General features: G+C 39.6%; 3 protein-coding genes across 3 annotated transcripts; all 3 read left to right on the forward strand.

The window, feature by feature from the left end:
- Positions 1-29,522: 29,522 nt before the first annotated feature.
- LOC133806886 (uncharacterized) lies at positions 29,523-33,741 on the forward strand. Its single transcript, XM_062244983.1, has 3 exons — positions 29,523-31,070; positions 31,437-31,976; positions 32,298-33,741. The coding sequence occupies exons 1-3, from the start codon at positions 29,523-29,525 to the stop codon at positions 33,738-33,740; spliced, it is 3,531 nt and encodes a 1,176-aa protein (XP_062100967.1). The 3' UTR covers position 33,741.
- A 32,391-nt stretch (positions 33,742-66,132) lies between these two features.
- Positions 66,133-112,453, forward strand: LOC133803459 (GATA transcription factor 24-like). The gene is made up of 10 exons (XM_062241512.1): positions 66,133-66,734; positions 67,110-67,196; positions 67,282-67,421; positions 88,024-88,134; positions 88,241-88,355; positions 88,549-88,608; positions 98,151-98,216; positions 98,292-98,363; positions 111,555-111,635; positions 112,037-112,453. The coding sequence occupies exons 1-10, from the start codon at positions 66,462-66,464 to the stop codon at positions 112,100-112,102; spliced, it is 1,071 nt and encodes a 356-aa protein (XP_062097496.1). The 5' UTR covers positions 66,133-66,461; the 3' UTR covers positions 112,103-112,453.
- Positions 112,454-142,075: 29,622 nt separating this feature from the next.
- LOC133807072 (uncharacterized) lies at positions 142,076-143,319 on the forward strand. Its single transcript, XM_062245215.1, has 2 exons — positions 142,076-142,299; positions 142,615-143,319. Exons 1-2 carry the CDS (start codon positions 142,179-142,181, stop codon positions 142,875-142,877), a joined length of 384 nt encoding a protein of 127 aa, XP_062101199.1. The 5' UTR covers positions 142,076-142,178; the 3' UTR covers positions 142,878-143,319.
- The last annotated feature ends 860 nt before the right edge of the window (positions 143,320-144,179 follow it).

Raw genomic sequence — 144,179 nt, forward strand, 5'->3', positions numbered from 1 at the left:
GTAATGAAATTATAAGAACCCTTTCGTACACACAATTTTACATGGTTCAGTGGTTCAAATCCACCTAGTCCACAAGACAATATTATTACTTTTCTCTCACAATTTTTGCAAAGTTTCAGTAATACAAAAAGGTCCTCCCCTTCCTTGTCCATTATCCCTAATATTTATAGTGGAATTTCCTGGACAGGTTTGGGTAACTGTGTGTATAAATATGGTATACATATAATATAGATAATTCCCATTTATATTTTGATATGATTGCATATCAGAATATACTCCTGCTATCTTGGATAATAAATTATAAATGGGCAATACAGCCTGAGCATTAATGAGTGTATAAAAAGCTTCCAAGTCTCTTGGGATCCTTTAGTGTGCATTCTAACCAAGTTTCCACGAGCTGACTATCTTCACCGAGCTGGTGATCAAAGATTATCTGAACCTTAGCTTAGATTAACTTCAGTGCACCCAAAGGAGGATCTGGCCACTATATGTCTCGAACTGGACAGTTGTCCTAAGAGGCGGTATGATAATAACCTGAATGTCATACTGCCAAGTCCCAACTCAAGCTACTCACATCATCATTAACCAGAGGTACTACTTGGCTGCTTTTTCATATAGTCATCTGCCAACTGTACCTATAGCTGAGTAATTAAACTCGTGCTAATTTTTAGGGTACAACAATATATATGTAGACCAAAGGCTGAGCAAAGGATTTAAAGTGCTAGAGGTCACCAAAATCCAATCCAAGGTCATCAAGATGTATATGGTAACCTCTGTTGGTTTTTTATCATATGATTGACAGTGCAATAGAAGCATGGGATCATATTCCAATGCAATAATAATAATTATTAAAGTATATGAACGAATCACTCTAGGAACCATAACCAGAATGGGATCTTTCTCATGTGCATGAATCTGAATAAGATAGAAACTTACAAATACATTTTCTAGATGTAGAACACGTGTAGATCAAATAGCGTCTTAGCCTCCTAACCCACCATCTTCCACACTATGGCTCGCACAAAGAGAAGGAGACAGGTGGATGTCTATGCTATTTGGTAGGATACACAAGAACACACTTTTGAATCTCAACACATGAGAGAGTGTTCTTCTCACAATTCAGAGAGAACAAAGTTCTCTATTTTTCTCTCTTGGCAAATCTATCATGAAAATCGCATCTGATGTCTCTCCTTTTTTTTCTTGATGTTATATTCTATTAATGTAACAATAGAAATAAGAACACACTTTTGAATCTCAGCACATGAGAGAGTGTTCTTCTCACAATTCAGAGAGAACAAAGTTCTCTATTTTTCTCTCTTGGCAAATCTATCATGAAAATCGCATCTGATGTCTCTCCTTTTTTTTCTTGATGTTATATTCTATTAATGTAACAATAGAAATAAGACATAGCCCTAATCTCATTGGGCCTCTGCATGGGCCACAGTCCATTTGGACTGTGGTTGGCGCCAACTACAGGGCTTTGGGCCCTGTGGTATTTTATCTCTATAAAATGCTATTTGTTGGGCCTTTATCATATTATTTTATACCACAAAATTAAATATGATTAACAAAAATTAATTTCACTTAATTATCAATATAATTTCACTAAATTATTTCATTAATAATATTTTAAATATTATTTCACAAATAATATTAATTTGTGAGATTAAAAATAATACATTATTATTTCTAAATATTTCCTTTTAATACTAAAATCATTCCTCTGTGTTATCGAGCTAGTATGGGGATAGTATGGACCAGTAGTTCTAAGCTCCAATAATTTAATTAATTTCACTAACTCTTAGTTCCATTGTTTAATTTATTAACTATGAATTATTCCACTAGAAATGCATAGTTGAACTCTCAAAACTACAGTCTTATATTATTAGAAGCTATAACTATAAAGTTGTCCATTGATTTAGTCATTGCATGAGTTATGACCCTCTGCTAGTTGTTCATAATTAAATCTAGGTATTAATGTCTGTTAACCTCTCTAATTATGTCTTTATCAATTAGTTTCATTGATCTTCTAATGAACATTATTTTATACATTTAATTATAGAATAAAATTTATGTTCTCTAACAGAAATTGAGCACTCTATGTTCAAGTCCCGAATCAACACTTAAAGGAACAACTAATCTTCTTTCATTTATGTAAGGAGCAGATTCCATATCTGTGAAGTATGTTCCCAGCCACTTACAGTTCTATGACTCCAAGATATCAGGAATTTGGTCATAGGAATATTGAACATTACCCGATAAGTCGAAAGTCATAAAAGCATAAATAGGAGTTCACTATTCACTTCAGGATTGAGGTCAAGTCTCAAACGACCATCGATTGTTGAATGTTGAACTTCTATATTTTAACAGAGATTATCAGAAGTTCTTTCTTTCATCGCATCTCATTCCAATACAATCTATATTGTATATGGTACCTCTATCTCTTTATGTCGCTACACTTAACAATCTGGATAAACTATTATGTCTTACACAGAAGATAGACTGTACTCATAATCTTTATTAAATAAAGCTCCCACTTTACTTAGCAATTACAGACAATTTTTATATTATTATCTTGAATTAAATCATCTTATATATATATATATCATTATACATATACATAATTCAAGATCACATCAATAAAATTGGATCTTCATGATAAATGGCATGTATAATTAAATACAAATATCAGTGAAAAATATTAACTTTATTTAATGAACAGTAATCGTTCATACAGAAATATGCTTTAAGGGCACAAATCCCAACAACTTCTTATCTATTTTTACTTGAATTTTGTTGAATCTGTCATGTTTAAGTTGTTTGATATGTTTAAATTAATTATCAGAACTATAATAATATTTTTTTTGATGGGTGATCATACATGCATGAGTATTTGGATACTTGTTAGTGATGGAATCCAACATTCCATAGGCCAAAATTGTGATTTTTGTGAGAAAATGTTTAAGGCTTAAATTCCAAAGGTTCTAGCAAAATTTGTATGAATCTCATTCTGGATTTTCTTGATTCCATGTTGTAGTTTAAGATGTGTAAATATCTATAGTGTGTGGAAACGTCCAAAAAGACATTGAAATGACTAAGATATGATTTTTGTAATATTTGTGTGCAATTTGAAAAATGGCTTTTAAAAACTGGGTAAACAGCCAAATTTGGACAACGATTTCTATAGACAATTTTTTAAATTTTTTTCTGATTTTTGGAATGAAAATTATTTCAATATTTTTAAATGAATTGGTAAAGTTTCAAAGAAAAATATTAAAAAGGCTGTGAGTTATGAATTTTCAAAATTTGATAAAAATTCATAGAAGCTCAAAATTACTTATGGATAGCCAAGTTTGGGAACTTGTTTCACAAAGTAAGAATGGTTAAAATGATATAATTATGGATAATATTTACCTATCCTAGTATAGGTCTAAGAAATTTTGGATCAAATAATGAACCAAATAAATTTTATGGATTCCCAAATTTCACTAAAAACATTAGTCTTTTTCTAGACAGTTTTGAAATAGGACTTTTGGAAATAGATTTCACTTAGTAAAAAGGGTTAGTTTTGTATGAAATTTGGCAAGGAACTTCTTGGAATAGCCAAGTTTATTTTTGCAAAGTTTGAGAATTTTTAGAGCTATAGTTTTCAAAACATAATTCTCTAAACTAGGCTACTTATAACTTAAATTTACAAAGTTTACAATTAAGAAAAAAGAATGGTAATTTTTCTAAGTATTTGGCTAAGAAAATGTGTCTTAATCTTAGTAATTATACAATTGAATTTAACACACTAAATAATTATTGAGGTTTGTTATCCCTCAAAAATACGAGGATGACGTGGCGAATGAGAATGTGACACGTGGCATCACAAATCAGGAAAAAACAACGAAGTATTGAGAAAAGACCGACGAGCAAAAAAGATAGGTCCAGGACCTATAGGGAAGTCGATAAGGCCTAAACCCCCTAGGGGTGGTCGGCCTGGCCCTAGCCCCTAGGGGTGGTTGGCCTGACCCCTATCCCTAGGGGTGGTCAGCCTAAGCAGGCCCAAGAGCCCCTAGGGGCGGTCGGCCTGACCCCTACCCCAGGGGTGGTCGGCCCCAGTATGCCCAAGAGCCCTTAGGGGTGGTTGGCCTGATCCTTACCCCAGGGGTGGTCGGCCTGATATGCTCAAGAACCACCTGGGTGGTCGGCCTACCCTATTCTTCATAGGGTGGTCGACCTAAACTCCCAAGTACACTTCACTGAGAAATACTCGCACTCGTTCAAACTAAGATCAAACAGGTCCAGCACCCAGACAGTCATCGGGCCTAGCACCTAGGTCTCATAGACCAACCAAGACTTAACATTTTCCTAGAGGTTTCAACCATGCATTATCTACCACGATCTAGAGAAACAACAAGAAACTCACGATCTCATAATCATGGGGAGGTGGACACGTATCTCCACTACCTGATAATCATGTACCAAACCACGATCCCAGTATTACTGATCATGTAATAGCCCCTAGGTACTATAAATAAAGGAATCAGGGCTTCATTTCAAAAGGAGGACTTTTTCTGGAATTTTTGAGATCTGAAGAACATCTGGGGAGAAATTCTGGGCAAATTAGAAACGAGTGAATACTTTTGTTCCTCGGTGTAATTGTCGAGTGATTCAATACTAAAAGCTAAGTGGATTAGGTTATTACTATTCATCAGAACAGGGTTGAACCATTATAAAATTTCTGGTGTTTGTTTAAGATATTCGTACTCTATCATTTATTATATTTGTTTCATTCAAAAGGTGTCATTTACTGTACATACAACCGTTGGCCAATTTCACAGGTCAACATTTTGGTACTTTCGTTGAGAGTACGAAATCAAGAAACACATTTTCATCAGTTTACGATGCCTCCAAAACCCTGTCAGACAAAGAAGACAAATCCCAGGGATTCCAACACTCAGGATCCCATCGATTCCATTAACGAACCTCAGGTGGAGGTTGGAGACCAACCTGATGCAGAAGATCCATAGAATACTCACCAGAAAGAGATGGCGCAATTTTTGGCGAGGCAGGAGGCCTTTGCTACAGAAATTGCCCTCTAGAGGGTGACTATGGAACGGCAACGATGGGAGATAGATGAGCAGGACCAGAGGATGATCCAGAGGGAACAGGAAGCTAACCAGAGGCACCAGGAGGCTGTTGTGGCCCTGGAGGCGACTATTCAGTTAGCCCGAGCTAATGCTGAAGTTGCTGGCCGTGAAAAAGGCTCAGGCCAAAGCAGCAGGAATGCGAGATAGCAATAACAAAGAGTCCCAGGGGAGGAGTCAAACCCCACAGACGCTCTCAGAGCCACTTTCCCAGAGACAGGATGAAGAGGCACATTCCACCAGTTTATGCCAATCAGCTAGCTGACATCAAGCAAGGGAAAGATGAATCCCTGAAAGACTACATCCAAAGATTCATGAGAGAGGAAAACCGAGCGTCCACAGTAGGAGATGAAGGGAAGTTCGTTTCCATCTCGGCGAGAATAATTTATCGTAGTCCCTAGTGGGATAGCATACACAGGAACCCCATCAACACCTTGAAGGAGTTCTTGGACCGAGCTAACAAATACATGAAGCTAGATGATGCTATCATGAAGGAAGAAAAAGGGAAAAACCATCTGTTATCCAGATTTCCGGATGGCGTTTAGATTGATGTCCTCGGGGAAGCAGAATTATCGATGTCTTTCACGGTAGGTGACCAAAGCTCGCGGATGGACAGAAAGGCTTCGCCTCTCCCGTTTAGTGTCCGGATTACTCTTCCAAGCAAACACGACACGGAAAACTCGTCAACTCTCCCGGACTCCCGAAGGGGTATCCTTCGGGGAAGCCCCTTCCAGGAGAAGCTCTTCAAGTGGTCTCCGCGGAAACAGTTCCGTGCCTCGCACGGAACAAAACCAAGCGGTCGAGTCCTGGAGGAAGCGTATTTGGAATGATATCCACCTGACACAGGATCCCGCCTGACACGCCCGTCAGGTCAAAGCCGCACACATCCCAGCACGCCTAAGGGTACCTTTTCGCCTACTGTTCCGCTGACAACTTGGAAAAGACGGCTGACTTTGTGTGTTCCCCATACTTTCACGTAAATATACCCACATAGAGTCTTGTAGCCATGCTACTACAGTAATTGTATCCCCTATTTATGGCTGGTGTAATTAAGACTCATGTACGTAGAGAAAAACCCTAATCCAAAACCCTAACTATAAAGACCCCTTCATTTTACAAGAAGAGGGACGGCCAACAGATCACATAGCAAAAACTCTACCAAAATCTCTCTAGCTTCATCTTCTTCAAGAGAACCCGAGAGAAACACTGTAAGTGTGTGAAGTTCTTGTACACCAGCCATCTTACTGTAACCTTTTCCAAGTATAATAACATCGACTCGTGGACTAGGGCTTGTTAACGCCTGAACCACGTAAAAACACTGTTTGTTTAGTTACATTTCAGCACTTCTACAGTTCTTATCTTTTTATCATTCTGTTTATATTCGTTTCCGAAAAGCTCGGTAAACATTTTGGTGCTTTCATTGAGAGCTGTAGGAAGTTATTAGTCAGCTCTTTTTCTGTGTGCATTTTTTGTATTCGCTCCGTGCTAAAAAGATGGTGACTACGAGAAAATCCGCTGTTGACAAAAATGCTACGGTCAACCCCGATACCGTGATGGAAGATGCGGTACAAAACAAACCCTTGGACTACCAAGGTGAAGACCCGACATCCCGCCAGGATCGGGTCAGTACTGAAGATACGACATACTTAGAAGACGAAGAGGAGTATGTCCAAGACGGTTACTACAAAGACGGCTGCTACTATGAGAAGGACCCAGAACTGGTCCAAGTAGCCGAAGAACTGGTGGCCACTAAGGCCAAGCTTGCTGAGCAGGAGCGCGTCTCCGAAAAAATGCAACGCATGATGGAGCGCCTCCAAACTAAGTTCGGAGATCTAGGTGACTCGGACGAGGATGCCTCTGTTCTAGGTGGTGCTGATGCCCCCATGCCGGATCCAGCCGCTGCTGGACCATCCAAAGCCGCCCCTAACAAGGGCAAAGAAAAAGTTGGAGAGCCTGTGCGCGCTGACGCCCCTGCACCTCCTAAAGGCGTGAATCACCAGGCCGACTGCCCCCCCCCCCCCCGCGCGCAGAAGGTCTCTGGCGCTCCTAAGCCCAGACGTCCTTCAGCCCCAAGGGGGCACTCTGTGCCTAAAGGGCCCGGTGCTAAGGCACCCAGGCCTAGGGGAAGGAACAACCGCCCCAGTGATTCCGTCAACCAGGACGGTCAGGCTGCGAACTCGCACTCCGAAGATAGCTGGTCCACGGTGGATCTAAGAAGAAAGTTGGAGGCCAAGTATGAAAAGGCCAAAGGAGAAAAGGCCCCGCCTCACGGAGCTGACCTCCGAAATCATATTAATGACAAGCTCCGGGGACGTGACCTCCCGGAGAGTGATACAAAGAGGCTCGAGGAACAGATTGCTGCCTTGACCAAGCTGGTCCGGAAGCAAAGTGGGGCCCTATCAGACTCTGAGGAGGAAGACCCGGAACCATGTATTCGGAGGATCGCGGAAACGTCCCTCCCAGATAACTTCAAGATGCCTCACATAGAATTATATGAGGGGAGGACAGACCCGCGCACCCATCTAGCTAAATACAACAAAATGATGCAAGTGGCGCGCGTCAGTGAGGACGCCAAATGCATGTGCTTCTCACTCACCCTTACCAAGTCCGCGGAGGACTGGTGGAAACGATTAGCTCCCGGATCCATCCACAGTTGGAAGGAGCTACAGTCTGCATTCAGGAGGCAGTTCATTGCTGCCCGAGACCACGACATGGAGGTTGGTTCCTTAACCAACATCAAGCAACTACCCCATGAGAACCTCAAAGCTTTCATTCAGAGAATGATGGAAGCTGCTGCAAAGACCAAGGTCAGCGACGACATGAAGCTGATCGCCCTTCAATCGGGCCTTACTGTCGGCTCCCTGCTATGGGGAGAAATGCAAAGGAGACGGGCAGAAACGCTATCCGAATTCATGTCAAAAGCTCAGGGAATCATCAACCTTGAGGATGCCTACCAGCAGGCCTTTGGAGTTCCCCCAGCTCCGACGCCTTCCGTGACTGCGCCGAGCTTTGCTTCGCAAGCTCCCGCACCAGCCCTTACGCTTCCAGGAGCCCAGTTCACTCCAAGCGTGTATGGGCCTTCCGCGTCTGCTCAGACGCCAAGTCAAACCCATTTCTCTGGGTACGGAGCTGTACAAACCGGATGTAGTATCGCTCCCGGACCGTCGCAACCGCAAGCGGAAGGCCCAGAATGTAACTTGAGCCAATCGCGGAGTAAACGAAGCGGAAGAAACTCCAACCGGGGAGACCATTCAAAGAAACCCCGGAAGGACTATGAGCCCAAGTTCACGGAATATACCAGTTTGATAGACTCGCGAGAGAATGTCTATCGGGCGACCTGTAATATGGTCAACTACAGGAAGCCCCCGAAAGTGTCTCACGGAGGAAGGCGTCCGCGAGACTCCGGTAAGAGGTGTGAGTTCCACGGAGACGTGGGGCACACCACGAACGAGTGCCTTCAGCTGAAGGATGAGATCGAGTCCCTGGCAAGAGCGGGACACCTCGGTCAATGGGTGAGGATACCCATTATCTATCCCGGACAGGGGGTAGTTCACGGAGCTGCATATTCCCCGGGACAGAGGGGGACCGCTAGCGCTCCTGGAGCCGGTCACCCCCAAGCTCCCGGGTCTCAGTTCCCAGCGCTTCCTGCTCCAGCCGCTCCGGCACCCATTGCCTTGTTGGCTCCAGGGCCTGGCAACCCATATCCGCCCGGCCTTGCTCCACCACCCGTCGACGGACACGTAGCCACCATTTCCAGAGGACCGCACCTTGCCGGAAGCACCCGCAACTCCCAGAAGAGGTACTTGAGGGAGTTAGAACACACCGGGGAGATGTGCGCCTTGGTTCAATCACCTGCTCAACGTCCCCGAATGATGGATCTTCTCATCACCTTCATGGAGGACGATGTTCGACATGTGCACTTCCCCCACAACGATCCCCTCATGGTGGAAGCCCAGATTGCCAATAAGAAGGTCTCACGGATCTTGGTCAATAACGGAAGCTCCGTAAACATCCTCTTCAAAGCGGCCTTCCACGCGATCGGATTAACCGAGACAGACCTGACCCCATGCCCCATCCAGCTTCAAGGGTTCAATGGGGATGCACTCATGCCATTAGGCAAAATTCAACTTCCAGTCACCCTCAGAGGAGAGAGCCACGCTTGTGCCTTCAAGCACAGCACATTCGTGGTGGTCGACTGCCCCACGGCGTATAATTCCATCCTAGGCCGACCGGTCCTAATAGATTGTGGGGCCATAACCTCGATACGCCATTTATGCTTGAAGTTCCCATGCGACGATGGGCGTATCGGCACCATCCGAGGAGACCAACGGAGTGCACGAAGCTGTTACAACGTCTCCGTCCGATCCGTCTACACGGTCCAGGAGACGGTTGCTGCCGTTCCTTTAGCGGAAGAATTACCAGAAACTGGGGGTGCTCAAGGGGCATACTTTGACGAACTCGACCCAAGAGTGGGAATCGAGAAAGAAATAGAGCCGATGGAGGAGGTCGAAGAGGTGATCCTCAACCTGGGAGAACCCACCAAAGTCATTCAGGTGGGGAAAAACCTGCCGTCGGCCATTCGAGATAAGATCGTGGCCACTGTGAAGAATAATCAGGATATCCTGGCATGGTGCCACGCTGATATGACGGGGATTAATCCTAATGTTGCGTGCCACGCACTCAACATAGACCCATCTGCAACTCCAATTCGCCAAAAGAGGAGGCCGTTAGACCCAGTGAGGGCCGAAGCCGTCAAAGCTGAAGTGGACAAGTTGATGTCCATAGGCTTTCTCCAGGAGTCGCACTATCCCGTGTGGTTGGCCAACCCAGTTTTGGTCCCGAAGCCCGATGGGTCCTGGAGAATGTGCATTGACTTCACGGACCTAAACAAGGCCTGCCCGAAAGATTGTTTCCCTCTTCCGCGAATCGATCAGATGGTAGACGCTACTTCCGGGTACGAACTCTTATCCTTCATGGATGCGTACTCCGGATACAACCAGATCAAGATGAATGTCGTGGACCAGGAACACACCAGCTTCCTCACGGACAAAGGTGTCTACTGTTACGTGGTCATGCCTTTCGGTTTGAAGAATGCTGGGGCGACGTACCAGCGTCTAGTAAACAGAATGTTCAAGGACCAACTGGGGAGGAACATGGAGGTGTACGTGGATGACATGTTGGTAAAGTCCAAGACCTCCGGGGACCACAGTGACGACCTCGAGGAAGCTTTCGCCGTGATCCGAAAGTACGGGATGAAACTGAATCCAAAGAAATGTACTTTCGGGGTCTCGTCTGGGAAGTTCCTCGGTTTCATTGTCAGCTCCCGCGGAGTGGAAGCCAACCCTGAGAAAATAAAGGCATTCATAGATATGCCTTCCCCCCGGAAACATAAGGATGTCCAGAGCATTACCGGAAGGATAGCTACTCTCAGCCGCTTCGTATCCAAGGCCACTGACAAGTGTATCCCCTTCTTCAATGTGTTGCGAGGAAACAAGAAGTTCGAGTGGACCCCCGAATGCGAAGCAGCCTTCCAACACCTCAAAGAACATTTAACCCGGGCTCCCATTCTGTCCAAACCTGTCGAAGGAGAGGCGTTGTTCTTATACTTAGCTGTGACAGAGCACGCAGTGAGTGCCGCTCTTGTCCGGGAAGATGGACGTATCCAGCTCCCTGTGTATTACGTAAGCAAGAGGTTATTGGACGCCGAGTCCAGATATTCAATGATCGAAAAACTCTCCCTCTGCTTGCTAATTGCTTCGCGAAAGCTGAGGCCATATTTCCAGGCGCACACCATCAAAGTACTCACCAACCACCCTCTCCGATAAGTCTTGCAGAAGCCCGAGTCTTCTGGCAGATTGCTTAAGTGGGCTATGGAACTGAGCCAGTTCGACGTCCACTACCAACCACGTGTTTCCATAAAAGGTCAAGCTCTCGCGGACTTTATTGTGGAATGCTCGGGAATGAATGACCTCCCGGAAGATCCTGTCCCGGAACTTCCCACATGGAAGGTCTATGTAGACGGAGCCTCAAATGAAAAAGGAGCTGGAGCAGGGGTCATCCTAATATCTCCCCAAGGGCATCAGCTCCAGAGCGCCATCCGTTTCGCGTTCCCAGCATCCAACAACGAGGCAGAACACGAAGCCATGTTAGCTGGATTACGACTGGCCAGAGAAGTCGGAGCCCAAAGAATCGAAGTATACAGCGACTCCCTACTTGTGGTAAACCAAATATCCGGGGAATACCAGATGAAAGGCGAAAGAATGGCTGCCTACGTGTCTCTCTCCCGCGACCTACTGCAGCATTTCAAAGGCTACCAAATCCGCCAGGTCCCCCGGGACCAGAACTCACTCGCGGACACGCTGGCCAAGCTTGCAACGGACCCGGAGATTGAACAGTATGGCTTAGTCCCCATCGGGCACTTAGAAGCCCCCAGTACTGAGACACGAAGGATAAACGCCATCATCGACCATTCCCACTCCTGGATAGGACCCATCCTCAGATTTCTCACCACCGGAGAGCTCCCCACTGATAAAGCTGACGCAAGGAAGCTCCAATATCAAGCTCCCCGATACGTGGTTATGGATGGAAAGCTTTACCGCAGGGGGTTGTCCATACCCTTCCTTAGGTGTGTTGCCGGAACTGAAGTCAGCACCATCATCCATGAGGTTCATGGAGGCTTCTGTGGCGATCATACCTCCGGGTTGAGCCTCTCCAAAAAGATCCTTCGACAAGGATACTTCTGGCCCACCATGAAGAAGGATTGTGTGGATTATGTCAGGAAATGTGAGCAGTGCCAGAGGTACGCCAAGGTTCCGCGAGCGCCGCCTACAGAAATTACCCTAATGACCAGCCCCTGGCCGTTCGCCGTTTGGGGCATTGACCTAGTAGGTTCCCTCCCAACTAGAAAGGGTGGAGTGAAGTATGCCATAGTCGCGGTAGACTACTTCACCAAATGGGCTGAAGCTGAACCTATGAACACGGTCACATCTAAAAAAGCACTGGACTTTGTCATCAGGAATATAGTGTGTCGTTTTGGGCTTCCACGAAAAATTGTGTCCGACAACGGAAAGCAATTTGACAGTGAACACTTCACGAACTTCTGTGCTTCGCATGGAATTATCAAAAGCTTTTCCGCAGTCGCCAGACCCCAGGCTAATGGGCAAGTGGAGGCTGTAAACAAAATATTAAAGACCACGTTGAAGAAAAAACTCCAAGCCTGCAAGGCTCACTGGCCGGAAGAACTTCCGCGAGTACTTTGGGCCTATCGCACAACAGAGAGAACTTCGACGGGGCACACGCCTTATTTCATGACCTTCGGTTGCGAGGCCGTCATCCCAGTAGAAACTATGATCCCCTCTCACAGGCAGGACACCTACGACCCTACCCGGAACCATGCCCTTCTCCAGGAGTCCTTGGACATGATCGAAGAGCTCCGGGAGCAGTCGCAGGTCCAACTAAAAATGTACCAAGGCAAGATAGCCCGACACTTTAACACGAGAGTCAAGAGCCGTACATTCGAAGTTGGGGATCTTGTCCTACGGAGAGTGTTTCCTGCTACGCAGGATCCGGGAGTGGGAGTCCTCGGACCCAACTGGGAAGGCCCCTACGAAGTCCAAGAAAAAGTGGGCCACGGGACGTGTTTCTTAAAGAGACTCGACGGATCTAAAGTCCCGCGCGCCTGGAACGCGGAGCACCTCCGCCGTTACTACCAGTAGGCCCCGGACCATCTAGTCGGAAGTCCTTGGTGAAATTAGCAAAAGTGAAAAATGTGGAAATAATCCTCCCTGTTGTAAAACTCACGCCTAGCAGGCTAATCTAATGAAACACGGAGAGATTCACTCCGCCTTTACTGCACTTTTCATCCCTATGTTCAAAGCTGCGTTTTAACAAGTGACCACGCGGTCCGGAGACGTCCGGACCCCACGCTCACTTGGGGGGGTATACATGGCTAAGGCATAGCCATACGCCCCTTGAACAAAACGTACACAGAACACCACTATTGTGCTAGCATTGTGTTTGAAATTTTTAAATTGTTTGAAATGTTTAAATTGTTAAGCTTAGGTTTATTTGTTGCCATGAACATGCTTGCATTACGTGTCATATGTGCATTATGTGCTTATGTGAAAATTTCCATGGAAATGCCTGCCATTATGTATCATGAAAATTATCTCCTGTGTAGCCCAGCGATGGACAGGACTGGGGGTTGAGGCACGTTCATAGAGCTACGCCGAAACACCCCCAACTCCCTGACAAGTCCTTTGCAGAATACTCCGCGATCGTTGTAGAGCTTTGCTTCGCAAGCTCCAGCTCCGGGTCCCGCAAGGCGAAAGATGGCAAGATCCGTGATCGCTGTAGAGCTTTGCTTCGCAAGCTCCAGCTCCGGGTCCCGCAAGGCGAAAGATGGCAAGATCCGTGATCGCTGTAGAGCTCTGCTTCGCAAGCTCCAGCTCCGGGTCCCGCAAGGCGAAAGATGGCAAGATCCGTGATCGCTGTAGAGCTCTGCTTCGCAAACTCCAGCTCCGGGTCCCGCAAAGCGAAAGATGGCAAGATCCGCGACCGTTGTAAGCCTTGCTTCGCAGGCTCCAGCTCCGGATCTCACAAAATAATGCATGGCAAGCTCCTCGACCATTGCAAGTTTCAGCTCCAGGAGCAGACATGGTCGGTCCCCCACTCACAGCAGGCCTTGCTTCGCAAAGCCCCTGCTCCGGGATCACACCTAGTGGGCGTGGCGATTTCCCCGACAGCAACGAGCCTTGCCTCGCAGGGATCCATGCCAGGTCCCTGAAGTCAGCCACCATGAGGTTCGCAAAGATCTAACCTTAAGTCCAGCGACGCTCACCAAAAGAACTCCCGTTCCAAACCATGGAACGGCTCACCTTAGCAATCCCAGCGAACAGTATAACTACAAGTCCCAGGATTGGCTATTTGCCTTAGGAAAGCTAAAATACGGTGAAAGGAGCCTGGCCGTTGGAACCAGGAAACCTTCGTAACCTAGAAACTACGTGGGAAAAGACATCATCCGTTAGAGCTTCAAGTGGGAAGTGCATAGGTTTTGGCCGTTGGAACCAAAACCTCATACGCCCCTACAACAGTTTCTACCGTATAAAAGTCTACCCTAAGCGCAAAGATAAATAAAGAACTCGGCAGAAAAGAAAGGAGAATGCTATAATTATGGCAAATATGTCCGCAATGAAAAACTCAAAATGAAAAATAATTAAAGATAAAACCCCTTCAAGCATTGGGGGTAACTGCAGCTTCCACAACCGCGGCTTCGGGGGCATCGGCTTCAACTGAGGCTGACGGAGTCGGCTCATTGGAAGGCGGAACTTTGTCACGGGAAGGTTCAGAGGTCCCCGCCTCTCCGGGATCTCCCACCTCAGGGGCTCCAGCACGTTCGTCAATGTTGTAAGTTTGGACGTACGCCTCTGGGCCTTGATCCCACACGAGTAGCTTCTCCCTCATGGCTTCGGCATCATCTCCCAGATAGCCTAATACCTCCGGGTTCACTTTCCAGAGTTGATGCATGAGGACCACATGCGATATATTAATCGTCCTGTTCAGTATCACCTCAGCATCCTCCTTCCCCTTCAAGCGCTCCGCCTCGGAGGTTGCCAGCTGTGCCTCCGCGACAGTTAGTTGAGCCCTCAATTTTTCCATTTCGGCCTTGGAGGCATCCCGCTCTCCCTTAAGAGAATCAATCTCCTTGCGCTGCTCCTTGTTTTGGTTCAGCACGGATTGCTTCTCAGTCACATGCCCCCTGGCAGTAAATTGCAAGGCTCCGATCTCTTTATCCTTCTCGGCGATCCCCAACTCCAGCATAGACACGAGATCCCTGCTCCTCTTGTGAAGTTGCTCCTCCTCGTGCAGCTTATTCTGAAGAGTGGAATATTCCCCTTGCTGCTTAAGGACGAGATCATTTTTCGCTTGCAAGCGGGCTTCCAAGGTATCCTTCTCCACCCTGGCTTGGGACAACTCTTCCCGGAGCTTGGAGTTTTCGGCCTTCATCCCATCCGACCGCTGTCTAAACTCATTCTCTGCCTTGGCCCGGTACTCTTGATATTTGGCAAGATATTTCTTGTCCGCCTCTTCCTCAGCCGTGCGCCGGGCCTGATCAATCTTCTTCGAAGCCTCCAAGGCCTGTTGGGTCAGTTTCTGCTTCTCCGCCTCCAAGGCCTGGCGAGCCAGCTGGCTCTCCTCCAGCTGAACCAGAACTGCACCAACCTCCCGGAACGAGCGTTCCGCGATCATAGAGGCCTGCAAGGAAAGACAACAGAATGAGCTAAGCCGGACCAAAAGACAGATGATCCCAAAAAACAACAACTGACGGCTTACCCCGGACAGTTGCTGCTTCACAACGTGTGTCAGCAACAGCGGATCCTTACTGCTACTGATGGCCCATTTCTCATAATTGAGCTCGCACAAGCTCAGGGCCATGTCCTCCATCATCTCAGCTCCGAACGGCACCAATGCACGTCCGAGCCTAGGCACCAGCCTCTTCTCTAAGGCTGGACCATCCAAAACCGCTCCGGCCGGGTGAAGGGATCTCACCCCCTCGGCCAGCTCAGCTCTCTTCACGGAAGACAAGTTATCTGCCCTTCCCTGAGTAACAGCCTTCTCCGCCTCTAACCGCCTCTTCAAAAAACTATCGGCCCGTCTTACACCCTCCAGGAGGGCAGCGGGGAAACTGGTTGGCTTCCGCGGGAAGTGGAACTTCAGGCCAGGCAGAGGAAGGTTGGTTGTCTGAGAAGAAGGAGACCCCGGAAGGGTGGACCCCTTTTGGGCTGGAGGAGGAGGCAGACGGGGTATTAAGGCCCCGGTCTGTTGCTTTTGCTGCTACGGCAGCGGAAGTAATTGCCCTTGTTGCTGCTGCTGGTTTGGATGTTGTTGTTGCTGCTGCTATGACGTTGGTGATTGTCTCTGTTGTTCTTGTTGCTGCTGTTGTTGTAGTTGTGGTTGCTGTCGTTGTTGTTGTTGTTGCCTTCGACCAGGAGAAGAGTGTCTAAGGCGTTTCTTCTTAGCGCCCTCAGCATCTTCTCCGGGACGCTTGCTCACCCCAGTTGTCTTCACGGGGAACACAAGCCCTTCCCCGTCGCTGCTGCTACTCGAGACCATCATAGTCTCGGAAGGCCCGTCAGCAGGAGACTTCTCTACCCCCGGAGACGCTTGCGCCTCGCCACTTGTCTTCTTGGGGGAGGCAGCTTTACCTCCCCTACCAGCCTTGGTCTTCCGTCCTTTCCCCGTGGACGGGTCTTGGCTGGTGGCAGCCTTCTTAATGAGCAAAGTAACCCTCCCCAACATCTTGGCTTCTGGATACTCTGCAAGAAACGTACAAAGCAAGGTTAACAAACCAACAAGCAATGAGAAAGAAGATAAGCAGAAGACAAGACAATCAACAACATAAAAGCACAAGCAAGCCCGCCAGCAGGGAACAAGAAACAAGAAAAAGAAAAGTTTGAAAGGGACGACCATGCACGAGAAACGTGGATGGCCTTCCCCGAGCAAAACAAAACACCGCTTCCTGCTCCAGGAAGCTCCCGTACTCCTTGAAGTCTGGGAATGACATGCTGAGGGAAGAAGGGTCAACCATGATGACACCTTCTGGCAGACTACCGTCACTCAGACACCCGAGGAGCTCATCTACCCTATCGCAATATCTGTCGAAGGGTATCCTACGCGGATCTAGCCTAAGGAAACGGGGATCAAACCCCATCTGAGAGGTCCGGGAAACCTCAGACAGGCTGGGGGTGTGGATCAATCGAAAACTGGTCTTACCTCTCCCGGAGGTACTAGCCCCCGGAGCCCCTTCATTAGGGTAAGCCGCGGCGTGGCGAGCCTCGATCTCCTCTTCCTCCGGCTGGGGGTCGGGGAACCTCTCTGCCCAACTAGGAGATAAAGTATTTTCGTCCCGGGCTGCTTGGGTGATCACCTTGGACAGCTCCAGGGCAATCTGCTCCCAGATGTCAGCTGACACCTGACTTTGCCCCCTGCCACTCACTGGCTCGATGTTTTGGAAAGAGGCGAGTAGCCCATACTCCCTCAACGATTCGGAGGTCACAAGTCCCTCCACTTTCAACTCTTCCTCAGAAAGCCCTTCGTAGAACTTGGACCTCCTTATCATCTCTGCGCAGCGAGGTGTCCGCGGAACGACTTCTGCAAAATTCAAATACGAGCGTTAGAGATCCTACCAAAAGGCAAATCAAACGCAAAGAAACAAAGTTGAAAAGGAGAGGAAGGAGCACTTACCAGGGATTTTGAAGTCCAAAGATAGGGCTGGCACCCTCTTCAGCAGAAAGCCAGTCGTCAGGAACCAGTACTCCCGGAGGTCTGGAACCCTCGCGGTATGACAGGTGGGGCACATCACGTCCGGGTGCCTTTCCATCCTGTAAAACGCCACCTTGTCTGAATGACCCCTCATAGGCTGAGACTTCAACCCGTAGAAGTACAGCACTTCCTCCGGGGTAGGAGCTTCCAGTTTCCGGGACTTGCAAAAGATGAACCACCCCGCTAGGAGCTTGTAGCTGGGAGGAATCAACTGGAAGGGGGCAATCCCCGCCTTCACACAGAAATTGGCAAAGTAACTCCTTAGGGGCAAGTGCGCCCCACACACTATGTGTGCCCAGCTCCAGGCACCAAAGCCCTCGTGACTCTGGCTAGCCGACTCGCCCAGCACCGACAGACGGTACCACATCAGACCTGGGATGTTCTTCAGGCCTGCCTCGGAGGAATACAGCTCCAGCATGCCATAATTCCTGAAAAGGTTCAGCTTTTGGTCCATCTCCCAAATGGAACTATTGGAAGTCGGTGGGCTAGCCGCGACCACTTTCGCCTTTCCTTTCCCCTTTGCACCAGCGACAGGGGAACCCTTCTCCTGGGCAGAATCAGCCTCCCCCACAGCAAGGAGTTGTTCCTTTGAGATGTTCGTCACTGGACAAAAGAAAGAAAGAAGAAAACACTCTAAGCAGTCAGCACCCTTGTCATACCCTAGTGGTATCAAAGGCGTCGGGGAGACCCTCCCCGAAAACTGCTTGGAGGGGCTCCCACCGAGCTTACCGAGGGATTGGCACCATGCCACCCGAAGGGCAGAAAGGAACCAGACTCAGACTCCGAGCCTAAGCCCACCAAAAGAAGTGTTTTTCCAGAGAAAGACACCCTAAAGGCGTTCAGGCTTATGCCCTAAAACAGCAAAACAAGGAACGACTTTCCAAACGCAAATCGCCAAAGCATGCAAAAAAGGCTACTTATCGACTCACATCAATCACATGCCTACCAAAGACCTATTCACGCATGCACATAAGCGATAATGGCAGAAACCTCTACTCTAACAACTACCAACAACCTAAGGTTTGGGAGGAAAGAGCAAAGTAGAAATACTTACTGATATTCGGGTAGTTGGAGGTTGAAGGAGTAACTGGATCACTGCACAGCACGATCGCGAAAAGTAAAAGCTGCAAAGACGAACGGCGATTCAAACCAGGAACTTCGGCGAATAAACCCACTGCCAAATCAAAAGAAAAGTTTCCAGAGCCTTACCAAAAGAAGTGGCAAGTTCGGAGGAACGGAAGCTGGGAAGCCTGAGAGTTCGAAGGTTTGGAAATCTGAAAATCTGAAAGATAGAGAATTTGAAAGCGTAAAGAGGAAGAAAGGTCCTTTCCCTCGTTTTTATAGCAGGGAAGAAGTCGTTTCGAATTCCTCAAATGGACGGTCCCGATCTTCCCATTCCGTGTGCATCAGATCCAACGGCTGGAGATGAAGCGACGATCCTATTTATGATTCCTCGGATGGGAATAAAGTATTTATTTCCCATCATTACACCACCTCGGGCCCGGAGTACCATTAAAAACTGTCAAATCATTACTCAGATGACTGACACACGCATACTCAACCAGTCGCCTCACGCACACGTCTTGGTCGCAGAACCATTCCCAGCATGACACGTGGTCCTTGCCGCACTTGAGTACTTGAGTTCAAACAGAAGAAATTCCCTTTCTTTGTCATACTAACACTCAGGCGGGAAAAAGGAACCCTTCCGGGAACACAGAAGGTGGCCCCTCGCCTAATCTAAGAGACCGAAATACCCGGAGGACTGTACAAGCTCCCGGATCCCTCAAAGCTCCGTGACCTTGGGGGGTAAATGTTATCCAGATTTCCGGATGGCATTTAGATTGATGTCCTCGGGGAAGCAGAATTATCGATGTCTTTCACGGTAGGTGACCAGAGCTCGCGGATGGACAGAAAGACTTCGCCTCTCCCGTTTAGTGTCCGGATTACTCTTCCAAACAAACACGACACGGAAAACTCGTCAACTCTCCCGGACTCCCGAAGGGGTATCCTTCGGGGAAGCCCCTTCCAGGAGAAGCTCTTCAAGTGGTCTCCGCGGAAACAGTTCCGTGCCTCGCACGGAACAAAACCAAGCGGTCGAGTCCTGGAGGAGGCGTATTTGGAATGATATCCACCTGACACAGGATCCCGCCTGACACACCCGTCAGGTCAAAGCCGCACACATCCCAGCACGCCTAATGGTACCTTTTCGCCTACTGTTCCGCTGACAACTTGGAAAAGACGGCTGACTTTGTGTGTTCCCCATACTTTCACGTAAATATACCCACATAGAGTCTTGTAGCCATGCTACTACAGTAATTGTATCCCCTATTTATGGCTGGTGTAATTAAGACTCATGTACGTAGAGAAAAACCCTAATCCAAAACCCTAGCTATAAAGACCCCTTCATTTTACAAGAAGAGGGACGGCCAACAGATCACATAGCAAAAACTCTACCAAAATCTCTCTAGCTTCATCTTCTTCAAGAGAACCAGAGAGAAACACTGTGAGTGTGTGAAGTTCTTGTACACCAGCCATCTTACTGTAACCTTTTCCAAGTATAATAACATCGACTCGTGGACTAGGGCTTGTTAACGCCTGAACCATGTAAAAACACTGTTTGTTTAGTTACATTTCAGCACTTCTATAGTTCTTATCTTTTTATTATTCTGTTTATATTCGTTTCTGAAAAGCTCGGTAAACACCATCCGACCACTGTCAAGGCAGATAAGAATGGCGCAAACCCTCGGGGATACAGTGGGGGCAACGGTAAAAAGAGGAATACCTCAGGTGCCGAGCAGGGTGGAGAAAAGAAAGCTAAGTCAGCACCCGCCGACAAACAACCTAAGCATCAGCCCTACCAAACCAAGTTCACCAATTTTACCATCCTGACTACATCAAGGGTTGAGATTTACTTAGCAATATACTAGGAGGTACCATACTGAAAGCCACCACCCTTGCGTTCAAAAGGAAAGAGAGACAAGAATAAGTTTTGTCATTTCCATAATGATTATGGGCACGACACAAACAAGTGCAAACAATTGAAGGATGAGATAGAGTTTCTTCTCCGATCAGGAAAACTCTCGAGGTACCGAGTCAAGACTGAAACCCCAAGCAAGAACCCAGAATTTCGAAGGCAGAGGAGTCCACCACTTGAGCAGCGGCCATAGCTTCACACTGGATACCATATGTGGGGGACCCCACATAGCAGGTAACAGTAACAATGCTTGTGAGCAATATGCAAGGAACCTCAAACATGAGGTAGAGGAGTCTTCCCAGTGTATGGTAGTCGAGGAGAGGTCTCCAAAAAATCTGAAGTATGAAAGTGAAACTCTCACTTTTACCAAGGATGATGTCAGGCACGTGAGGTACCCCCACAATGACCTCTGGTCCTTACCATTCAAATTGCCAATGCCCGAGTGAAAATATGCTTGGTGGATATGGGAAGCTCAGTAGATATCATCTACAAAACATCCCTCGAGCAGATGAAGCTCACATTCAAGGACCTAACACCGTGTTCCCAAGTGATATATGGGTTCATGGGAGAATGCCTAGCACTAGCAGGAACTATCAGACTATAGGTCATGGTGGGGGATGCTCCCAGGCACGAGACTGTGATGATAGAGTTCCTAGTGGTAGATTTCTCATCGACTTACAATGTAGTGCTCGGGAGACCCCTCCTGATGGTGTTACACGCAACAGTATCTATCTGGCATCTATCTTTGAAGTTCCCTACAAGCACAGGGAATCGATGCGTACAGGGTAACCAAAAGAAGGCACGAGAATGCTATAATGCGTCAGTGGTCAAGGCAAAGAAAGGACCATTCGTAAACAACATGGTAGTAACCTGCTGCAAAGAGAATGAAGGAATCGATGAGGTTGCCAACATGGAAGTTGACATTGAAAGAAACACTTTACTGGAGCCGAGGGCTCCTTTTAACGAATATATGTTATTATAGCAAGTTTCCCAAAGTGAGGGAAAAGACGTTGATCCTTGCCTTGGGGATGACGTCACGGGGGTAGGACCAGTCAAAGATCTGGACGAAGTCCTAGTAGATGAGGAGGACCTGACTAGAGTAATTAAAGTCGGGAAGGACCTAAAGGTTGAAATTAAGGCACGGTTGGTAGATTTTTTGTAGAAAAACCAGGACATTTTTCCTGGTCACATAAGGACATGGTTGGAATTTCTCCATCCGTGATAAGTCATGTCCTCAATGTAGACAAGAACTACCCATCAGTGCAACAAAAAAGGAGACTGCTTGACAAAGACCGATCTCAAGCCTTGAAGGAGGAGGTCGAGCGGCTCAAGGAAAACAGTTTTATAAGGGAGGCCTACTACCCAGATTGGGTATCAAACCCCATGCTAGTCCCAAAGCCAAATGGGAAGTGGAGAACATGCATGGACTTCACAGATCTGAAAAAGGCCTGCCCCAAAGACTGCTTCCCACTACCCAGAATACACCAACTAGTTGATGCAACTGCAGGACATGAAATACTCTCATTCATGGATGTGTATTCTGGGTATAATCAAATAAGTATGCACCCTCCCGATGAGGAACATACCAGCTTTAGGAGAGACAAGGGATTGTACTGTTATAAGGTGATCCCATTCGGCTTAAAGAACGCAGGAGCCACCTACCAGCATTTAGTGAATGGCATGTTCCGTGACTTGATTGGCACAAATATGAAGGTATATGTCGATGACATGTTGGTCAAGTCCAAAGAAGCTAGAGGGCATGTTCAAGACTTGGAGGAATACTTTCCAATACTTAGAAAGTATAGCATGAAGTTAAACCCTCTCAAGTGCTTGTTTGGAGTTTGTTCTGGTAAGTTTCTCAGATACATAGTCAATTCACGTGGAATCAAGGCTAACCCCGAGAAGATCAAAGCATTGATCGACATGAAGTCACCTCCCAAAATCAAAGAAGTGCAAAGCTTAACAGGGAGAGTAGCTGCCCTCACTAGGTTCATATCAAAGTCTACGGACAAGTGTGTCCCTTTATTTAACTTACTAAGGGGCAGCAAGAAGATCCAATGGACCGAGGAATGTGAGGAAGCTTTCCAAGCCTTGAAGGAGCATCTCGCTCAACCTCCTGTCCTAAGGTAGCCAATATATGGTGAAGTGCTATTCATCTATTTGGCAATCACCGAGCATGCAATCAGTGCTGCTTTGGTAAAAGAAGAGAACAGGGTACAACACCCTATGCACTATATCAGTAAAAGGCTAGTAGGTGCGGAGTCTAAGTATCCCCCTTTTGAAAAGCTAGCCTACTGTTTAGCAATCGCCTCTCGAAAGTTGCGTCCATATTTCCAAGCTCACTCGATCTGAGTGCTGACCGATCAACCGCTGAGACAAGTTCTTCAGAAACCAGAAGCCTCGGGATGATTACTCAAGTAGGTTGTGGAACTAGGATAATTTGATATCACTTATCATTTGAGGACAGCGACAAAAGGACAAGCATTGGCAAAATTCGTAGTCGAAGGCACCAACCATGAAGATCCTTCCTACCAATCGGAGAATGGAGATATTGAGAAGGAAGGAGATACTCTTATATGGAAGCTATATGTTGATGAAGCATCCAATGAACAAAACTCATGCGCAAGAATCATAATGATCACTCTGGAAAATCACTGAATCCATTGCGCTCTCATATTTGGATTCAACGCTTCAAACAACGAGGTTGAGTACGAGGCATTATTAGCATAATTACGCTTGTCTAGGGATGTGTATGCATAGTCCCTGGAGATATTCTACAATTCCTAGCTAGTGGTGTCCCAGGCACTGGGGGAGTATCAAGCCAAGGGACATAGGATGGTGCAGTACATGAACAAGGTGAAGGACTTGTTGGCGCAGTTCAAGAAATACTCAATTACACAAGTCTCGAGGGATCAAATTGCCAACACTGATGCCTTAGCCAAGCTTGCCAGTGCCAAAGATGCAGATACTCTGAATATCGTTCCCATTGAATACTTGGTGGAAAGAAGCATAGCCGAGCGGGAGGCAAATGTATTATTTTTGAATTATTTATGTAACAGCCATTGTGCTTCAATGAATGAATGAATTTAATTTCTTAAGTTTCACTTAATTCTTTAAATTTCTTTCAACGAGGGACTTGTCCTTTAGACCTGTCAACCCCATCTGATCATGTTTGATTCTAGTCCTTAAGGGACCCATTGACCTATATGATCCAAAAGAGAGATAGGTCCTAGGACCTTGTCGTCAAGTTATCTGATCATGTTCGATTCTGGTCCTTGAGGGACCTATCGACCCATAAGATCCAAACAAGAGACTGGTCCAAGGACCTTGTCGTCAATTCATGGATCATGTTTGATATTGGTTCTTGAGGAGCCTATCGACCCATACGATCCAAATGAGAGACAGGTCCTAGGACCTTGTCGCCAAATTTATGGATCATGTTCGATCTTGGTTCTTGAGGAGCCTATCGACCAATATGATCCAAAAGAGAGACATGTCCTAGGACCTCGTTGCTAAAATTATGGATCATGTTGGATCTTGGTTCTTTAGGAGCCTATCGACCCATACGATCCAAGCAAGAGACTGGTCTGAGGACCTTGTCGTCAACTTATTTGATCATGTTCGATCTTGGTTCTTGAGGAACCTATCGACCCACATGATCAATAAGAGAGACAGGTCCTAGGACACGATCAACAAGAGAGACAGGTTCTAGGACCTTATCGTCAAACTATGGATCATATTCGATCTTGGTTCTTGAGGAGCCTATCGACCCATACGATCCAAATAAGAGACTGGTCCGAGGACCTTGTTGCCAATTTATTTGATCATGTTCGATCTTTGTTCTTAAGGAACCTATCAACCTATATGATCAATAAAAGAGACTGGTCTGAGGACTAGTCGCCATTTTTTTATCACGTTCGATCCTAGTTCTTGAGGAACCAATCGACCCATACGATCAAAAAAGAGGCTGGTCTGAAGACCAATCAACATCATCGGATCATAATTGAATCTGTTCCTTGATGGATTGATCAATAATTTGATCTAAGACTCGTTGCAGGCTCGATTAGCCCATCTAGACCTGGTTGGTTCAACTTAGACACTTCTGTCTACAATCATTATAAAAAGTACATGAGAGATTACGTAGATCGTGATCAACACTTGCTACACAACCGCATCTGTGTATAGGTATCATTACTACTGAGTATAAAACTATCACCCGACTACCAACGAGGGATAAGCATTTGCTACTTGCATCATTGGGTGAAAAGGATAGTGCTATGTGTCTAACATGGTCAAGTAGCAAGTGACCAAGGCTTTTAAACCCATGGTCACTTGGGGGCATACAATACATACCGATTGGGGTATACACAAGCAATGAGGGCGTGACCTTAAGTACTAAGCAAGCTTAAGTTTTTCTAGGACATTTGTTCAACATATGTTCCGAAAGTGCAAAAAACAAAAACAAAAAAGGCATTGGTGAAGAGATACCTAGCCATGTCCCTTATAGGGTGGTCGGCCAATCCATTAACCCTATGGGGTGGTCGGCCTATCACCCATGGGGTGGTCGACCTTACCTGTTTTGTTCATGGTACTTGGTGAAGTATAATACTACTCACATTACCATGGTTGTTGGCATGAAAAACATAAAAGAGTAAGGTTAGTATGGCACGTGAAATACATGTGTTTAGAGTATAATAATACATGAACCAATGAGGGTTGTGAGTTGATACACTTAGTAAGCATTGGAAATTAAAAATTTTAATCAATACACTGAGTACTCATAACAAAAAAGCATAAAGGCATAAAAAGGTCATATGTAAAAATTGTCAAGTATAAGGTGCCCCACCAATGGCATAAAAGGAAAGAAAGAATAAAAGACCAAGAGAAGACTAACTAGGGCGAGGAGTATCATCTGAAAGACCACCCTGAGCCTCGGCAGCCTCACGAGCCAGACACTTCCTAAGCTCCTTTGCTCGCGTCTTCTCGGGAAGGAAATCCAAGTTCAGATCTTTGTTGGACTTCCAGATCAAGTAGAAGCAAGAGAAAGCTGTCTCTGAATTCTCCTCTCGAGCCTTGTCCTAGGCAGCTTTGACCTCTTGCTCATTCTCGACAAGAGCATCCTTCCACAATTGTTCCATGTCAGCAATCAACTTCTCTTTCTCAACTTCAGACTGTTGGAGCTGGTCGGCAAGTTTCCCCTCCTTTTGGGTTATCCTGAGAGTCAACTCAGTCACTCTAGCTATTTAAGCTCCATGGTACTATGAATGGTGTTAATCTCTTCATCCTTCGAAGCAATGTCAACATCCCTAGAGTCGAGAACACGCCTAAGGTGCAGCACCTCTTGGCGGACAGCTTCAAGCTCTGAACGGAGATTGGAGAGTGTAGAGGTATACTCCACAGACCTATCAAGGACATGAGAGACCAGCATCAGTACCTGTAAAAAACATATAAGTGTTAGATAAACTTCAGCACACAAGATAATGAGACAAGAAGAGAACTGTAAAGGACTCACACTCTGAATGTCTAGGAATGACTTCGTTAGAATGGTGCTCGAGTCTTCACTCTTAATCCCATTAAAAGTCATTGTCGTCTGCTCCAGATGAGATGCTCGATCCATGAGGGTACCTAAGTTCCGTATAGCAGACTGGTGTGGCTCAGATAAGGGAGCAGGCGCAGAATAGGAAGCACCCGCATTAGTGGAAATGGGAGGAACTGGTGTAGACAGAGATGGCTCTACCTCTGCGACAGGACTAGACACCAAAAGAATCAAACTAGATGCCAAAGGAGTCAGAGGAGACACCTCAAGAGGAACCTCCATTACCGATTCAGCCTCAATCCTGGGCCATTTTGCCACTCGAATAGTAGGACTGGCCTCGGTAGGAGTCGACCTTTGCTGTGTATGAACAAAACCAAACATGTCTAAGCCTGCAAAAGAAGATCAAATGTTAGAAGGATATTAAGCATAGATGAATCATAAAATAAAGGTGATAAAGTGTCGAACCTTCTTAATGAGATTCGGGTTCGAACGTAGTCTCATCAAAGTCGTCTGAAGCAAGCAATGAGTATGCGACAGATGCACCCACCTCGTCACCCTCCTGTCTAGCTAGCACAGACCTCCTCGACATGAATGGGTCATGGGGAGTCTATGGCGGTCACGGACTCGGGACCATCGTCATCTGGAACATCGGCTATAGTAGGAGGAAACAACCCCACCTTCCTAAGGTTCTCTGAAGTAATGAGGATCTTGACATTCTTCTCCTCATGGGTCATGGAAATCAATGCCTTGGTCCTAACTGTCATAGCTTGGGTCGGGAGCGGTCTATAAAAAGGCCCAACGTGCTTAAACTTGGAGTAGTTGGCCTCTGTGTCCTTAGTAAAGAAATAGTTTTCGGCATATCTAAATGCCTTGCTATTTCCAAAGATCTCTTCCAAGAAGGTGTTGGTACCCTCTCTCATATAATGGTGGAAGTGGAAATACCCCGAGTTTCACTGAGAAGGGTTCTTCTTCAGGTCAAACAAGTAGTGGATCTCGTGAGGCACTGGAGCAGCCCATTTTCTGCAGTGATAGATAATGTTCAACGTTAATAAGACCAAGATCGCATTAGGAGCCAGTTGAGAAAGACTAATACCAAAATAGTCTACAACACTACAGAAGTATGGATGAAGAGGAAGTAGGGCTCCAGACTTGATGGCAGAACATGTCCAAGTGCACATACCCAAAGGGGGGTCCTCAGCTCTGTCATCTAGATCAGGGATAGTAATAGACATGCCAGAGAGGTTAAAGGTCTTCCTTAAGTTCTTTACCTTCTCTTCAATCATGTTAGAGGCAGCCCCCTTGAACCACACAACCTCATAATCAGTAGGGCAAGGCTTCTCAACCGGTTTCCATATGATCTCACTGGCCAAGGTGGCCCCAGAATCTGATGAATGGAACTCCTTTTGTCATATCTTCTTCTGCTGCGCAGCTGGCGAGACTGTCTTGCTCTTGGAAGGAGGGCGAACCACCTTAGGCGAGAACATGTGAATAGAACGCTCCTGAGGATGAGTATCATGGCGATGAGAGCCCTTGGTATGTTCTCACTGAGAAGAAGAGTGATGGGGAACCCGACTAGTATAACGATGCAAAGGGCATTGCAATGAGTCTCGCTGACCAGACATATTCCGCTGAGAAGAATGACTTCGCTGAGATGTGCCTTGAGAGTCGCAGACGTACTGTGCTGAGAAGAGATCTAAGAAGAGCCTAACGAAGAGCCCTGAGTCATGTGCCTGGCGATATGAGGATCATCTTCGGAAGATTTTCGAGTTGTCCATTTTACTCTCGCCATTGGGCTATACCTTTTCAAGAAGTCTTCCTCACTGAACAAATATAAAGCGGAGCGAGGGAGAATCCTTTTCACCCTTTCCAATAACTCCTGGGGAGTATGCTCGCTTACTGACTTGTCTGGTGAAGAGGAGCTGGACATCTGCAACAGAAGAAAAATAAAGAGTAAAGTTAGTAAGTGAACATGCTGAAGCCAATAGCTAGGGGCATATCCATGAACTAAGGAGCAAAAATGAACAAATCAGGAGAAAAAATCTATATAGGGGGTCGGCCTAGTGAGACTAAACCTGGGGCCATTGTAACTCCCATTTTCTTTTTACAAATTATAACAGTTATGAAAGATAAGAGAAGATATTTTTATTCATTTTTGAGTGCATTACAATGCTAACCGAATGTTAGAGCTATTAAGTAAAGTGGAAGAATAACTAATGAATATGCAACTATAACATTCATGGGCATTTCATTAGTATAATACCCATAGAATGATGCTAAATACAAGCAAACAATCACTAAAGTTATGAAAAATAAAGAGAAATTCATGTTTTGATGATGAATTTTATCTAGAAGGTTAAGAGATGAAGAAGTTGTGCAAATAAATGGTTGAAGGAACAAGTATTTATAGGGCAAAAACTAGCCGTTTATGACCGTTGGTGAATAGTGTTCATGACCGTTGGGGGTGTAGTTGTTTTCTATTATGGGATTTTAACAATTCTAAATTGTTGATGAGTATACGTGGGGCCAACATGACTGTACATATGGGGCTGACCTGAAGGGAGTGGAGTTCTGCTATGCTATTTTATAAATAAACAAGAAACTTGGTTTTATTATATTTCATTAAAAGTATTTTGTGAACTTTATCATTTACTTAAAACTTTAAAAAGTATTTCATGAACTTTGTAATTTACATAAAGCTTTTCAATTTATCAGTTGGATACATTTTCATTTCTACGTTAAGGTGTAGTAACGCCACGAAAATGATTTATAAAAGTATTAAGATTTGTATGTAAGATAAAGTTTTTATCTAGTTGTGAGTATTGTGTGGTTAAGGTTATAAACATTATTTATGTATTGTTTAATAAAGTTTTTGTAAATTCAGAATTTCAGTATTGTCATATTTAGGTTAAAATTTGTTTTTACTCTATATATATGTATGTTAAGAAATGAGGTCGTTTCAGAGTGGTATCAGAGCGGTTCGGTTTTGAAGACAATCCCATATGTACAAGCATGATGGTAAGCGTGTTACTCATCAAGTAAGTCCTTATAAAAATATATATATATATATTAGCGTTAAATTTAATCCCTTAGCAAAGTTATATCTAATGCTACTTGACGTGTAAATAAGTAATAGGGTGATTTACTTTCAAGAAAGTTTTATTCATGGTAATCATCCCAACTCATGACCTTTTAGAGTTGAAGAATGGAAGGACATGCAACTGGAGAGCATACTGCAGAGCAAACTACTCCAAATGTTGCTGAGTTAATGCGGCAATTTCAAGAAGAAAGGGAGAAAAACCAACGGTTAGAAGATTTACTAGCACAATACATAAGCCAACAAAGAAATGAAGGAGGACCACAGGGTAATGAAGAATCACCACATGATAGCGCAGACCACCCACCAACAAATGGAGCACATCAACGCGCACCACCTCCGACTCCTCCAGTAGAAGTCAGGAATGCAACAGCCAATTACTCTCCGGAGGCCTTTATGAAATTCCACCCCCCATAATTTTATGGAAGCATTGATTCGAAAGTCACAGAGAATTGGATTCGCACGATGGAAAGACTTTTTGATCTAGCTCGAGTACCCCAAGTTGACAAAGTACGGCTAGCAATATACTTGTTGAGGGAGGATGCTAGCTATTGGTGGGATACTATGGCGGCCATCCATGGAGTAGACACAATGACTTGGGAACATTTTCGAAACTTGTTGGAAGAAAGATACCTTACAACTGCCTTAAAAGATGAAAAAGCAAGAGAATTCACCTACCTAAGGCAGAAAAAGATGCTGATGGAAGAGTTTATTCGAAAATTTAATGAACTCTCAAGATACGCCCCCCACATGGTCTGTACGGATGAATTAAAAATCAAGCATTTCAAAAATGCTATTCATCCTGACATCCGTAAAGATCTCGAAGTAGCAGACTTGGAGGGAGCTTCTTTTTCCAAAGTAGCTGACAAAGCCTTGAAGATCGAAAGGGCAATACTGATGCAAGAACGGGAGAAAGAAGCTGAATTCAGAAGACAGGGCGCAAAGAACTTCCGAAATCGACAAAATAACAATTTCATGAAAGGTGGTCCAAGTCAGAAAAGTAGTGACAAGAAGCGGCCTAACCAGTGGAGTTTCAACAACAACAACAACAACAAGAGAGGAAAGGAGCAGTCCCAAGAAAAGTCAGGATTTCCTCAATGCCCCAAATGTAACAGATATCATCCTGGTGAATGTCGGGTTGGTACTAACACTTGCTACATATGCGGGAAGCCGGGACACTTTGCAAGGGAATGTTCCAACCGTAATGAACAATATAAAGGAGGAGAGGAAAAGAAAACAAATGGCAGAGTCTTTGCCTTGACTCGAGAAGAAGCGGAAGCAAGTCCATCCACAGTAATCTCAGGTCAGCTCCTTTTCAATAATGTCCCTGCATCAGTATTAGTTGATTCTGGAGCTACACACTCATTTGCATCAGTGCATTTAGTTGATAGACTGAACGGATTACCTGTTGAGATGGATACAATTTTTAGTGTAGCACTACCCTCCGGGGAAGTGCTATACTCAACTCATTGGTATAAGACTATACCAATTACAATCAATGACAGGGAACTATATGTTAACCTGATCATTATCGACATGAAGGACTATGACGTCATTTTAGGAATGGATTTCCTAACAACGTATAACGCTAGAATCGACTGTAGTAAGAAAGAAGTCGTTTTTGCACCGGTTGGAGAAGAAGAAGTTCATTTTCAAGGGAAAGAGAAGCGAACCCCTTCACCAATGATTTCTGCAGCAAAGGCCAGGAAATTATTAGCAAACAGATGCACCGGATATCTAGCAACGATTTGTGACGTCTCGAAAGAGAAGCTTGCGCGACCTGAAGACGCTCATATTGTACGCGAATTCATGGAAGTATTTCCAGAAGATCTTCCTGGAATTCCTCCAGATCGTGAAATTGAGTTTGAGATCGAGTTGTTACCTGGTACAACTCCGATTTCAAAGGCTCCTTACCGCATGGCACCTGCCGAACTGAAGGAACTAAAGACTCAACTGGAGGAACTTTTGGAAAAGAAGTTTATAAGACCCAGTCATTCACCGTGGGGAGCTCCAGTACTATTCGTGAAGAAGAAGGATGGTACAATGAGAATGTGCATTGATTACAGGGAGCTCAACAAAGTGACAATTAAAAATAAGTACCCGCTACCCAGGATTGATGATTTATTCGACCAACTACAAGGAGCGGCAGTATTTTCAAAGATAGACCTTCGTTCGGGATACCACCAGCTCAAGGTGAAGGAACATGATATTCCCAAAACGGCGTTTCGAACTCGTTACGGACATTACGAATTTCTGGTGATGCCATTTGGACTAACCAATGCTCCTGCAGCTTTCATGGACCTCATGAATAGAGTATTTAAGGATTTCTTGGATAAATTTGTCGTTGTGTTTATCGATGATATCCTTATATACTCAAAGTCAGAAAAAGAACATGAGGAACATCTAAGACGTACGCTGGAAACTCTCAAAAAGGAACAACTGTATGCCAAATTCAAGAAGTGTGAATTTTGGCTCGACAAGATTAACTTTTTGGGACATGTTGTATCAAAAAGTGGGATTTTGGTGGATCCAGCTAAGGTGGAAGCAGTAAAAGAATGGTCCCAGCCAAGGAATGCAACTGAAATAAGAAGTTTTCTGGGCTTAGCTGGATATTATCGACGATTCATAGAAGGGTTTTCCAAAATTGCAACCCCACTTACGGCGCTCACTAGAATGAATAGTCGATTCATATGGACGGAAGCTTGTGAGAAGAGTTTTAGGGAATTAAAGAATCGACTAACTAATGCCCCAGTCCTCACCATCCCGAATAGTACAGACGAGTTTGAAATTTTCTGTGACGCTTCAAAGATGGGATTAGGAGCGGTGTTGATGCAAGAAGAAAGAGTAGTAGCTTACGCCTCCAGACAATTAAAGGATTACGAGAAGAACTACCCCACACATGATCTAGAGTTAGCTGCGGTAGTTTTTGCCTTGAAAATTTGGAGACATTATCTCTACGGAGTAAAATGCAGAATTTTTACTGATCACAAAAGTCTAAAGTACTTCTTTACCCAGAAAGAACTTAATATGAGACAAAGAAGGTGGTTGGAATTAGTCAAAGACTACGACTGTGAAATTTTATACCACCCTGGGAAAGCCAACAAAGTAGCGGATGCATTGAGTAGAAAGACGTCGACAAGCTTGATGTTCCTTCAAGCCTTGTCCAAACCGCTACAAGAAGAAGTAGTAAGATCGGGCATAGAAGTAGTAATCGGAGGATTGTCCAATCTGACGTTGCAGTCGACTCTGCTGGAGGAAATAAAAGAAGGTCAAGAATCAGATCCTCACCTGACCGAGGTCAAAGCAGAAGTCAAAGAAGAAAAAGTGAAGAATTTTAATGTTTCTGACGCAGGAATATTAAAATTTAATGAAAGAATTTGCGTACCTGCAAGAGAGGACATTAAGAAAAAGATTATGAATGAAGCCCATAATACTCCATACACGGTACACCCAGGCTCAACAAAGATATACAGAAGTTTGAAGGAACACTTTTGGTGGCCTGGCATGAAGAAAGACATAGCCCAATATGTAGCTCGATGCCTTACTTGCCAGAGGATTAAGGCAGAACATCAACGACCTGGAGGAGAACTGCAGCCTTTGGAAATACCAGAATGGAAATGGGAGCAGATTGCAATGGACTTCGTTATTGGACTTCCACGAACAAGCAAAGGATATGATTCAATATGGGTCATCATCGACCGATTAACAAAGTCGGCTCATTTCCTTCCGGTAAAGGTGACGTACACAGGGGACCAGTTAGCGGAAGCTTATGTGCAAGAGATAGTACGATTGCATGGAATTCCAATTTCCATAGTGTCAGATAGAGACTCAAAATTTACCTCGAAGTTTTGGCAAAGCTTGCACAAGGCTATGGGGACAAGATTGAAATTTAGTACAGCTTTCCACCCACAAACAGATGGTCAAACAGAAAGGACTATACAGACTCTTGAAGATATGCTAAGAGCGTGTGTCCTGGACTTTGAAGGATCGTGGAGTAAATATTTACCGCTGATTGAATTTGCCTATAACAACAGTTATCAGGAAACCATAGGGATGGCACCCTATGAAGCGTTATATGGGCGGAAGTGTCGATCTCCTATCCATTGGCATGAAGTGGGTGAAAGAAAGTACATAGAGCAACAAACTGGACCAGATATGGTGACGTCGACAACGGAAGCCATTCGAAAAATTCAACAGAGGATAGCAACAGCCCAAAGTCGACAAAAGTGCTATGCAGACAAACGAAGAAGACCATTAGAGTTCCAAGTCGGAGAAAAAGTATTTCTGCGGATAACACCAATGAAAGGTGTTATGAGATTTGGACAAAAAGGGAAATTGAACCCAAGGTTCATTGGACCTTTTGAAATACTAGACCGAATTGGAAAAGTGGCCTATAAATTGGCACTGCCACCAGAGTTGTCGGATGTACATGATGTATTCCATGTGTCTATGTTGAAGAAATACATTCCTGATTCCAGTCACGTGTTGAAACATGAAGTTATCCAGGTGGACAAAGACCTTACTTATGAGGAAAAGCCTGTCCAAATTTTGGATCGAAAGAATAAGGTCTTAAGAAATAAAGAAATACCTTTGGTCAAAGTATTGTGGAGAAGCCAGGCAATAGAAGAGGCTACGTGGGAGCGTGAGGATGAGATGAAAGCTAAACATCCCGATTTATTCTAGATTTTCGAGGACGAAAATTTATAAGGAGGGTAGATTGTAACTCCCATTTTCTTTTTACAAATTATAACAGTTATGAAAGATAAGAGAAGATATTTTTATTCATTTTTGAGTGCATTACAATGCTAACCGAATGTTAGAGCTATTAAGTAAAGTGGAAGAATAACTAATGAATATGCAACTATAACATTCATGGGCATTTCATTAGTATAATACCCATAGAATGATGCTAAATACAAGCAAACAATCACTAAAGTTATGAAAAATAAAGAGAAATTCATGTTTTGATGATGAATTTTATCTAGAAGGTTAAGAGATGAAGAAGTTGTGCAAATAAATGGTTGAAGGAACAAGTATTTAGAGGGCAAAAACTAGCCGTTTATGACCGTTGGTGAATAGTGTTCATGACCGTTGGGGGTGTAGTTGTTTTCTATTATGGGATTTTAACAATTCTAAATTGTTGATGAGTATACGTGGGGCCAACATGACTGTACATATGGGGCTGACCTGAAGGGAGTGGAGTTCTGCTATGCTATTTTATAAATAAACAAGAAACTTGGTTTTATTATATTTCATTAAAAGTATTTTGTGAACTTTATCATTTACTTAAAACTTTAAAAAGTATTTCATGAACTTTGTAATTTACATAAAGCTTTTCAATTTATCAGTTGGATACATTTTCATTTCTACGTTAAGGTGTAGTAACGCCACGAAAATGATTTATAAAAGTATTAAGATTTGTATGTAAGATAAAGTTTTTATCTAGTTGTGAGTATTGTGTGGTTAAGGTTATAAACATTATTTATGTATTGTTTAATAAAGTTTTTGTAAATTCAGAATTTCAGTATTGTCATATTTAGGTTAAAATTTGTTTTTACTCTATATATATGTATGTTAAGAAATGAGGTCGTTTCAGCCGACCACCCTGAATCCATAAGATTATAAAGCATGAAAGATGGGGCATAGGTTGTTGACCGACCACCGCGGAGATGCAAGCCTCAGAAAAATGCCAGAGGACTATTCAAGTCTCCAATAAAAATAATTTGTATAGTACAAGGAAGACCCCAAGGAGATCAGTTGAGAAGATCAGTTGAGAAGAGAAAAAAAATTATTTTTAGGGTCCCAGGTGGTCGGCTTATGCTTGGGCCGACCACCCTAGACCCCTGAAAGTCGTCCAAGGGTGTGGAGGTCGACCAATGAGGTAAGCACTGCTCGGCCCATGATGGAAACTCTAGGGGTGGTCGGCCCTAACCCTAATCCTAGACCTAGAAATTGCATAAAGAAAGGAAAGGAAAGCCCTAGAGGTACTCGGCCCATGATTGAAAACTCTAGGGGTGGTCGGCCCTAACCTTAATCTTAGACCTGGAAATCTCATAAGGCAAGGGAAAAGAAGCCCTGGAGGTACTCGGCCCATAATGAAGCCTTAGGGGTGCTCGGCCCATGAGGGAATAGACATCCCTGGAAATCGCCTATGATTGGGTTTGAAACCCTAGAAATCACAAGTAATGGATCTCAAAGAGGTGGTCGGCCTAGGGTTTTACATCTCTGAAATCGCATCTGCTAGGGTTTGTAACCCTGGAAATCACCCAGGCTAAGGAATTTCACAGAGAAATCGTAACTTGATTCAAATAAAACATTATTTTGGATCAAAATAAAACAAAACAAGAAGACTCAGACAAAATTCCTCAAAGATTCAAAGTATTTCCTCTAAATCTAAGCACATTTAAATTAAACGGTGTAAGGATTAGGAGAAAGTACTTACCAAAGATCTAAGTTTGATGAAGAATTGAAGAAATCAGGCTTGGAGACTCTTATGGGTGAGGCGCACAGAGCAAGAGAATGACCAGTACTTATAACCTCTCAGGCTGACAAAATTTTTTTAGGAATTCAAATTTCCTTGAAAAATATCTGGTATGGTTAAAATTTCAAATTTCTTGAAAAATATCTACATTTTTAGGAATTTAAAATTCCTTGAAAAATATCTTATATTTTTAGGAATTAAAATTCCTTGAAAAATATTTTGTATTCTAGGAATTAATATCCTTGAAAAATATATTATATTTTTAGGACGTCAAAACTAAAAATTTATTATATTTTTAGAACTTCAAATTTCCTTGAAAAATATACTGGATTTTTAGGAAATTAATTTTCCTTGAAAACCCTAATTATTTATAGGAATTACCAATTATCCTTGAAAAATTCGTGCTGAGCAAATTATTGATAGTTAAAAAAGTACTACGTAATGTCCCAAGGGACTTGGTTGTTAAAGTACTGCTACGGTATGTTTCTTGGGCTAAGATCAAGTTTACCGTAATGTTGAATACATGATAATAAAATTGGGGGGCAAATGTTATCCCTAAAAAATACGAGGATGACGTGGCGAATGAGAATGTGACACGTGGCATCACAAATCAGGGAAAAACAACGAAGTATTGAGAAAAGACCGACGAGCAAAAAAGATAGGTCCAGGACCTATAGGGAAGTCGACCAGTGTAACGACCCAAATTTGCTAATAAGGCTTAGGGCCTTGATTAGCGTGCCTGGAGGGCAATAAGTGAATTATTTTTTAATATGTGAATTTGTGTGAATATGTGATTAGTGATGCATGTTTAGGTGAATTAAATATGCATGTGGGCCTCATCTGGTTATTAGGGGCATGATGGTAATTTTAGCCCGTTGAGGGTTTAAACATGATAATTGTGATATACTTGTGATAAATATGTGTTGCACGATCCAAGACAGTTCTAGGGAGCGGTTAGCTAGAAAGTCACAACGGGGTCGAAAATCCGACTCGGGGCGAGTCGAGGGGTATTTTGGGTATTAGACATCTTATGGGGTTATCGGGTTATGGAAGTAAATATTTGGAGATATATTCGAGGTTAGAATGCCTAGGAGGGAGTATTGGGGAAATTTACCATTTTTCCCTCGGGGACGTTTTTGGCACCCCGAGACTTGAGGTAACCTTATAGACTTAAGTTAAATAAAACAAAATATAGGAGACCCCCAGATTTCTCTAAATCGACCCTATCTCTTCCTTCACCTCTCTTTTGAATATTTTCTCTCCATTGGAAGCTTGGGAAAACTCTTGGTGAAATCAAACCAAAGACTAAGAAGTGGAGCTGGGATTTTGGGAGCTAGAGGCTTGGAGCTTAGGGAATTAATCCACGGATCTAACTCAGTTCAAGGTAAGCTTTAATCTTAATAAATTATACTGAATAGTTGCTGGTATCTTCAGAGTTTGCATGTGAGTAAGTGGTGAATTGCTCTTGAGTGTTTGGTTGAGCTTTGAGGCTAGTTTCTGTTAGGTTTTGATGCTAAGGTTGTGATAGAACTTCTGTGATGAATGTTTGGATTGTTAGGCTGACTTTTATGGATAATTGGCTTGGTTTTAGGAGAGAAAATGGAGGAATTTTCTGGGTTCAAAGGGTCGGGTTGCGGCCTTGTTCTTGCTGAGCCGCGGCCTTTTAGAACAATGGTGCAGCTTGATAGAAGGGGAGCACCGCGGCGCCCTATAGTAGGGTCGCGACGCGTGTTGGCAGAAAAGAGGCTTAGCCTCTGGTTGAGCTTAGGGCCGCAGCATGGGATCTTAGGGCCGCGACACTCAGTGTGTTTTTTAGTTTTTAAGAGGTTTTAGGATCGAGAATTCAATAGTTAAGGCTCGGGATGGATACTATCACCTGGATTGATAGAATTCAATGTTTCGAAGATTAGAATTATGACCCAAACCTATTTAATGGATTAGAACTTGATGGGTGGAAATTTTTAATGCATTGTGACTAGGGTTTCGGCGAGGCTCGGACTAGGGAACTGTGCTTGGGACATCGGTGCTTGGAAAGCTCGGGACACAGGTAAGAAAACTACTGTTCCCATAGAGCTTGTGTTGCAGGGCTCGGCCCTATATGATTAAGTTGCAGGGCTTGGCCCTATATAACTGTGTTGCAGGGTGTGGCCCTTTGATAGCATTTATATGTGTTTAAATATCTATTTAGTCATATTATGTGTGTATATAAATGGTGGAACGGCGATGTCCGGGAACGGTGATGGCCGGGAACGGCGAAGGCTGGGAATGGCGAAGGCCGAGAACGGCAAGGGGCCGGGAGAAGCATTAAGCACGTGGAGTACGAGTTGCCAGGGCCAGACCCCAAGGGATACCTGGGATATCCTTACGGTATAGACCGTGTACCCAGGGCCTGGTAAAGCGCTTTGGACGACATGGCCGTATGTGTATAGCCTGATGAAGGCTTGATTTTATGTTAAGTGTTTGATGTGCATATATTATCTGCTTGTGAGGGTTTTCTTGTTGGGCTTCGGTTCACGGGTGCTCTATGGTGCAGGTAAAGGCAAGGGGAAAGTCGATCAGCCTTGAGTATGGTGAGCGTGATGAGCGGCGCGTACATGTCTGGTCTACCTGGCTACCACGACCAGGGGTGCTTTTGGGGGATGATTGTACTGAACTTAAATTTTGTCGTTTAGTCGACTCTGGTTATATTTTGAGTTGTACGTATTCCTAAATAATGATTTTGGGATCCCAAATGTTAAACATTTTATAATTTTTCGATGAAAGGTTTATTCTCAAGTTTATGACTCTGATTACAATTTAATTACATTTTTGTCCTAAAAACCTCGATTAGCGAGTTATTGCACATTTTAAACTCACTCAGTAACGACTCTAAGGTAGTAGGGCGTTACAACTTGGTATCAGAGTGAGCCAAGGTTTATTATTTCTAAAGAATGACCGAACATGTACGCTCACTGTCAGTTGCAAGCTCGACTCAGGGATGGTTGGTAATAATTGAATTGTATGTTTGATTATGTGCTTAAATGACCTGTTTGCCTGTCTTTTCCAAATAGAGCATAATGAATGATTTAATGTATGCATGATGTCAGGGCATGGCCCGTTGTGTGTTATATGTTATCTGTGCGTTATGTGGATTGTTGCTTATGGATGATTGATGTAATTGGGAGGTGGTATTGGATGTTGTTATCATGCCTGATGAGCCGCGTCATTGATTGCAGGCATATTTGTTGAGATGCCTCGGCAATCATCTAGACTTTGCGGCAGTCAGGCCGGGAATGATAACCAAGGTCAGGACCCTCCACCTGCCCCACGGAATTGGCAAGAGATGTTTGCCAAAATGGAAGCAAGACTGCAGCATACAGAAGAAGAACTTCGACAATTGAGGCAACAGGCCCCTCCACAGGTCACAGGGTTGCCAATTCAGCAGGTTATGGCACTAGTGCCAGTCCAACCTGTTGTGGAGAACAAGTGGGAACCTTTGTATGAGAGGTTCAGAAAACAGCATCCTCCCACCATTGAGGGTGGACCAGACCCACTACGGGCGAAGCAGTGGATGATTATGATTTCCTCCATTCTTGATTTTATGAGGGTTGAGGGGAGCGAGAGGGTAGCTTGTGCAAGCTACATGTTCAGAGAGGATGCCCGCATCTGGTGGGATGTAGTAGTTCAGAGGAGAAATGTGGCAGTTATGACCTGGGAAGAGTTCAGGAACATTTTCAACAAGTAGTATTATAGTGTTGCAGTTTGAGCTGCGAAGGTTGATGAGTTTATCAACCTGACTCAGAACCGGATGATCGTGACAGAGTATGCTTTGAAATTTGACCGATTAGTGAAGTTTGCGCCAGATTTAGTGCCGACAGATGCGGCAAGAAGAGACAGGTTCATATGGGGATTGAATGTTATGATCGCCCGTGATGTGAAGATCACCTTGGATCCAGAGACTACTACCTACGCTCAGGTTGTAGACAAGGCCCTTATAGCTGAGGGGACCGAGGATCAGATTTGGAGAGAGAGCACTGTCAAGCATGATGCCAAGAGGACAGTGCCTCCTTTTATTGGATCCAGTCGGTGTAACGACCCCGAATTCGCTAAGGAGGCTTAAGGGCGTTGATTAGTGTGCCGAGAGGGCATAATTTGGTTAAATATGGTTTACATGAATATATTGATTTAAATGCATAATTATATGATTAATAATGCTTGTATGACTATATTGGTATTAATATGATATGTATATATGGTATTTGTGAGAACCACATTATTATGTGGGTAGGCTTGCAAAGCACGACTCGAGGCGATCCTAGGGCTAGATAGCGGGGAAAAGTCACAACGGGGCTTAGCAGTTGATTTTGGATAAGTCAGGGATGTTTTAGGTATCAGGTAGTTATTTAGACTAACAGTTTATGAAAATAAATATATGGAGATATATTTGAGGTTAGGAAGTCTAGGCGGGAATATTGGATAATTTTACCGTTTTGCCATCGGGGACGTTTCCGGCACCCCGAGCCTCGGGATTGACTTAATGGGCTAAGATGAGACTGAAGCTTTAGGAAAACAGTAGACAAAAATTAAACCGACCTTTACTTTCAACCTTTCCTCTCTACTCTCTCTCAAGGAAAACACAAGGAAAAAAACACTGAAATCTTAGGGGAATTTTGCTGGGAACTCAGAGGAATTCAGAAGTGATTTAGAGGCTTAGCTCAAGAATCAATCAAGAACTTAATCAGGACTAAGGTAAGCACTGAATTTCCTTTTCTGTGGTTAGAAATTCTGGGTTTTGGCTGGGTATTGAGGTAATTATGGATTTGATGTTTAAGGGCAGAATTAAGGAGGAAAGCTTGGGAATTAGCTTGGATTTGGCTTGGAGAAGTGGTTCAGCAGAAGAGGTAAGTCTCAATTCGTGATATAAGGGTTTCAATTTGAGTTTGAATGGTTGGTTTGAGTGTTTGTAGTTCTTGAGTTTCACAAATTGGAAATGGGATTCTAGTGGGTTTTTGGGCTGTATTTCAGTTAGGATGTGTTGTTAGAATCATGATAAAGATGTTGTGATTAAAGGGTTTTGACTTGGGGAGCTTTGGGATGGCTTTGGATGAGGTTTAGATGTTGGAAATGGAGGGTTTTCTGGGCACGAAGGGAAGGGTTGCGGCTCTGTTCTAGAACACTACGACCCTAGGATGAAGATGAGCCAGGAGGGCTTGGCCAAGGGTGAGCGTCATGGCGCCCAAAGCAAGGGCCGCGACACGTGTCTTCTTTCAGGCTTGCCCTTGGTTCTGTTTTGAGGGCAGGGCCACGACTAAGCTTCAAGGGCCACAGCCCTTGGGTGCACACTTGAACATTTGGGGATCTTAGGCATGGGAATGTGGTCTAGAATGCTTGGGATCGATTTCACCACCGTGCTTGGTGGAATTCGGATTCCCGGAAGTTAGTTTTGTATCCGGAAACCCTTATTTGAATATTAATGAAACCCTATACCTTGGTTATGACTAGGTGATAAAATCTTAGGCTCGGGAACGGATCGTGCTTGAGGAACGTTGCTCGTAATCAGTAACCGCAAAGATTAAAGGTAAGAAAACTACACCTGGTTGAATATATGTAATGGGACTAAGGGTTCCCTATCGTGTATGCTTGAAAAGATGGTATTATGCCATGCAAGCTATTAAGTGAACCAACAGCCTAAGGGTGCCAAGGGTTACACTAGCGCATAGGGCGCGGCTTGGCCATTGGTAGCCGAGGACAACTTAATATGCACTGAGCTCAATTTAAGCGGGCCGAAGTCAGTGGAATAAACAGAGGGTGCAGCCTAAGTTGTTGTAACGACCCAAATTTGCTAATAGGGCTTAGGGCCTTGATTAGCGTGCCTGGAGGGCAATAACTGATTTAATATGTTAATATGTGAATTTATGTGAGTATGTGATAGAGATGCATGTTTAGTTGAGTTAAATGTGCACGTGGGCCCCATTTGGATATTAGGGGTATATTTGTGATTTTACCCCGTTGAGGGCGTAAATGTGATAAATATGATATGTGTGATATATTTCTGTGTAGCACGATCCGAGACGGTCCTGGGGAGCGGTTAGCCAGAAAGTCACAACGGGGTTGAGAATCTGACTCAGGGCGAGTCAAGGGGTATTAGATGTATTATGGGGTTTTCAGGTTATGGAAATAAATATTTGGAGATATATTTGAGGATAGAATGTCTAGGAGGGATTATTGGGGAAATTTACCATTTTGCCCTCGGGGACGTTTTGGTACCCCGAGCCTTGAGGTAACCTTAAAGCTTAAGTTAAATAAAACAAAGTTTAGGAAGCTTTTGGAGACTTATAAACCGACATCTATTTTTCCCTTCTCAACTGAAGATAGTTCCTCCCTCTCTCATCTTTGCTCTCTAAGACAAATCAAGGAAACAAGCAAGGGGAAGAAAATAGTCAAGAACTAAGGATTGGAGCTGAGCTTGGGAGACTTTAACTAGAAAACCAGGGCTTAGAGCTTGAGGAATTGAAGTTGGAACTTAGGGGATCAACTCTGAATCATAACTCAGCAAGGGTAAGCTTTAACTTTGAGAATTATGGTTGATTTCTATTGTTTTCTTAGGTAATGCATGTGAGTAGGATTTGATCTGTTCTAGGGTGTTTAGCTGAGTTTTGGAGCAGGTTTTTGGTAGGTTTTGATGTTAAAACTGGGCTAGAACCTTTGTGATGATAATCTGGAATTGCTAGTTTGGTTTTGGGTGAATTGGTTTGAAGAAAATGCAGGAAAAGATGGACATTTCTGGGTTTGAGAGGCGAGGGCCGCGGCCCTAGGAGGGGCATGCCGCGGCCCGTGTGCGTTCGCGGCCATGGTGTTTGATGCGCGCCGCGACACTTGGCCAAGTGCACCGCGGCCCGTGCGTGCTTCAGGGAGGTGCTAGCCTCTGTTTCGAGGCTAGCTGCGGCGCTTGTGGGTAGGGTCGTGGCTCTTAGTGCCAGATTGTGTTTTTAAGTGTGTTTAGGCTTGGGAACTTAAAGGTTAAGGCTCGGGATGGATTTTATCACCCGGATTGATAGAATTCAAGGTTTCGAAGATTAGAGTTATGGTTCAAAGTTATTTAATGGATTAAAACTTGATGGATGAGTATTGTTAATGTGTTGTGACTAGGGTTCGGTGAGGCTCAAGTTAGGGGACTGTGCTCGGGATATCGGTGCTCGGGAAGCTCAGGACGCAGGTAAGAAAACCCCTGTTCCCATAGAGCTTGTATGCAGGGTTGAGCCCCAATGTGTTTGAATTGCAGGGTGTAGCCCTTTGGTTGAATTTGTTAGTGTTCAGTATATGTTTGTTATGCTATGAATGTGGTTATGTGAATGTTCGGCAAGAGTCGAGAACGGCGCAGGCCGTGGTCGACAGGGGCCGGGAACGGCAAACGGCTGGGAACGGCGTTGGGCACGTTGAGTGCAAGGCCGAGTACGGCAAAGGGGCCGGGAGCAGCATCGAGCACGTGGAGTGCAAGCTGCCAGGGCGAGACCCTAAAGGATACCTGGGATATCCTCACGGTGTGGACCGCAAACCCAAGGCCTGGTAAAGCGCCTGGGATGGCTTGGCCATATGTGTTTAGCCTAATGATGGCCTGTTATATATGTTATGTGTTTGTTTTGCATATGTTATCTGTTTGTGGGTTTTCTTGCTGGGCTTCGGCTCACGGGTGCTCTGTGGTGCAGGTAAGGGTAAGGAGAAAGCCAACCAACCATGAGTATAGCAAGCATGAAGCAACATGTACATGTTTGGCTTGCCTGGCTACCACAGCCAGTGGATTTTGGGAGATGATTGTAATAAAACCTAGATTTTGTCGTTTAGCCGACTTGGTTATACTTATATGTTGTAAATATTTCTAAATAGTATTTTGGGATCCCAAGTGTTAAACTTTTATGATTTTCAATGAAGTAGAGTTATTTCTAAAGTTTCTACTCTGTTTGTGATTTAATTACACTTTTGCTTTAAAAGCCTCGATTAGCGAGTGATTGCACATTTTTAAACTCACTTAGTAACGGCTCTAAGGTAGTAGGGCGTTACAACTTGGTATCAGAGCGAGCCAAGGTTTATGGTTCTGGAGATTGACCGAACATGTACGCTCGCTGTCAGTGGCAAGCTCGGCTCAGGGTTGGTTGGTATGATTGACTAATATGCCTGAATATGTGCTTGAATGCCCTGTTTGCTTGCTTATCGCACATAGAGCATGACGAATAAGTTAACATATGCATGATGCCAGGGCATGGCCCGTTGTGTGCTATATGCTATCTGTATGTTATGTGAATTACTGTTTGTGGATGGTTGATGTGTTTGGGAGGTGGTTCTGGATGTTGTTATCATGCCTGATGAGCGGTGTCATTGGTTGCAGGCATATTTGTTGAGATGCCTCGAAAATCATCTAGACTCCGTGGCAGTAGGGCCGAGGATGACAACCAGGGTCAGGACCCTCCACCTGCCCCACAAAATTGGCAAGAGATGTTTGCCCAGATGGAAGCAAGACTGCAGCGAACAGAGGAAGAGCTACGACAGTTGAGGCAGTAGGCCTCACCTCAGGTCACTGGGTTGCCAGTTCAGTAGGTTGCGGCGCCAGTGCCGGTTCAATCTGCTATGGAGTATAAGTGGGAACTTTTGTATGAGAGATTCAGGAAACAGCATCCTCCCACCTTCGAGGGTGGACCGGACCCACTGCGAGCAGAGCGGTGGATGAATATGATTTCCTCAATTCTGGATTTTATGAGGGTTCAGGGAAATGAGAGGGTCGCTTGTTCTAGCTACATGTTTAGAGAGGATGCCCGCATCGGGTGGGACGTGGTGGTTCAGAGAAGGAATGTAACAGTTATGACCTGGGAAGAGTTCAGAAATTTATTTAATGAGAAGTATTACAATGTGGCAGTTCGAACTGCGAAGGTTGACGAGTTCATCAACCTGACTCAGAACCAATTGACAATGACAGAGTATGCTTTGAGGTTTGACAGATTGGCGAAGTTTGCGCCAGATTTAGTGCCGACTGATGTGGCGAGAAGAGACAGGTTTGTGCGGGGGTTGAACGTTATGATCGCCCGCGATGTGAATACTACCTTGGATCTAGAGAATACTACTTATGCACAGGTAGTGGACAAGGCCCTTACAGTTGAGAGGGCCGAAGATCAGATATGGAAGGAAAGCATTATTAGGCGCGATGCCAGGAAGACAGTGCCTCCTTTTGTTGAATCCAGTCGAGGTGGTGGTTCTAGTGAGCAGAAGAGGAAGGCCCCAAATTCCTTTGTTCCTACCAGTTCAGATAGGAGGGCACGGGGTGCTTCTACTGGCCGTCAGGGTGGAAGTGACAACTGGAGGAGCTTTCCAGTGTGTCCGCGGTGCAGACGACGACACCAGGGTGAGTGCAGGATCAGGGCCTGCTTTGTTTGTGTAAGTGCCAGTCATCTGAAGAGGGATTGCCCTCAAGTCAAGAAGGAGGAGCAGAAGCAGAGTGACAGTCTTTAAACTTAGGTAAGAAAATCCTTTTTCCCATAGAGCTTGTATGCAGGGCTGAGCCCCAATGTGTTTGAATTGCAGGGCGTAGCCCTTTGATTGAATTTGTTAGTGTTCATTATATGTTTGTTATGCTATGAATGCGGTTATGTGAATGTTCGGCAAGAGCCGGGAATGGCGCAGGCCGTGGTCGGCAGGGGCCGGGAACGGCGTTGGGCACGTTGAGTGCAAGGCCGAGTACGGCAAAAGGGCTGGGAGCAACGTCGAGCACGTGGAGTGCGAGCTGCCAGGGCGAGACCCTAAAGGATACCTGGGATATCCTCACGGTGTGGACCGCAAACCCAGGGCCTGGTAAAGCGCCTGGGATGGCTTGGCCGTATGTGTTTAGCCTAATGATGGCTTGTTATATATGCTATGTATTTGTTTTGCATATGTTATCTGTTTGTGGGTTTTCTTGCTGGGCTTCGGCTCACAGGTGCTCTGTGGTGCAGGTATGGGCAAGGAGAAAGCCAACCAACCATGAGTATAGCAAGCATGAAGCAGCATGTACATGTTTGGTCTGCCTGGCTGCCACAGCCAGTGGATTTTGGGAGATGATTGTAATAAAACCTAGATTTTGTCGTTTAGCTGACTTGGTTATACTTATATGTTGGAAATATTTATAAACAGTATTTTGGGATCCCAAGTGTTAAACTTTTATGATTTTCAATGAAGTAGAGTTATTTCTAAAGTTTCTACTCTGTTTGTGATTTAATTACACTTTTGCTTTAAAAGCCTCGATTAGCGAGTGATTGCACGTCTTTAAACTCACTTAGTGACGACTCTAAGGTAGTAGGGCGTTACAGTTGTTGGCCCTGATTATTATATGATATGAATGTTATAAGTGTTTGATTGCATCCATGATTCTGAATTTATGCTGAATGATTAATGTGGGTTATATGATGAGAGTTCATGCTTAGTGAGTTTGTTATCTGTTACTACTGTTTGTGTTGCACATGTTTTCTAGCTGGGCCTTGGCTCACAGGTGCTACGTGGTGCAGGTAAAGGCAAGGGCAAGCTTGATCAGCCTTGATTGGAGAGCTCTGTGAGCGGAATGTACATGGCCGATTGCTCAGCCACCACGGTTGAGGTTTAGGCAGGGATGCGAGACCCAGAAATTGTCTGTTTTGCCTTAGTATGGCTGACAATTGTTTGTATTATTTTGGAAGTCTGTAACCCAACTTTTTAACTCTGTTTCTTTTGGGATCCCATGTATATAACTGCTTAATTATATAAAATGAAACTTTTGAGACCAAAACCTTTTTAACCCTAGTTCATACCTGTTTAGTGACACGTTTTTAAATTAATGACTTGATTAGCAAGTCTTGCACCTTTATAAGTACATAGTGTAGCGGTCCTGGCTATCCAGGGCGTTACAGTCGGGGTAGTGGCTTTAGTGAGCAGAAGAGGAAGGCCCCAGATTCCTTTGTTCCTCCCAGTTCAGATAGGAGGGCATGGAGTGGTTCTAGTGGCCGTCAGGGCGGAAGTGACAACTGGAGGAGTTTTCCAGTGTGTCCTCAATGCAAACAATGACATCAGGGTGAGTGCAGGATTAGGGCCTACTTTGTCTATGGGAGTGCCAATCATCTGAAGAAGGACTGCCCACAAGCCAGGAAGGAGGAGCCAAAGCAGGGCGACAGTCTTGCTCATGCCAGGGTGTTTACTTTGACTCAGACGGAGACAGAAGCTAGCCCCTCAGTTATGACAGGTCAGATCTCTAGTGCTGGTTCTTCTTATACTACATTGTTTGATTCGGGAGCTACCCACTCGTTTGTGTCTGCTGGAGTGATAGATCAGCTGTGTAGACCTAGTGTTCTGTATGCTAGGGTTTTCAGACTTTGTTGCCGACTGGGGAACTGGTAGTCTCTAGGAGGTGGATTAGAGCTTTACCAGTAGAGGTAGATGGTAGGGAATTATTTGCTAATCTGATTGAACTTGCAATGGATGACTTTGATATGATCCTAGGGATGGATTGGCTATCAAAATATGGGGCAACAATTGACTGCAAGCGCGGGATGGTGACTTTTGAACCAGAAGGGGAGGTACCCTTTGTATTTTTGGGAACAGTTAGTGGACCGCGGGTACCAATGATTTCAGCATTAAAGGCTAAGGACCTGATGCAGGGAGGTTGCATAGGATTCCTAGCGAGTGTTGTGGATACCTCTAAGGTTGTGTCGGTTGGGCCAGGGGAGACCAGATTGGTGTGCGAGTTTCCAGATTTTCTAGGGCCGCCGCCGCAGCGGGAGATTGATTTTATTATAGAGTTGGTACCAGGAGTGGAGCCAGTATCTAGGACACCTTATCGAATGGCTCCAGCAGAGTTGAAGGAGTTGAAGATTCAGTTGCAGGAGTTATTGGATTTGGGGTTCATCAGACCGAGTTTCTCGCCACAGGGTGCTCCAGTGTTGTTTGTCAAGAAGAAGGATGGATCCCTCAAGATGTGTATTGACTACAGGGAGCTGAACAAGTTGACCATTAAGAATAAGTACCCACTGCCTAGGATTGATGATTTCTATGACCAGTTGCAGGGAAAAACAGTATTTTCTAAAATAAATCTTTGGTCAGGTTACCATCAGTTAAGGATCAAAGAGGAGGACATACCAAAGACCGCTTTCCGCACGAGGTATGGACACTATGAATTTCTGGTTATGTCTTTTGGATTAACCAATGCCCCAGCAGCTTTTATGGACATGATGAACATGGTTTTCAAGGATTATTTAGATAAGTTCGTAATTGTGTTCATCAATGACATTCTGGTGTACTCTCAATCGGAGACAGAGCATGAGCAGCATCTACGTTTAGTATTGCAGCGGTTAAGAGAGCATAGGTTATATGCTAAGTTCAGCAAATGCGAGTTCTGGTTACCAAAAGTTACATTTTTGGGCCATATCATCAGTAAGGAGGGGATTCTGGTCGACCCAAATAAGATTGAGGTAGTGAGGGACTGGCCTAGACCGAGCAGTGTTTCTCAAGTGAGGAGTTTTCTAGGATTGGCAGGGTATTATCGGCGGTTTGTTGAGGGGTTCTCCAGGATAGCTACGCCATTAATAGAATTGACAAAAAAGAAGACAAAGTATGTTTGGACAGACAGATGTGAGAACAGTTTCAAAGTTGAAGCAGCGACTGATCACCGTGCCAGTGTTGAGTTAGCAGACGGACAATGAGAAGTTCGTGGTTTATTGTGATGCTTCCAGACAGGGTTTGGGGTGTGTGTTGATGCAAGCTGAGAAGGTGATAGCCTGCACATCGAGACAGTTAAAGGAGTATGAGCAGAGATATCCCACGCATGATCTAGAATTGGCAGCAGTGGTATTCGCACTTAAGATTTGGAGACATTATCTATATGGTGAGAAGTGCGAGATATACACCGACCATAAGAGTTTAAAGTACTTCTTTACTCATAAAAATCTGAATATGCGCCAAAGACGGTGGTTGGAGTTGGTTAACTATTACGATTGTGATATCATATACCATCCTGGGAAGGCTAATGTAGTTGCTGATGCATTGAACCGGAAGAGCCCAGGACAGTTGTTCAGTTCGAGACAGATATCTGATAAGCTAGCGGAGGAGATGACCAGAGCAGGTATAGAGTTGGTGGTTGGTCGGTTAGCCAACATCACTCTTCAGTCTACGCTCCTTGAAAGGATCAAGGAGGCACAAGCGAATGATTCCCAGTTGAGGGGTTACAGGGAGAACGTCTTAGTGGGAGCGGCTAAGGACTTTTCTATCTCGGAGATGGGATTACTGAAGTATAAGGGTCTGATCTGTGTTTCGATGAATTCAAATATCTGGCAGGAGATTTTAGACGAACTGCATACCACTCCCTATTCCTTACATCCGGGTACGACGAAGATGTACCAGGATCTGAGAGCTTTGTATTGGTGGTCAGGCATGAAGAGGGATGTGGTGGATTATGTGGCCAAGTGCTTAACTTGTCAGTAGATCAAGGATGAACATCAGAGGCCAGCAGGGTTGCTGCAGCCTCTAGGGATTCCAGAGTGGAAGTGGGAAGATGTTGCCATGGACTTTGTGGTTGGGTTGCCGAAGACTGTGGGACAACATGATTCGGTGTGGGTGATTGTGGATAGGTACACCAAGTCCGCCCACTTTTTACCAGTCAGGATGACTTATACTGTGGAGCAGTGTGCTGAGCTATATGTGAAGGAGATTGTTCGACTGCATGGGGCTCTGAGGTCGATAGTATCCGACAGGAACACCACCTTCACTTCCAATTTCTGGGAAAGCCTACAGAAGGCTATGGGCACACAGTTACGGTTTAGTACCGCTTATCATCCTCAGACAGATGGTCAAACTGAGAGGATGATTCAGATATTGGAGGACATGCTACGAGCCTGTGTGCTAGATTTTGGGGGATCTTGGAGTAAGTATCTTCCTTTGATTGAGTTCTCGTACAACAACAGTTATCAGGCGACTATCGGAGTGGCTCTGTATGAGATGCTTTATGGGCGAAAGTGTAGATCACCTATCCATTGGGATGAGACAGGTAAGAGGAAGTATTTAGGTCCTGAAATGGTTCAGAGGACCAATGAGGCGGTTGAGAAGATTAGAGCTCGAATGCTTGCCTCCCAGAGCCGCCAAAAGAGTTATTCAAATCTGAAACGCAGGAGCGTGGAGTTCCAGGTTGGTGACCATGTGTTCCTTAGGGTTTCACCTTTGAGGGGAGTGAAACGGTTTGGTGTTCGGGGCAAGCTGAGCCCTAGGTTTGTGGGCCCTTTCGAGATTCTAGAACGGATTGGAGAGGTAGCTTATAGATTGGCGATGCCTCCAGCCTTATCAGGGGTTCATGACGTGTTTCATGTGTCCATGCTCCGGAAGTATGTGTCTGATTCGACGCATGTTGTAACGACCCAAATTTACTAATGAGGCTTAAGGGCCTAAATTAGTGTGCCAGGAGGGCATAATTGGAATATATGTGATTTAATGATTAAAAGTATGATATATGACTATTTAAATATTTGAGATGCATGACTATGTGTATTAGTATGCATATGGACCCTGATTAGGTTAGAAAGGGCATAATTATAATTTTGGCCCGTTGAGGGCATAACTGTATATATATGCGATAATTGTTGAGACCACATTATTATGTGGATATATCTGTGATCTGTGATTCGAGATGATCCTAGTGAGCAGATTAGCGAAAAAGTCACAGCGAGGATTTATACCTGGCTCGGGGCGAGCCTGGGGGTATAAATGGGAATTTAGAGAATATATTGGGGTCTATTTTGACATCAAGGAATATAATTGGTGATTAATTAGGTATTGGGAAGTAAGCGGACAATATTAAGAGACACTTGAGGAATTAGCGGGAATTGGGCGAAGTGACCAAAATGCCTAGGTGGATTATAAGACTTAGGATTAAAGGGGAGGGCATTATGGCCATTTGGCTTATAAGAGATAGGTATTGCTGAGAATTTATGCTTAGTGGAAATTTTAGAATAAGGTAGAAGTCTGAGAAAAGAAGGAAAAGAAAGAAAAAGAAAGGGAAGAAAGCAGGGCATTTTTCCAAGGGTCGGTTTATGCTTTCCTTCATCTTTTTCTTGAGTTTTCTTGGAGCAAAGCTCAGAGGGGAGCTAGGTTAGGCTGAGCAACAAGAATTATGAGCTAGGCTTGAAGAATTGGCAAGAGCTTAGCAAGAACGCACCATCACTTAAGGTAAGACTTTGGAGTTTTCAGTTTCTGGTTTGGATTGTTTGAACCATGGTGTTTAAGCTGAACTGATGGGAACTTTAGGAGAATTCAAGCCAAGGATTGAGGAAGAGCAAGCTAAGGAGGTCTAGAGGCTAACTTAAAGTCAAATTTCCATCAAAGGTATAAAATTCTAAGCTTTAAACTTTGAAGTTTTGATTGTTTTGCTGAGTTTTTGAAGTCTAGGAGCAAGTATGGTGAATTTTGGGATTAGGGGTGCATGTGGTTAGGTTTTGTATGATTGTGATGCTTGGGATGAGTGGAATATGTTAATAAGATTTTTTTTAAGTTTGGTGGAGGATTGGAAGAGTTTTGGTAAGGGTTGGCTCGGGGAAATTGCAGGAAGGGAAAATGCAGTTTTTGTTGTCTGTGACTAGCGCTACAGCGCTAGCCTTTGGGTGCTGTAGCGCTAGGCCAAGCATTCTAAGGGTGTTTTGGTTCTGCTTGTAGCGCTGTAGCGCCCTCCTTAGAGCGCTGTAGTGCTACCCTGTCTCCAGAAAGAGGTTTTTGAGTTATTTTCAAGGGTTTTTGCCCGGGGGTTCGGGGTTCGATTCCACCACCCCGTTTGGTGGAAATGGAGCTTCCTAAGGGCCCGAGATTGGTCCCGAGGCTAGGGTTCGGACTTGAGATTTGGTGATGATTTTGATCTATGGTTGTGACTAGGTGTGCGCTAGGGCTCAAGGGGGATCGTGCTCAAGGATCAAAGTGAACAAAGCTAGCTAATTTAAAGGTAAGAAAACTGCACCCGGTTACATGTTTGTGATGGGACTAAGTGTTCCCGATATCTGTATAATGTTAAGGATGGTATTACGCCATGGGACATGTGATGAGCGGCCTAAGGGTGCCGTATACAATATTTGCGCACAGGGCGCGACTTGGCCATTGGTAGCCGAGGACAGCTTAATATTCACTGAGCTCGGTTTAAGCGGGCTGGAGTCAGTGGGATAAACAGAGGGCGCGGCCTAAGGGCGCTAACCCTAGTTATCATTTGTGAACTGATTATTGTTATGAAATGATATGTTTGGTGTGTTGAATACTTGGTTATCATGGATGTTTAAACTGTTGAGAACATGTTTATGTGTTATGAGATATTGGATTGTCTGTTGATTGCTTATGCTCTGAAATTGTGTTTTCTTGCTGGGCCTTGACTCACGGGTGCTACGTGGTGCAGGTAAAGGCAAAGGCAAGTTGGACCAATCCTGAGATGGAGAGCTGCGGGGTTGAATGTACATAGTCAGCTGTTCGGTCACCATGGCCGAGGAGTGGATCAGGACAGAGATTGCCCAACTGTCTATTTTGCCTTATTATGGCTAATACTGTACTTAAGTGTAACGCCCTACTCCCTTAGAGCCGTTACCAAGTGAGTTTTAAGACAAAACAGTGCAATAAACTCGCTAACCGAGGTTTTTAAAACGAAAGTGTGACTAATCAAAAGTTAAGGCTGTAATCTTTGAAAATGCGTCGTTTCATTAAAAACTTCTAGTATTAAACATTTGGGATCCCAAAATAAGGTTTGAAAACTATTTACATCTTGAAATAAGTTTACAGTTGATTAGTTATAAAAATCATAGACTATTACAGCCATTTCTCAAATAAACCCCCAACCAAAGCAGTCGGGCAGGACAAACATGTACGCGTCGCTTCACGCTCTCCGTACTCATGGTTGGTTGACTCAGTCTTTGCCCTTACCTGCAACACGGAGCACCCGTGAGCCGAAGCCCAGCAAGAAAACTCATGCAGTTCATAACATATGCAAATTATACAGTTAATCATATCAGATAATCCATAGATAAACAAGTCAACCATTAGACTAAGCAAACACAGCCATGCCGCCCCAGAAGCCTTACCAAAGCCTGGGGTCTCGGTTCTCACCGTAAGGATATCTCATGTATCCACTGGGTCCTACCCTGACTGTAAGCATCCCATGTGCTAAGTGTTACTTCCGGCCCCACCGCCGTTCTCGGCCTTGCCGCCCTCGGCCATAGCCGTTCATTTCACTATAATCACACATATAGTATATCTCAAAATAACATTCAAACAAATATCAATTCATTTAAGTCTGCACCCTAACATGTAATGCAATATAGGGTCGTGCCCTGCAATCATCTCATCATGCAATATAGGGCCGTGCCCCGCAATCACACTATGGACCCATGCCCTATCCTACGGATGCTATAGTTTTCTTACCTACATCCCGAGCTTCACAATGCACCAAAGTCACGAGCACGGTCCCCTAGCACGACCCTCTCCAATAGCCTAGTCACAACACACATAAAACATCCTTTAATACTAATCAATTCAAAACCACTTCCCGGGACCAATCCCACACTCTCGGGACTCCCAAATTCCTAAAACAATTCATCGGAAACATCCCCCGAACCCCCGGAGCAAAGGCTCAAAATTGCGAAATTTCCCATCCTGAAAAAGGCGTAGCGCCGCGGCGCTACCCGCAAGGGCCGCGGCGCCCAGAGAAGTCAGAGAGCTCCCTGACTGCAAACAGCCTCGCGCCGCGGCGCCCAAGAACAGGGCCGCGGCGCTCCTTCGCGAACCCAGAAAAACTGGGTTTTTTCCTCTGCATTTCATCATCCAAAACACTCCCAAATCATCCCAAGCAGGTACCCAAGCCCCAAAATCAATTCAAAACCTCAAATGAACCACCCAACAACCCATAAACACTAGCATCAAGTTCAAAACATAATCACACTCAAAATCCACCCTTTGATTTCTAATTTCAGCAAACTCAAACAAAACTTAAAACTTAACTCATGCATTTAAATTCCTCAAATCAAAAATAGAAACAAACCTAAAGATTGCATAAAATCCTTACCTCAAGAGAGAATTTCAACCTTTAAGCTTCCTTGATTCTCCCCCTAAATCCTTCAAGTTTCAGCTCCCTTCTTCTCTTCTTCCTCTTCCTGCCCTAACTTTTCTTCTTCTAGTTTTTCTTCTCTTTATTTTTAACAAGACCAAACAATGACAAGCCTAAACTGAGTGCCCCATATAACCCAGCTGCAATTTGTCTAAACCCCTTGCCAAATGACCATTTTACCCCTTCATCAAAACCCTTTGCTAACTAAACCTCAAGGGCACTCTAGTCCTTCCACTTATATTTCAATTCTACCATTTTCCAACTAAACTTGTTACTCACAGCAGTAACTAATGGTTACCCAGGTTACTCAATCACCAATAACCATTACCTGCTAAATCTCAATTTAACCATAACAATTCCCAAGGTACCCCTAGGCTCCTCCCGAGCCGGGTATAAAATCCCGTTGTGACTTTTGAGTAAACTAGCTCTCTAGGACCGTCTCGGCACGTGCATCACAATAATAACACCACACACACGTGGTACAATTCACATAATACAATTATCACATATATGCCCTCAGCGGGCTAAAATTACCAGTTTATCCCCTCTCATACAAACGGGGTCCACATGCATATTTATTTCACCTAAACATGCACTCAACCATATATTCAATAAATTCACATAAATTAATGCAGTAAAACAATTATTGCCCTCCTGGCACACTAATCAAGGCTCCAAGCCTTATTAGCAAATTTAGGTCGTTACATTAATTCTCGAATCCTTTGTAAATGGTTTTAATTCTATTGTTTTTGGGATCCCGTGTAAACAGAAAATGTTACTTATAAGAAATGCGGCTTTTGAGACCAAAATATTTTAACCCTAGTTCCGTTATAGTTTCAATAACACATTTTCAATTAAATGGCTTGTTTAGCAGGTCTAGCACTTTTATAAACACACAGTGTAACGGTCTTGGCTATCCAGGGCGTTACACATGTTCTGAGTAATGAGAATTTGGAGCTGGATCAGGATTTGTCTTACGAGGAGAAACCGGTTCAGACTCTTGACTGGAAGGACAAAGTCTTGCGAAACAAGACCATCGCCTTGATGAAGGTGTTGTGGAGGAACAGCAAAGTCGAGGAGGCGACATGGGAACTAGAATCAGAGATGCCAGAGTGATATCCCGAGTTATTCAGGTAATTTCGATGACGAAATTTCTGTAAGGAGGCGATAGTTGTAACGACCCAAATTTGCTAATAAGGCTTAGGGCCTTAATTAGCGTGCCTGGAGGGCAATAAGTGAATTATTGTTTAATATGTGAATTTGTGTGAATATGTGATTAGTGATGCATGTTTAGGTGAATTAAATATGCATGTGGGCCCCGTCTGGTTATTAGGGGCATGATTGTAATTTTAGCCCGTTGATGGTATAAACATGATAATTGTGATATACTTGTGATAAATCTGTGTTGCACAATCTGAGACAGTTCTAGGGAGCGGTCAACTAGAAAGTCACAACGAGGTTGAAAATCTGACTTGGGGCGAGTCGAGGGGTATTTTGGGTATTAGACATCTTATGGGGTTATCGGGTTACGGAAGTAAATATTTGGAGATATATTCGAGGTTAGAATGCCTAGGAGGGAGTATTGGGGAAATTTACCATTTTTCCCTCGGGGATGTTTTTGGCACCCCGAGCCTTGAGGTAACCTTATAGACTTAAGTTAAATAAAACAAAATATAGGAAACCCCCAGATTTCTCTAAACCGACCCTATCTCTTCCTTCACCTCTTTTTTGAAGATTTTCTCTCCATTGGAAGCTTGGGAAAACTCTTTGTGAAATCAAACCAAAGACTAAGAAGTGGAGCTGGGATTTTGGGAGCTAGAGGCTTGGAGCTTAGGGAATTAATCTAGGGATCTAACTCAGTTCAAGGTAAGCTTTAATCTTAGTAAATTGTACTGAATAGTTTCTGGTATCTTCAGAGTTTGCATGTGAGTAAGTGGTGAATTGCTCTTGAGTGTTTGGTTGAGCTTTGAGGCTAGTTTCTATTAGGTTTTGATGCTAAGGCTGTGATAGAACTTCCGTGATGAATGTTTGGATTGTTAGGCTGACTTTTATGGATAATTGGCTTGGTTTTAGGAGAGAAAATGGAGGAATTTTCTGGGTTCGAAGGGTCGGGCCGCGACCCTGTTCTTATTGAGTCGTGGCCCTTTAAAACAATGGTGCAGCCTGATAGAAGGGGGGCGCCGTGGCGCCCTATAGTAGGGTCGCGACGCATGTTGGTGGAAAAGAGGCTGAGCCTCTGGTTGAGCTTAGGGTCGCGGCGCTCAGTGCATTTTTTAGTTTTTAAGAGGTTTTAGGCTCGGGAATTCAATAGTTAAGGCTCGGGATGGATTCTATCACCCGATTTGATAGAATTCAACGTTCCGGAGATTAGAATTATGACCCAAAGCTATTTAATGGATTAGAACTTGATGAGTGGAAATTGTTAATGCGTTGTGACTAGGGTTTCAACGAGGCTCGGACTAGGGAACTGTGCTCGGGACATCGGTGCTTGGAAAGCTTGGGACACAGGTAAGAAAACTACTGTTCCCATAAAGCTTGTGTTGCAGGGCTCAGCCCTATATGATTAAGTTGCAGGGCTCGGCCCTATATAACTGTGTTGCAGGGTGTGGCCCTTTGATTGCATTTATATGTGTTTAAATATCTGTTTAGTTATATTATGTGTGTATATAAATGGTGGAACGACGATGGCTGGGAACGGCAAGGGGCTTGGAGCAGTGTTTAGCACGTGGAGTGCAAGTTGCCAGGGCCAGACCCCAAGGGATACCTGGGATATCCTTACGGTATAGACCGTGTACCCAGGGCCTGGTAAAGCGCTTTGGACGACATGGCCGTATGTGTATAGCCTGATGAAGGCTTGATTTTATGTTAAGTGTTTGATGTGCATATATTATCTGCTTGTGAGGGTTTTCTTGTTGGGCTTCGGTTCACGGGTGCTCTATGGTGCAGGTAAAGGCAAGGGGAAAGTCGATCAGCCTTGAGTATGGTGAGCGTGATGAGCGGCGCGTACATGTCTGGTCTACCTGGCTACCACGACCAGGGGTGCTTTTGGGGGATGATTGTACTGAACTTAAATTTTGTCGTTTAGTCGACTCTGGTTATATTTTGAGTTGTACGTATTCCTAAATAATGATTTTGGGATCCCAAATGTTAAACATTTTATAATTTTTCGATGAAAGGTTTATTCTCAAGTTTATGACTCTGATTACAATTTAATTACATTTTTGTCCTAAAAACCTCGATTAGCGAGTTATTGCACATTTTAAACTCACTCAGTAACGACTCTAAGGTAGTAGGGCATTACAACCAGGCCTAAACCCCCTGGGAGTGGTCGGCTTGGGTGGTCGGCCTAAGCAGGCCCAAGAGCCCCTAGGGGTGGTCGGCCTGACCCCTATACCAGGGGTGGTCGGCCCCAGTATGCCCAAGAGCCCTTACGGGTGGTCGGCCTGACACATACCTCTGGGGTGGTCAGCGTGACATGCTCAAGAACCACCTGGTGGTCGACCTAAACTCTCAAGTACACTTCACTGAGAAATACTCGCACTCGTTCAAACTAAGATCAAATAGGTCCAGCACCCAGAGGATTAACAGGTCCAGCACCCAGACGATCATCGGGCCTATCACCTAGGTCTCATAGACCAACCAAGACTTAACATTTTCCTAGAGGTTTCAACCGTGCATTATCTACCATGATCTAGAGAAACAACGAGAAACCTATGATCTCATAATCATGGGGAGGTGGACCCGTATCTCCACTACCTGATAATCGTGTACCAAACCATGATCCTAGTATTACTGATCATGTAATAGCCCCTAGGTACTATAAATAAAGGACCTAGGGCTTCATTTCAAAAGAAGGGCTTTTTTTGGAATTTTTGAGATCTGAAGAACATTTAGGGAGAAATTTTGGGCAAATTAGAAACGAGTGAATACTTTTGTTCCTCAGTGTAATTGTCGAGTGATTCAATACTAAAAGCTAAGTGGATTAGGTTATTACTGTTCATCAAAACAAGGCTGAACCACTATAAATTTTCTGGTGTTTGTTTAAGATATACGTACTCTGTCATTTATGATATTTATTTCGTTCAAAATGTGTCGTATACTGTACATACGACCGATGGCCATTTTCACAGATCAACAAGGTTAATCTAAATATTAGAGAGTTAATATTTCTATTAATTAAATGGTTTTTGTTTAAGAAAATTTAAAATGGTCCAAAACTCTATTTTTTCAAAGAAAAGAATAAAATAATCTTTTTAAAATGAAATTAATTTTTATCCTAATTTCTCTTAAATAAATTAAATCTAATAAATGTTTCTTTTAAATTATTGCATAATTAATTAATTCTACTTAATTTATCAAAGTTTATAGTTAAGTAATTTTACTACAAAATGTGGGATTTTTGGTAAAATCAAAGAAATGATAAAATTGGAAAAGCTTGAAAGCTTCAAAAATTATATTTTCCTGGCTAGGCTCGGTAGTGAGAACGGAGCGGGAATTTTTGTAAAAAGCCGATTTTCAAATAACTAGACCCGTTGAGGGATGTTTTTCAGAAAATTTTAAACGTTGTTATGGCTTAAAACGTGTGAGGACAAAAATACCTTGGGTAGGTATTTTGTTGTGATCTTGATGTTCAATTAGAATAGTAATCTACTATAATACTTTTGGCTAACACGGCGAGATTCTCAAAAGGAAGATTTCCCTTGCGCAACTAAGGGTAGCTTGTAAGTCAGTTTATGATTTATATGTTTGCAACATGAATTAACTAGTGTATTGCTTGCTAGAAGTAGGGTTTATACGCTAGTTAGAGAGAGATGACTCATTTAGAGATAATGATTAGGTGCTGCTTACGCTCCACTTGTAATTTATAGACGTTGACGATTTCCATGTTGTCATATAGTGCAGACGATTTCTGGCTATTTAATGATTGTGCATATGGTTTCTGCCTTTGGCCTATCTCATGAGTTCGTGGATGGTTTCCATTGGTTAAATATTAATGGGTAGACGGTTTCTCCTCGGCTCATGAGTGCGCGGATGGTCTCCACCCATTTGTTTGTAGAGCAGACATTTTCCGCCTACTCGGTCATTGTGTAGGCGGTTCATGCCCTTGACATTGTTGGTCTGGTTAGTTATTGTGACAATTGGCCAAGAGGTAAGTGAGACAAATAACCTGGGAGTTTTGATGAGCTGGTGTGGATCCACCAAACCCCGTTCTTTGTTTGATATTAGAATAAATGCCCTAGGTAATTGATGTTTACCCTCGAGAGGGATTTCTGAATTAAGTATTAATATAGAGACTTGAGTCTCTGTTGTGGTAAATTAATATAAATTATGCGCAAGTATACATAGTCAACAAGTAATATAATGATAAGTTGAGTATATCTCCACAGGGATTGAATCAGCAAAAACATTGGTAAAATGAATACTTAATTACTTGGATTAAATAAATTGGTATGATTTGAACTAAAATAAAAACTAGGAAAAAGAGTAAATAAAATAAAGAACAAAAGTGAACAATATGATGAAGAGCTAGAACTCTTAAATCCTCATTGAATATAAATTCAATATAATGTCATAGAGGGATGCATTAACATTTAAACTTTGTCAACCATAAATTAGAAATGTACATATGATTTTTCCAAACCTATATGCTATGGGCCCTCAAAAATAAATTAGACATATTCCTATGCAAATCTAAAATTAAGATCACTAATTAAGCACCAAATTTTCAATGTGTCATAAAAGGTAAATAGTACATCCCTATGCCATCTACAAATAACACTTAGCCAAGGTGATGATCATGCATCATTCAAGTATTTCCACTAATTCTATTTTTTCTAAAATCAAGATTAGTTATGCAACCTACAATTGGTGATCAAGCAAAAGTGGATAATTCACATTTAATGCACTTGAATGAACAAACACATTAAATGCCAAAAACATCCATACAACATCAATTGAAATTCATAATCTAGGATTCATTAATATTCTAGCTATAAGAAAATTAGTTCATGCTCAAGAGCACAAAAAGACCCAAAGAAAATATATCCATGAGTATATCAAAAACAAACTAAAGAAATAAAGAAATAAGGAAATAAGGAAAAAGTACAAAAGTAACAGATAAAGAAGAAACTATGGAGATGATCCTCCTTTGCCTTCTCTCTTGTGTACTTCGTCTTCCTTTTCTTCTTTTTCATTCTCTTTTTGGGTATTTCTCTCTCTACAATGGCAGCTCTTGGATAATGGATCTCTCTAAAAATGGTGCCTGCCTTTCTTTTTGATGAGTAGTACAATACCTTTCCCCAATTAGAAGGCCCACATCATTTTTCTCTCTTTTTGGCCCACTACTTTTGCCCACCACTTATTCTGCCCAAAAAGAAATATAATTGGCATTTTACTCGGTCCACACTAGCTATCAAAGTCATACAAAAGTGATTTTTACAGCTGGGCTTAGTATTCCACGTATCTCCCCACTCCAGAATGCTGCAGCATCAGTTTTAGCAATTATGCAATTTCAACATTTAAATTTCAGCTAGCATTCTTGTTCCAAAGCTTCGAAAATTAACTTCGGGAGCCTTCAACGCAAAATTAGAGCATTCTAATTCTTTTTTCACAATTTTAATATTAATCATCAAGCTTTCACAAATAGATTTCACTTGTAACAAATAATTCTAAATCCTAGTGTTATCACACCCCAAACTTAAGTCATTGCTCGTCCTCGAGTGATGAATCTAAAAAGAAGAAGAAAAAAAACACAAGAAAAACTAACTCACTATAAGACACACACAAACAAAACAAAATAAAACAAAAGACACCACAAGAAAGAGGAGATGCTTACTTAGTATTTGGCCTAACAAGGGAAATGATCTCAGAATTTTATTGAAAATGATGATGATGATGATGATGATGATGATGATGCCTCTTGTAAGTGTTTTCAACTAAATTCCTCAAATGTTAATGATGTTATCAAACTAAGAATCAAGTGTTTCTCCCTAAAGTGTGCACATAGCTCTTCCCAAACATTTTTAATTCTCCCCTAAAGCAAACTAGACCTTGGTCCTAAAGCCTAATAATTGTCTCCATAGGTTGACTTAATGATTCCCTCTCCACTAATGTAGACAAACACTAAACCAAAGATAAAAAAAACTTTATCAAGCTTGTAATGTAAGGCTACGATGAGGGTGGTTAAAATAAGTCAGTTTTGGCTCAAATTACCCTAAAATCACCTTAATTTTCCTAAGACCAAGTAAGAGCTCACCAACACTTCCCCAAAAGATTACCTCACAGAAATCAATGTTACTCTTGCCATTATTTTTTATTGTTAACATAGAAAGAAAGAAAGAAAATGAGACATATATCTTTTTTTTATAAGATGCTACACCCCCAAACTTGCTTGTAACTTATTATACACAATTTTTTTTATCATATTTTTTTTCTTTTTCTTTTAAATCATATTTCCAAGGGGTGCACTCAGCTCTATTCGATCAATTTTACAAAACATAGGGTCCAAAAATAATTTGTCAAAATATAGAGTCCAAACAAGTATTGAGACAAAATGCAAGGTTCAAAAAAGTATAAACTTTTATAAAAATAAAATAATTTTGGAAAGAGAGAGAATTGAATGGGTTAACCAAAACTAAAAAAAAAGGAAAAAGTAGTATAATCTTAGCTATTTTATACTATGTTTGGTAGAATGAAGTGAGATGAGACTCATAATCCTTTTATGTTTGACATGAATGATTGAAGTAGTAAAAATATAGAGGGGTATCTATTTATGAAATTATTTTATTATCTTTATAATTAATTTTTAATAGTATTTTAAAAAGATATAATTGCATTTTTTAATAAATTCCATTATTGGAAGATTTTAAATGGAAAGTTTGTGAGGATTCTCACATCTTTCTTTAACAAGGAAATTTATCATCTTCTTCAATCACTCTCCATCCTCTCTTCTATATCCACTCATTTTCCCCTCCTTTAAAATATAGTATTAATAGAGAGAATGGAAATTTAAGGAAAGATGCATAATATAAAGAAGGGAAATCTACTTAGTTATTTATGAAATTATTAAATGGTCCTTATAATTATTTCTTAATCATTTTTTTAGAAGGGAATTCTCCTATAGGAGCTTCACTTTAAGCCCTACCGGTAGGACTCTCAGTGTTTACAACCCGTGAACAGTTTTCAGTGCGAATTTTTTTTATGACCGTGTATATTGTAGCTATTTAGAGCATCCTGCAAATTTTCAGAAAATTCCGAATAGTTTACAATACCGAAAACTAGGTTCAAATATGTTGTTGCATGCGTGATTAATTTTTTTTATGCGCATGAAAAACAACATGTTTGAACCTAGTTTTCAGTACTGTAAATTATTCGAAATTTTCTGAAAATTTGCAGGATCCTCTAAATAGCTACAATATACACAGTTATAAAAAAATGTCGTGCCGAAAACTGTTCACGGGTTGAAAAACACTGAGAGCCCTATCGGTAAACTTAAAGTAAAGCCCTATAAAAGAATGGTCATATCTTTACCTATTATATAAATGCCTATTTAACATAATTTTGTATTTAACTGATTTTGGTATGGTTTAACATATTTTGGTATTATTTCACAGTTTTTTATTAACACTTTTAACAGAATCTATACTTTTAGTTAAATAATGCACCTGTTGATAAATGTACAACCATTACCAAAACCATTACCAAAAGACATAACTAATGGCATTTATAGTCATGATTAAAATAAAATAAATTGAAAGGGAAGACAGTTCCGTATTTGGTGTTCGCGTATATGGAGACTGATCTCAAGAAATTCATCCATTCCTTTCGTCAAACTACAGAGAAAGTCCCTCTCGATATCGTCAAGGTATGTTATAATCCTTTTTCTTTTACTGACTTATTTTTCGTTTCAGAAAGTGATTAAGTAGAAATGAACTTTGTGATGGGTTTTTAAGAGTTGAAATGGAAGTAGTGGTAGTAAGCCAGTTGTCGGCAAGTTTTTTTCTTTCTCTCTTTTTAGCTGTTTTTGGTTTTGGATTATCTGGGTTGTGTTTATAGTAGAGACCCATTGTCTTAGTCTCTGTTAATGGGCTTTTGTCTCTGATATTTCATTTGTGCTTTTGTATTGCTTTTTCAGTAGACGCAAAGTTTAAGTTTTTATTTTTATTTTGTTGTAAAGTATATCAATTGCTGGTATATGAGTTGTGTGCAATTCTTGTTTTAAAGATTTTAACTTTTTTGAATTTATCGTACACAGTATCAATCTCAAAAGCCTTCTTATTAAGGGAGATTATTCAGGGAAATTTTTAATATTTGATGCTTCTAAATTAATAAATATATTATTTAAAAAAAACATTAATAAATATATAATATTGGTCTCTGTAATCTCTATATAAAGCATTGCAATTTTTGCATTCAATTATGTGTCTTTACTCTTGTTTGTTACGTGGGAAAGTTAAGTGAGACGATGATGACTATTTTGGTTGGTACTCGTGGCTGAGTATCTTCTTATTCTAATATAGTGAATTTGAAAGTTCATATTTCTTTGATGGTGGCTTGGCATTCTACTAGGTGGGCTGCTTTATGAATAATGTGATGATGATTTAAGAAACATATAACCCTGAAAGTCTGTATAAACACTATATATGCATAGTAAAAGTTGTAAATTCCTTCGGTCATCGTTACGGGAATTGGAATTTGGTGTATTCAATTCCTGCAATATGATGTTTGCGGTCGGCATAGAGGTTCAGCATTACAATACCGTGCCACAGCAGAAACCTAATCTCTGGATCTTAGAATGAGATTTTTTAATTTTATAATATTTAGAATAAGAAAAAATATATTGCAAATGTCTCCAGTAAAATAAAAAAAAATAAAAAAATTCTTAGAAGGGAACTTTTTAATATGCTTAGTACTTTGGAATTCAATTTCTCCCCCTATATATATATTTTAACAATTCTCCCCCTATATTTTTAGATGAAAAGATTTTATTTTCTGTTTAGAGTTTAATTATAACTTACTTCTATAATAAAGATAAAATCAAAGTATGAATACTATAAATTTAAAATTTTGTGAAAACATAATATACTTAGTATAGTTTATAGTTTAGTATAAATTTTCATGCTTTTTATTATTATAACTATGCTAAAAATATATATATTTCTAATTTTATATAAATTTAACAATTTATAATCTTATACATATAATATTTCTGTATTTCATAGAAGTTGAAGAAATAAACAACATGATGCACACATCAATAAATGAGATTGATCCAACTACAAAAAAATTGGACAATCAAGATGATAGTTTCTGAAAAGTCAGTTGTACGAACAAGCCCACAAAAACAATTAAAATATCAAAATCTGACGCTTATTGATAAAGAGGTAAAATAATTATTTTCTTCACTAATTTTAAATAATATATTTACCATTTTAATTATTCATTTAGAAAAAAAAACACAGATTATATCTTAATAATCTCAATGTATTCTTATTTTTGACACAGGGAAATAAAGTACAAGCTACAATTTTTGAGTCTGATATCCACACTTGGGAGGATTCTTTAAATGTTTACCAATCATATTACATCACCAATGCACGTGTTAGACAAGCAAATCCACGTTACAAAATTGGAGACCATCCATATCAATAGACAATTAACTCAAAGACCAAAATAGAAGAATTATCAGAAAATGACGACCATGTACAACAACTAAAATATGACATAGTCAATTTCAAAGATTTGGAGCCTTACAAAATGACACCTAAAAACATAGGTAATTTAATTTAAGTTTTGTTATAACAATTAAACTCATTTTTATTGCAGATTCGTTATCGAATCCCTAATATTTGAAATCCGATAATACAGATTTATTAGCAGTTGTAATTAAAATGAGTCCACCTAAAGATGTAACGACAATGCATGGAATAAAAAGAATCCATGAAATATATCTCATTGATAAGAGGTAAGAAGACAACTTAAAATAATTTAATTTTTTAAATACATAAGAAATATATATTTTTATTTAAATTTAAATATTAACTATTTCAAATTTTCTTAAACTTTAGTTTCAATCCAATTTGTTTAACCATATGGGGTCGATTTGTCAAATATGATGGCCAAAAGATATCTGAAATTGTCGATGAAAAACCAATCATATTAGCAACAAACATATCTGTCAAATCATACAGAGGTAAGTATTATAAGTCACAATCTTATAAATTATATAAAAATATATATATATACTTTTTCATTAACATTATTTCATTTTGAAAAAGGTTTAACTTTATCAACAACTTCATCAAGTAACTTTACCATAAATCCTGCACTTCCACAAGCAACAACAATGCGAAAATGGTAATTCTTAAATACATATCGATTAGCTTTTAATTAATTAAACCTAATTACATAATAAGATTTTATAACATTTATCTTTATTTTATTATTATTCAGGGCAGATAAAAATAAATTAAAAATAAGAAGTATCATTGCAAGATCTTGTACATATCCATTTGTCTCCCTATCGTCTGTTGGGATTCGTGAAATTGTTAAGGTTGGAAATATTGCAGATTTGATGAAAAGTTTACAACCAATGGAGGTAAAGTGATTTTTATTACTTTCCAGTAAATTATATTTATACCACCATTTTTACTGACTATTCCAAATAAATTGATGTAGATAGCAAAATTCTGGATTCAAGGAAAAATAATTCTAACAAACTTAGCACAAATATTCTACTACATGTCATGTCTTGCATGTAACTCGGGAACTACAAAAACATACAATGAAAACTTTTTGTGTAAATGTGGAAGTACATCAATTGCAACACCATGGTGTGTATTAAATAATTTAAACGTTCTAAAAAATGTATCTTCTTAACATAAACTAATGCTCAAATGAAAATCATATCAATTTCAGTGCCAGGGCATATGCGGAAATCAATGAGAACACTAGAAGTATATCTGTAATTATGTTCGGCCATGTAGCAGAAGAGATGTTGGGTTGCTCTGCAGTACAATTAATGGAATATTCTGAAGAGGTTTGTTGTGTTTTAAAAAAATCATATATACTAAACAAATTTCAGAAATATCATTTTTCAACACTAACTTACACCTATAAAAAAAATTTCTGTGGAGAAAAAAAAAAATATTAAAAGACTAAGCAAAAATTTGTCAACAAAGAGCTGGACAATACAAATTTATGCTGATCCAGAAAAGTTAAAGCAACAAAAATATAAGAATTTTAATGTCTACTTTATTCAAGAATTGCAACCAGAGGAAGTAGTTGAATCTTCGTCTTAGTTTATAAATTACCTACCTAAATCTTTTAAATATTAACACAACGTTTTTCTTTTAATACCATGTAATTTTTAAATATTTCTTTTTTAAATTATTTTAAATTCAAATATATAAAGGGCAAATCATAGCGTGCATCGCACTAACTAGTATCTATATATTTATATATATATAGAGTATGCATTAATAGAAGGATATTAATAGTACGATTTGGGTAGGTTTACCTCTCCCTTCCATAATCTTTCTCGACAAATGATAGGATTTGACCTCTCCTACTTTCCCTATCCATCCACCTACTTTTCCCCGACCAAGCATCGTGTTAGGGTAGTTTTGTCTTCCCCTCCAATTCCAATGATTTTTCGAACCTTCTTCCTCCATTTCACCCCTTTTTCACTTCTTTCTCTCCATTTCTCTCTCTTCATGCCACGGAAATGATTTCCCTCCCATGGAACAGGTTGTTGAAAACACTTGCTAATTAGGGTTTCGGTCTCTGTGAGTTCTAAGCGAGCTTTCCAGGGTTTGACGGAGCTGCGCTGGGTGTTTTCTACATGGCGGCAGCCAATCCACAACCTCTGCAAGCCCGACCATTTGAGGACCACATGCGGGGTCCTATACCTGTAGACGACGGCGACGACGATGAGGAGTATGAAGATGGTGGTGGTAATGATGGCGATGATGCCATGGACGACTTGGGAGAGACTCATATGAATTCGGTCAGCGTTGCCAACCATGGAGGTGTGGTTATGGCGTCCAGGACCAGTGAGCTCACTCTTTCTTTCGAAGGCGAGGTGTATGTTTTTCCTGCTGTTACGCCCGAAAAAGTAATGTCACTGTCTTTCTGTTAATTTAATTTTTACTTGCTCAAAATAAGTTGTAGTTCTCCTTCACTATCTCTCTTTGATTAATTTGGTTTCGATGGTTTGCTTCCATGGTCTTGGTCAACTCCCCTCTAGACTTTGTAGTTGGTTGATGATTATGAATTTCAAGTTCCCTAAAGATTAGGAGTACTGAAAATATTTAGTTTGAAGCTAAAAACAAAGCATGTATAGGAATTTTGTGGGTTTGAAAAAAAGAAAGGAAATAATTAGTGCAGTTTCAGTTGGGTTTTAAGATCTTTAACTACTGTTAGACTGGGTAAGTAGATTGGAGGAATTATTTAGCCTTCTTATTTTATTTTGGGATATTTTTCACAACAGGTGCAAGCAGTGCTCTTGCTACTTGGGGGGCGTGATGTACCCACTGGTGTACCTACTGTCGATGTGCCTTACAATCAAAATAACAGGGTAATTCAGATGCTATGATTATTATTCAGACCTGTAACAATGATTTCCGTACTTACGTGTATGTGTTATGTGCCGCATTCTTTAGGGTGTAATTGTAGGTGACGCTCCAAAGCGTTCAAATCTTTCACGAAGAATAGCCTCCCTTGTTAGGTTCCGTGAAAAGCGGAAGGAGAGATGTTTCGACAAGAAAATTAGGTACACTGTACGTAAAGAGGTTGCACAGAGGTAATAATGCGAATTTGTACTTTTAATGAAATATGGAAATTTGTGTTTTTTCTTTTCTCTTTCTACTCATTATTCAATTTGTAGTTTGAAATTTGAATTTCATAATTTACCATGATTGTCTTATTTATTTTTTGGTCTGACAAGTACTTTTTCAATGGTTTACTTATTAGCATTTCAGATTAGATACATGAACTTACCTATTAGCTTGGTTCTCTGGACTTGTTGTTAGTTCCACATTTTGAAATACAGTATATGTATTAAAAAAGTTCTGAGGATACACTTTCTAGGTTTGAGCAGATACTTAATTTTCATCCATAATGACAATTAGTCCCTCAACCCGAACTTTTGATAAATGGCAGTGTCAGGCCACCTATAATACACACATATTCAAGGAGAAGAAATAATTTGGGAATTAATTAGTGTGTATTAGTTGTCTTTTTATGAGGAATCTTTTAGTTCATTTAAATGAGTCAGCAATTTAATGTAATACTATTAGTTGGGGAGAGTCTTAGACACAATGTATAAATAAGTCATGAGAACTTATTTGGAGGGGATAAGTTTTTTTGTCTACAGAGAAGTTCTCTGTGAGGAGTCTCCAAGGTACTCGAAACCTTGGCACCACTATATTTTTACCAATTTAATAAGACATTTGATCATTCTCCACATCAAGTGCCCATCAAATTGGTACCAGAGCCTTCGACGGGACCATGGTTGGCGGCAAGAAGATAACTACACGTGCGGACACCATGGAGGATCCTGGCGCTCTGGCAACGACTTCCGCACAACAAGAATCTGCACCTGCAATGGCGTTTCTTGAGGAAAATTTTGCTTTGCTCATGTCTAGGTTTGAACAACAATTAGAGGCTCGGTTGGAGGAAAAATTTGAGTTGCTGTCCAAGAACTTGTCTTCCTCATCCCCGACCTCCAAGAATGATGGAGTTTCTCTCCAAAGTCCACATTCGGGCTTCAAGAACCCACCTCTTGCCCCAATGCTGTCCACGAACTTGTCTTCATCTTTTCTAATCTCCTAGAATGATGGAATTCCTCTCCACAGTTCATATTCTGGGTTCAAGACACCACCTTCTGCCCCAATGCCGGCACTACCTTCTTTTGGCACGTTTTCAGCAAATCACTTTAGCCATTCATATGATTCTGGACGGGATTTTCGATACCGCCGTTTAGAGATGCCTACTTTTGAAGGTGACTACCCCGATGGTTGGATTTTGAAAGTAGAATTTTTTTTTCTTTCATTATAGTGATTCACCAATGCCGAGAAAATTGAAGCGGCTGTCATTTCATTAGAAGGTGAGGCGCTTCTTTGGTACCAAATGGAAAGCAAGCGAAGGCCAATGAACCATTGGGAGGACATGAAATTGCTTTGGTTGCATCGATTTCGCAGCCACAATGGTGGGAATTTATATGAGCAATTTCTTTCAGTTCGCCAACAAACCTCTGTAAGGAATATTACCGCCACTTCACTGAATTGTTGACACCCTTGGACAATGTTCCAAACGAAATTGTCCTAAGTACCATCACTAACGACCTCAAGAAAGGGCTGAGGGATGAGCTGCGTGTATTCCAGCCACATTCTTTGGAAACCACCATGGAGTTAGCTCTTTCCATAGAAAATAAAAACAAAGGCAGCTCACGATACTAGTCTTCCAATCATTCACAGTCCACAAATGATATTTCCAGCCACAAAATGCAATGGACTAGCTCCACTACACCCATGGGGTCATTCAAGAAAATGACAGAATCAGAGTATCAGGACAAGAAAGATAGGGATGTGTGTTTTAAATGTGATGGGAAGTGGTATAGGGGTCATGTTTGCAAAAACAAAGAGCTAAACGTCATGATTATTCCAAATGAGGAGGTTGCCACGGAAGAAGAGCTGTTGGTCAACGAGCAAGAACCAACTTTGCATGCCACGGAAGTGAAAACATTGCTGAAGTTTCCCTCAATTTGGTGGCTGGATTGACTGCTCTGAAAACGAAGAAGATCAAGGGCTTCATTCACAACCAGCCTGTGGTAACTTTAATCTTCTCCTGCGATACTCATAATTTTATTAGTACGACTTTGGTCCAACAATTGAAGTTGCCAAAATCCAAAATCGAGGCTTATAGCATGAAAACGGGATCGGGCGAAGCAATAAAAGGGGAAGGAATGTGTTGTGGGGTCGTGTTACAACTCCAAGACCTCATCATTATCGAAAATTTGTTTATGGATATGCTAAAATAGCCCTTCCACTCACTTCTCAGCTCAAAAAAGATAGCTTCCTGTGGGATTCAGCAGTAGCCCAAGCTTTTGACGAACTCAAACATGCGATGTGTTCGGTTCTCGTTTTGGCCATGCCAGACATTAGTAAACATTTTGTCATCGAAACTGATGCTTCCCGCTTCGAATTAGGAGTTGTCCTTATGCAAGAACGCCCAATAGCTTATTACAACCACACTCTTGGCCCTTGAGGACGCCTAAAATCCATTTACGAAAAAGAGTTAATGGCTATTGTGTTTTCAGTCGTCAAATGGAGACCATATTTATTGGGCCGAAGATTTATAGTCTGAACAGACTAGTAAAGTCTGAAATTCCTTTTAGAAGAGCAGGTCATTGGCCATTAATACTAGAAATGGGTCTCCAAGTTGATGGGATATGACTTTGAACATCGAGTACCGCAGCAGCGTGAGCATCCGAGTGGCTGATGCATTGTCACGGTTGGAAGGGCTACCTGAATGTGCCACCATTGCAGAACCACAGTGGTAATATTGGGCACAGTTACGTGATGAATTGGATCATGATTTGGTCCTAAAAGAGATTTGAGATGACTTGGCGCAGTCAAGACAACACCATCACTTTACTACCAATAACGGAGTCCTATACTACAAAGGGTGGTGGTCGTTCCTTCTTCCTCTAAGCTTATTCAGTCACCGTGGGAAGAGTTTCACAACTCCCCCATGGGAGGGCATTCGGGTGAGTCTAAAACTTACCAACGGCTGAAAGCGGAAGTCTTTTGGACTGGCATGAGAAAGGATGTCCTCAAGTTCGTCCAAAATAAATATTTGGCCACAACTCCAGCGGGATTATTAAAACCAATTAGTCTTCCAGCTCCAGTTTGGGATGAAATCTCAATGGATTTCATTGAGGGACTGTTGAGATCAGAAGGTTGGGATACTAGTTGTCGTTGACAAATTGAGCAAATATGCTCATTTTATAGCCCTTAAACACCCATACACAGCGGTAATGGCTCAACACTTCATGAAGGAGGTTGTTAAATTACATGGAATTCCCTTGGCCATTATTTCAGATCGGGACAAGGTGTTTACAAGCAAGTTTTGGGAAGATATTTTTCGACAACACGTTTCTACATTAAAGTGCAACACAGCTTATCACCCACAAACGCAGGTTGTCAAAGGTGTTTGGAGACATACGGTGTTTTACGTCTACATAACCAAAAGTTTGGTACAAGTGGTTAGTTTGGGTCGAGTATTGGTACAATATTGCTTACCATTCAGCAACACAATGCACTCCCTTCAAAGCATTGTATGGTCGTGATCCACCACCACTCCTTCGGTATGACAAAGGGGCTGTCGTGGTGTCTACCTTAGAAACATTGCTGGAAGAGCAAGAAGAAAAAACTAGAACAGCTGGTCATGTGATCAAATGCTCCTGAATCAATGTTCCAAGAGGTTTTAGATTGAATACAAATAAGAGAAGAAGATAAGAGACTAGGATTACCATGCTGAACAAGGGTACATGAAGGTTTGGATTTAGAATGTAACTGATTCAACAGTTGCTTAACTTGTTCCTTGGTGAATGGAGACTGCCCTGAATTGACACTCGGTTCTGAAGCAAAATCAGCCACGGATTGCACTGCTTCAGGTCGGGTGAGCTTTCCTCCAGGCGGTTTTCCATGTATTTTCCAGCAAGTATCCCGTGTGTGCCAATGCTTGCAAAAATCACACCATGACTTCTTTTTCTTATCATTATTAGTCTCAGCTTCTTTAACAATTAAAGTTGAAACTTCGTTACCTGATACAGATGATGATTCATTGTTGGACATGACTTTTCGGCGGCTCCACCTGTATTTCAGAGATAACCTCTCTGATTGATGGTAATGGTCTGCGGCCAAGAATCCTCCCTTTGACCTCATCCATCTATTGGTTAATTCCAGCAAGGAGCATGTATGCACGGTCACTTTCTTCATGTTGCTTGTGTTGGAGCAAATCAGCCTGACTTCCCCAAACGTCATCATTGTATTGGTCCAGTTCTTGCCACCAAGCCACCATCTCATTATAATAGCTTGTGGCACTACGCTGTCCTTGCTTGGATTGCCATAGCCGAGCCTTTAGCTCAAATATTTGAGAATAATTCTCTAAATCAGAATAAGTATCGCGCACTGAGTCCCATACCTTCTTGGCTGTAGTCATAAACATGTGAGGCTTTGCAATCGAAGCATCCATAGAATTGAGCAGCTATGCTGTGACTAGTGAGTTTTCTGATCTCCACACCCCATAACCAGCATCATCCATCTTCGGCTGCTGCTTCTTTCCAATGAGAAATCCAAGCTTCCCTCGGCCATCAACAGCAAGCTTGACAGATTGTGACCATTCTAAATAATTTTGTCCATTCATTCTATGCACAGTAATATGCATAGATGAATGAACAACATCAATGGCAGCAGTCTGTCGAACAAGTGTAGTGGTATTTTTCTGGGTAGGGGTAGTCTGGGTTGGGGTAGTGCTTGGGTTTTCTCTGGTAGAATCTTCAGCTATATCAGCCATTGAAGAAAGAAGCTTTAGTCGATCTAGGGTTTTCTAAGGTTCTAGGCTTTATTTGGCTTTGATGCCATGTAGTTTAAGAGAATAATTATTTGTATATTTATTAATGTGCCGATCAACATATTTATAGATTACATCATCTAACAGATTTGAAATATAAAAGCCATAAAAATGAGAACTAACAACAACTAATTCCTATATCTAAGGAAACAACCCAAGACTAATTACTTTCTAATTTTTTCACGGTAACTTACAAATACATAGTTGACTAATAGCTAGGGAAAATCAGCACTATACAGGGAAGGAAATAGTTGTACAATCTATTCCTAGAAAGTTTCTGATAGACCTCCTATCACGTATGTGTACTCTAGGAAAGGTAAGGGTAAAGGGAATGAAAAGTCAGCAGCTGATTTGGAACACGTCAGGAATTAGTTATGGGAGAGGGTCTGGGGTATAGCTAAGGTGCACCGTATTATGGTGTGGCTTTGAGTGAGTGAATAAGAGTGAGAGTAATAGAGAGAGAGGTAGGGAAGAATTTGGTAGATTGTAATTTTGGAGAGAATTAGGCTCTTGAACTCCCGAGTAATTTCCAATACAAGCGATCTGGTTTCTTTGTTTCCCTGTTTTGTCTCTGGCTTTCATCCAACAATTGCAGGGATATTCATAACAATTGGCATTAGAGCCACAACGATTCTCCATGGGTCCAAAGAAGGATACTCGGATCGAAATATTGGAAGAGAAGTTTGAGTCTGCAGTCGATGTTGTGCCGAGAAGTGACGGAGTGAGATCGGAGCTTCAGCAATTTCTGAAGGTTCGACTTACTCAAAGCAAATGTGCAACAAATCCCAGCACTGGAGAAGAAGATCGACTTCATGGTTGGGCATTTGGCACAGTTGCTGCAAGCACCTGGCCTTCTAGCTTCCGACGCCATCGCAGCAATCATCGACTGCCATCGTCGCGTCGTCGATGGTGCTGAATCATCGGGTCCGATGATTTATTCAGAGCACCACTCACATCCACTGCAGTCTCAGCCCAATTTCCTTGGATTTGTTCAATCATGTGGTCGGGATTATCGTCCCCCTCGCATGGACTTACCCATTTTTTTCTGGTGACAACCCAGATGGTTGGATATTCCGGGCCGAGCATTATTTTTTGTTGAATCGTCTGTCGGAGGCTCACTTGCTCGAAGCTGCCATCATCGTTCTTGAAGGGGATGCTCTGACTTGGCTTCAGTGGGAAAATCAGAGACGACCGATTACTTCATGGGCAACTCTTAAGAATTTGATCCTGCTGCATTTTTGGGCAGTGCCAGTGGGTTCATTATCAGAGGAATTGTTATCTGTTCAGCAAGATTCAACAGTCAAGGATTACCAGATTAAGTGGGAGGCCTTAGCTTCCTGTGTACCAGGATTACCAGAGCATATTTTGGAGGGTAGTTTTGTAAAAGGGCTGAAAGGAGAAATCAAAGGGGCCTTGCATAATTTGCAACCCACTGGTTTGGCCCAAATCATGGAAACAGCCCAAAGGATTGAAGAGAGTCACCAGCTAGCTTCAACAGGCCAGCCCACACGATTTGCAGGATTGAAGTCAAACATCAGCCCGATTACTCCTCCCAAATCGACATTTACTTCGTTCTACACTAAGACAACGCAGAATGCTTCGTCTACAACACCAACTGGGACTTCTTCCAACGTGGGGTTATCATTCAAGAATCCACCATTCAAACGGTTGACAGAGGCTAAATATCAAGATAAAAAGGCAAGGGGGTGTGTTTTAAGTGTGATAAAAAGTTTCATAGAGGCCATGAGTGTGATCAAAAAGCATTACAGATCATGCTCATGATGGATGATGACGACTCATAGTCTCCTTTGGAATCTCCACCTCCTACACCAGACTCATCCACAGAGAGTGTAGCGGAAGAAACCTTGGCAACCCTTTAAATACGTTGGTGGGCATCACTTTGGCACACACCATGAAGTTAGCTGGTCACATTGGAGAGCAGCCTGTCACTGTGTTGATTGATAGTGAAGCGATTCATAATTTCATTTCGATGACCGTCGTAGCAGCTGCAAGGTTACCCATCACGGCTGCTTCTTGCTATGGGGTATTGTTGGGCACGGGTGGGAAAGTTAGAACAGAGGGGATATGTAGTAAAGTGGAATTGGACTTGGGGGCACTTCACGTTGTCACTAATTTTTTGCCTTTGGAGTTGGGGGGAAGCAGATGTTATTTTGGGTATTAAGTGGTTGGAGACACTAGGCAATATGCAGGTCAATTGGCAGACTTTGGTGATGAAGTTCGAGATGGGGGGTACTTGGGACACGTTGCAGGGCGATCCTAGCCTTTCCAAATCTCAAATATCGTTGAAGGCATTAATTCACACAGTTCAACACGAGGGTCAAGGATTTTGGGTTCAATTGGATGCCTTGGCAGTAGAAAAAATGGTTGAAGAGTACTCCATTCCACCGGAGGTAGGATCATTATTACAGAAGTTTGATGGAGTATTTCATATGCCACCGGGGCTGCCACCAACAAGGGCAAGAGAGCACACTATAACACTCCGCGAGGGTGCAGGACCGGTGTCGGTTCGACCTAATTGGTATGCTCAAGTACAGAAAGATGAGATAGAGCGTTTGATAGTTGACATGCTCCGTGCGGGAATAGTGCAGCCAAGTACGAGCCCTTTTTTGAGCCCTGTCTTATTGGTTAAGAAGGATGGGGGTTGGCGTTTTTGTGTGGATTATCGTGCTCTAAACCGCGAAACAATGGCTGATAAGTTTCCCATCCCAGTTATTGACGAGTTATTAGATGAGCTTCACGGAGCAACGATTTTTTCAAAGCTGGATTTGAAATCCGAGTACCATCAAATCCGTATAGTTGCTGCCGATGTGGAAAAGACAACTTTTCGCACTCATGAGGGACATTATGAGTTCCTTGTCATGCCATTTGGCCTCACCAACGCACCAGCCACCTTTTAAGCTCTCATGAACGAGGTATTTCGAGATCTTTTGCGCAAGTTTCTGTTGGTTTTCTTCGATGATATTTAGGTATACAGTCCATCTTGGGAAGCTCATGTCCACTTAGAATTGGTACTAGAGAGACCGCAACAACATCACCTATATGCCAATCGAAAGAAATGCTTATTTGCTCAGCCAAGAGTGAAATATTTGGGTCATTTAATTTCGGCAGAGGGTGTGGTAGCTGACCCAACTAAACTGACTGCAATGGCGGAATGGCTTGTTCCGAAGACTATTAGACAGCTGAGAGGATTTCTGGGGTTGACGGGGTATTATAGAAAGTTTGTTCCTGGTTATGGAAATATCGCGAGGCCTCTCACAGATCAGTTGTGAAAAGATGCCTTTAAGTGGTCTCCGGAGGCCCAGGAAGCATTCGATAGCCTCAAGAAATCCATGTGTTCAGTGCCTGTTTTAGCTTTGCCCAATTTTTCCATTCCTTTCATTGTGGAGGCTGATGCGTCGTGGATGGGATTGGGGGCTGTTCTTATGCAAAATCACAGTCCAATAGCCTTTTTCATTCAGGTTTTGTCACCTAGAGCACGCACCAAGTCCGTTTATGAGCGTGAGTTGATGGCCATAGTGTTGGCAATATTAAAAAATGGAGACCGTATTTGTTGGGCAGAAATTTTTTGGTGCGGACAGACCAGTGTAGTTTGAAGTACCTATTGGAACAGAGATTGGTTTCTAGCGAACGTTAGCAGTGGCTTACAAAAATACTTGGGTATGATTTTGATATTCAGTACAAACCAGGACTCGAAAATAAGGCTGTAGATGCATTATCTCGCGTTCACCAGGAGGTATCTTTCACTGCCATTTCCATTCCCAATTTGATATCTATTCTAGATTTGCAAGCTCATGTTGCGACAGACCCGCATCTATCAAAGATCATACAAGAATTGAAATCGGGTAAGGATGGTGGTGGTTATTCTCTACAACACAATTGTTTGAAGTTTCGGGGACGCTTGGTGTTACCTCCCACCTCTCCATTCATTCCGATTTTGTTACAAGAATATCACGGTGGTCATGTGGGGGGTCATTCAGGTGTTTTCAAGACCTTTCAAAGGCTAGCCACTGATTTGTATTGGCCCGGGATGTGTAAGGATGTCTAAAAGTTTGTAGCTGAATGTGCTACTTGTCAACAAAACAAATATTTGGCGCAATCTCCAGCGGGTTTACTCCAGCCTCTACCTATTCCCGAGCAAATTTGGGAGGATGTCTCGATGGATTTTATGAAAGGGTTGCCTCTTTCTAATGGCCTCGATTCTATTTTGGTGGTGGTAGATCGTTTAAGCAAATATGGCCATTTCATTCCTCTTTGCCATCCATTCTCTGCGCTCATTGTGGCAGCTATCTTTGTGCGAGAAGTTGTCAAACTTCATGGCATTCCTCGCTCTATAGTATCGGACAGGGGCAAAATTTTTCTAAGTTGTTTTTTGAAGGAGTTGTTTCGTTTGCAAGGCACGGTGCTCAAACATAGTTCAGCCTACCATCCTCAATTTGATGGGCAAACAGAGGTGGTCAATCGCTGTCTGGAAACTTATCTTCGCTGTTTCGTGAGTTCCAAACCGACCAAATGGGCTAAATGGTCACCGTGGGTAGAGTATTGGTACAACACTTATTTTCATTCCTTGGCTTGCATGACACCGTTCTTGGTTGTGTATCATAGGGAACCCCTCCTTTGGTCCGTTTTGAACAATCTGCCACATCTATTTTAGCTGTCAAAGAACAACTTAAGGCTTGTGATGAGATATTAGATATATTGAAGATGAATTTGCACTGGGCTCAACAAAAGATGAAGCTGCAAGTAGATAAGAAGTGCCGTGATGTCGAATTTCAGGAGGGTGATTTGGTTTATATCAAGCTGAGACCGTACCGCCAACGATCATTGGCAAGACGTCAGAATGAGAAGTTATCCCCCAGATTTTTTGGCCCATTTCTAGTCCTCAAGAAAGTTGGAGCTGCTGCGTACAAGTTGAAACTTCCAGCTGATTCCTTGTTGCATCTTGTATTTCATGTGTCTGTGTTGTGTGCTGCCTTAGGACCACACCAGCAAGCGACTACTCTGCCTGTAGACCTCACAGTGGTGTTGGTATGGACGATGGAACCCGAGTGTGTGCTGGATATTCGACCAGGCACTCAGAAGAGTCCACCATAGGCTTTGATTTAGTGGTCCAACCTGCCTGCCTTTGAAGCAACTTGGGAAGATTTTCATGTAATTCAAGAACAATATCCTCATTTTCACCTTGAGGACAAGGTGAGACTTTGGGCAGGGGTATTGATAGACCTCCGATCACGTATGTGTACTCTAGGAAAGGTAAGGGTATAGGGAATGAAAAGTCAGTAGCTGATATGGAACACGTCAGGAATTAGTTATGGGAGAGGGTCTCGGGTATAGCTAAGGTGCACTGTATTATGGTATGGCTTTGAGTGAGTGAATAAGAGTGAGAGTAATAGAGAGAGAGGTAGGGAAGAATTTAGTAGATTGTAATTCTGGAGAGAATCAGGCTCTCGAACTCTTGAGCAATTTCCAATACAAGCTTTCTGGTTTCTTTATTTCCCTGTTTTGTCTCTGGCTTTCATCTAACAATTGCAGGGATATTCATAACAGTTTCTAAAAAAATATAAGAAGTTAATCTCCAAGTAATTCTAATTAGTTCACATTTTTCCACACCCCCTCAAGTTGGATTGAAGATATCAATCAATCCCAACTTGCTAATACAAGATTCAAAACTTGGTTTGAACAATCCCTTCGTAAAAATGTCAGTAGTCTGTAAAGACGTTGGCACAAAGGGCAAGCAAATAGATCCTGCCTCAAGCTTTTCCTTGATGAAATGACAATCAATCTCCACATGCTTTGTTCAATCATGTTGGACGGGATTATTAGCAATACTGATGGCAGCCGTGTTATCACAATAAAATTTCATCAGAAGCTCAATAGGTAGCTTTAGTTCCTCCATAATTTGCTGTAGCCAAATCACCTCACATAGTCTGTTTTCTATTGCTCTGAATTCAGCCTCAGCACTACTCCGAGCAACAACACTTTGTTTCTCGCTTCGCCATGTAACCAAATTTCCCCACGCATAAGAACAATAACCAGAAGTTGACCTCCTATCTGTTACAGACCCAGCCCAATCTGCGTCAGTATACACTTCAATAGCTCAGCAACTACTCTTTTGGAATATAAGGCCTGTACCAGGTGATCCTTTGAGGTACCAAAGAATCTTGTAAACTGCATCCATGTGAACCTTCTTGGGAGAATGCATACATTGGCTCACCAATCCTACGGCAAAAGCAATGCCAGGCCTAGTATGGGATAAGTAAATCAATCTCCCAACCAACTTTTGATATCAGGTTATATCAACTCCTTCCTCACCATTACCTAGTTTCACATCAGGATCAATTGGTGTGTCAGCAGGTCTGCACAAACTCATCCCAGTGTCTTTGAGTAGGTTGAGAATGTACTTCCTCTGACTAACTGCTATTCCTTCCTTTGACCGGACAATTTCCATTCCCAAAAAATATTTAAGACTCCCAAGGTCTTTAATTTCAAACTCATCTGCTAAGCACTTCTTTAATTTGTTCATCTCTTTTACATCATCTCTGGTTAGGATTATGTCGTCAACGTACACAATGAGAATAACAATTTTTCCTTCACCATTCCTTCTAAAAAACAAAGTGTGATCAGTCTGTCCTTGAGTGTACCCTTGCTTCTTTACTGATTTTGTGAACCTTTCAAACCAAGCACGTGGTAACTGCTTCAATCCATAGAGAGACTTCTGTAATTTGCAGACTTTGGATCCAAACTTTTCCTCGAAACCAGGAGGGGCATCCATATATACCTCTTCTTCGAGGTTGCCATTCAAGAACGCATTCTTAACATCCAATTGCTGCAGTTGCCAAGGTTTACAGCAATGGAGAGCAATACTCGGATAGTATTAAGTTTTGCTATTGGGGCAAATGTCTCTGAATAGTCAATACCATATGTTTGAGTGAACCCCTTGGCAACTAGTCTCGTCTTGTACATTTCCAGAGTTCCATCAGACTTGAATTTTACTGTGAAGACCCATTTGCAACCCACCGTTTTCTTTTCCTTTGGTAACTCCATCACATCGCATCTCCTCTAGGACAGCTTCTTTCTATTCTGGAACCTGTAAAGCATCTTTAATACTCTTTGGAATTTCCACATTAGTGAGTTGAGTAATGAAAGCATGAAACCAAGAAGATAGATTTTTATAGGAAACAAAATTGGACATTGGATACAAAGGATGCCTAGTGCATTCCCTTGTTCCTTTTCGAAGGGCAATAGGAATATCTAGATCATACATAGTAGGATTTTCAAGAATGGAGTCAGAACCTGAGTTTTCTGGATTTGGACTTGGGGTCTCTTCATGGCTTTGCTGAAGTGTTTCAGACAACACTCTAGACTTTGGTTCCCTTCAATTTCAAGCACATCAGTATATTTTGTTAATTCATTTTCTCCAACCTGGTTTTCATTATTACCTTGAGAAATATTTTGATGTTCGAAAAAGGTAGTAGAATCAGATTTTGGATTTATGTTTCCCACAAAGTCTGTAAAAGGAAGAACTGATTCTTTAGAAAAATAAAATAAATCACCAGAATTTTGTATATGAAAATCCAGATTTTTTCCTCCCCTCTAGCAGAATCTTCCTCTCTGTGCTCCCCCTGACTTAAAATATGACTTCAAAAAATTGAGCATCAAATGTCCCAAAATATTTTTTAGTCAAGGGATCATAACACTTGTATCCTTTTTGTGTGGGAGAGTACCCTAATAACACTTCTTCCCTCTTGGGTCAAATTTTCCTTGATATAAATCTTTGTTATGAATGAAATTTTTTATAGGTAAAGAGTGTTGAAGTCTAGACTGTGGAAATCTTTTGAAGAACATAGTCACAGGTTTTTCAAAATTCAATGTTTTGGAAGGCATCCTATTGATGAGATAGGTGGTTGTTAGGATGGCATCACCCCAGAAAATTTTGGGCATTTTATGTGTAAACAACAATGCTCTAGTTACCTCTAAAAGATGGCGATTTTTCCTTTCAGCAATACCATTTTGTTGAGGGTACCTACACAAGAGCTTTGTTGAAAAATACCATGAGTAGCAAAAAAATATTCAAGAATTTGTGTAAAATATTCCCTACCATCGTCACTATGTAACACTTTAATTTTTGTGTCAAATTGAGTTTGTATCATGTTATAAAACATCTTAAAAATTCCTTCAACTTCAGATTTTTGTTTCATAAGATAAACCCAACTCATTCGTGTATGATTTTCAATAAAAATGACAAACTACCTCTTTCCCGTAGGAGTTAAATTTTTTGAAGGCCCCCAAATATCACTATGAATGAGTGAAAACAGTTTTGATGGTATATAAGAATGAGGAGAATAAGTAGAACGATGCACTTTTGTTAAAACACAAATCTCACATTGAAATAAGGATGGATCTTTTTTGAAAAATAAACTAGGAAACAAGCGTTTTAAATAATGAAAACTAGGATGTCCTAGAAAAAAATGCCATAACATAATATCTGTCTTATTAGAACCAGAAATAACACCAAAACATTGAGATGCTGAATTTTGAAGAGATTTATCATTAAAGTACTAAAGTCCACTACTTAGTCTAGCATTGCCAATCGTCTTCGCCAAGGCGAGATCCTGAAATTCATAGTGCAAAGGATAAAAATCAGCACGACAGTTTTGATCACGAGTTTATTTACTGACTAATGGTAAATTACAAGACAACTTGGGGACATGTAACACATCCTTTAGTATTAAGGATGAAATTTTTATGTCACCCGTCCCTGCAATGGCTGAAAAAGAACCATCAGCTACTTTGATTTTTTTATTTGCTGCACATGGATTATAGGAATGAAAGAGACGAGAAGAACTATTCATGTGATCTATAGCCCTAGAGTCTATTACCCAAGGTTCTAAAGTATTAGATGAAAAGAACGACAAACTACCTTGATTGGCATAGGAACATGAAGGAGAACCTAAAAGTTGTGGAGAATTAAAGAGTTTTAAGAGGTGCTCTATTTGCTCCGTGGTGAATGGAGATTGACTGGGATTCCTTGAGGTAGAATTGGGCTCTGCAGAGGTATTAGAACTGGTGTTCAGTGCCTTGTTGCTTTCCTGCCTCCTTTTCCAGCTCGACTGCCAATTTGGGGGTTTACCATGGATTTTCCAGCATGTCTCCTTCGTGTGCCAGTGGCGTTTGTAGTGATCACACCAAGGTTTCTTCCTTTTGTCAGATTCAGAATCATGGCCTTTTGTGACTAGTCGATCCCTCATGTTCTAAAAATTGAGAGATAGCTACTATCACTCGTTTGCGTCCTTCCTGTCGCACCTCAGAAAATACTTCACGAATTGATGGAAGTGGATGCCGCCCTATGATCCGACTTTTGACATCATCAAACCCTGTATTAATGCCTGCTAAGAACATATAAATTTAGTCCGTTTCCTCACGTTTCATAAATCGTGCCAAATCTTTGGGATTTTCCCACTCATCATTGTCACAGAGGTCGAGTTCCTGCCACAGTGCCAACATGTTTTAGGACGTTGTGACATCTGAGTCGCCTTGTTTGGACTTCCACAATCGTATCTTCAACTCAAAGGCTTGTGAATGGTTTTCCACATCAGAATATGTCTCACGCACCACTTACCATATTTCTTTGGCAGACATAAAAAGATATGACTTCCTAATGGATTCCTCCATAGAGTTAAGAAGCCAAGTGGTAATTAGAGAATTTTTTGATCTCCATCTCCGGAATGTAGTGTCAGATTCCTTTGGTTGAGTCTCCTCCCTTGTCAAATAACCTAATTTCCCCCTACCATCAATAGCTAATTTCACAGATTGGGCCCATTCTAAGTAGTTCTTACCATTTAACCTAGCAGTAGTGATATGAATGGAAGCATTGGTGTTGAAATCTGCAATATTTTGGGTGTTTTGGATGGTAGGAGGTGTGGCTGTGGTAGGAGTTGAAGGTGGAGTTTGGTTGGCTGAATTTTTGGACATGGTGGTCTAATTTCAGTAAACCCTAAACCTAAGCTCTGATACCATATAAATTTGGAGGAAAAAATACATTCTTTATTGATATTAAAGCTGAGAATATACGTAGGTATTTATAGAATCCATAGTTGACTAAGGGCTAGTTTGGTACAACTGTGTTGTGGAGAAAAGCAGCTGCAGCTGTGCTGTGGGAAAAAGCTGCGAAGTGTTTGGTAAATTACAGATTTTAAGCATGTGAGAGTTGGAAAAGTTGTATGAGAGTGTTTGGTAAACTAAATAAGTAGATAACTGTTAAATATAAAAAGACAAAAATAGACATCATTTTATTTTAGGGATAATTGTGGCAAAAGTACCCAATGTTTGGGTTTTGTATGCGGCATAGATCCAAAGTTTATTTTTAGTGGCAAAAGTACCCAAAGTCAGTAAAACTGTAATTCCATCAGCCTCCTCCGTTAGACTCTGTTAGGCAGACACGTGTCACGTTTTTATTGGTCCAAATCATAATTATTTTTAAACAGTGGGTACTTATGCCGCGTACAAAACCCAAACATTGGGTACTTATGCCGCAAATATCCCTAATATATTATTGAGTTGGACCAATCACGAAGTGACACGTGTACATTCAGATGTAACTAACGGAGGAATCCAAACGGAACCAAACGGAATAACACTTTTTGGTACTATGGGTACTTTTGCCACTAAAAATAAACTTTGGGTCTATGCCGCGTACAAAACCCAAACTTTGGGTACTTTTGCCACAATTATCCCTTTATTTTATTAAAATAAATTCACACATGCTAGATATATTTATATTTATATACTTTATTAGAAAATTAAATCAAATTTATTAGTTTTTTTTTGACAATTTATTTTTAAAAAAATTGTACAAAGAAAGAATTAGTAAGATAATTTTTTTTATAAAAAGAAAGAAATAAAATAAGTTTAATCAAATATGTATAACACAATATGATAACTTAGATAATATAAAAAGAAAAATATTATTTCTTGGTATCTCTCATTAAACTTGTAGCAATCATATCTCTGATGTTGTCCATTTCATTTGAATTTGAAGTTCTAGCTGTTTCATCTTCAATATTAGATGTTTGATCATTTGCACAGTATTCTGGATTATCTCTAATTTTCTCAAAATGGCGATCATATTTAGCATGCCTTCGAATGTAATTATGCAAGGTCATTGATGCAATTACTATTTTCACTTGCTTCGTGTATGGATAACTAGGCATATCTCTTAATATTTTCCATCTTTTCTTCCATACTCTAAAAGTTCGTTCAATAACACTTTGAAGAGAAGAATGTGCCTGGTTGAATACCTCTTTATAACCAATAGGTTTGCTACCTCATTAAAATTGTGGAAGATGGTTTCTTTGGCCTTTATACTGTCTTAAAAATCCTTTTATTTGTGGGTATTCCGCATCCACTAAATAATATTTTCCTGTCAAATACAAAATAAAAAAATATAATTAAAGAAATTGTAGAGATTTTAATTTTTTATTAAAATGTGTAAATTGTAACCTTGAGATGGTTTTGGAAAATTTGAAGTTAGATCACGTAAAGTTGATAGGAATATTCTTGTATCATGGGCAGAACCTTCCCACTGAGCATATGCATATATAATCTGCATATCGAAATTACATATTGCCATAATATTTTGAGTTGGTATCCCTTTTCTACCAATAAACGGTACTTGATCTTCAGGAGGAATTATGGCATTCACATGCTCACCGTCTATTGCACCAATACAATTCTAAGTGAAAAATCAATTATAAACATTATACTTTGAATAAAAAAGAAAAAAAAACATAATTTTGAAGTATCACTTACCTTAAAATGAGGCATATATCTTGAATAATGCAATATCTCTTCAGGAACATCTTTAAATTCTGGGTCAGGTGGTTTTAATATATCTACACTCCTATGACATAAAACATCTAAAACCTTGTTGAAATATTGACTAATTGTCTCGCCTGAGTGCTGAAATCGCTCTCGTGTTAACCGATTTCTAGCACCATGACCTTTCCAACACCATGACCTATCGTGAATAAAAACATGCCTAATAATTCAAGAGCACACATTCTCTTTGAGCCCTTAAATACATAATTAGTTTCCAATTCATTGCATAATTTAATGAAAGCATCTTTCTCCATCCTAAACATCCTATAATATCTACTTTCATTTTCTTCTAATATTTCCATCAACCACATATGACCAGTTTGAGAAGAATTCATACAAGGAGTCTTTTCAATGTATGTTGTATAATAATGTTGAATAAGACATGTGGTTACACATACTGATTGTAACTCAATTTCCTCATCAGTATCTACCATTATTTGTAATGTAAAACAAACCTGCCAATATTAATTTAATTATTAATACATATGAAAAAGCCATAACACAGTCTAGAGAGCAGATGCAAGTAAAAGAAATAATATAACAAACATAAATTAAATAGTCATAACAAAGTTTTGAGAACAATACATGTAAAAGAAATAATTCAATAAACATATATTAAATAGTCATAACACAGTTTGAAAGTAAATACTTAAAGTGTAAGCCCTTTAAGCATCATAGTTATACTAGAGTGGCAACATCATGCTCATACTTGAGCCATTTAAGCTTGAGTTCATGTTCTTTCAATGAAACAAAGATCTCTCTCTTCTCTCACTATAAACAAGCGAGTTGCAAAGAAATACAAGTCACTCCCAACCTCAATTCAAGGCAAAGAATCTAACACTTTCATAACTTCTGATATACTACTCACACTAGCTATTTCAATAGTTCTACTTCTAGTCTCCACAACATCAACAAGACGGCCAATTTGTTCAAATATCATTGTAGACCCTCCCTTCTTCATTTTTCATTTTTCTTTTTTCACTTTTTTATTTTGTTTCTCAAGCAGCTCAGTTGATCTCTTGTTATTTCCCTCTTCAGGCATTCTATCAATATTAGCCATCTCTGGCTCATCATCACTACTCTCAAGTTGTTCATATAAGGTTTCGTTATCATTAAAAGTTTTTTCAGACTCGGATAGAATTATTCCAGATGAAGGTGTCCAAGCACTCTCCTGTAGCAACAATGTTCATGAAAATCCTATCTAGCTTTTGCTCTAACTCTGGTTCAATTCCTCGAATGCAAAACTTTGCAGCATTGGGATGACTCTACAAAAAGAATTTGTTAATTAAATGTAAAATTCATGAAACAATATTTTAATTTAATAAAAGTATTTAACAAGATTTACATGTACCTGTAATTTACTTTTCCACCAATCTTCAGATGCATCAATTGTTTTCTTTTTTATATTCAATCCTAAACCAGTTTCTTTGCCAATGAGTTGCTTCCAAAGCTTTCAATCATTTTTAACCCATCTCACTTATTTTTTAGTTGGGCTCTTGTATAAACTCTTCCAGTGGCATTCTTCATATTTGTTATCAAGTTTATATATCCAATTTTATCAAAATAAGTAGTAGGGCGATGACCATCGTCAACCTCTTTGATGCAAAAATCCAAGAATAGATTCGCTACCTTAGGATCCCATACTACTTTACATCTTGGTATATCACTCTCATTTTGAATACACGTATTTTTTTCATTCTCCATCTAATTAAAGTAAAATAATAAGTAATGGTGCATGTACTTAGCTATGTTTTATTCAAATTTCATTTATATAAGATTATATTATTCAAAACAATATTGAACTAAAAATAACGAGGCACCATACATGTACTTAACTATCTTAATTAATCTTTTTAATCCTAAGAAAAATAGAAATCATCTTTACAAATCTTTTTGTCAAATCCTAGGCCAAAGGCTAATTTATCATCTTTATAATTCTTGTTGGTCATGTGTTAGAGTTTATATTGTCTATATACTATGATTTTGAAGTCTCATTATATAACTTATCTCATTGCTACTACTAACAAAATTGTTAAATGTTAAAGCTTTGATCAAAATTGTTTAAGCACCAAATTTATTATAAATATATATATTATATATATATATAACAAATGAAACAAATGCATTCCTGTACCAAATATATATATATATACCTATATAAATATATGTTATACAAACTAATACATATTATCTTGATAGTTTATGAAACCATAGAATATGTAAGGTTTGAAAATCCATGGCAAGAGAAAACAAGAAATTAAAAAAAAAAGATATATTAACTAAATACATATAGCCTAATAGAGATAAAACAATTTAAAAACTATGGCAAAATAAAAGAAAGTAGATTAATAGATTAATGAATGGCATATATTGAAAATACATACCATTGATAATTATGAAGAGATGGAGGTTGGCAAGGAGTGTCGGCTGGTAGTGATATTATTTTATGAGAGATGAAATATGTTGAGATAGAAAAGAACTTTAAAATTAAAGTGGGTAAAATGAGAATTTTGTGATTAGATTGAGGGTAATTTGGTCCAATAAAATATTCATTAAACTAATAAATTAGCTTTCCGTAAAAGCTAAAATCCCAAAGTTGGGGTGGGCCAACTTTGGCTAAAAGCTAAAATTTTTACTTAAATTCTTTAAAAAGCTATTTTTTAAATTTTACCAAACACTTTTTAATTCATAACTACTCCAAAAAGTGCTTTTAGCTTTTTAAAAGCTCTCCCAAACTAGATCTAGGGAAAATTAGCACTATTCAGGGAAGGAAATGACTGTACAATCTATTCCTAGAAAGTTTCTAAAAAAATATAAGAAGATAATCTCTAATTAATTCACATTTTTCTACACTTCCATACATCCAGTCTTCCTCATTTCACAATTGCGCAGAGCCCATGGAACTGGTTTGTCTACTTACCATCTTCCACCACAACTAACAATAGACTTGGAGTTGCGCACCCAACCTGAACAGCTGCTGGATGTGAGAAACAAAGTGGGAGGGCCACAAGGAGGCATAGAGGTCCTCATCAAATGGCTCGGCTTACCAGATTTTGAAGCTACTTGGGATGATTTCCACAAGCTGGCCACTGAGTTTCCAGATTCCCACCTTGAGGAGAAGGTGGATGTTTGGGAGCGGGGTAATGTTAGGCCACCTATAATACACATATTCAAGGAGAAGAACTAATTTGGGAATTAATTAATGTGTATTAGTTGTCTTTTTATCAGGAGTCTTTTAGTTCATTTAAGTGAGTCAGCAATTTAATGTAATCCTATTGGTTGGGGAGAGTCTTAGACACAATGTATAAATAAGTCATGAGAACTTATTTGGAGGGGATAAGTTTTTTTGTCTACAGAGAAGTTCTCTGTGAGGAGTCTCCAAGGTACTCGAAACCTTGGCACCACTGTATTCTTACCAATTTAATAAGACATTTGATAATTCTCCACATCAAGTGCCCATCAGGCAGCCAGGTTCATAGTTCATACTGTAGAAATAATTGACTAAGCTGCAGTAAATGTGATATAATAATGTATATTTATTTTTTGTGTTTTTGTGTTTGTACGAATTTGGATTTTGTGTAATTGGGATGCTTTTTCTTGTCTTAGTCAGTGTTGCACTTAGGGAAGCTTAACAAACAAATTGAATGCTTTCTAGACATTGATATTCTTTGATAATTTCTACTCTCTCTCTCTCTTTTCTAAACTACTTTATATCCAAAGTAAGTAAAATTTCTTGTCATTTGTTTGTTATGGTTCACTTGAAATGTTCCAGATATAGAAGTAGCAATGGCAAAATCCAAAGATATTGTACACCGACTCCTTGGCAATCTGTTACAAGAGATCTTATTATTTTATTATTGCTGTCCTCCCAGGATGCACCGGAAGAATGGGCAATTTGCATCATTAAAAGAAAGTTCTGGAACTTCGGGCTGGGACTCGTCACAAAGTGGTCCTCAAGATGGCACTAATCGTCCAGAAACTGTGTGAGTTCTGAGCTCAATAGAGCTCTGTTGATTTATCTTCTTTTTGAGTTTTTCTTGTTGTCAATTCTTAGAATTTGGGTTTCCCTTCTTTTTCTGCAATACTCAGTTTGCGGAGATGTCAACACTGTGGTGTTAGTGAGCATAATACGCCTGCAATGCGTCGTGGGCCTGCTGGTCCTAGAACGTTATGTAATGCATGTGGTCTTATGTGGGCAAATAAGGTTTGTGTATTTTGTTTAGACTGGTAACAATGCTTATGTGTTATTTATTATGGTATGTATGGTATGACTTTGTGTGTGCATATGAAAAATCATAAACCGAGCTTACTCTTCTTGTTATTTTCACAATATCCTTTTTGCCACCACTTCCTTGAATGATTATTCATTTTTTTTCACCAGTTCATTGATTATACAGGGAACACTGAGAGATCTCAGTAAGGGAGGAAGAAACCTTTGTACAGATCTCATAGAACCTGTAAGTATGACATTACTATAATGAAATGTAATATTTTCCTAATTTTTTTGCATATACATGAACAATAAGTGGAAGCTGTTGTTTTTTCATTGGAGATTATTCATGTGACTTATCGCAAATGCTGTATTTCATATCTGTCAAGGTTTGTATCCAGAATTATTATTTTTTTTTTCAAAAAATGACCAAGAATTTATCCAATCCAAGCTGGTAATGTTAGTTATTTTTACAACTGATTGCCTGGAGCTGATTGGACATATAGAGAACTTCAGCTGTGTATAATGATTCCTACAGGAAAAAGGCATGTAGCCAATAATGTCTCTTTTGGTGGAGAAGGGGTGGAAAGAGTTTGCATGAATGTTTGAAATTGATGATAGTTAGGCAAAACGAAAAGTAGAGTTTTTTTTTTTTTTTGGATTTTAGTTTGCTGATCCATGTGGTTCCCAAGAAGATATGATTTAACTGTGGTACTCAATAGTCTCAAAACAATCACTTTGACATTTTCTTCACTATCTCACTTTTTTGTAACCATCACAATCTTCTTTACCAATCCTTGTCATCTAGTGTAATTTTTTCCATCGCTCTTTACCAACCAATGATTTCTTCATTCCACTAACTATTTATCTTTTTTTCACTCTCTTACCTTGACTTCATGGCGTGGCTTCAAGTTATTACCTTTATCATTGGAATTTTGGCATTACCCATGTTTGACTTTGCTTCAATCTTTGGCTCCAATAATTGTATTTGGCATGCCTCTTTCTTCCTCGAAGTAGCAAACCGAAGTAGTAGCAAACCAGTGTGTTCCTTATTGTTCTACTGCAGATTTATACAATTATTAATTATAATGACAGATCCATGAATTGTACAAGGGATAATTGGTAGTTGGTGAAAGAGGGGTTGGTGAGTGGTAAATGAGTTTGGAAGGCATGGGATTGTGCATGGCATGACCAACAAGACATATGCATGCTTGATCCCAAAGAAATGCAATTCAAGCAGAGTTGAAGATTATAAGCCAATTAGCCTAGTTACAAACCTATATAAAGTTATATCGAAGGTGTTATCTCTAAGGTTGAAAGAAGTATTGGATGACAAAGTTTCAAAGAATCAAGAGAATTTTGTAGGAGGAAGAGAGATATAGGATATCAAAATAGGAAGTATTGTGAGAAATATTGTTGTTTATGAAGTAGTGGACATACCAAAAAGAAAGGCATGGTATTGAAGATAGATTTTGAGAAAGCATATGATTTTGTGGAACGGGAATTTCTTTACTTTGTCAAATAAGAAAGCTTTAGGGGGTTTGTGGAGAAAATAGATAAAAGGATGTGCAAATTTGGCTTCATACTCGATTTTTTTAGTGGGTGGTCTTGAGGTAAGTTCAAAGGTTTCTACAAGGTTGAGGCAAGTTGATCCTTTGTCGCCTTTCCTTTTTACTCTAGGACGTTTTAGGGAGATTGGTGTATCGAGGATTTAAATGTGATGAGAGGCTTTAAAGTGGGGAAGGAAAATGTTGTATTGATGCATTTACAATTTGTGAATGATACTTTATTTTTTCTTGATGCAGGGACCAAAATATTTCTTGTTGAAAATTTTGAAAACCTCTTGCACGATTTCAGGTTTAAGAATTAATTGATAGAAAAGCCAATTTTTGGGTTTAAATGTGGATGTGATAGGCCACCCTTCACCTATGTGTACACGAGGAGAGCAAATAGGGAGCAAGTGGTTAGGTTAGCTTAGGGAATATGTGAATCAGTCTTGAGTTAGTGATGGGAGAGGGTTTAGTGCGTGATAGGGTACACGGGAAAAGGGGTGTACCAAGTGAAGTAAGAATAAGATAGGCAGGAGAGGAGTGTGTGAGGTGTGGAGAATTTGAGTCGATTGTAAGGGGAGAGAACCAAGCTCTCGAACTCTTGGTTATTCAATACAATTTTTGATTGCATTTGTTCCAATTTTCTTTTGCTGTCTTTATCTTGCTTTTAAATACCTGATTTAGCCTATCAATTGGTATCAGAGACTTCGATCTTCCATGGGCCCAAAGAAGGATCTACAGCTTGAAGTGTTAGACGAAAAATTGGAGAATCTCCAATCTGAACTTCGTACTGAGCTCACGGCAGTCAAAGCAGATTTCCAGCATCTGCCGAAGGAGATGGAGTCGATGTAGCTGAAGATGGATTTCTTGGTGGGGCATTTGACTCGGGGGTTACTGGTTCCAGGACAGACGCGTACGGAGGCGACCGATGCAAGCAACGATCGTCGTCGAAAGGCGGTAGAGGGTGATATTTCGTCGGCGGTGCCGATGTCATTGGGTTGCCAATCTTCTCCACCATTTCAGCAACCGACAGGGAACCCCTTGTCGTATACAGAGCAGTGTTTTGGGAGGGATTACAAGCCCCCAAGGATGGAGTTACCTCTTTTCTCTGGTGATAATCCAGATGGATGGGTGTTTCGAGTGGAATGTTATTTTCTTCTTAACAGATTGACGGAGTCTCAGATGCTTGAAGCAGCCATGATTGGGTTGGAAGGTGATGCGTTGACATGGTTTCAGTGGGAGAACCAAAGCAGGCTGTTTACTTCTTGGGCTACTCTAAAAAATCTGTTGCTGTTGAGGTTTCGTGCGGTTCTGGTGGGTTCTACGGCGGAGGAGTGGCTGTCTATTACACAGGAGTCGTCGGTGAGGGAGTATCGGGTACGATGGGAAGCTGTGGCCTCTCGGATTCATGGGTTACCCGAGCATATTTTGGAAGGAAGCTTCATCAAGGGCCTCAAGGATGACATTAAAGGAGCCTTGCACATATTGCAGTCCGTGGACCTGGCCCAAATTATGGAGATGGCCCAAGAAGGATACCCATTGTTGGCTACAGCCCAAACAACAAAACCAGTGGGATTGAAGACCATTCCCAGCCCAATTTCATTACCCAAGCCATCGTATAATCCCTTCCCCATGAAGTCAGTGATGGCATATCCACCATCCACTTACTCATCCATGGCACCGGCAGCAACCATCACTGCAAAGTCCACGACAGCCACCAACCAGCCAACTATAAAGCGGCTGTCGGAGCAAAATATCAGGACAAGAAGGATAGAGGGGTGTGTTTCAATTGCAATAAGAAGCTTCATCGTGGGCACCAATGTGAGCAAAAGTTTCTGCAAGTGATGTTGATATTAGATGATGATGAGCCTCAAAGCAGCTATGATTCTCCTTTGATTCCAGACTCTTCAAATGAAAGCTTGGCTGAGGAAACACTTGCAACATTATCGTTGAATTCCTTGGTTGGGATCTCCTCAGCACACAATGAAACTGGTAGGAAAGATAGGAGAGTGACCAATTACGTTACTCATTGATAGCGGGGCTACACAATTTCATTTCGATAGAGATCGTAACAGCAGGACAGTTGCCAATCACTGCTACAACTTGCTACGGAGTACTATTGGGCACTGGTGGGAAGGTACGAACAGAGGGAATTTGTGTTCAAGTGGAACTTGATTTAGGGGCTCTCAGAGTGGTAACTGATTTTTTACCACTAGAATTAGGGGGAGCAGATGTAATTTTGGGAATCAAATGGCTGGAAACATTGGGCAATATGCAAGTCAATTGGAGGACAATCATAATGAAGTTTGAGATGGGGGGTTCGTGGGTGACTGCAACGCCCCAAACTCTAGGGACCGTTACAGTGTGCCTTGTAAACAGTGCTAAACTTGCTAATCGAGTCATTTGGCCAAAATTGTGTAACTAAGTATGATTAGCGGTTTAGGGATTAAAATTTTTGGTTAAGATGTAACGTTTCATTAGAACGTTTACTGTATACATTGGGATCCCAAAAATATAATTTAAGAGTATTACAGGAAAATATTTACAACAGGCCGATCTAAGTGGCAAAACAGGGTTTAACCCTAGTTCCTCTTTCAACCCTCGGCCGTGGCGGTCGAGCAGCCGCATATGTACACATCGTCACCTAAGCTCTCTAACTCAAGGATGGTTCAGCTTTCTTTTGCCTTTACCTGCACCACATAGTACCCGTGAGCCGAAGCCTAGCAAAAAAACTTAATATGCTCATGAACAGTAATAACATGTCATCAAATCATAAGGCACACGCCTCGCAAATACAGCCCTATTCAAGCAGGCAAATAGGTTCACTTAATGTTGAGTATAATACATCAAACAATGATCATAATAATCATCCAGGGCTTTTAGCCCAAAATAGAAGAGTGACAGTGGTACAGTCACTAAGGTGGGTTCCGTTCCCTTTATAAACAAGCGATCCTTTCACTAGCTTAAACAGGATAGGTGCATGATGGCTAGTCACTAACATAACCTTCTTCATGACCATAGAGTCGTAACCATGGAGTACTGCTCCCTAGCCATGTGACAAATAGTCACCTAGGCCTTTGGCCCTGGCCCTGAGTAACTAGTCTTAGACTAGACAAGCGCTTATAAGTTTCATCGATCTTAGGGTCGGTCCAGCATTAATACCCTATATGAGTCATTCAATGCTGATATCGATTAGATCTAATCTTCATTCGGCCCTGCGTTCAGGACGCTTATGTCGTTTCTGACTCTTAGGTTAGTGATACACGACCAGTGCCGTCCCTGACTAGTCAGTGCCATACACAAGTAAGCAATGCTACCAAATATATATCATATGTCAAATATCTGTCATAGGGCATTCAGCATGCTTACTCAATAATTACTAGCACAATTAGGATCATACATAAACACAGAGACTCAAGCTCTGAACAATCTCATATTCAATATGCATAGCATGCCCTAATCACATGTTTCTCGTGCATCACATTTAAACATCCAACATGCATAAAAAATAACCATGCACGTCACATATACACAGGATGTAGTTTTCTTACTTCCGGTTCGAGCGAGAATTAAAACAAGAACGACCCTTGAGAACGATTGATCCTTATTCTTTAGCGGTCACCTAGTCATAACAAAATACAATCTCCAATTAATGAAAAACAACAAAGATAGGATCTTGATCTAAACCCCACTCTCGGGATCTCGAAACATGCCCACACGGTGAGTAGATTCGATTCCGGACCTTAAGGATTGAAACCTCGAGCCAAAAACCCTTAAAAACACTCAAAACGGGGTTCTGAAGAAACAGGGTAGCGCTACAGCGCTACCCTCCTAGCGCTACAGCGCTACCCTCAGAACCACAAACCGCCCATCAACAAATCTGTGTAGCGCTATAGCGCCCTCTGATGGGCGTTGTAGCGCTACCCTCAGACTGAACCTCCCCTGAAACTTCCTTCTTCGACTCCTTCAATTCCAACCTGTTACCAATGCTTCCAAATCCCATTTTTGATGCCAAATGAACCCAAAAACCATCTTCACATGCCCCAAGCATCACAACCACAAGAACTCTAGCCAAAACTCCAATCAATTCCTAACTTTCTAACTCAAAAACCTGCTAAAACTTAACTAAGAAAACAGAGCAAAAGCAAGAGTTCTAATGGCTAAAAACTCACCTCAATCTCAGCAACACACCCTCTTCAATGGTGGAGCATAACCCTAGCTTATCCCAGTTTGGTTCTTTGGCTTGATTCCTCAAAAAGAAGCTTGAAAATTCAAGGAAAAATGGAGGAGAAAACCATCGGGAGAGGAGGAAAAAGACTATGTTTTCCTCTTCTTTCTACAGCCTTAATGGCTTATATCTATCCTAGGGGTGAAAAGTCCAAAATACCCCTAGGTCTAATAAGGGTTTCTAAAGGCTCTCAAGGGCAAAATTGTCCTTTCGCACCTATTTCGTTAATCATAATTAACACTCTCCAATTCCTGCTATCCTCGATATTCTCAAACACCAATAAATTATATCTCATTACCCTTTAATTCTCGGTAATGCTTTAATAATTAAAATTCATCTTGAGCCCTGAACTTAAACTTGTTATGACCAGACCGAACACTTGCATTCCATAATCGCCTCATGCCGAAAAGCTCGAACAAATCCACATATAATGTGGTACCATTCATAACTCACCCACATGCACGAAAATACACAATTACGCTCCCAACGGGCCAAATTACCAAAATGCCCTTATAATTATAAATACACCCATATGCATGTATTTATCATCATATAATAATATAATTCACATAAACATGCATATGATCACTAAATAACATCATAAATCAATTATGGCCCTCTCGGCCTCCTAATCAAAGTCCTAACTCTTATTAGGAAATTCGAGGTATTACAGTGACATTGCAGGGTGACCCAAGCTTGTGCAACACTCCAATTTCTCTCGAGGCTATGTTAAGAACGGTTCATCAAGAAGGTGAAGGTTATTGGGTGCAATTGGGAGCTTTGCCATTGGAAGCAAAGCAATGCAGCCGACCCAATGGCCTTACTGAATTTTTCAGATCCGTTTGTGGTTGAAGCGGATGCTTCGGGGTCAGGTTTGGGGGCAGTCCTAATGTAGCAACAACGTCCAATTGCCTCTTCAGTCAAGTGCTCTCATCAAGGGCCCGTACAAAGTCGGTTTATGAAAGAGAATAAATGGCCATTGTGTTGGCAATCCAAAAGTGGTGGTCTTACTCGCTGGGAAGAAGGTTTTTGGTGCGAACAGACCAAAGGAGTTTGAAGTATTTGCTGGAACAACGATTGGTGGCTACTGAGCACCAAAAATGGCTGACCAAACTGTTGGGATATGACTTTGCGATCCAATACCGACCAGGTTTGGAAAATAAGGCTGCTGATGCTTTATCTCGCGTGCAACAAGAAGCCTCTTTAGCCATCATTTCAGCGCCTACTGTGTTGTCAATGAGTGACCTACAGGCGCATGTGGCTAGAGACCCAGTTCTAACCAAAATAATTAAGGAAGTGTAGTTGGGAAAAGCCAGCAAAGGGTATACGTATAATCAAAATTGCCTTAAGTTTAAGGGCCGCTTAGTGTTGCCATCTCCGTCGCCATTTATACCTATATTATTGAAAGAGTATCATGCGAATAAAACAGGAGGACATTCAGTGTTTTTTAAAACTTTCCAAAGGCTGGTTGCAGAGTTATATTGGCAAGGAATGAGAAAGGATATCCAAAAATATGTGGCTGAGTGCACAGTATGTCAGCAAAACTAGTATCTAGCACAATCTCCAGCATGACTTTTACAGCCACTGCCTATTCCAGAGATGGTTTGGGAAGATGTGTTAATGGACTTTATTGAGGGGTTGTCATTTTCGAATGAGTTTGATTCTATCTTTGTCGTGGTAGATCGTTTGACCGGGTGCAGATTAGAATTGCTTTTCTTAATTTGGCTAGGCTTTAGAGAATAGGAAGACTTGCATTGGTGAATTGTTTGTTAGGGCAGGAAGTGGATTGGGATTTTCATTTCAAAAGAAATTTGAATGATAGAGAAGTCCCTCATTGCATTGAATTAATTCAGAGGCTGAGAAATTAGAAATTTGGGGCTGAGATTGTTGCTCATAAGTTCCTATGTCAGACAAAGAAAGAGATGAAGAATTGGTGTGAGTAGTTTGATCAATTATTGGGATGGCCATAGGTAGGCAAGTATCCCAACTAGAAACTTCACTCACCGTCCCTCCTTGTAGTGAAATGTTGGGTTAAAAAGGTTGCTCTTCATTGAATATAACATCTAATGAGACATACATACGCCGAGTAGAAGGGTGATAGCATTTATACATTTTTTTTTTGTAGAAGAGCAGCCAAAAAAAAATCGCACTTAAGAGCACACGGATCAAATTTGGATTGATTTGGACCTTTAAGGGAAGATGAGAAACAAGTTGCTTATGTGGATATGCTCCAAGAAGGATAGAGTGGAGTGTGATATTTTAACACTTAAGAGGGCATTCAATTGATGAAATAGACAGCAGTAATGATAGCCTCACCCCATAAATGCTTAGGGACATAAGTTGTAAACATCAAGGCTCTAGCAATGTCGCCGCATAATATCATTGTTACTAAAAGAAATACAACTAGAAACAACAACTTTATTTACTTGAGCAGAAGGAAACGGATCAATGTAATACAACCTACTACATGCTTTCACACTCCCAATCGTCTTCCTCGAGGACATATCCTGAAAAGTACAACAAAGTGGTGAGAAAGAAGCAAAACATTGCGATTCTACTGATAGAAAGTAGATTACAAGATAGATTGGGGACATAAAGGATATTATAAAGGGTAATAGAAGGGAATAAATATATAGACCCTTTACCAGCCACATAGGAGAAGGAACCATCAACAATCTTAATTTTTTGAGTAGTGTATGTCGTAAACTAATGGGGCTGACCAGTCATGTGATCCGAGGTCCCCTGAATCCACAATCCAGGCAGAGTTTTGAAATTTGAAGGCAGCAGAGGTACCTGGATTTGATGGATCAGATGCAACAACAGTAGTGGAGATATTAAGTATAGCTCAAAGAGTTGGGTGATTTGAGATGGAGTGAATGGAAAAGGCTACAATGGAGCTGCAGTCAAGGCCTGGCCTTCTGAATGGGCACGAGCAGAGGAATCGGCTGGGGTAACATTGGTGATAGAATCTATGTGATTCAAAGTGGTAGGATCGGGTAGAGTAGCCATGAGGAAAAAGATGAATGCTGAGAAAAAAAAGGGCTGCAAAATTTCTGGGTTTAGACGGAAAGCTCTGATAGCATGTAGAAAATTAGCCACACATGATAATTTATTGATAGATAATAAGACATTAAATAGGCACTGTCCAGGTATATACAAATTTAGTATTGAATACCAAATATTCTAGAGTAATTACAGATATTCTAGGATAAATTAATTAGTCTAAAACTAAATAATCTAATTATAGTAACTCTCCAATTATACAGCTTGGTTCCCCTGTTAAAAGGATACTCAGTAATTGCTCAATATACAATATTTTCTACATAAAAAACTATTATGGGGACAGGGACAGTGGCTGTTTGGTGGGAAATTTGGTTGCAAAGAAATAAAAGATTGTTTGAAGGGGTAGAAGATAATGCAGAAGACATTTGAGATAAAGTGAGATACTGGGTAGCTATTTGGCTGTTTAATGTAAAAGAGTTTAGAACTGTGCCTTTTTCTGATTTATGTAGAGATTGGCAGGTTTTCTGGTAATGCTTTTGTATAGTTCTTGTTTGTGTTTTACTAGGAACTTTTGTTGTGTTTTTTTTTTCTATTTCTTTGTACTGTGAGTGGTGCAATCTTTGTATACACTGTTACTTGTATTATTTTCTTATTTATAGTACAAGTAGCGGTGTTTTGCTTAAAAAAAAAAAATTAAGGTGTTAAAAGATAAAAAAGTAAAAAGCTGTTTTTTTTTTTTTAAAAAAAATTGTTATTATCTTTGAGTTTGTTTAGAAGCTGAATAAGTTACAAACTGTTAAAAGCAATGAATCCAATGTGGGTAATGATACTGAATTGATTTAGGTACTTAATAATGTGTTCAGCTTGGATTGAGAATTGAAGAAAGTGACAAGAATCAGTTTGGTTGCAGTAGTTCATAATATATTAGTTTTGGACCAATGCACGCCTTATCCAACACATTTCATCTCCAAATAACCATTATTTATTTGTTTCATTTTCGTATGGTAGGAAACACCACTTGATGTCAAGCCTTTGGTTGCGGAAGGAGAATTTTCAGGCAATCAGGATGAGCATGTATAGCAGCTTGCTTATACCTTCCCATTGAAATGCTGGGAGGTATTTTTCTAATATAATTTATTGCACATGCAGGGGACTTCTGCTGAAGATGCTTCTAAGATGGTTATTGAAGGTTCCAATGATCCTTATGTCAACCCTTGTGAGGTATGTTTGAATTTTCCTTTAAGCTTCGCCTATCTCATGTATAACGGTTTCGCTGGTGTTGACTTTTCCCTATGAAACATTGATTGCTTGAGTGAACCTGGTGTATTTTTTATCTTTAGCTTATTTTGACAGCATTACGCATGTTCTAATTGGTTTCCTAGTCATACATCACTTGCATATTATTTTGTGGGCTCTATCTGGGAGTATGAATTACAGGTGTGGTATAAATTCACTTGGAAAATCTATCTATATATTTATATAAAGAAGAGCTTTGAGGAGATGAGGTGGCAACTCTTATTCTAATCTTCTATTTTCTCTATTTTGTGATTTTTTTCTAATTTTTTTTTTTGATGAGGTGACACCTCTTATTCTAATATTCTATGTTCTCTATTTTGTTATTTTTTCTAATTTTTTATTTAATATATATTCAAAAAAATCCATATAGTCCTACCCACATGGTTTACAAACATTGTGGGTATTATAGTTTATAAATAAAGTATCATTGGATAACTTTGATTTGTCGCAACACTAATTTTTTTTTTTATATGGGTGATTGATTCAACTCAATCTTGCCTAAATACCAAATAATTATATATATTTTTTAAGTTTATCAAATTTAATATATTATTTATATTTTACATTTGATTTTTGTAGTATATATTTTTATATCATTGAAATTTGCAAATTATATATATATTGAAAAAAATGACATTATCTATCTATACTTCTATAAGGTGGTACTCTCTTTTTCTAATATTCTATTTTCTCTATTTTGTGGTTTTTTAAAAATTTTTTGTTTAATATTTATTAAAAAAAATAATTAATTAACAATAGAAAAATCTATATAGTCCCACTTGATTTATAAACCATTTTAGGTATTATATATTTAGTCTATAAATAGAGTACTCTTGGATCACTTTGATTTGTCCCAACATTAGTAGTTTTTTTTTTTATACGAGTGATTGATTTAACTCAATCTTGCCCAAATACCAAATAATTATATATTTTTTGAGTTTATGAAATTTAATGTTATTTATATTTTACATATTTAATTTTTATAGTATATATTTTTATATCATTTAAATTTGTAAATTTTTTATATATCTCTTTTATATAAAAAATGTGTAGATAATGAAAATTATTGATTTTAATGGGTTTTCATTTTTTTCCGTTAACTTTAACGAAATATTCTTATATTTAACAGTAGATTGTAAACACGACTTAAATTAAAATGAATAAATAAATAAACAAATTAAAATAAGATAATTTTGTGATATTTTACGATGATAATTATTTAAAAATAATAAAATCATATATTTTATAACTTAAATAAAATTTAATTAAACTTAATATTATATTAAACATATAATATATAATCTTTTGTTGTCACTGTAAAATTCAAAAATTAGAATAATCATAAACTTAAACAAAAATAAATAAATAAATATATTAAAATAAGATATGTTTAAGATATTTTATGATAATTTAAATAATTAATCATATTTATTTAAAAATAATAAAGACATATATATCATTTTTTTTATTTTATAAATTTGTAAGATAATTTATTTTTTATCAAGTGATTGAAGCTCTTTTTTTTTATAAAATTCACCAAAGGACATTGCGAAATATATTACAAACTAAAAATAGCTGATGCATATATATACTGTCTACACTATGACATTTTCTATTCTTATTTAATTTATATTAATAATTTATTTTTAAATATTATTATATTTTATATATATGTCATGTAGCCATAGAAATATATATTTATATCAATGTTTTGTTTAAATGTTATATATGTAGAAATTATTGATATAAATATTTATATATACTATATACTATAATTCATACTATTATAGGTATATTATTTAAGAAAACAGTAAATTTATAGATAATATTTACCTTTAAAATTAAGGAAACATGTATTGTAAATTGCTTCTATTTAATATATATATCTATATTGAAAACATGATATTATCTATCTATATATAAAAATATTTAATAAAGATAAAATATCCATAAAAATTAAATAATTATATTATAAAATATCTATGAAAAATAATACTATTAATACTCTTGCTATTATTATAAATATTTTCATTGTTTTTTTTACAATGTGGAAAACAATTTTAAACCAAGATCCAGAATCTATCGGCGCTACACTACACTACCAAATGGCTTATCGAGTCCAAAACCATGCCATTGACATCGCACTTCTGGGAAGCTCAGACGCACTAATGATCACTGTTGACACAAATCAACAGCAAAGCTGCACCCACATACCCAGGCAAATCACTACAGAGGAACTACAAAAAATCCTTCCGACCTCTTGGATAACTAATTATGAAAAAATCCACCGACCACCTCCTACAATCCATTCGGCAGATCCAGTGTACTCTACAAATAAAGATGGGTCTATTGAGATAAACTTTCAAAAGAAGGAAGATACTCTTCCGGTGTTCTCTACTCAGTACATGATGTCCTCCGTCATCCCGACAAATGCAGAAATCACCTCGTTCGACAAAAATGGGGTCCCCATTTATGCCTACAAGTCATCCTCCGGGCATATTTATTAGGACGTATGCAACTGCTCAGATTGCATTAACATCGATGACCTGGAAAGAATCCCCAAGAAGCCTAGTGCTGGCAAAGTCTTAAAAGAAAAATGGGCGGAAGGGCACCCAAATATTGTTCCCCTTAGGCAACCTTCGGGAAAATTTGATTACTTAGTCAAATACTCATTCGATCCACCATCCTCACCCTTTCCCCCACCTACCGGATGGGATGAAGACGACAACCACCAAAAAACCTCCCCTCAACCAAAACAAGAGAAGATCCTACCATGTTACAAGCAGAAAAGGCCCAACCCAGAAATCGCTCACCACCTCATGATAAATACCCACAAACATGATTTTCCACTATCTACTACGTTTATTGATGACGATGGTACAACAACCCACCAACCAAAGATCACAAATCCAAAAGTTCAAGAACCTGATGGATCCCTAAAAAAGATCTCACCTGCAGAGGCCGTCTTGAATTGGAAAACGGAGAACATGCTAGCTCAAAACAAAACTCTAGCACAGATCGATGAAAAACTCTCTCACGTAAGCCATAAGGTGACCAAACTCAGTGACGAAATCTCAAGGGTAGACACAACTATGAGTAGACTAGTCTACAGAATCTCGGAAGTACACGAAGAGCTACTGACAATGGCAAAATCCCAGCATGCTCCACATGACATCTTAAAAGTCTAAAAAGCCAATATGTCGCTATGCAAAGTCACCAAAAAGAAGTCTCTCTATCCCCAGGCGTAAGTCCCACACCATGGATGTTTTCAACAATGCCACAACATTCCCAACCACTAGCAATGCCTGCAAAAAGGGGTGATCAAATACTTCGCCTCAAAAGAATCCTTGAAGAAGAAGACCAACTAAAGAAACAACAAAAAGAAAAGCAAGTAGACGACGGTCAGACAAAACACCAGCTCATGGTCCAAAAGACAAATCGCCTCACTGAGCTAATCCATCAACATTGCTTAGACAATCTCCCGCAAATTAATCTTAACGAAGAACTAGATGGCTCAAGCGACGATATGCAATCATCCTCTGACAAATCTGAATTATGGGAGATCGACGATGACGACAGTAGCGACGAAGCCCCACATCAATTCATGACACACCACACCCAAGCTTCGGGGGTAGAAAGAGAAACATGGTTTCCTCCAACAGAGCCAATCATAGAAGAGGAGGCGTCATCCTCAGGAGAACAAAACACCACCAGGCACAACTTTGCAACAAGCGGAAAACCTCATACCTTCACGTTAGATGATTTACCACCAAGTCAATGGAGGTCTCGCTTTCAAGAATTCAAAGCTTGGACCTTGCTCGAAGCCCAAAAGCCCAGGGCAAAAATAAGAGATATCCTTCTGCAACTTGTGTCAAGATTCACTGGAATACTGCAAGACTGGTGGCAATGTCTAGGAGAATACAGGCAACTTCAATTCCTCCAAGCAGAATCAATTGAAACAACTCTAAACCACCTCTATGTCGAATTTTGTGGGCAAGATGCCCAAGTAATCGAAAGACTCAGAGCAGAATTCTTTAAAATGAAGTGCTGCTCAATGGATAAGAATGACTTAGAGCTACATTATCAAAGAATGCCCAAAAGATTCTACTTAATTGGGGGAGTAGATGATCCAAACCTAAAGCAAGCCTTCCTGGCGTCCATACCAGAACCGCTTGGAGAAGAGACATTCAGACTCCTCTCAGCAAATGGCAGAACATTACAGAACACAACTCTTGGTGAGCTATTCCAGACAATAATGAGAGCACTAGAAAAAATGTGCTCCCAGAATAAATTCCTACAGGAATACATGAAGCAAACAAAGCAGCTCGATAAGGTATGCAGTCCAAGAGACCTAACAATCAAATGCTCAACTAAGTCATCTTGTTCCTGCGAAAGGCCAAGCTATGGTGGGAAGCGATACAAAAGCAAGTCATTCAAACCAAGGACTTAATGGAAATTTCTCTGGAGAAAAAACAGACCAGGCAAGTCTTCTAATAGATGTTTCTTGTGCGGACAGAAATGGCACTTTGCCAAGCAATGTCCAAAAGGCAAAATGGCGAAGATGATATCACACATCCAGGATGTAACAAGAGTATCCCTCTCAGACGATGATGTAGAATCTGTGTTCTCTATAGAAGATGAAATCTCCCCGTATACTGTCTGTGCATTACGACCATTCCCCCACTCAGACGACGATAGTGCAGGGGGAATCTTCAAAATGAATGCCATAAATTCTGTTCAACCCATCCCTATGGCAAAAATGCAAATCATCCCAACCAAATACTCCAAGCCAATCAAAGTGGCTGCCTTCTTTGATACTGGAGCCTCCTACACCATCATGAATCCTGATATTCTATCACCAGAATTTTGGAAGAAAAAGAAGCAGTATTTCCACGCAACAAATAACCAAATTTTCTGCACAGAACTAATCAGCAGGCCTATCAAGCTGCAATTTTTTCCAGGCTGCTCAATAGTCCACAGGGTCATCGGCTCCAAACTTCCAGGGAAGGATTTAATTATAGGTTTCGACCTCTACACGAAGAAAAAAGGTCTGCGAATACTTCCATAGGGGTTGGCGTACAAGCAATACTTCACTCCATGGGAGCAAGTTCCGAATTACTTCCACATGACTGAAGATTGTCTAACATCGATCAAAGAACGCATTATCCAAAAATCATGTGCTAATTCCCATATGGAGTTCTCAAATAAATGCGACCACCCACTATGGAAAAATGAGGAATTCTTCATTTCTCTCTCATTTAAGATGAATGAAGATGCAAACCCAACTAAAGCAAGCCATCCTGGAATGAGCCCCGATCATCAAAGCCTGGCAAATAAGGAATGCGAAGAGCTAAAAGCACAAGGACTAATCGAAGAAACTGAATCTTCATGGGCCTGCCATGCATTCTACGTCAACAATAGATCAGAACAAGCCCGAGGCAAGCAACGATTAGTAATAAACTACCAACCGCTCAACCACTTCCTAACAGATGACAAGTTTCCTCTGCTAAACAGAAATTCCTTGTTCTCCAGCCTATCACAAGCAAAGGTATTTTCCAAATTTGACCTAAAAGCGGGCTTTTGGCAACTAGGAGTCAAAAAAGAGGACAGACCGAAAACTGCATTCTATATCCCAAACCATCATTTCTAATGGACTGTAATGCCATTCGGGCTCAAAACAGCTCTATCCCTCTTCCAAAAAGCCATGAGCAAGATATACAAGTCCATCTTAAACCAGACCCTCATCTACATTGACGATATCCTCCTTTTTTCCCTTGATATAAAATCCCATACCGATCTCCTAACCCAATTTGCTGGTATCACCGAAAAGTATGGAATAATGTTATCAGAAAAGAAAATGGTGTTGGGCCAACCCAAAATCGAGTTCCTAGGGATGAAATTGCACAATGGCACATACAAAGCCCAACCTCACATAGCCCAGGAACTCCACAAATTTCCAAATGAAGGCCTCACAAAGACCCAAGTCCAACAGTTCCTAGGGATCGTGAACTACCTCAGAGACTTTGTGCCCCACCTGTCAGGCTTCACAAGCCCATTAACCAAGATGCTTCAAAAAGATTCTCCACCTTGGGGTAAAGAACAGACAGAAGCGGTAAAAACCCTCAAAGAGTTAATGAAAGATTTACCACCACTTCAGATTCCAGCAGACGGAAAAGGAATCCTACAGATTGACGCTAGCGATAAGAATTTGGGGGCGGTCCTATTAGAGGAAGACACCAACTACAAAAGAAAGGTGTGCGGGTACAAGAGCGGATCATTCAAAGATTCCCAACTCCGCTACCACTCTACTCAAAGAAATCTTTGCGGTCAAAATGGGAATAATGAAGTTTCAATTCCACCTCATCGGTCATAATTTCTTGGTAGAAACAGATTTCTCATCCTTTGAAGGAATGCTCACATTCAAGCAAAACAAAGCTGTCAATGCCCAATTACTCCGATTAGCCACGTGGTTCTCTCGTTACACCTTTCAAGTCAAGCACATCAAAGGAAAATCAAACACCATCCCAGATTTCCTGTCAAGGCCAAACCGGAGTACTATAAATATAATCTCCCCAGAAACTAATCAACCCATCCCTCTAGTTTTCATGGCAAACCCTGCAGCAATCATCTCTACATTTCCAAAAGATGCCCAAAAGGTTATCAACAACAAAACCCCAAAAAATAAAGGCCATCCAAAATGCTTTAGATATCCAGTCTACCCTTATTAGAGGTCATGGAAAATCAATGGCAAAAGAGTTAGGCTTCCATCCAAAGTACCCATTTGCCATACTCTTTCACATGGAGAATACCATTTTTATGCCAAAAAAGATTACCCACATGTTCTGGTACTTAATGAGCTCCTACACTATTGCTATTGAGGTTCACACCATAGGACTCCGAACATCGGTTCGTAGCTACATGCAAAGGCCTGACCTCCGTCCGGCATACCAACATCCTTTATCTGATTGGAATGATCTGCTCACCCAACAATGGGAAAAGGTCCGCAACAAAAGACCAGTTGGCTTCTCTTATTCAGCTGATGAAAACGTGGCAAATCCAACAAAGTGCTACACCATTCGGTTACTAAAGCTAAATGTCAACCATGATCTGACATTTACACCAAATGTTCAGATATACAGATCCAGCGAATACCCAATGGTTGTCATCGGAAACCCTAAACACCGACAGCTGGAGAAACTTCTGTTTAGCACAAATGGCATCATTCCTGATGAAATATGGCCACGACCAGAAGACGACGCACCTTGGGAACAGTATCCACCAGATTACTCACTAAAGATGGAAATGGATATGGATTATTACAATCAACATTACTCTGAATATGAAGTTGATTATAATGATTCAATCTTCCAAGACTCACAACAACCAGATTCCCTGTGCTCATCTCCAATAATGACTTCATTAAGAGAGCTTGATGAAGAAATAATGAGGGGGTTATCAATCAAGAAAAGACCAACACGTGGAGAACCAAGTATGTCTGATGAAGATGACAGTAATGACACATGCATGAATCCTGATCCAAGTCATAAATAGACCCATGTGACCTTTGAGAAGATTCGCCCACCCATGTGATGCACCCAGCTATGCTGACTAGATTCGCCTAGGTAATAACGTTTTTTTAGAAAGAATACACTGAAGTTTGCAGACTCCCTGAAGACAACAGAGATTCCCTGCAGCTTGAAAAGACAACTCTTTGTATTAATGATGAGTCTGGAGTAGCATAGATTCCCTCAGTCTAGGGAAGGGTGTACGTTTAATTTTCTTTATTGTCGTTTTTAAAGCCTGCCTAGCAGAAATTCCCTCAGCCTAGGGAAGGGTGTATGTTAAATTTTCTTTATGTCGTTTTGGTGGAAGGGGATTATAAATACTCCTCCACATTTCACTTGTAAGGGCATCAGTTTCCAAATAATAAAATCTTTTCTTTCTCTACATATTATGGCTTTCTAAATACCCCTTTGGGCTCTTTCTCGTATAGGGGAAGCAGTAGGATAAAACCTGGTTGTTCAACATTAGGTAGTATAAAGATACATATCGCAACATCTTTATAGCAAAGATTAATCTCAAACAATATCCCGCCCAGGCAAAAGTAGACGCCACATTGGGGATGCGTTTTGAGGTTAAATCTTACTATATTGACTAGCCTTGTATCTGCTTACTATACACACTCAATCCCTAGATCATCACCCAAACTAATAGTATCAAAGCCCAGGTCGACTCCTCATCGCTCCTTCTAAAGAGAAACCCCAACCTCTCACAAATGTCTCTCATTCCTCAAAATCCTAGCTCCTCGACATCTCAGCTCTCCATGTTTTCTACTCCTGTCTCTATGGCCTCTTCTTGCACTCCGTCCCTCAAAAAATGTTCGGCCAATAAACTTTGCTATATGTATGAACTCTCTTACATCTCTGATGATGATAAGATCGTTCCTTCCGACCTACCTCTCATAAATCCTTACCATGCCTTCTCAAAACCGCAAGGCATTCTCACTCGATCCATAAAAACACTCATTCGCCAACAACCAAAGTCAGTCAAAGAATACATCCAATCAACAAAGTTTGACCAATGTAACCTCCCTGCCACCGAACAAGAACAGCTCGTTACATTAGAGATCCCGCCGGAATTCCCTCAACAATGGATTGACCAGGGGCTGACACATCCATTTTGGGGCTATTCGACTCGCCCTCACCCATCATGGACGAAAAGGCTTACCTGTTTGTGCTAGGATCACCTTGCTGGATACGCGAATGCGAAGGTTTCAACATGCCTCCATCGGTACTCTTGAAACAACGCTTAATGCGGGTACAGTAATTGTCACATTCTACCCAAACTTTTGCATGTCCTTGAAAGACAAAAGACTTCTTGATGCTTTAAAGGTTCAACTGCAAATAGTGGGTTTAGACCAAGATCCAGAATCTATCGGCGCTACACTACACTACCAAATAGCTTACCGAGTCCAAAACCATGCCATTGACATTGCACTTCCGGGAAGCTCAGACGCACTAATGATCACTGTTGACACAAATCAACAGCAAAGCTGCACCCACATACCCAGGCAAATCACTACAGAGGAACTACAAAAAATCCTTCCGACCTCTTGGATAACTAATTATGAAAAAATTCACCGACCACCTTCTACAATCCATTCGGCAGATCCAGCGTACTCTACAAATAAAGATGGGTCTATTGAGATTAACTTTCAAAAGAAGGAAGATACTCCTCCGGTGTTCTCTACTCAGTACATGATGTCCTCCGTCATCCCGACAAATGCAGAAATCACCTCGTTCGACAAAAATGGGGTCCCCATTTATGCCTACAAGTCATCCTCCGGGCATATTTATTAGGACGTATGCAACTACTCAGATTGCATTAACATCGATGACCTGGAAAGAATCCCCAAGAAGCCTAGTGCTGGCAAAGTCTTAAAAGAAAAATGGGTGGAAGGGCACCCAAATATTGTTCCCCTTAGGCAACCTTTTGGAAAATTTGATTACTTAGTCAAATACTCATTCGATCCACCATCCTCACCCCTTCCCCCACCTACCGGATGGGATGAAGACGACAACCACCAAAAAACCTCCCCTCAACCAAAACAAGAGAAGATCCTACCATGTTACAAGCAGAAAAGGCTCAACCCAGAAATCGCTCACCACCTCATGATAAATACCCACAAGTGCGATTTTCCACAAACTACTACGTTTACTGATGACGATGGTACAACAACCCACCAACCAAAGATCACAAATCCAAAAGTTCGAGAACCTGATGGATCCTTAAAAAAGATCTCACCTGTAGAGGCCGTCTTGAATTGGCAAACGGAGAACATGCTAGCTCAAAACAAAACTCTAGCACAGATCGATGAAAAACTCTCTCACGTAAGCCATAAGGTGACCAAACTCAGTGACGAAATCTCAAGGGTAGACACAACTATGAGCAGACTAGTCTACAGAATCTCGGAAGTACACGAAGAGCTATTGACAATGGCAAAATCCCAGCATGCTCCACATGACATCTTTTGGGCTAATGAAGCAGAACTTAAAAGTCTAAAAAGCCAATATGTCGCTATGCAAAGTCACCAAAAAGAAGTCTCTCTCTCCCCAGGCGTAAACTTTTTCTAAACTACTATTTATATTCCCATTTTATTTATTCTACTTTTTCTAATTTATGATTATTAATTAAAGGAAAAATATCTATAAAATTCTTTATCATTGTCTATCTAAATGATTATTAATATCTTCTCAAACAAATAAATTCTTACTTTTTTTTATCCTACTCTTTATTTTTTATCATTTTTTTATTTTACCTTTTCTAATTTATAGTTGATAATAATGATAATTATAGTAATAAACGTTTATTCAAATTATTTAGGATTTCTATTTAAACATAAATAGATTTACAAAAATATATATTAACGTCATATATAATTTAAATTTGAATTCTATGATTTATTTGAATTTTTTTTAAATGATATTTATAATATATCTATTTCTATTTATCTATCTTCTATACATCTATATAAATGAGAGTTTTGAGAAGATAAGATGATATTATCTTATTCTAATCTTCTATTTTTTCTATTTTTATGGAAATTAATTATAATAATAGGTGATATGATTCTTTAAAATTTTTCTAAACCACTCTATTTTTATTTGTTTCAATTTTTATTCTACTTTTTATAATTTATGATTATTAATTAATGGAAACGTATCTATAAAAATCTATATCAATATTTATCTAAATAATTATTAATAACTATACAAATAAAGGTCCCAAACAAGTAATTTCTTACTTTTTTTTATCATAATAATTATTTATTCAAATTATTTATGATTTTCATTTAAACGTAAATAGATTTACAAAATATATCTTAACGCCATATATATAATTTAAATTTGAATTCTAATAGATTTACAATATATAAATATAGATAGATTATAAATTAAAATCTATATCTATATATATATTATTTGAATTTTTTAAATAATATTTATAATCTATCTATATATAAAAGAGTCACAAGATGATGATGTAACACTTTAAAATATCTCCAAACCAATCTATCTATATCAATATTTATCTAAATAATTATTAATAACTATACAAATAAAGGTTCCAAACAAGTAATTTTTTACTTTTTTTTATCATAATAATTATTTATTGAAATTATTTATGATTTTCATTTAAACGTAAATAGATTTACAAAAATATATCTTAACGCCATATATATAATTTAAATTTGAATTCTAGATTTATTTGAATTCTAATAGATTTACAATATATAAATATAGATAGATTACAAATTAAAATCTATATCTATATATATTATTTGAATTTTTTTAAATAATATTTATAATCTATATATATATATAAATATAAAAGAGTCACAAAGAGGTGATGTAACACTTTAAAATATCTCCAAACCAATCTATCTATTTTCTCATTTTTTTATTTAACTTTTTCAAATTTATGGTCATTAATTATTAGTTTATGATAATTTATCTATTTTGGTCCAGAAAACTAACTACATACACAGATTTATTTTGTGAATTGTTGGACTTTGATAAGTGCAATTAGTAGTAAAATAAACTTGAGCATATATAAGAAATGAAATACCAAATGAATCTTTTGCAAGTATTTTATAACGAGTGAAGATTCAAACTCTATTTATATGGAGCATCAAAATTTAGAACAACAATTTAATTTTGCACTATAACACGTATTATTGTAAATATTGTTTTTAATGTGGAGTACACAAAGTAAAAAATCATAGGATAGCACTATGTAACATTTACATGTAATGTGCCAATTTTTGTGCATTTCATTTATTAATTTACACTATATGAATAAAAATTAATTAAATAAATTAGTTTTAAATTAGAATAATGATTTAAAAGAGTTGTGATCAAACAAAAACTAATAAAATTAACGATAAAATATGTAGATGTGAGAATTGACTAGTATATGTATATTTTAAAAATAAATATATCTAAACATATATATGATTTACTATTTACAAGTACTTGTATAAATGAGAGCTATAGAGATGTGATGTGCCTTCCTAGAATCATCTATATATAATTTACCTATTTATCTTATAACTTGTGGTTTTTATTTTTATTTTTTTATTTAACCTTTATTAAAATATTTTTTTATTAATTAGTAATTCAAAAAATTCCTAGTCTCACATGCTTACAATCATTGTAAGTGTTATACTTATATGCTATAAATAAGTATTAGTATTCACTTTGATTTTGTTCAAATATTAGTATTTTTTTTTTATATTTGTTTTTTTAAGTTCATCAAATTTATATTAATATTTAAAATATTATTTATATTTATATATCTAATTTTGTGGTATATATTTTTATATTATTTAATTTTTTAAATTGTATATTGAAAAAAATAATAAATATATACTATAATAAGAATATATCTATGGCATATTAGTATAACATGAATATATATATTTATTGTATCACCTATTATTTTTAAAAAAAAAGTCATGTTCACAGTCTAAGCATATAAAATATTATATGGTATAATGACATTGAGTTTGTCTGGAAAAAAAATACACTCTAATATGTTAATAAGTTCAAGATACTCAAGAAAATTAAGACCATATAATATTAATTTATTTTTGTTGTACTATGATTTATGTTTTATGCTAATCATATAAGATAAAAGAGAAGAAAATAAAATTATGATACTATATGTAGTTCCTATTTTTTTAATGTAAGAATTAGAAAAAAGTATTAGAAACATTAAGTGATGATTTAGTCTATTAATATGTATATATATATAATTTTGAGTATTACACAAATACATGTATCATTAAAGAAAAATAGAAAAATTATTAAATGTATAAAAAAATTATAATTTTCTTACTCATATTATATTATTTATTTAAAAATATTATAAAATAATCAAATAAATATATTTTTTTAAAATAGATATAATTTTGTATTATTATAAGATCGCGCACAAATGCTACTATATTTACTAGTTATTAAATATGATCTAGCAGAAAATTATTGTAGTATTTTTTACTCTGTTAAGTAAATATTAATCTGTCCTATGTAACTTGTATTGCTATGTGCGCAGGATTTACACGGAGCCACTGAAGTTCTTGTAAATACTTTGCCCATTGGAATCATGCATTCTTCGGTCAGCGATGATGATCAGGTATATCATCGGTGAATTGTAAGAAATGTATTTAAGCTGTCATAGAAAATATTGAATAAGTTCGACTTATTCAAAAATGCTGCTGGATTGTGTTTTCTAAAATTCTCAGTTGAGGCTTTCTCTCGCTTTTGATTACCCGCTTCCTCAAGTCCTAGATAGATAGGATGATCAATTTTACTTGAAAAAATGGAGTCATCATAGCAAGACCTGCATTAAATATTGCGTAGAGCATTTAGCATCTCTCTCATGTTATTGTGCAGCCTAGATGTCATAGTTAACAGTCGTTACAGGGAAAATTTAGGGATTGAGTTGGCTTAATTACAGCAAGACCCGCATTCAATATTGTGTAGAGCATTTTGATCGATAAACAGTTTCTTATGTTGAGGTTTTGGGATCTGTAGGAGCCTCTGGACGAGCTTGCTAATCCTTCAGATAGGGACATAGACATCCCGACTGACTTTGATTAGAAGGTGATGATTGTTCTTTCAGAATGATGTCAGAAGATCTGGATAGTTGTCGGCGATAACATTTAGCATATCTCTCATGTTATTATTGTGCAGCTTACATGTCATAGTTAACAGTCATTACAGGGACAATTTAGGGATTGAGTTGGCTTAACTACAGTTATATCTGGTTCATGTTCAACTTAAGCGATCTTTATCACTCAATGATACGCCTACTTCTAGCTGGCATTAGAATATGTGGGGGTATGTATGGATGGTAAAGCATCCTGGGTGTCCATTTTGTATGTGTAAGTTTGGTGGAGATGTATCGTCTGCTTACCTTATCATTTTTTAAAATGTAATTTTTTTAGGGCTCTTTTGTTCTTTGTTTTCTTTTTTCATTTCATTGTATTTTTTTTCAGCAATGATAACTTCATTGAAAATAATCAATAATGTATTACATCATAAAAGAAAGAAAAATTCTGATCTAAAAAAACAAAATTCTCATCTACTCAAAGAACATGCACAATAATCTATGAATATTAAGGACAATCTTGGAAAATTGGATAAAAAACTTGTAATATCTTCTAAAGCTACTTACTCAAAAAATCGCTTACAGAATACAAACACCAAGGAAAAATAACCAATAATCAACAACAAAAAAGATGACCTCTAGTTTGTTTGGAGAGATTAGGAAACTAACTTACAAAAAAAATAAATAAAAGTGAATTAATTAGCATACTAAGTATTGATAGAGATAATAAAAGTAATATTCACAATAATAGTATTTCTCTAAAGAAATTTAAAGGTAAAATAAACTTATTTAATGTAAATGACTCATAATAGTGTAGAGATCCTCCATAATTACCAAAAGTTCAATATCTTAATAAAACAACCAAATGAAACTAAATATAACTTAACAGAAAACATAATAGCAGAAAATCAAGATGAACTTTGATCTAATTTAGTAACCAATATATATATACCGGGTTTATATTTTTTTGGAATTTTGTGTTTTGTTGTTGTTTTGAATTGTTAGTTTGATAAATTATTTGTAATTTTAGTTTGGAAAACTTTGACTAAAATTGAGTTTAGATTCTTTTTTAACCATTTTACAAAATATAGGGTCCAAAGAGGTAATTGGACAAAACGCAGGGTCCAAAAAAGTATAAATCCTTGAATTTGTTAATGTATATCAATGGAGAATTGGATAATAAATAAATAACAATTATACACTAATACTTAGGAAACAATTCATAATTCAAAACTGGAAAGCAAACTGTAAAAAAACTACTAATCAAATGTAAAACTTCAATCAGAAAACATTTTATTGAAACTAATGAAAAAGTTTTCTAACAAGACTCTTAATAAATAAGAATTATCAACCAAGTAAATTAAAATGAAACATTAAAAACTTAATGAAAAAAATCATTTATTGGTTTAAAAGTAAAACAAATTGTTAACAAAGACAGAGATAATTAGTGATAAGAATGAGACTGCATCTAAAAATTAATTGGTGATTGGTGGAGTTACCCATGTTCTTATTAATTGCTCAATATTCTTATACCTGTTCCATGTGGGACATCATACTCCAATATTCTCCCTCAAAATGATATCTATTTTTTTCTCACCAATCTTGAATCACCAGACCATAAGTGGCTTTTCTCAGCTCGTTTATTTTTTGGATTTCAAGTGTCTTTTTGCAATATGCGGATCTCGTGCGGCTTAGCTTGTTATTTGGATCTCAAGTATCTTGTTGCACTATGCAAACTCATGGGACTTGCTATTTTTTTAATTCGATTCACTATTTGGATCAGTGTGGATCAAATGCACGCTAGGTGTAACGCCCCATGTCACTATAGTTGCTTCCTGGAACGACGACTGGCCTTATAAACCAACATGAGTCTTTCGAGCGTGCTTTGTCCTCACTCGCACGCTAAAAATACTCGTGTTGGTTTGTAAGGCTAGTCGTTGTTCCAGGAAGCAACCATAGTGACGTGGGGCTTTACAAATGGTATCAGAGCCTTGACCCAATCGGAAGTGTAGACGACGGGGACGTCGGGCCCCTAAGGGGGGGTGATTGTGATAGTTAGAATCTCGTGATTCGTAAGGGGAAAGACCGGGGAAAGCTGTGCAATCCCATACCGCCTGGGAAAGGTCAAGTGTGATGATTCTAAGATTGTGTAGGTATGAGACTACACAGTTGAAGATGACTTAAATGGATTGATGGGTACTACCTATGCCAACAAAATCTTCTTTTCGGTAGCCCATCACTTGAGAACTCCAAAGTTAAGCGTGCTTGACCTGGAGTAATCTCAAGATGGGTGACCTCCTGGGAAGTTTTCCTAAGAAGCGTGCGAGTGAGGACAAAGCACGCTGGAAAGACTCGTGTTGGTTTGTAGGGCCAGTCGTCATTCCAGAAAGCAGCCATAGTGACGTGGGGCGTTACAAATGATATCAGAGCCTTGACCCAGCTGGAAGTGTGGTCGACGGGGACGTCGGGCCCATAAGGGGGGGTGATTGTGATAGTCAGAATCCCGTGATCCGTAAGGGGAAAGACCGGGTAAAGCTGTACAATCCCACACCGCTTGGGGAAGGTCAAGTGTGATGATTCTAAGACTGTGTAGGTATGGGACTACACAGTTGAATGTGACTTAAATAGATTGATGGGTACTACCTATATCAATAAGATGCATCTTCTTTTTCGGTAGCTCATCACTTGAGAACTCCAAAGTTAAACGTGTTTGACCTGGAGTAATCTCATGATGGGTGACCTCCTGGGAAGTTTTCCCAGGAAGCGTGCGAGTGAGGACAAAGCACGCTGGAAAGACTCATGTTGGAGGGTCAGTCGTTAATCCAGGAAGCAACCATAGTGACGTGGGCGTTACACTTGGGATATGGCTACCATGACAAGAATCATGAAACTCTATCTAAAAATCAATTGGTGATTAGTAGAGTTACGTATGTTTTTATTAATTGCTTAATATTTTTATATTTGTTCCATGTGGGATACTATACTCCAATAATCAGTAACAAAACGAAACTAATAAGCAACAACTTTTGAATGTAATTACAATAAATGTATATTAGATAAAATGAAAGAACTACTTATAAATATCAATACGTGTAGGTATATATACCAAAATATATAAACCATATTTATCTATATCTTAAAACAACTTTTAAACTTTGTTCAAAATGTTAAGACCTGAGAATCTGGAATATACCATTTATTTACCAATATTCAGGGTGTAATATTAGTGGTGTGGTCCATACAAAATCAGAGCACATAGGTGGTTATAGGTTGTCAGAGATTATTCCATTTATTGTTATACTTTCTAATACGTGTACAAATCCAAGAGGCTAATGTAATTTGTAATGATTTATCTCATAGTATAAATACAATACACTGCACTAGCTCAAATTGAGCTGAGTTTTTTAATCTTTCTCTCCCTAAATATCCAAATACCTATATCTTATCTTGGTATTAGAGACTTTTCAGGCCTTCGCCGATCGTGTCTTCTCCTGGGTCTGCCGACACTGTCGCCCCAAGCTCTGCTAGCGCCGCCGATTTAGGTGCTGCTACCTTGGCCCTTGTTTATTCGTCTTCTGCTGGTTCTAGCTCTAGTTTTTTCTCTATTCCGATGTCTCCATTTGGTAGCACTCTCAATCAACCATTTGTGCTCAAGCTGGACCGCTCTGACTTCACCTTGTGGAGGACCATGGTTTCCACAATCATCCATGGTCACCGTCTTTTTGGTTTTCTCGATGGTTCTAAACCATGTTCGCCAGAGTTCTTGCCCTCTACTCCCCTCCTCAACCCAACCCTGCTTTTGAGTCCTGGATTGTTAGTGACCAACTTCTCATGGGTTGGCTTTATGGTTCCATGACGGAAGCCATTGCCACCGAGGTCATGGGATGTTCCTCCGCTGCTAGTTGTGGCGTGTGTTAGAGACTCTCTATGGTGCCTACTTGAAGGCTCAGCTTGAGGACACTCGCACCAAGCTTCAGATGACTCGCAAGGGCAGCTTGTCTATGCCGGAGTATCTCTGTCAGATGCGCAACTGGGCCGATGTGCTTGCACTTGCCGTTGAGCCTTATCTTGACCCCCATTTGGTTACTAATGTTTTAAATGGTTTGGATCAAGAGTATCTCTTCATTGTTGTTCAACTTGAGGCTCGCTCTGGTCTCACCTGGCCCGAACTTCAAAACGTCTTGCTTCGCTTTAACAGTCGGCTTGAGCGTCTCACTTCTCTCTCCTCCTCGTCTAAGCTCCTGAAGGATCTCCAGTCTCCTACTGCCTATTTTGCTGCTCAGACCACTTCTCCCTCTCATCCGAAGTGATCTCCCTCTCATGGTTCCTATGGTGTTCGTGACTCTTCCTCCTCTTCTCGTGGGGGTCGTCATAGTGGTCCCCATGGGTCTCGTGGCAGGGGTGGGAAGCAATTTGGCCCGCGCCCCACTTGTCAAGTCTGCGGCAAATATGGGCATATTGCTGCTGTGTGCTACAATCGATTCGATGAATCGTTCATGGGAACTGATCCTCGAGGCTCTTCCTCTTCCCAAGTTTCCAATCCTTCGACTTTTATTGCGTCACTGGATACGATTGACCATGAGGCTTGGTTCGCTGACAGCAGAGCGAGTAATCCCCTTACTGTGGATGTGAACAATTTGACCCAACATCTTCTGTATGGTGGTAAGGATAGACTTACTATTGGTGATGGTAATCGACTTCTGATCTCTAATGTTGGTACTGGCTATTTATCTACTACATCTAATAAACCCTTGCTTCTTAATCACCTCCTGCATGTGCCAAGAATAACAAAAAACTTGATTAGTGTCTCCAAAATCATTGTTGATAATAATGTTCTAATAGAATTTCATTCCCATTGTTGTTTTGTGAAGGACAAGGACACAAGGAGGGTGTTATTGCGAGGGACACTTAAGGACAGTCTGTACCAACTCGACACTACCACACCCACCCCACCATCTTCCTCACCTTCCAAGGCTACTAGTCCTACTAAGTCTTACTGTTTTGTTGGTGTTTCAGCTATATCATAGTCTAATGTAAATCGACTTGTGGTCAATGAGTCTTTACTTTCCATAAGCGATGTTTGGGATAGGCGCTTAGGCCACCCATCATCTAGTCTTGCGATAGGTGCTGTCTTCTTCCAATGTAAAAATTCTCTCAAATGAAAAACAATCCTTTTGTGATGCATGTCAGTTGGGTAAAGCTCACGCTCTTCCATTTCAGTAGTCCAATACCAGAGCCAAACACATTTTAGAACTCATTCACACTGACCTTTGGTGTCCTGCACCTATAAAATCCAACACAAACTATCACTTTTACATTCATTTCGTAGATGATTTCTGTAGGTTCACATGGTTTATTCGCTTAAAGCAAAATCTGATGCCTTAACAACCTTTATTCACTTCAATACTCTTGTTGAAAATCAATTTGACAAGAAGATTAAGACTCTACAATTTGATTGGGGTGGTGAGTACTTGTCCTTTGAGAAGGTAGTGTAGGAAAATGGCATTATTTTTCAACATTCTTGTCCCCATACTTTTGCTCAAAATGGAAGAGTGGAACGGAAGCATTGACATATTGTTGAAGTGGGGCTAACTCTCTTGGAAAAAGCTGGTATACCTTTTAAATATTGGGTCGATGCTTTTCAGTCAGTAGTGTATCTTATCAATTGGTTACCTACTCCAGTTCTCCACCACAAGTCACCATATGAAATGATTTTTCATAAGAAACCAGATTACCACTCACTTGGAGTCTTTGGAGCAGCTTGTTTCCCTTGCATTAGACCTTACCTTGATCATAAATTCAGTTTTTAGTCCTTGAAGTGTGTCAATCTTGGGGTTAGTGAGTCATGCAAAGGGTACAAATGCTTGAGTTCTACTAGTCATGTTTACATCTCACGCAGTGTCAATTCATTGAGGTGGAATTCCCTTTCAAGGCTTGATTCTTAAATACATATCAACTAGAAAAACAAGTTTCAGACTCTCCCATTCTTTGGACTCAGTTACCGTTTTCTCCTTCACATGTACCACAAACTTTAGGTGCAAATTCTCCTTCAGTAGCCTCATCATTTGCGCATACTCTAGCACACGTGTCCTCTGCTGTAGCATCCTCCAGCTCCAACTCCTTCACGACAATAGATCATCAAGTATGCACCCCCGAACATGCTGCATTTTCTGACCATACTGATCACTTAGTTGTGTCTGGTGCTTCTTCTGATGTGTCTTCTAGCACTGCTAAGTGTGCTACCGATCCCTCACCAACAGCTGCGACATCACCTTGCCCACCCGCCACTGCCAGACCCACACATCCCATGATTACCAGAGGAAAAAATGGCATCTACAAGCCTAAAGTATATTTGGATCAATCACAATGGCATCCTCACATTGAGGGATGGAAAATAGCTATGCATCAAGAAATTCAAGCTCTTCAATCCAACAATACTTGGTCCCTTGTACTTGTTGTGAATCACTATAATTTGGTTGGAAATAAATGGGTTTTTAAAGTCAAAACCAACTCTGATGGCACCTTACAGCGGTTCAAAGCTCGTCTAGTTGCAAAAGGCTTCCATCAACAGCCTGGTATAGATTTTGGAGAAACCTTCAGCCCCGTTGTGAAAGCCTCGACAGTTCGCATTGTTCTCACAATAGCCGTGTCACGCAATTGGTCTATATGACAACTAGATATAAATAATACATTCCTAAATGGCTTTCTAGAGGAGGATATCTACATAGGAACGTTAAATTAAGGGGTAGGATATCATCCTCAGCCCCAGCACCAGCCTCAACCCCTGAGCTCGTCGAGTTGATTGAGTGGTTAGACAGAGTCGAGGGTCGACAAGAGACCCTCATGAAGAACCAGTCAGTGATCCTGGACGCGGTTAGTCAGATCCTGGCGTTTATTAAGAAGAAACCAAGGGGCTCCAAGGAAGATTCAGACTCAGAGTCACTGGATATTCCTCTGGACTATGTTGATGATCCAACCACGCCTCCTACCATCATTGTGACACCTGATGCTCTGACTTCGAGAGTTGTTATTGTCAACCATAAGGATGTTGCTGGGGTACAGTTTCAGAGGACTAGACGCCAAAGATGCAAGCCAGATTGGTTTGAGGACTACACCGATCCCACGAGGAAAAGACCTCGCACTGATGCAGCTGCACCAGAAGAGGAGGCTACACAGGTGCTGAACCCTCTCAAGAAGCTAGATCGCAAACAGTATAGAACAATGTCGAAGTGGTTGCTTGGAGACATCCCTAACAAGACCCCGAGGGATGTAAAGACTGGGAATCACGGTCCAACGTGGTTTCTGACGTGGAAGACACCCCAGTCGTGGCTCAATGATGGGGTAAGCCATTTATACCTAATGACTCGATAGTGGTAGAAATTATGTTTTGTTTACTGTTTGAGATTAGCTCGATGTGAGCTTGATGGAGCTCGATAGTAGATCGACATGGGTGTTAAACTAGGGCTGTTTGATACAAAAGCCAGATTATCAACAACTCCAATGACTTCCTTCAATTTCATCATGAAATACTTCCACGAATTATTATTCTCACTGTCAACAATTGCAGACGCAATTGGATAAATGTGGTTATTCGCTTCCAATGCGACATCACACAACATGTGGCCACCATACCTTGACTTCAAGAAAGTGCCGTCCACACATATAACAAGGCGACATGATGTAAATCCCATTCTACAAACTCCAAGTGAGAAGAAACAGTAAAGAAAGCGACCGTCATCTGTGACAAAATCAATTATTGTACCTGAATTCTTTTGCTACAACATGTAAAAGTAAGAAGGTAACTTGGAGTATGATTCTTCAGGCGTCCCCCTGACATAACTGAGTGCCTTCTCTCTGCATCTCCAAGCCTTCATATAACTCATATCGATCTCAAAATTATTCTTCATATCCTCCTTTATGCTGTTTGATGGGTAGCTAGTGCCATCAGTAGCATATTTGTTCTTGATAAGGTGTCCAATGATCCAAGGTGCTGCTTGACGGTGGTCTTTCTGTTGCAATTCTAGTGAGCAAGTATGTACACTATTATAAACAGTGATCTCAAACATCTCCGATCGCGCTACTTCTCCCCCCCCCCCCCCCCCCCCCCGCGCCTATTCTCCAACCACAATCAAATCGATTTCTTAACCATAAACTTCTTTTGTAAATATGGGAGCACTCCATTTTATGAGGGTGTTTCAGATCACCTGCAAGGATATGGCTCTTAACCATAAACTTCTTTTGTAAACAGGATCCTTGCAGTTTATGAGGGTGTTTCAGATTGACTAGAAGTCATGATATCTTCTTTTGTAAACATGGGATCACTCCATTTTCTATGCTTCTGTTGAACATATTGGAACGTTCCCTATATTGTTATATTCTGTTCCACCAGGACGACTAGAGCTGGTGCTAGGTGTTCGATGTCCTTGACTTGGTGGGTTCCCCCGTGCAATAGGACGTACTGGCTATTCTTGTACTTGTTTGACTTGCAAATCATCAGACATGTCAATCGACACTTCTACACTATAATATGCCTCTGAATCGTATCCCGAGTCCTCATTATGTTCAGCTACTGGATCGTCATTCACATAAGGGTTGTACTCATACTGGTTGACCTTCAGGTCACTAATAGGACATCCTAAAGTACTGGCTTCTCCCTCAGGTCCGGGAGTGGAATATGGATCTGCAATGACAATCGTTTTAACAGGAGTGACACACAAGGCTAACCTTTCTTTAGATGTTAATCCTAAGAATGCATAGACACCAATATCACTTTCAACATGAACGGGTGTAGATGGTTGGTCGCCGCATGTGTAAGGAATCTCCAATTTCAACTCATACATTTGTTTATCTACTTTAAGTTCCTTGTACAATATGTCAAGAAGTTGCATGTACGTTATAGTATCCTCCATCGATATCACCATGCATTGAGGGTCCTTGAAAATCCACTTTTTCCCTTGTAATTCCAAAACACCATTGTAGGATACAAAAATGTAGACAATGGAACTTGTGTTGAAAAAAAAAAAACATTGAAATTGTCAAAAAAACTGTCAATTTTTCATAAATTCATGAAAAAAAAAGAATATTATTGAGCTCTATCGAGTTACCATCGAGCCCTCGTCAAGCTCTTATCGAGTTTGTATCGAGCTAAAAGTTCTTAAACCGAACATAAAACCTAACCAAAACCTTCATTGAACCCTATCGAGCTCCTGTTGAGAAAACAACTAGACCAAATATACTAGACCAAATATTCTATGGTCTAATCGAAGCCTTATCAAGCACATAAAAGAACCTTCGTCTACATACTATCAAGCCCCTATCGAAACGTTATCGAACTCCTATCTAGCAAAAAAGTTGTAGAAAACCTAGAAAAACGCAGATCGCGAATTCTCTTTAAAAAACCAAAAAAAAAAAAAACACATCAATATAGGCTCAGATCTGTTCGAAATGTAAATAAACAATACCCAACAGATAAAATGAGTCAATATTCCTACCCATGGTTTTTTCCTCCAAAAACCCTCAAAATGGATGTTGCCTTTGATATTGGCAACTTCACAGAGACAATGGAGATGGCTAACAACGATTTCGACAAGAAAATCATAAGGTTTTAGGGAGGATTTTGTGAGAATGAAAGAGAGAGAGGGAGAGAGAGAAGAGAAAGGAAGAGAAGGTTTTATGATTCTTGATATAATAGGAGGGGTATTTTGGGTATGAGAGGAATGTTTAGCATCAAATTAAAAAGATTAATGGTGCTAGGACTTTTTGGTAATATTAGACATTATTAAGTATGAATAGTGAAATTTCCCAAGTCAAAATGGTCTTAAAATATAATCACCTAATAATAAAACAAAATGGGTCGGACTTTTCAAAATTTAAATTTTCACAAAAAAAATTATTCAACGTGGGAATATTATTACTTAACGCTAACACTAACATAATTCATATTGGAGAATGTCGTCAATATGAAATTTTTATTAGATAATGCCACGAATATGGAGAAAATTAGACGGAGTACCTAGGTTTAGAGATGCTAATTTTTAGCTACTTTTTAATACTCTTTACTTTTAGACCCAATATTTCATTGAATCTACTCATTATATCTTTCTATTATTTTTTCTCCTGCTCAATCCCGGACACAACTATTCATGTATGATACAGTCCTCCATATCATCTTCCACATCCCAACCCCACACAACTTTGAGCGTTTCCACCTCTCCGGTGTCACAAACCATCGTCGATCACAACAATGTCGTAGCAAGCCACTGCTGATAACAACAATGTCCTCCCATTGCCAAGGCAGCTGCCATGCATGGTGGTTCAACGATGGTGCTCCAATGATACTCAATATTTGGTGTTTTAACATTTGTTTCAAACTACGAAAAGCTCCATTGAACCTATTTTGAACACCAGATCACATTGGTATAATTTTTTAACTAAGCTTTTAGGAGTAGTTGTGATGTTTAGAAATTAAATGCAATTATGTATTTTTATAGTATGTTGTAAGCTGATTAATATGTTGAATTGTTATTTGAATTATTTGTCAGCTTTGGGTTGTATATTTATGTGTTGATGCATATATTATATGTAACGTCCCAAAAATGTTAATAAGACTTAGTGTCTGGATTAGCGTACCTGGAGGGCCTAACTGGATATGTGTGTGTGATTAATTGATTAAATGTGTGACTACGTGGCATACATGGTTTATATGATAATATGAATATATATATATGCATTTTTATGTGTATTAAATATGCATGTGGGCCTGTTCTTATTTATGAGGGCATATTTTTAATTTTGGCCCGTTGAGGGCATAAATGTGATTATATGCGTTAAATGATTGAGACCTTATTATTATGTGGATATATTTGTAGTTTTCGGCTTGAGGCGATCCTAGCGAGCGGATTAGCGGAATAGTCACAACGGGGTTTAATACCTGGCTCTGGGTGAGCCTAGGGGTATATTGAGAAATTTAACGTATATTTGAGATTTACTGAGTAATGAGTAATTATTTGGTAGTTAGTTGGGTACGTCGGGACTAATTGGGAATTTATAGGACTACTAGAGGAGTTAGTAGGAAACAGGGCAAATTATCATTTTGCCCTTATGGGCAATAAAGAGTTGAGTTATTGATATGGGCATTTTGGTCTTTATGGTAATGGATATAGTTAGGAAGGCTTCAGGAAATAACCATAACACATTAGAACATCTCTCAACTCTCTCTCACACTCACTCTCACATTCTCTCTCTCCCTATCTTGTGCCTTGAGGATTGTGGAGTTTTGGAAGAGAAGGCTTAGGAATGGAAGCTTGGGGACTGGAGAATTAAAGCTAGGACTGGTTGAGGTGCAACTTAAGGGCAGAGTCATCATCAAGGGTTACCGTTAAGGCTCGAGATTGAGGATCGTGTTCGGGATCACTCTACATCCTCCGCTTAGGACTCAAGGTAAGAAAATTGCACCCGAGTTGTGAATGAGGCCGAGATCCCCTGTAAATGAACGTGTGTGAGATTATAAATGTATTTGTGATTGGAGGTATTTGGATAGGCATGTTTGTTCGTGCTGCTTTCGATTGTGTGTTTCACAATCTGTTTATCTGTTATATTTGATGTGAAAGTCCGACCTAATGGAGTCGGGGCTGATGTTAAGCGTGCGGAACGCAGCTCGGCCTAAGCGAGCTAGGATCAGCTAAATAATTAGAGGGCTTGGCCTAAAGGAGTCGACACCTAACTAATTATATTAAGATTAAATTATATGTTTGGATTAAACTGTTTAGTGTTGCCTCGCTTATTGCTTGTTTTCTGCTGTTGATTGAACTGGTTGATTTAAGTTTGGTATGCATATACTGTTGTTATCTATGCTTGTTGAGTTGATTTTTCTTGATGAGTATTGGCTCACGGGTGCTACGTGGTGCAGGTAAAGGCAAGGGAAAGCTGGACCAACCATGAGTTGGAGAGCTTTGGGGACAGTGTGTACATCGGTAGCTGCTCGATCGCCACGATCGAGGGATTAATAGGGACTAAAGCCAAAATTGTATTTTTCCAATTAGGCTGGTTGCAGTTGTATTTACTTTTGAGGGTTGTAATCGCCTTGTAAACATTATTTTTGGGATCTCGTGTATCAAACTCTTATTTGAATGAAAGTCAACCGTTTTATGATCAAAATCTTTTAACCCTAACCTGTCAGTTAACTTTAGAAACACGTTTATGTCCAAACGACTTGATTAGCAAGTCTTGCACTATTTAAAATATATAGTGTAATGATCTTGACTATCCAGGACGTTACAACTTAGTATCGAAGCGGTCTAGCTTTAAGGGTTCCTGAAGGCTGGCTGGGCATATACATTCGCCGCTATAGACAAGCTCGACTCAGGGTATGGTAACCATATATGTGATTACGTGTTTGATTGATTAAATAAAATATAAATGTTTTATCTGCATGTCTATTAGGGAGTATGAGATATACTGATAGGATCTGGCCCTTTAGAAACACGTTCATGTCCAAATGACTTGATTAGCAAGTCTTGCACTATTTAAAATACACAATGTAATGGTCTTGACTATCTAGGGCATTACATTATAATTTTTGGAGCTTCCGATTTACAGTTATTATGATGTAGAATTTCCAATAGAATTTAAAGCACTTTAACAAGTTAATTATTTTGGTTATTCAGAGTAATTATAGAAATAAATTTCAAGTAATGGTTTCTAACACGAGTGAATTGAATTATTCTCGTGATTCCTTGAGATAATTGGTTTCAATATCGATGGAAGCTAGACAAGTGTTATGAAATTATATATTGAAAATTTAAGAGGTTCTAATAAGTATATTTATATAATTATCAAGTATTCTTGAGGTCCAAGTGAGGCAATATTTTGTCAAGTAAGTTAATGTTATGAGTAAAAATATTTCTTTGGTTTAGTTTATTAATATTACAAATAAGGGTAATACTACGCTTTGTTTTAATATTTGGATTTATAATAATAGTAAGTAAAGCATACTATTATTATAAGGAGTAGTGGATTATGTTATTATTATTATACTTATTTTTTTATAGTTATATTAAGGCAAATTAGATTTTTATACGATATATCACCATGATTTTAATAATAATATTAGAATATTAATTAAAAGGAAATTATTTTTATAAATATTATGGATTATGAAGGAATAAGCAAATGGTTTCAAAACGCTATTGACTCAAATTTTATGAACACGAGACTTTGAAATATTTGAGTAATAAGAATATAACATATTTAGCTAAGTAATAAAAATAAGAAGAACTAATTGTTATTATTATTATTATTATTATTATTAAATGGTCACGATCGTATCGTAAGAATGTGAGAATTTATAGAATGATAATTAATATTATTGTTTCTATACAAATATTATTATGAATCTTTATGGAATAATAATATTGTCTTTTCTGAATTTATAATTATACACTATTTTTTATAGTGTATATTATTAGTGAGTCAGTAAATAATTAAGTACGATTCTTTTTTAGGATTAAAGATTTTTATAGAAAAGTTGAGTTGATTAGCACTTGGTGAGCAGTTTAAACTATCTTAGGACCCGAAGTAAGTAAATCTCACCTTATGTGTTAAGTGTGAATTACTTGCTCATATGTTTGAGAATTTTTGATTTTGTGACTGCATATGAACTGCTTCATTTTATGTTCTCTTGGATATGGTGTATATATTTACTCTTTCAACGTGCATGGATTTTCTGGTTGAATTATCTTAGATGCCTCCGAAATTGAAGGTTAGTGATTTTATAGGTATGTTTATTTTTCTATGTAAGTGTCAATGATTTATTTTATGCTTCTAATTGCATTGTCTATGTGATTAAGAATGATTGACTTGGTGCTTATGCTTATATTGTCTGAGCATATGTTTATGAATGCTTGGTTGTGAATGAATTCTGTCTCTATGATTGTGGACGGTTGTTACGACTAAGAAGAATTCTGTGATTTGTTATGCTCGAAATCAATCTTTAAACTCTTATGTGGTTGTATCATGAAATAGCTAGTGTTATGTATGCTAGAAATAGGACACAAGCACATGTACACACTTTGCTGCAGAAGGTTTATAAAAGAGACCATTCTCCTAGTGGGTGCTTCTATTGAACAGGATTTCCCACTAAGCTCCTAACTACGTTATTATGAGGCCTACGTGCCCTAAAGCCAACTAATATACCAGTTCAAGTCCGTGTAAAGTAGCGGCCCAAGTCCGCCTAATATACTGATTCATGTCCTTGTGAAATCGTGGTTCAAGTCCATGCAGAATAGAGGTTAAAGTCCACCTAAGGTACCGATTCAAGTCTGTGCACAATACTAGTTCGAGTCGGGATGTGTTGGTTAGAGCTGAGCATATTCGCTAGAGTGTCATAATTGCCCAATAATCTTAGAATGTCTCGATTCCTTAAGACAACTCATTAGTCCAATGATCATCTCCTAGAGTATCACTATGTAAATTTATTAGACTAGTGTGATAACATATACACCCGCAACATTACATTATTTATATAATTAATGTAGCTTCCCTTGTTGTTATGTGTATGATATTGAAATTCCATTTTTAATAATTACTAACTTAATTAAACCAAGTAAATTAATTAAAGTGCGGAATGGTAATTAACTGTTTACTCAGATTACAGTTCTGTCGGGACAGAAACCAAACTTGTCACAACAGAAACTGAACACAATAAAAAGACAGTGCAAAACAATAAAGAACACAAAGAATTTTTACAAGGTTCAGAAACCCTTTCGGATAACCTACTCCTTGGGGCCACGCCCAGAGAATAAAACCAATTAATAATGAATCACAAGTACAAAAACATTGACTTAAATAAAACAAGACTCCCTCTTGAGATTTGCCGCAACTTGTTGTACTTCTCTTCACTAATCTGATCTTGATTGAAACGTTCAACCACTTGAACTCCCTTCAATGGCCAGCGAGTGCTTGCATCCTCCCGACGCAAGGCTTGTAAAAATCTTCACCCGAAGACTATAAATGTTGTGTTCAAATTACAATGTGTATTCACTCATGAACATGGTATAAACTCACCACTAAAAACTAAACACACATATTACTACAAGATCATGTGAATACTTATGATCTTGAATACAAAAGAGGAACTCTCACAAATATTACAATAATGCTCACGAATAATGCACCAAAGAGTTCACTTTTCTCACTGCCTTTAGAGCCCTATTTATAGGGTCTTTTTCGTGCTCACAAAGGCAGAGAAAGAATTCTTCTAATAAAGGCAAGAATCATAGTAGTTATTCTTGATTGATGAAGAGTTGCCTTTTTTAGAAAATGCTGATCCGACAGATGCGATATCGGTGGGGACAGCTCAGACCTGTGTCGGATAAAAAACAAGCTCAAAAAGGAAACAATAATTAATGACATTAAGAACCAGTTTCCTGATTGCAATCCTTGAGCTGCATGAAAAATATATAAGAAAATATTCCAAAAACAACTTTGGGTAAGTACCAAATATTTGCAATATACTTTTTCCCTTTAAAAGCAAAATGAGACAATAAGGAAACCAAAATTCACAAAAAAGGAAACCAAATATTTCTGAAAATTATAATAAGGGAAACCAAACATTTCCGAAAAGTATAATAAAGGGAAACAAACATTTCCGAATATTATAATAAAGGGAAACAACTAAATCCACCAATTCATCTTTTAAGAAAAAGATATTTCTATAAAAATGCCAATTATAGGATTTACAATCTCCCCATTTGGCAATTTTATAGATAAGGAATATCTATTTTTAAAAGATCCCTGCAAAACACAAGTAAGTGCTAAAAAAACATAAGAGTCACAAAATGATCAAAAAATGACTCCCCCTGCGATAGATAACCAAAGCACAGTGAACAAAAACCAGTATACTAAAAAATAGAGTTACTCTCTCCCCCTCATTTTCTGAAAAAAATGCCAAAGAACAAGAAAATGAAAGAACAAGTAAATGAAACCAAAAGAAAGACACATTAAGTGTTCTTTTACAACTAACAAAAGAAAACTAGATCAAAGGTACTGGGATCATCATGGGGCAGGAGAGTTTGATGCATGGAGAATGGCCAATGACGCGAGAATGGTGCGCTGAGTCTCCTCCATTTGAGAGAACCGGTCAGAAAGACTTTGAATCCCTGTCTGGACAGCAGCAAGATCTGTTGGAACAGTAGGTGAGTCGGTCACAACATTGCCAGAAGCAGGACCAGCAAGATTAATTCCTTTGACTTTCCGAGCTGTGGATGGAGGATGATCATCTTTGACTGTATAGGTGGGACCAACCAAGGGAGAAGTCAAGGTCTCATGAGACTTCTTCAGAGGACGTTGAGAGTCCAAAAGTTTGTAAATGACCTGTGGAAACATCAAGTATTGCCCCTTACGTTTGGCACCACTAAGAGACATGATTTGGTCAAAAATAACCGCTCCAAGATCTATGGCGACTCCAGTACCAATTTTGAACAACAGGAAGGCCATATCTTGAGTGATGGTGGAGGAATGTGTGGTAGGCATCCAATTAAACATAGCAAATTTAAAAAGATCACCATAATAATGAGTGAGATCTGTGACTCGAAGAGAGGTGCTCGGTTCCCACACCATAGCTTGACCAACTAGTTTAGACAAAACTTGGTCCTTTGCAAAAACAATAGAATCATCAATCTCCACAGGGACGAGATTGAGAGCCTTAGCAATTTCGGACGGGCTAAAATTATACCAATGACCCCTAACCTAAACTTTATGGAACATAAAAGAAGATTGGTCTAATAACTCATCATTCAAATTTGCATAAAATTCTTTAACAACCCGAGGCACAAAGCCATCAAACCCAGACAAGGATCGCAATACCCCAAAAACACGATGAGGAGCAAAAAGAAAATTGCGCTCACTAATAAAATGACGATGTTCATAAAATTGCATGTTCTTTTCATTATCATTAAAACAGAATGAAAGAGAATGGGCTTTGAAAGAACCTGAGGTACGGACAGGAGCACCTTTTTTCTTTGCAAGTTTGGAAGACAATTCTGGAAATGCCAATGGAGTGGTGCCTTTTAGGTCAGATGCAACAGGAGAGGCTTCTGATGGGTCGTCTTCAGATTCAGTCTCCTCAGCCAAATCATCAAGAGGAACTTCAGGATTTGGCTCGGTCAAAGAAGGGTCCAACTCAGGCTGAGAGTCTTTCGTCTCGGGAGAGACATCCTCCGATGAGGTGCATGGGGGAGGATTGATTTTGGCCTTTAATTTAAAACGAGATAAAGGAGATGAATCAGAGATGGAGCTGGTACCTTTAGATTGAGCCACTTTGGCCTTCTTCCCTTTCTTTGTTTCAGCAGCTTTGGTCTTACGTTTTCCCTTTGCCTTGGGTGTCAACACATCAGGAGAAAGCGAGGATTCCAAATCATGATCAGATGGATCAGACAAAGCTTCAGTGGAAATAGATTTGGACTGACTAGTTGCCAAGGCCGGTTTGGCTTTTAATTGACCTTCAGGAGAGGTGAGTGAAACCGTCGAGGCTGGGATTGGCTCAGCATCCAAATTCGGGAACGTAACTCCTTTGCTAGAAGAACCTAGAACAGATGAACTTATAGGACCCGAAAGAGCAAGCACCTTCTTTCTTGCTGTGGTTTTAGAGCGATGGCCTGGAGTAGGAGAGACAGCAGGGTTTGATGCAGGGACCGAAGGAGTTGCAGTGGGAGTAGATTCAGGAAGTGTCTTCTGCTGAGACTTCACGGACTTGGAAGATGAACCACGGCCTCGAGTCTTCATGGCTGCTAAGAGAGAAACAAGTGAAACACACAAAGAAAGAAACCCTAAACACTTCGGTTATAAGTGAGAGATTTAACACGAAAACACTGATTATAAAACAACCAAAGGGACTCCGAATATATAAAGTATTCGGAACACAAATGAGGCAAGTTCAAAAATGGGTAACCGGATTTTTAGTGATAAATGCCAAAATATCTCCCTTTTTAAAACAAATTCTTTCACACCTCATAATTGGAAACTTTTTGAATATTTTTAGAATATATTGAGATAAAACAAATAAATTGCATAAATTAATTTTTCAAACCTTTTTTTTAAGTACACGGTAGATAACAGATTTTATTTTTCAAATTTTTTTTATTATTTTTATTACAAAGTTGCTGAAAAATAGAGTGTAGATTGCCATACCATATGTGTCCATGTAAATGCCAAGTCCTGTTCAAAAGAAACAAGATAACCATATTTTTTCACAAATTAGAGAAATGAGTTATAAATCAAATACTAAGAGACCATAATTCGAAAAATATACCAATCACAAAACATATTTGAATCAATTCATTATATGTATGAGTCTTACAGCCATCTTACACAGTTTAGTCAATAAGCATGTGTGTGTGCATGTGTAATCAATTTGGCGTTTCTTTTTGGCCTTTGAAAGCTAGGGTCATTGCCCATATTTGGAAATTTTTAACCTTTTTCAAATTGTAACCATAATGGAGGCTATAACTCTTATACTGATGGTAGCCCTTTACGCTGGTAGAGTATCCTCCAATATAATTGCTAATTACCTGGTACCAACTTACTCAGTGTTGGCTTTCACACATCAGTATAGGTAGCTCTTTTCCAAAATGGAGCCTGAAAAAGAAACTAGATTAGGAATGCTCATACAATGATAATGATTTGATAAAATATTAATTTGATGGTCTATAATTTTTCAAATATGGTTTTTTATTCCAACAAAGTATATGACTTATAACGATCATTTTCTAAAATACAAAAAATATGCTCATCAAATTTCTTCCAATCAGGACATGAGATTTACAAAAACACATATGCAAGGCAAGATAATCAATTTATTGGCAATTTCAAATAAAACAAACCCCCAAGGATTTCCTGAGGGAATCAAATCTGACCGTGTCTAAGGCTTTAGTAAAAATATCTGCAATTTGTTTGTTAGTCTCAACATATTCTAAAATCAATGTTTTGTTTTCAACAAGTTCCCTAATAAAATGATGACGAATGTCAATATGTTTGGTGCGAGAGTGCTGAACAAGATTTTTGGAGATATTAATAGCACTTGTATTATCACAAAAAATGGTTAAAGTTTTAACATCAAACCCATAGTCTGCCAACATTTGTTTCATCCACAAAAGTTGAGTACAACAACTTCCAGTAGCAATGTACTCAGCTTCGGCTGTTGACAAGGAGATGGAGTTTTGTTTTTTACTATGCCAGGAGACCAAATTGTTTCCTAAGTAAAAAAAACCACCATTTGTGCTTTTTCGATCATCAGTGTTTCCTGCCCAATCCGCATCACTATAACACACAAGGTTAGAATTTGTTTCTTTGGAGTACCAAATGCCTAAATCAAGAGTATTATTGATGTAACGAATAATTCTTTTTACAGCAGTCACATGAGACTCCATGGGGTTCCCTTGGAAACGAGCACACACTCCAACACTGTAACTTATGTCAGGGCGACTTGCAGTTAAGTAAAGGAGACTCCTAATCATACTCCTGTAAAGAGTTGGATCAACTTTCTTCCCATTTTCATCTTTAGACAATTTGACCGTAGTACCCATGGGAGTTTTAGCAAGTTTAGATGCATCGAGTCCAAATCTTTTCACAAGACTTCTTACATACTTGCTTTGTGAAATGAAAATTCCTTCATCAGACTGCTTCACTTAAAGTCCTAGGAAGAAATTGAGCTCTCCTACCATGCTCATCTCAAACTCTTCCTGCATTTGTTTCACAAATTCCTGCACTAGAGAATCATTAGTAGAACCGAACACTATATCATCAACATAGATTTGTGCTATCATAATATTTTCATCAACATTTTTGATAAACAGTGTTTTGTCTACTCCCCCTCTCTTGTATCCCTTTGAGACCAAAAATTGAGTTAGTCTCTCATACCAAGCCCATGGGGCTTGTTTCAGCCCATACAAAGCTTTTTGCAATGTAAAAACATGATTAGGATTGTAAGGATCCTCAAACCCTTTGGGCTGTTCCACATAAGCTTCCTCATTCAAAAATCCATTTAAAAAGGCGGATTTTACATCAATTTGGAACAATTTAAAACCAAGAACACATGAAATAGCTAGTAATAATCTTATGGATTCAAGTCTTGCAACAGGGGCAAATGTCTCATCAAAATCAATTCCTTCAACTTGAGTGTACCCCTGTGCAACTAGTCTAGCTTTATTTCTTATTATGGTCCCAAATTCATCAGTTTTATTTTTAAATATCCACTTTGTACCTATAATATTGGTATGACTCGGTCTAGGGACAAGAATCCACACCTCATTCCTTGTGAATTGATCTAACTCTTCTTGCATAGCATTGATCCATGATTCATCATTTAAGGCCTCCTTCACATTTTTAGGTTCCAAAGTGGAAGTAAAACAAACAAATTGAACCAAATTTACATACCTCTTTCAAGTGACCATACTTTCTTCAAGATTTCCCAAAATAAGGTCAGAAGGGTGATTCTTTTTTACTCTGGTTGATGGTTCTTTTTGAACTGAGTCAGAGGAAGTAACTGGATTTTCTTTTTCTATTTGCCCAGTTGTTGTTTCGACAGAATTGGCATTTGATACATCAACAGTGATTGTTGTCCCCTCTGAAGGCTGTGCTGTCGGATCCGCCATTTCTTTATGATGTTGAACATCAATGAGCCTGTCAATTTCCTCCTCATGGGAGTACTCAGAAAAATCTTTTAAATCATCTACAACCACATTAGCTGATTCCATAATAGTTTGGGTTCTCATATTATAGACACGATAAGCCCTACTATTAGTGGAATAACCAAGAAAAACTCCCATATCACTCTTGGCATCAAATTTGCCTAGATTCTCACGATCTTTAAGAATATAGCATAGACACCCAAAAACATGAAAGTAGTTAACATTGGGTTTTGTACCTTTCCAGATTTCATAAGGACTTTTGTTTGTACCTGGACGCAAAAAAACACGATTAATTGTGTAACAAGCTGTATTAATAGCTTCTGCCCACAATTTCTTTGTGAGTTTTTTGCTGTTAAGCATAACTCTGGCCATTTCCTACAAGGTACGATTTTTCCGTTCCACTACCCCATTTTGTTCAGGGGTTTTTGGAGTAGAAAATTCATGCAAAATTCCAAACGATTTACAATATTCATCATAAACAGAATTTTCAAACTCCTTACCATGATCACTCCTTATTCGTACAATCTTTCCAATGTTACAATTTTTTTCAACTCTCAATCTTGTACATAGAGTTTGAAAAGCTTCAAATATATCTGATTTTTCTCTTAAGAAATCTACCCAAGTAAATCTAGAAAAATCATCCACGCAAACAAAAATGTATCTCTTACCATTAATACTTTCAACTTGTATAGGACCCATGGGATCCATATGCAATAATTCTAACACATTTGAAGTATTAATATCAGATAATGCTTTATGGGAAACTTTCAACTGTTTTCCCAATTGGCATGATTCACACTTACCAAGCGATTCTTTACCCAACTTGGGTATACCACGGATGAGACCTGCATTAGAAATCTTTTTCAAGTTTTTGAAATTTATATGATCAAGTTTTTCATGCCACAAGTCAGTAATATTAAAACTTGATGAAGATGCATGACATGTGAATTTTTGTGTGAGAGTGTAACAATTATCCAAAGAACGAGAACCTTTGAGAACAATATCACCATTTTGATTTAAAACATTACACTCATCATGTGAAAAATTAACATAAAAACCTTGGTCAAAAATTTGACTTATGCTAATTAAGTTGGCTTTCAGCCCATCAACAAGAAGCACATTTTTCAGTTTCGGTAACCCTTCAATGTTTAGAGTACCTTTACCTAAAATATTTCCTGTCATTCGATCCCCAAAAGTTACTACTCCACACTTCCACGATTTTAAGTTGGTAAGTATATTTGTATTACCTGTCATATGTCTTGAACAACCGCTATCAAAGTACCATGAACTAGATGCATACATTTTGTGACAGGTAAAAGTAGCCAAGCAAACAGAGTTAACTTTCTTGACCCATACTGTTTTTTATTTTGAATTTCTTTTGGTCAAGAATTGATTCATACTACCAAAGTGTTTATCATAATTCTTTTTGAACAAGTTTAACAGAGAAAAACACTTAGGTCTTATGTGACCTTTCATCCCACAAAAATGACAAACTGGTACAAAATGTTCAATGTTTCTTTTTGGAGAAATTTTCTTTAGTTGTAGATCTGTTGCAACAGATGACAACTTTGTCCTCTCAGCAGCGTGACTTGTTCTTGCAACACAGTTAGTTGACACAACAAACGGATAATTCATAGATTTTACAAAAACTGTTTTTCTTGAGGACTCAGATCCATTAGATCCTAATCCACTGTAGTCACCAACCTTTTTTCCTACAGAAATAATATCATCCAAAATTCCAGTTCTAGGATTAAGCATTTTGACACCTTTTTGCAAAAACTCAATTTCTTTATTCAAAGAAATAATTTCATCATTTTTGGAAGCAATAATCATCTCAAGTTTTTCAACAAAATTTTTATTATTGCCAATCATTAGACGATTCTCAGAACACACTTTCAGCCATTGATCATACATTATTTTATAAGACTCTTTCAATGACTCCTCATCTAAGTCAGAATCATTAGAATCACTGTCAGAATTCTCATTATTCTGAACAGAATTATTAAGGCATAATACATCCTTGTAATCGACTGAAGAAAAAACAATACCTTTGTGAACAGAGGTTAAGGCAACACTATTTTCCTCCTCATCACTCTGTTCAGAGTCTTGATCACTCCGTGTGGCTGTCATGACTTTTTTTTCTTTAAGGTATTTGCACACTCAGATTGAATGTGTCCAAATCCTTCTCATTCCCTGCACTGAATACCCTTTTTATTAGTCTCAAAGGGTTTAGAAAAATTACCTTTTGGGTTTTTGGATATGGCCTTTTTGTTTCCCAATTTCTTTATGTATTTTTGGAAATTTTTTGTCAACAGAGCCATCTCATCATCCGAACTTTCCTTCTTTTCTTTAGAGGATTTCAAGGCAATAGATTTTTTCTTGATTTCCTCTGTCTTACCTTTTTGTCTAATTTGTTGGTTTAGTTCAAAAGTTCGAAGTGAACCCATCAGTTCCTCTACTTTTATTTTGTCCAGATCTTTTGCTTCTTCAATTGCAGTTAGCTTTGTCTGAAACCTGTCAGGGAGAACTCTAACAATTTTTCGAACCAAAACATTCTCTTCAAGTTTTTCACCAAGAGAAAAATATTCGTTAGCAATATCTGACAATTTCTCATAAAATTCAGTGAGGGTTTCATTTTCATTCATTTTCAAATTTTGTTGTGAGCATAACAAGCCTAGAATGCTTGACATCAGCAGTTCCTTCAAATTAAGTTTGAAGAATTTGCCAAGCATCTTTGGCCGAAACACATGAAGAAATCCATTTAATGTAACCTTCACCAACACCATTAAAAATAGCATGTAATGCTTTATTGTTGTAATTGGACAGTTTATCTTCAGCATCAGTCCATTCAAGTTCAGATTTTACCTTACTTATATCATCGCTTTCTGCTGGAGGAGTCCAACCACTTAAAACAGCTCTCCAAGCCTTTTCATCTTGAGATTTGATACATGCTCTCATTCTAACTTTCCAATATGGATAGTTTGAATCGTTGAGTAAAGGGGGGCGAGTTATGGAACCTCCTTCTGTGAAAAAGACATTGCAAGAACAAGAACAACAAACGGAATAAACCAAGATCACACTCAGAAATGAGTGACCCGCTCTGATACCAATTAAAATTCCAATTTTAATAATTACCAAATTAATTAAACCAAGTAAATTAATTAAAGTGTGGAATGGTAATTAACTGTTTACTCAGATTATAGTTCTGTCGGGACAGAAACCAAACTTGTCACGACAAAAACTGAACACAATAAAAAGACAGTGCAAAACAATAAAGAACACAAAGAATTTTTACAAGGTTCAGAAACCCTTTTAGATAACCTACTCCTTGGGGCCACGCCTAGAGAATAAAACTAATTAATAAAGAATCACAAGTACAAAAACATTGACTTAAACAAAACAAGACTCCCTCTTGAGATTTGCTGTAACTTGTTGTACTTCTCTTCACTAATCTGATCTTGATTGAAACGCTCAACCACTTGAACTCCATTCAATGGCCAGCGAGTGCTTCCATCCTCCCGACGCAAGGCTTGTAAAAATCTTCACCCGAAGACTATAAACGTTGTGGTCAAATTACAATGTGTATTCACTCATGAACATGGTATAAACTCACCACTAAACACTAAACACACATATTACTATAAGATCATGTGAATACTTATGATCTTGAATATAAAAGAGGAACTCTCACAAATATTACAATAATGCTCACGAATAATGCACCAAAGAGTTCACTTTTCTCACTGCCTTTAGAGCCCTATTTATAGAGTCTTTTTCATGCTCACAAAGGCAGAGAAAGAATTCTTCTAATAAAGGAAAGAATCATAGTAGTTATTCTTGATTGATGAAGAGTTGCCTTTTTTAGAAAATGCTGATCCGACAGATGTGATATCGGTGGGGACATCTCAGACCTGTGTCGGATAAAAAACAAGCTCAAAAAGGAAACAATAATTAATGACATTAAGAACTAGTCCTGATTGCAATCCTTGAGCTGCACAAAAAATATATAAGCAACTATTCCAAAAACAACTTTGGGTAAGTACCAAATATTTGCAATATACTTTTTCCCTTTAAAAGCAAAATGAGACAATAAGGAAACCAAAATTCACAAAAAAGGAAACCAAACATTTTCGAAAAGTATAATAAAGGGAAACAAACATTTCCGAATATTATAATAAAGGGAAACAACTAAATCCACCAATTTATCTTTTAAGAAAAAGATATTTCTATAAAAATGCCAATTATAGGATTTACAGATATTTCGATTAGTTTCTCGGAGAAATCTTTTGAGTGTAAGTCTAAAGGTTCAGGTCAAACTCATTATATGATATTATATTATTGAATGTTATCTCTGTGAGCTAAAATTCTGTAGTATTGCTAGGATAGGTGCAAGACAAGAATGATTTCGAGTTATATGCATGTGTTATGGTTAGTAGATGTAAATAGTCAAATGAATGGTTAAATAACTAGAATCAGGCAAATGTGTCGAGAATGATCCTTCAGGATCTAATTATGGAATGGGCTTGGGAATAATATGCTTGGAAATACATATTGTTTATGATTGCCTAGTTGACCTTGTGGTCCGTTTATGCATCCCTTATCCTGACCTTTAAGTTGACATCTAATGTTAGATCAAATAATTACTTTAGCATAACCTTATGGTAAACGTGTGTGGACGCCAAAATTCTACACCCAGTAAAGACCACAACTCGTGTCCAAAGCTCTTAGATAATCAAGTGTGAATATAGGAAATTATCCCTTAAACCATCTATCGATGAAGGTGCAAGGCCATAGAAGAAAAGGGTCTCGCATAGCGAGGCCTGCGTGTCTGAACCCTCAAAATAGCCAAGTGCACAAGATCCTTATGGGCGAGAACCTCGATATCAAAGCCCAACTCGTCTTAGGCATAAGGCCTCAACATAAGATTCCCGCTTGGAGAAGAGGGCCTCATATAGTGAGGCCCTATATGCCCAAATGTCCCGTACGTGAAGCCACGACCTATGAGTGCCTCGCACAAGGGCTTCGTTATGTGAGAGGCCCTCTATGTGAGGTGCCTCACTCAAATGAGTGTTGCACCAAGATTGGCACCCACAATCTAATGAGTATATGCCCAAATCCTGAACGGACAAGGGCCTCGCATACTTGCTTAGATGCAACATATCCCCGTGGCTGCACGCCGCTTACCCAGAAGGAATAAGGGCCTTGCTATGCAAGGCCCAATATGCACATGTCCCTACACACCCAGACGCGTCTTGGGAAGCCTTGCTAGGCAAGGCTCCGCAAGCCACACGGTGCCTCGTCTCACCAAGCAGAAACACCTCGCGACCCCTATCAGCTAGCGCCTCGCGAGACCCATTGTCTCATGCCAAGCAGTTGTGCCTCACGAGACCTTTGTCTCGTGCCTTGTGCTCCAAGCAGTTGCGCCTTGGGTTTCACGCCTCGTGAGACCTTTGTCTTGCTTCTTGCACGCCAAGCAGTAGTGCCTCGCGAGACCATTGTCTAGCACCATACACGACGCCTCTCATTACCATCACCTCATGCCTTGCGACACCCTTATCTCAAGCCACGCAACCTCACTATGTGTGAAGATACATGCTTTGCTGACGAGGCCATGCCTTGCTTTCCATGGTAGGTGTCACTGGCGGAGCACATCTCCCATACATGGGTTTGCCCCCTACTTCAACCCTTTGTTTCAAGGAAACCCTCTCTACCTTAGAGAAGAACCCATCAACTTTCCAACGCTTAGCAAATTACAAGGAAGCTTGGAGAAAAGATGTATCTTGAAAATGTTAGAAGGACCATCCAGTACGAAGCCCACGTACGGGTATGAGATATACGACCCTAAGGAGGACAAAGGCATGACCCTGGCGCCCGTATCCGACAAGTAGTGGTGGTACAAACCCATACGAAGAGTGGAGGCACCACCTAAGCACCCCTGACCATGTACCAGTGTTGACATCACGACCCTCTGTGCCACTATGTCCTGCACCATTACCCTGACAATGTACCTACGTACGTTCTTGTCCCCTGAGACCACCATATATCAGGGGCAATTAGAGCCCATCTATAAATAGACACCCACCCCTCAGAATAAGGGGTTATAAAATTCATTGTATACAGAGACAGTGAAGCAATATACGAGATTTTCCTCCATTGTTTTCTGCAACTTTCTTTTTTAAGTTTTTCCTAAGTTCTATCTACACAGTTTTCGTAACAAGCTTTGAGTTTTCCATCCTTATATCGTTGATGAGTTCTTGCCGTCAACAGTGTGATACACAAATTAGGTATAATTAAGGTTACAATGATGTGGTTATTTATATTGAGGGTAGTAGGAGCCCGAGTCAGATCGAGATAAACTGTAGGAAAAATTAGGTGTGTGATCTATGTGAGCCTATGTATAAGATACGAACATTATGAAATTGCTAAGGGACTAAGCTATATTTAAGAAGGGAATGAGACTCAAGTATAGAGCATTTACAAATAAGCTAAAGATGAGGATATGTCTTAGAGAAATATTGAAGCTCGATAATGTGAGAAACTCTAGCTGTCAACACATGTGCCACTATTATGATATGAGTTACTTTAGTTTGAATGATATGACTAGTATAAAGAAGGGCATAATGGGTAATGCTTATTAATGGATGCCATAGATGAATGATTGCTCATGGTATGCTAAGCTAGGCAAGATTGTATGAGTTGAATTAGTGATTTCCTGGATGGAAGGGTGTTCTTAAGACTAATCACAGACAATATTTTTGGTCATGAAGGGATGTTTCGACCACTGAGGGCTTTTTGGTGACGTATCACTGTAATTGCTGAATCTGCCAACACTATAACGCCCCGCGTTTCGAGCACCTGCTAGTATCTAAGAACAGGGTGGTGAATTATGTATAAATATTATTTTGAGTAATAATATATGCTTGAGAAGAAAATTTCATGTTGTTATTGTTAGCCAAAGTGTGAAATGTGTAGTTTCGTGACAAACCGAGCATTTCAGTTCCAGACGGGAATGGAAACCCTAACTGGGTAAATTCTCAGATAAATTATTATTGGAGAAGTATAATTACGGAAAAATATTAATGGGCATAAAATTATTGGATTAATTTATATTAAGGTCAAAAATTTTGATTTTTATATGAAAAATATTTAAAAATGCATTTTTGTGAAAAGTGCACATTTGGTCAAAAATGGAATTTTGGCTATTTTTGGCTAATTAAATTACACAGGTTATAAATATAGGAGTGTGACCACTTAAATTAAATGAAAATTTCTATTCAATTTAATTACCTTAGGTTAAGATTTCAATTTGGTGAGGTAAGAAAAAAATTACCACTTGGTAACTTTTTTAGAAAATATACAATTAAGCATAGATTTAATTAGTTAAATTAGGATTAATTAAAAAAATTATGAGTAATTAGGGGTTAAGAAAGGTGGTAGCTTAGAGGGTATTTTGGTCATTTCAAGTTTCATTTATACATCATATAAATTTAAAAAGTCAAAGAAAATCTTCATTTTTCTATTTCTCAAAACTTTGCTTCCAAGTTTTCTCTCATTTTCTCTCTACCCTTGGTCAACCAACCTTTTTGCGTACTCTGAATTTTCCCACACAATTCCTCACCAAATCTCTCATTCTCTCATCTCCTCCCTTCTATACACATAGCCCTAAAACAATTGGTTCTATGTTGAAGCTAGGAAAAACTATACAAATTAAGCTAGAACACCAAAGGTAAAAGTCAAGACTTTTTCTTTGTCCAAGTTGTAAGTTTTGTTGGTTTCTTCTTTCAGTTGCGCTTGTTAGCTTGTATAAACTGATTTTTGGGCTTGTGGGAAGTGTAAATATGTATATTGAAGGTTTGAGGAAGGAATAGAAGTGCTAGAGGTCATCTAAATCCAACCAAGTAGTCTACAAGAGGTATATGGTCACCTCCACTATATTTATGCTTGATTTTTGAATAATATGCCATGCTTGTGTAATTTGATGTGTTTAAATTCATTATGGAAACTGTAATAACACTTATATGTTGGGTGATCATACATGCATGGATGTTTGAATGATTGTTTAGTGATGGAACCCAACCTTCCATAGACAATTTATGATTTTATGTGGAAAATGTTTAAGTATTGACTTCCAATGGGTCAAACAAAAATTATATGAACTTGTTTGTATATTTTCTTGGTTCCATGGTATATTTTAGGAAGATTAGATGTTTATAGTGTGTAGAAACGTTAAAAAAAGTTTTGAAATGGCCAAGTTATGATTTTTGCAAAATTGGAGTGCAATCTGGAAAAATGGCTCTTAATAACTATACAAATATCCAACTTTGGACAATGTGTTTTGTAGGTAAATTAATTTATTTTTGATTGAGTTTTGGAATGAACACTTTTTTGATATTGGTAATATAATAGGTAAATTTTCAAAGAAAAATATTAAAAGGGCTAAGTGATATGATTTTTCAAAGTTAGGCAAAAAATTTGGAAGTTCATGTAAGTGTTATGTTTGTCATGCAATGTTTTTCATGTTTAAACATTGTTTTCATGTTATAACACTGAAAGCCTAGTAGCACGTGATTTCTATTTCAGCACATGACTTGCTTAGCCGGCTTTCCTATTTTGTGCCCTAGCATATATATTCGTTTTGTCCGTGTTTCGCCTACTTTTTTTAGAAGCTAAAAAGTGTCTTCTCCAAGAAACACTCTCTACAAAAGGTCTGAAGCATTTAGTGCTTCATTATTCATTGCCCATAGCGTTTTGATGATTCTTCACCATTGTTCTTGCGATTTTTTATTCAAATCCTGAAAGGAGTTCAAGCTAAGTCTAAAGGGGAGCTTGAGCAGTAGCTGGAGGGAGTCCAACCAATTTTAAAACCTGTGAGAGGCTGGTTTCTCGAAGATTTTCACAAATAGGGAGTTGTTGCTTGTTTGTAAAGCATATTAGAAGGGAGTTTTAATTTGTTTTACAGTTGTGTATACTTGTAACAACTCTGATTATTTTAGTGAATTTCTTCACCTCTGGACTAGGTCCCATGCAGTAGGTTGTGAGAAATCATGTCTGAACCATGTAAAAATTATTGAGTCCTTTTTTATTTTTCTTGCACTTAAACTTGAACCAAATCTTGTTTTTGTTTGATAAATTAAATGGGTAAATGAGTAACAGTATTTAACTAACTTTCATTTGGTACCAAAACTTGTGTATTGATCCTTGTTTGTCTTTTGTTAGTTTATTTGCTTCTACTCTAGTTAACGTGGTTGTTGGTTCCTTAGGGGTTGTGTGTGTTTGTTGTTTTTGCATTTTCTTGTTGTTTTCTCATTTTATTGTTGTTTTTGCTGCTGTGTTTGTATTGATAGATTGCTTCAAAGAAGGCGGGTCTACTACTAGACCCCACATGCTTGATGGAACCAACTATGCTTGTTGGAATGCTCAGATGAGAGATTTTCTCAAAGCTATGGATGGGCGTGTTTGGAGTGCTGTGGTTGACGACTGGACTCCTCCTACCATTAAGGTTGGTGAGGACACTAAACAAAAGCCTGTGTTGGAATGGACTATGACTGAGATTGAAAAGGAAAATTGAAACTCCAAAGGAGTTCATGCTATCTTTAATGCAATTTCTGTGAGTCAAATGAAGGCTAAAGAAAATTTTGAAATAGCCAAGGATGCTTGGGATACGTTGCAAACTAAAAATGAAGGAACAAAAAATGTCAAAAAGTATAGATTGAGATCTCTTACTACTGAGTTTGAAAATTTAACTATGAAAGATGATGAATATGTTACTAAATTTCATGCTAGATCATGTGACATTACTAATGAATCTTTTGCACTAGGTAAAACTTATTCAGATTCCAAGCTTGTGAGGAAGATGCTCATAGCTCTCCCTAGAAAGTTCAAGTCAAAAGATACCTCCATTGAGGAATTCCATGATGTTGATACCCTTGATTTGGATGAGCTTATTGGTTCATTGCAGAGCTATGAACTCACTATGAAAAGATGGTCCAAAGAAAAGATGGAGAGGAAAGTTCTAGTGGAGTTGTCTTATCTCACAGAGTTGCCAAAAATATTTTTGTGGGAGATTCTCTTGAGAATTTAGATGAGAAAAATGTTGCACTACTCACTAAAAATTATGCTAAGTTTCTGAGAAAAAATATGAGAAAAGGAAGCAATGATTTCAAGGGAGAAAACTAAAGAAAACCACAAAATTTTCCTTGTAAGTCAACTAATATGGGTGAAAAGAGAAATCCAAAGGTTATTCAATGCCATGAGTGTGAAGGCTTCAGGCATATACAGGCTGAGTGTGCAAACACCTTGAAGAAAAGGGGGAGAGCTATGGCAGCAATGTGGAGTGACAGGGAAGATGATAAAAAAGATACAAAAGAGGATAGTTTGGATTTGGAAGAAAACTATGTTGCTTTTACTGTTAAGACTGTAACACCCAGCGTTTAGGGCACCGGGTAAACCGTAGTTTGAGTATTTTTATTTCTCTGTATTATGTGTTATGTCAGGGGAACATTTTATGTTACAAGAAGTTGTGATGTTTGAATGCTAGCCATGTTGAGGTAAGTGCGATTTTTTTTTTAGAAACCGAGACCTTTGGTCGTGGACAGGGTCAAAAACCCTAATTGGGTAAACATCTTGGATTAATTAAATAGGAAATACTATGTCATAAAAATCTTAATTTTTTTTGGCACTGAGACTTTATAGTTGAGCCAATAAGTTTAAGAAAAATTGATTGAGGTTTGAATCTCAATCAACTGGGCTTAAGAATGAGAAATTCTTGCCCGAGCCTCCAAAGACATTTTGGTCAATTTGAGTAAATTTCCAAAATTATGTGTTATGTGACAAAATCTATTTTTGGTCACATATATTTTATTTTAGCTTGGAGATATTTAAAAACTATAGGGTAAAAATTTGGTTAAATTTGGAGAGTGAAATTACCAAAGGGCCCTTGAGTGCATTAGAAGTGAGTTAAAAGAGGAAATGGTATTTTAATCATTTCCAAAGGAGGAGAGAGAGTGTGATGGGCAGCTAGGCTATGCCCTAGTATACTTAAGTGTCTAGGACACCTATCCTAGGAAGAGTAAGAGGCTACCTCACCCATTGACTAACCCTCCAATCATTCCTCTTACACACCCAATCATTAATTTTTTTAATTTCTTTTTTTTTCTTCCTCAAGAAAAAAAAAATAGCTCTCTCCTCTTCTCCCCAAAACTGAAGCTCTCCCTCTTGCTTCTCCATTTTCTGCAATTTTTCTCTCCATGGAGCAAGAGCTCTCAATCTCCATTGAAGAAAGGAAGAAAACTCAAGAGCACACTAGGCAAGTGTAAGTTACGAACCTAGTACATTATTTCCTTCTCTTTTTCTTTCTAACCCGAAACTCTAAGGGATTTTACTA

Source organism: Humulus lupulus, chromosome X, assembly GCF_963169125.1.
Source record: "Humulus lupulus chromosome X, drHumLupu1.1, whole genome shotgun sequence".
In the NCBI taxonomy this organism is placed as follows: Eukaryota; Viridiplantae; Streptophyta; class Magnoliopsida; order Rosales; family Cannabaceae; genus Humulus; species Humulus lupulus.

What these genes read in the sequence shown, in the direction of transcription:
- LOC133807072 (XM_062245215.1), top strand. Translation starts at nt 142,179, where the DNA reads ATGCTTGATGGAACCAACTATGCTTGTTGGAATGCTCAGATGAGAGAT. An exon ending in TCCTCCTACCATTAAGGTTG is followed by an intron (nt 142,300 to 142,614) that starts GTGAGGACACTA and finishes CTTTTGCACTAG; the next exon opens with GTAAAACTTATTCAGATTCC.
- LOC133803459 (XM_062241512.1), top strand. Translation starts at nt 66,462, where the DNA reads ATGGCGGCAGCCAATCCACAACCTCTGCAAGCCCGACCATTTGAGGAC. An exon ending in GTCTTATGTGGGCAAATAAG is followed by an intron (nt 88,356 to 88,548) that starts GTTTGTGTATTT and finishes TTGATTATACAG; the next exon opens with GGAACACTGAGAGATCTCAG. An exon ending in GTACAGATCTCATAGAACCT is followed by an intron (nt 88,609 to 98,150) that starts GTAAGTATGACA and finishes TTCGTATGGTAG; the next exon opens with GAAACACCACTTGATGTCAA.
- LOC133806886 (XM_062244983.1), top strand. Translation starts at nt 29,523, where the DNA reads ATGGAAAGACTTTTTGATCTAGCTCGAGTACCCCAAGTTGACAAAGTA. An exon ending in ATTCACCGTGGGGAGCTCCA is followed by an intron (nt 31,071 to 31,436) that starts GTACTATTCGTG and finishes ATATACTCAAAG; the next exon opens with TCAGAAAAAGAACATGAGGA. An exon ending in ATGATCTAGAGTTAGCTGCG is followed by an intron (nt 31,977 to 32,297) that starts GTAGTTTTTGCC and finishes CTGACGTTGCAG; the next exon opens with TCGACTCTGCTGGAGGAAAT.